Source organism: Molothrus ater, chromosome 7 (assembly GCF_012460135.2).
Source record: "Molothrus ater isolate BHLD 08-10-18 breed brown headed cowbird chromosome 7, BPBGC_Mater_1.1, whole genome shotgun sequence".
Taxonomy (NCBI): Eukaryota; Metazoa; Chordata; class Aves; order Passeriformes; family Icteridae; genus Molothrus; species Molothrus ater.
Genome location: NC_050484.2, coordinates 14,437,697 through 14,581,875, shown reverse-complemented (window position 1 = coordinate 14,581,875; position 144,179 = coordinate 14,437,697). Strand labels below are relative to the sequence as shown.

Below are 144,179 nucleotides of genomic sequence, written 5' to 3'. Positions count from 1 at the left end.
TCCTTTGCTGGAGGTTAAGACTTGTATAGCAGGGATGGGAAAAATGAACATTTTCCTTCAGTTCACAATTCAAAATTCACCTTATTAGCTTGCCTCGTGAATTCTTCACCCAGTGTATCTTATCTGCTGAATCTTTGGATATCAAACCCTCTCCTAGAGTGGCTGGTACACACATTTTGTGCTGCTAACATGGTGTGGGGTCAGTAAACCTCAGTGCTGCAGAAGGACAGACAGATGGGAAAAGTATGGGCTTAAAAAGACTCAGTCTGCCTGCTGCCTTTTTGTATGCCAGGTCTCCAGGTAGGCAACATGAGCCTGGCTCTTCTCATAAATATCATTGTTGTACAGTGAGATTAAATCTACTGAGCCAATAATTTGCTGATAAATGCCTTCAGAAGCAGGAACATGGTGTTTGGTACTAGATAGTAGTCCCAGTGCCAAGGCTTACCTTACATACATTGAATGTTTGGAGTTGCTTTAGCTTTTTACACTGAGAATTTTGTATGTTAAATTGTTAGATTTGGTGATTTTTCTTCTCCCTAAAGCATTTGGTAAAGAGCAATTACTTATACATATAACAGCTAAAATCCCCAAACACCATGGCACACAGCCATTTGAGGCAAGTTGCCAAGTCTGTAGCTTCAATTAACCTTCATATATCCCCCCAAACTTGGAACACTATCAGAAGGCTATTATGTTCAAGCCTTACTCATGTGGTGAGCACTTAGACACTGAAGTTGAAATCAATAGCACTGGTGGATACATGACTGCTCATGTATTCAGGTTTGCACAAGCAGACTTCACTTTGCAGCAATCTCATCCAGTCTGAAGCAGGGAGACCCGGGAAATTGCAAATACACAGCTATTTCAGGATTTTGGCAGAGAGACCAAGTCCGTTGTCCCTCATATGGCATCTGTCCTTTACTGACTTATTTGGTCTCAGATAAGAGCCACCAAAGGAGGGTGAAGGGAAAGGAGCACAGCAAGATTTGGATATCCCATTAAATCTTTGAAGTAACCACTGATTCCTGTAATAGCTCAATGTTCATCAGACGTACTGTGCAAATGGGTTGCTCTCCCTGGAGATTGGAACAGAGACTCTATGCATCCCAGATGTTCCTAAGCAGTTTACTTACCGTCCCCTGTGTGCATTTAATTCTCAAGATGGATGGAGATGGAGCAGAAATGGGAAATGAAATAAAAAGTCATTTTTGGCTCTAAAGTGAAAATGTTACTTATGCTCACATGGAAAACGTAAAGCTTCAATAAAATCAGATAAACACAGTTTTTATGTGGGGGCAGACAAAGGGCTAAATGCCCAGCTGGTACAAACTGGCATAGCTTCACACTGAAGTTGATTAAGCATAGTGCAGCTTGTGCCAGCTGAAGATCTGGCTTACAGATACTGCTCAGTATCCCTATTGTGTGGGTGAAATCCTGTCTGTTTAGGACAGAATATGGCAACCAGTGATGGACATATCCTGTGCAAAGGCTACAAGAACCTCATAAGATTCAGCCTGAAAACTTACACAATTTTTAAGCCTTATGAATGCCATTACAAATTCCTATAAATTGAGAGAAAGTACTACTACATACCCTGAAGTCTGGGAGAGGGGGATGGGTGTGTGAAAAGCTTCCTACCAATAGAAAAAAGGGAAATCAAATTTAATAGATGTACATGTTTTTATATAGAGTGAGAAATATTTAATCTGTGACATCTTTACTCAAATATTTCACTTTTGTAGTCTAGAGGATCTACATTCTGAAGCAAATCAGATCTTTCAGCTGAGACAAGAAGCAATTCACCCAGCCTTTATGTTTGTGCACCTACCCTAATGAGGGGTTAGCACCCCAGGCTGCTCCTGGGGCATGCCAGGACCCAGATGCCAAGCTTGGGAAGACTCTAGCAGCAACATCTGGCTCTGTGGTGAGGTCTAAAGGCAGTTGTGCTAACAGATCTGAAATAGCCTCTGGGTCTGGGCTCTCTCATGCTCTTCTAGGACACATTTTCCTTCTGCTTACCTTTGTTTTGTCAAATGTGTGGGGTTTTCATTTATTACACGTTACAGTAATATGGATCAGCTTTCTATCTGATCAGCAAGGATGTTTTCTCTACAGTACTTTTTATTTTCCCACAAACCCTTGCCTCAATAACTGCTGCCCATGTAAACTCTTGCCACTTGATTTTTGTCTCTTTCGTTTTATCAAAAAATGCTTTGCAAGATCTAATTGCTGACTGAAAACTTGTAACACGAATTTTTCATCTCATTTTTAAACAAAAAATGTCTTTTGACAAATCAGTTTGCTAAAGTAGAAAAACAGCAAGGTTACTAGTATATTTCAATCTCTTATATTTCTGCACACATAGAATTAAGCAATACTGATGGTGCACTAGAATTTGCTCAAGTTGCTTCTGTTAGTAAAAAATTCCAACAAAAGGACATTAAGCTGTGAAAGTTGCTACTACATTAGTAGTTGCTATTACATTACATTAGAGGTAAATCCTTTCATGCTAATCTTATATCTTTAGGACTGCTGTGCATTTTATATGCAATACAAAGCTTATGGAAAGACAGATCCTCACATCATTAATACAGAATAAAAAAGTTAAGGAATTCTGAATTCATGGTAAACATTGTTCCTTTAATTTCTTAACATGTACATATATGACCTACAGAAAAAAAAATATTCAAGGGCACATAGTCTGTTGTATCTATACTTGCGTGCTTCCAAAAATTGTGAGTTTTCTTTGTATCCTTTAATTTAAAACAAAAATTTAACAAAAATGGCAAAATATTTTTGAATAGTATCAATTAGGATTAAATGGATCATGGCTCAGGAACTAACTAGGTAAGCTAAACAATATCTTGCAAAGAGAGCATTAGCTCTTGGCCCTGAGCTGCAAGAAATATGTCATCGCACATCTAAAATTCACCAATATTTAATAAACTAATGTTTACAGGATGCAATTTTTTCCACAGGCATAGTACAAAAAGAAATATCATGGGATGGCATATGTTAGGTATAATGTTCTGTGCACTGCTAAAGGTATTCAACAAATTTTAATGCAAGATGAAATTTGCTTTTATAAGCCTCTACAAAGCAAACAAAGAAATATACCATAGAAAAATAATGCTGCAAGTATTGTAGGTGTCTAATAGCAAAAAATTATTTTTCCCTTTTTCTTGTGGGAATGAAATAACTGTGATAGTTATAATTCTGTGGAACTAAGGAGACCTTATTCTTCACGAATCAAAAAAAAAAAACCAAACAAGAAAGCATAAATCCAGAAAACATAATCAAAGGGAATCAGAAAGGACATGTGGATTAATATGGAGAAAAATTAATTGGAGCATTAAATGTTAAAGAAACCATGAAATGGATAAACAAGAGATCTCTAACTTAACATGTTTTTTAGGGATTTATGTGCAGCTCTACTTAGCTACAGGCCAATTCATGGGCTCAGGCTCATTTTGTCTTGAATTTAGAGTGAAGCTTATGGTACATTTAAGTGCCCATATAAGGTTACATCATGTGAGAAGTGTCAGAGAGCCAGAGCTGGGGATAGAGATGGTGCAGTGATAGCCATGCCATGGTATTGTGCTCTGTTTGAAACTGTCTCATGGAAACTGAGTTGACCGTGACAACCTCATTTATGCAGGTTTGTAATTGAGGTAATTAATAATCAGGGGTTATCACTAAAAATACCTCAGAAAAGAGTGAGAAAGAGTTGCTGTTAGTCTGCAAACCATATTTACACACACAAACTGGAATCTTGGGAAGATGTTTATTAAAAACCTAGTTAGTACAAACCCTCAACTGTTGTTCCCTTGCATCTCAAGGAAGAATGTAGCCTGCTACTCACAATCTCCTAGTACATCATATACTAAGCTTTTCTGATTTTTGCCTGCATCTGTGGGTGGGTAGATGACTGAAAGAAGCCATTCTTTCTAAATGAATTCAAAATTGCTGGAGCTAACTTCATAGCGAGATGAAATGTGGAAAAGTGTTGTAGTGTGAATTTTGGCACCAAAAAAAATGGTAAGTATGTCTGACAGATTTTTCTTTAATGTCCAAACACAGCTGAACTATACTAGGGTGAGTGATTAACTATGATTAAGAGGTGATGTCACTAATTTTTAGCACATAGGAAAAACTGCATTTACTCAATGAGAATGAATTTATAACTGACTGTTACAGTCTTGCCCATTCTTTGCTACACAAAAAGCATCAAAATAACTCCAAAAGAGTAAGAATAATGATCAAAGCTTCACCCTGAAGGAGATTTCACACCAGTTTCCCTTGAAGGCTATCCTACAAGGGATAGCTTATCCTCATAAAAAAACTTGCCTCTCTTCCAGGAAAAACAATGAAAGCCATTAATTTAATTCCCCTTCCGTGACATATTGAAGAAGCATGGCACTAGCCCCAGAGGGTGTGTGGGGCCAGCCCTAGGGAGACAAGAAGAGACAGACACACAACCTTATGGATCAGCTAAGAGTGGTTAAATCTGCTTCTTGTCATAAGTGTCGACATCTAGGTGATATTACACAGAGCTTTATGAAGTAAAATCACCTCACTCACTGTTCTCCATATTGTTTTTCTTAAATAATGTGCTCCAGTGACAGGAATTTGTCCAAATCTCTTCACAGAGTGGTGCCTAGTAGGTGGCTTTCCCACAAGCCCCAGACAAAGCAAGTAGCAATGTTTTCTTTATAGCAAATCCAGATACAAATGCATGTACATTATCTGGTCCACAGCTACTCTTCTCCTTCTCCAGAGATGATGTACCTAGCCCTATGTGATGAGTGGTGAGGGTAGGTAGGGAATCGAGGGAATCCTTAGTAATAATAAGTGTTTCACATTTTTGAGAGATTCACGTTTTTCAGTGGACTCTGAACTTCTTCATAGGGCACACAATAAAGTGCTACTTCAATTTTCAGTACATCTGTATTGTTTAATTTCACTTTAAGAATAGCAAAGGTCATAGTAATGTATACTCTAATCCTTGTCTATTTCTATTTATAGTTGTTCTGCTCAGCTCATTCCTCTGATATTACTCCAAACAGCAGAATGTGCCTGTTCTTTTTAAGTTAAAGAAGCCTCACAAGACTATTGACTTGAGCAAAGCCTGTCCAACTTTGCAAATGTGTGATCCAACATTTCCATCTTAGGCACAACTCCAATTTACATGACTGGATCTAGCAGTGAGGCATTCATGACTACGATATGACTGCTCAGGGCATCAAAATCCAGGTGATTTGGAGAAATTTTCACAGAATTTTTCTTTTTTCCTGGGCACAAATTTTCCTGAAGGCTTATAGAGGTTTCAGATTTTATGACTTCTACTCTTCCAACAAATAAAATAGTTGAGTTTCTTCTATGATATTTAGAGCAGAGCTTTCTATTTTAATTAAGGTATACCACAAATTAACTTAATCCATTGACTGACATAAAACATTTGATAACAAATCCCTTATTTACAGTGGTGCATCTGCTAAGAGTGGTCCCATTGATGCATCCAGCTCTTTAGGACTCTTTTGTTACATAAGTACTCTTCAAACTGAAAATTAATATGAAATGTTGTATCATGTCCATCTTTTCTAAATTAACATTCTTTAGCATGCCTCTTTGGTTAATGCAAAAAAGGCACAGATTACAGTCTTTTCCACTGGGTATAACAAGGGGAATAGTCTGTCATAAGATACTAGTTTGGAATGTATTGGGCAGATTTATGGTGATGACTTTGGAAAATGCTGGGTTTGAGAAGTAATTTCGAGCATTCTTTTCAATTCAAGCAACTTTGCTGCTCTGGGGAATTTCCTCTTTTTAGTATCAATATTGACTGTATAAACTACAGGGAACTTGGAGCAAATACTTGGATGTGCAAAAATGAGCTTTCACAAAGCCCATATAAAATAAGCCCCTGTCACTTTATAAGTAATAGCATCAGATCTGCTATTTATTATATATGCTAGATCCAGGGGAACTTTACTTGAAACATCCTTGTGGAAGGGTAAGAGCTGTAGCATGGCTCTGCTCTGTCATAACCCTGAGGCTGATTTACACAGCCTCTGTCCCTGCCACAATTTATTCTAACTTGATGGCCGAGAAGATCAGTACTGAGACAGCAATAACACAGCTATCATTGCTAAATGCTTTTTCCCTTGGGCATTCCAGCCTGAGTAGTTGAGGAAACCTGAAGTGAAAAGCTGACTTCATAACTTTCCAATTTCTTTGATCCGGGTCAAGAAGGGAATCAGAGTAGGAGCAACAGAAAGAGTATATCAGCCACTGATCCTCTTAAACAGAAACAGCCATTTAAGCCCACCCTGGGGCTGGCCTGCAGAACCAAAAGTAGCTAAACATGCTGGAATATTTAAGAAAAGACTCAATTTTAAAATGTGTGATCGATACCTGAAATTTTTGCTGAATTATACACAGAAAACTATTTCATGGCCCTAACTTTACTGGAAAGTAAAACCTTCCTCTGTTGGGAATTATCTAAAATAACCTTGTTGTTTCTTTAAATACTTTCATATCATTTATAGACTTGACTGTCATAATAGGTTACTCTAAGGTTTGTGGACAGTATACAGATGCTTACCACTGTAGTTCTGCCTGAGGTTAACAGGACTCTGCATGATTAAATATCACTCATTGCCTTGACAGTACATAATACCCTCAATTCTTTACACACAGATCAAATGTTAGTATTGGAGAACATCTGTTGCTGCTCATCTATTATAGAAAAAACCCAAAGAATGAAAATTAGTAGCAGAGTTGAGAAATTTTCTCTCAGAAAATAAGCAATCATAATGTTAAGCAATCCCTTCTTTCCTGGGTTGCCTGGGCTTTATATTTTTTTAGTATTTCTTTACTGATGTATTAGTTAATTCTCACTTTAAATTAAGCAGCAACAGGTACTCTTGTTAATACTGAATAAATATATTCTTCAGTTGAACTGTTTGAAACTTGAACAGGAAAATAAGATATTTGAAAGTCCGTCCATTCAGTTCAATTTAGGAGTGTCAGCCTATTTCATTCTGTCATGGGGCATTAAGAAAACAGCAGCAGGAACAGAACCACATCACTCAGTGGCACAACATCTCCAATCTGTCTATTGAGCAAAATGGCTATAGCAGGTACACAGTGATTTCTGTTCCAAGACTTCTGTTCCACACCACGTCACACTCTTTGCAGTCACACACCTGCCAAGGGCTTGCCCCACAACTCCCAGTTACATCCAAGGGAGTACAATGCTCCAACAACCAACACATCCACATCCACCCAGACTTCAAGGTATAGTACTGCAGCCTCTGGTTCTGCACAGGCTTGGAGTTTGAGCAGGTGTACCCAGGCAAACTGTTGTTCCATGATTTACTGATTTCTAAGCTGGATGGTCAGGAAAAGCCACCGATGGCCTTATTAAACCACTTATTAAACCCCCTAGCATGGTCATTAAAGGGGACAGGCAGGGATCTCTGGAGCCAGAGCCTAAGGATGAGGTGACTCCATTAAGTGGGCCTTTGACTGTCCCTGCAGGTCACCCAGCTCTGTGGGCTTCCAGCCTTCCCACTCTGAAAGGCAGCAGCTTTGCAGTGACCAAAGTCCCCAGGGCAAAGGGGGATGGATGAGCCTCTCTCAGGATCAGAATCCCATGTTCAAGCAGCCCTGACTCCACTGTGGCTTTGCTGCATGACCAGGCAAGGATTCACAAATCCAGGGAACCACATCTTTCTTTTTCATTTCTCCTGTGAAAATTATCATGAATATTAAAAATTTAAGTTCATTTGACCAAACTAAAACTGCTATCCTGATAACTGAGATGCAGCAGTGTATCGCAGCTCTTATTCTCAAGGAGATAGGAGAAAAACATTTCTGTGGGGTTGCAGTTGACACTTTTAGTGTTGAAAGCTGTGCCTCTATGAAGAAAACCAATTCTACATGGATATCAGAGCACACTTAACCTTGGATGGTCACCCAGGAACAGGGTCCACAAAAGGAGCATCTGAGTAACCCTACCAGCCACTATTTCTCTAACACAAGATGATAAAAATGATTAAGCAAAGGTTTGTCATGCAAGCATGCTTAAAGCCAAGGATGGCTGTAGAATATCTGAGCGTGATTCAAAAAGGGAAAGAGCAAACTTGTGTAATATGCAAAAAAGGACAAACAGGACCACTAGCTGTTGGCTGAAGGTTGGATTCGGTACCATAATAATTAAAGAATGTTAACAAATAATTTATGCTACCCTACGTCTCTCAGATCCTATGATTTTCATTCTAAATTTCTGAAATTTCATACTTAAAGGATGTCAGATAATTTGGTGTGCTCTCCAGTGTACCTTGGCTCCTGAGAACAAAAACCTGTAGGAGATGAAAACTGGAACATGAAACTCACAAGAAAAGCACACATGAAAATATTATACATCTGGAATTTTTGGATTAATACCATCACCAAAGAATGTTTTATTGTACAAAAAGCTAGAGTTGCTTATGTTGTAAGGAGCACATTCTTGACTTATTTGCAACACAGCAACGAATGGCTGAAAATGAGAATTGAAACCTTGTCATCTTTTCCCTTCTAGCAGAATTAAATGAACATTCAAAATTAACACCGTTTACTACACATCATTTTTCCTGTTAGAACTGATCCACAAACCAACAATGATTTTACAAAATTTGCTTGCTATTCATCACTGCTCACTGACACTTGTCCAAACAAATTACTGCCTATGGATTATCTGAAATGTAAGGCTATTATTTGCACATAATTATATTTGATAGATCACTCAAGTCACATGTTATTTAGCTGTTAATTAGTTGATCTCTGTTCCATAAAAGTGAGCATACCTGAAAATCATTTACCCTTAGAATCCCCAAGTCATTAGACAAAGATCCAATTCCTGAGTTTGCGGTTGGAGGTTTGCTTTTGTTTGGTTTGGTTTGGTTTGGTTTTTCTCTCTTTGTTTGGGGTTTTTTGTTTGGTGTTGTTTGTTTTTATTTTGTGCTGGAGGTATAATCTGACTAACTAGAGACATATTTCCTGGTAATACATGGAGACGTCAGATTCCAAAGCTCATTCTGGTCTGAGTAAGCTGCCTAACAAGTTTTCATTTCCTTTTTCCTTAACATACAAGTCTCAAGTAATAGGAAGGACGTGCTTGATATCATTCATATACACTGTTCACAGACCCTGCTCTCACTTTGATTACCCATATGTGCACCCTGGTCTCACTCTATCCCTCCTCAATGGCACACCATTTCAGACACTTGTTTCATCCTTGGCTTGAAACTTCTGCCCTTTGCATTACCTTGAAGAGTCATACTTAATATTGCTCTTACTTTGCTCAGTTTAGAACTCATTACACCAGTCCTGAATCAAAAAACCTACATGTAGTGATTACCAGTTCAGTGGGTGTAGCCCAGTGGTGGTTACTTGACTAGTGGTTACCAGTTCCAAAGGCTGTAGCCTAGAGACCTGCTGGAACCCTGGGAATCCCAAACACCCATATTCCTCTCCTCCTGCCAATAAAACTTGGACAGAAGACAGAAAACCTAGACAAATGTTAGCTTTATGATTCTCTCTGCAACAAAGATCCCCAAACACAATTTTACTGATGACTTCTCAGTACCTATTTATGTTTTTTTTCAGAACCTAATTATTTCTTCTTTTCAGCAATTATCTCGAGGATGGGTTTTAGCTTCAGATCTACTGCATGGGTCTGAAAGAATTACGCATTATTTGTACTTGGAGTTCCTTACAGTTGTTGGACACTATGTTAAAGTTACTATAAGCAGTCTGTTTCATCTGGCATTTCATCCTGGTCTCTGACTTTCTATTTAGGCAAAACATTCACTTCAGTCAATGATACTTTTGTGGAAGAACTAGAAGTGTGAGTCCAAGATTTCCTTCCACTATGTTACAATGGTGTATCTATATTTCAGACAGCAACTAAACACAGTTTTCTTTCTTTCTGATATAAAGAAAATAGAAGAAATTTTGTAGGTTCCTTAACGTGAAATTGTGCAGGCCAAATACAAGTAATAGTTTAAGAAAATATGTGATTTATATCTTTTATACGGGGGGTCAATATGGTATTCAAAATATTTCTAATAAGATTTAAGTTAAAACTATCCTGACACAAAGATTTCAATATATTTCCTTAAGTAAGCACTTTAAGTAAGTATTTTCTTTAGTATTCTCTATCTCCAGTAGTTCTTTTTTATTAAAGATTCAGTGGCTATATGCTGTGGGCATTTGCTCTGATTTTTTTGAGCAATTTCCAATGGTTTATGATTATTATATTTGTATGGGACAGTGATTATAGCCCAAGAGATTACTGAAATACAAGTATTTTTAGACATCAGGGAGTTGTGCATAGTTCCTGACTGCATCTGTTAACATCCTGTAAAGACCGAGCCAGATGCTGCCTGGTATGCAAACACTCTGAGTTGCAGAGATCATATGTGCAAAGACTATGAAAATACTCTCCAAAAAGTAACTGTGATTATGATCAACATGACAGGCAGCTAAGACTGAATTCTGTCCATTTAAATTGCATAATCCACACAAGTTTATGGGAAAACTTCAGCTGTCACTGAAACTGCTCCTACTTGTGGCAAAATTGCTCTCAAATATTTAATGTCAGCAAGGACTGCTAACAGAGGCAAGTGGAGGAAAATATTTTAGAGAGATAAAAATAAATACCTACTGCTCAAGGAGCAATTGAAAATAATTCACCATACCAGATTCTCAGCAGGTGTAAATCAGTTTAACTCAGAGACCTCTCATCCCCAGCCCTCTCTCAGTCATACACCATTTAGCTTTGAGACATGGAATAAAAGTCAGCAGTCTGCCTAACAAACTGTATTGCTGCATGTTACAGTTTTGAATATATGGTCGGCATGATTTACTATGGTGTATTTCTCTACAAGTCACAGCTCGCTGTAAGCTCAGCTGGCTGTTATAGCCTTAGATGGCAAACACTCACTCCTACACATGCATCCATTGAAGTCAGACCCTGTGCTCAACTGATTGGATCCAGAGCTGCAGTTCTGATCTAAATACCAGAACTATACATGACACTTCCTTTGTGTTTATGAATCTCCTTTGTGTTTATGAATCTGCTTCAGATATTGCCCCAGACTTAAACAAAACTTTCCCTACTTGTAAGTGGTACAGTGCTTGCTGCATTCTCTCTTTACAGCTACAACAGCCCTTGTTGCAATACACTTTTCCACATTCAAAATGTAATTTTAAAGATGCATAGGTACCAGTTTCAACCCTTTTAAAAGAAAGTTGTTTTCCCTTTCATAGGTGTATGTGTGTGTATACAACTCTATCTATAGCTCCATCTGTATCTACATTCTACATCTTCCTGTACTTAAGTGCAGGCCAACAAGGATGAATATTGACCACATAACTCTTTAATATTTTCATAAATTACCTCGATGATGGGATCAAGTGTACCCTGATGAAATTTTCTGATGATACCAAACTGATGAGGGAAGCAGACATTTCAGAAGGGAGAGCCACACTGCAGGAAGACCAGAACAGGCTGGAAGAGTGGAATAAAAATAACTGTAAAGGCCTTGAACCTGGAAAAACATAATGCAGGTGCACAGCACAGGCTGGGATCTCCCTGGGGAGCAGCTCTGTGAAAGAACCTGGTGGACAAGCAGCTCAGTGGGAGTGAACAGTGCTGCTGCTGCTGCTGTGGCAAAGAAAGCCAGAAGGAAGGATACTGGGCTGCATCAACAAGGACATCACCAGCAGAGAGACAGAAATCATTATCCCACTCAGTATCCTGGCATTATCTTCCACCTGAAGGTGCTACTTCCTGGTCACACTTGGAATACTGTGTTCAGTTTTGGTCCCTGGTACACAAAAAAATCAAAAAACACTGGAAACAGGCTGAAGAGGATCCAGAGCAGGGCCACAGAGATGATCCAAGGACTGGGAAGCCTGCCATATGAGGAAGTGCCACAAGAACTGGGCTTGTTCAGCCTTGGAAAAAGGTTTAGGAGAGATCTTATCACCTTGTTCCCATATTTAAAGGATGGATGGATGGATACAAAGATGAAAATTCCCCTTTCACAAGGACTCATATGGAAAAGACAAGTGGTAATGGTTACAAGTTGATCCTGGAGAGATTCCAGTTGGACACGAGGAAAATTTTTCACAATGAGAACAACCAGCCATTGGAACAGTCTCGCCAGTGAAGTGATGGATTCCCCAACACTGCACAGTTTTAAGATTCAGCTGCACACGGTGCTGAGCCATCTTGTCTAGACTGTGCCTTTGCCAAGAAAGGTTGGACCAGATGATCCTTGAAGTCTCTTCAAATCTGGTATTCTAAGATTCTACGATTCTTTGACTCATTACAGTTATACACTCCAAACAATTCATGATTGTAAGTGGAACATTTTTGTTTCCAGATTACTCTTTTTTTCTCTGAAATTTTAATGCAAATACCTCTTTTTGCTTTATCCTTTGTAGAAATTAATATGCAAAGGAAGGAAAAGCAAAATCCCTTATGAAAAATTACCTATTTCTTATAGTTAGCAGCTAGCAGACATGAACCATGATTAATAGAAGAAAATTACAATACAACAAACTTCAGGGAACGCTAACATTTGCACTGAGATTTCCATCAGTCAACTTGTTGCATTTAAACATAAAGACATTTGAAAAGCTACAATTCTCTTCTCTTGTGGAAAGCAGGCCCCTACTACCATTAACTTTTGAGACTGTTCCACCCTTCTCTGAAGAATAAACCTGAAATCCAGCAGTCACTGGAGCTGCTAATGGTTTAAAAAGCACTTTTTATAGAAACTTTAAAAAATATTTCACATTTTATGGCTACATCAAACTGAGTGACTGTGAACACTGGACCCCAGTAGCTGTTTTGGGGCAGAATTGTATTACTGGACTGACACATGTGACTAAACAGAGCTATTTGATTTCACAGTCTGCACAAACTGTGTCTAATAACATTTTCAAAAGCTAAACCATGAAAGGAGAAGAAGCAGCCAACACAAGATGAATAGATGAATACTCAAAAAGCTTCTGAAAACTGAGATGACACAAATATAAGTCTAATTTAAAAAAAAAAAGTAGACATTTCTTGCCTTGAAAACCAGAGATAAATAAAAGAAAGGCTGTAGATAAGAAGAAAGAAAAGTAATGCACATGACTCAGCTGGGTTCAGAAGGTTATTACTGTAATCATGAAGAGATATACCCAACTCAAGCTTTCCAAAATATAAAAGTTTGGTTGATTATCAGGTTTGCTCATGTATGTCTTATTCATTGTCTCAGACAAGCAATACCTTTGAAAATTACTAAGTGGTAAATAGGTCAAAATTATCTGAAACAGATTTGTTTTTAAACTGATGGCTGCCTTTTTAACTCTGTATTTTCATAAATTGTATGTTTGTAAAGACTTTTTAACTTGAATTTGAAAGACTTACAATCACTGGGACATGAGGAAGGCTGTTTATTGACTCATGCTCATGCTAACTGCAATATCAGAAACAAAATTTGTTCAGAAAGAGATGTACAATATTCCACTTCCTTCTACTTCTGAAGACAAAACTGTAGGATCTTTTCATAAAGCAGAAGGTTTATAACACTGATTCTATGTAAAAAAGACATTATAACACACTGAACCACTTCAAAATACAAAATACAAATATATTGGGAAAATTCATCTAACTAGAGAACCCATTTTTCATACATTGTACCAAGTGTTTACATAATCATATTTTAAATAAATATGCCAGAATTTTTGTGAAGGTTTTAATTAGAAGATCAATTTTCATTAGCCAGAAAACCTAAAACAACAACAAAAAAAATCACACTGCAAAGCACATTAATCTGATTTCATCTAGTGATCATACTTTAGTGTTCATGCAGTCCCAGACGAATACACAGATTGTGGCCTGGTGGAAAACAATGGAAAAACTCCCTTAGCTAATCAAAGAGCTAGAATTTCAAACCCAGTCTAAGCTTGAATAGTGAATAGTAGGGAAAAATCTCTGCTTCATTAATGAAATGCCAAACAGCTGTAACAGCTACTGAAGGTCACAGAGACACAGCCCATTGCTGAAGATGTTCAGCCTGTGGCAGATCTAGATCTGAGTTTCTTTCTCTGTGAAACACACAATTTTGTCTTAGCTACACAAAATACATATTCAACATCTTATTTTTATCTGTCTGTGATGACACTTAAATTCTGGTTTACTTTTCTCCAAACTGCCTTCTGTGATCTCAGTAAGCAGAATTTTTTTTTTTAGATCAGTAACACTCATTTTTCAAAACAGATATTATGTCTTATTACCCCACAAGCATGTCTGTGGTGCAAACTGTATGCTCATTTATGGTCACTTTTGTACATGAAATAATCTTGACTGTGAGAATAAAGAGAGAACTGTGATTCAGATATGTCACAAGAATGAAGAAGGCTAAGTTATTTTTGCTGTCTTCTTATGTGGTAGGTTAATACCAGCATAACTTCTCATATAAAATTAAAAGTGCTATCACATAGGATTTATAATGATGTTTAAATATCATTAGGTGTGGAGTTTTTATAAGTAATCTTTTTCACTTGCTCTAAAATCATGACCATAAAAAGACAACTGTACTCTGACTAAAAGAAGAAAACCTTTTGTTCTTAAAATTATGGTGCATTTTCATATCTCTAAGCATCATGTCATAAATACTGTGCTGTAGATTCTCCACTCACCTTATCTCAAACTGTTAAAATTCACACATAGAGACAAGATCCTCAATTGTTTTTAAACTCTGCAACCCTCTGTACAGTCCCAGGAAGGATTGTCTTGGGGAAGACATAGTAGGAAAGGGCTACCAGAGGTGAGATCACAAGATATAATACTGAAATTGTAACAGCTGTAAACACCAGTGAGATATTTGTATAACCAAGAGCTGAAACTTTTGCTTATACCTCGTATGAGAAACTTAACATCACTTTAAAGTCTGTAAAAATCAAAAATGTGTGATTTCTTACTGTTTAGTTATGAGCTTGATTCTTCTGCAGGTACTAGATCTTGATGAAGTCTTTGTTTATCATGACTCTCATGGAACACTGCACAAAAAAAAAGTTTTTTTAAAAAAGCACTAAGTCATGTTTCTTGTAAGAGAGTTAAATAGAGAATATAGTTGTGATTTGACATAAATTAATTTAAATATACCTTGAAAATTGTCCTGAATATTGGTTATACCTCAAAATTTATAGTTCCAGTCTATTTACACTGAAAGCAATATTTCGGAACAGGAAAAGGCCTGGAACTTTGTGTTGGGTTGACTTTGGATGCCAGAGAGCCACTTAGCTTCTCTCTCACTGTCCTGCTCAAAGAGGACAAGAGCAGAAAGTATGATGAAAAAGCTTTGGGGTCAAGGTAAAGCCAGGAAAATCACTTATGAGTCACTAGCATCAGGAAAAGATTGATCAAGTTCTGGGAAAATAATTTCATGCCAGTTTTAATAGATTTGGAGCCAAATTAAAACACCACCTTCCCCAACACCACCACTTCTGTCACCCACTCAATTTCACTATTTCATTCTGAGGTCCCCTATATCCCCCAGCCATGTCCAAGAGGAGCAGAGGAGATGGGGAGTGTGAGGTTACTATGAGTACATGACAGCCCCTTCCTGCCTCTCCCTCCTTCTCACATTTTCCCCCACCTCCAGTGTAGATCCTGTCCACAGGCTGCAGGCTCCTGTCCACGGGCTGAAGTTCCTCTCCATGGGTCTCAGTTCTTATCAGGAGAAGCTGCTCCAGTGTAGCCTCCTCAGGGCCACAGTGTCTATCATGTGAACCTGCTCCAGCATGGGTGCAATGCCTGTCACTTGCTACTCTGTGTGCACTGCGGGCCATGGCTCCTGTCAGGGGAACCAGCTCCAGCATGGGCAGTCCATGGCCACAGTTCTTGTCAGGAAAGCTCTGCACCAGTGTGAGCTCTCCAGGGCCACAGCTTCTTTCAGGAAAGCTTGCTACAGAATGGGCTCTCCACAGTCAGGAGCTCCTCCAGGCCATATTCACTGGACCAGGATGGTGCACCTGAGGGGCCGCGGCCTGGCTGCCTTTAATGGCGTCTCGTCTTTGCAGGCCGCAGACAAGTCTCTGCTCTGGCACCTGTGGTGCCTTTCCCGCTCCTGCCCTACCCCTGGTGCTTGCAGGGTTGTCCCTCACTCTTTTCCTGTCACACCTCACCACCTGAGCAGCGCTTTGTCCTTTCTCAGGGACTGTCAGAGGTGCCCACAAAATGGCTGCCAGGCGCAGCCCTCAGGAGCTCCTGAGGGAGCCAGCCGGAACTGGCCGGAACTGGCCGGAACTGGCCGGAACTGGCCGGAACCGGCTTCAGGCAGTGCAGGGCGGCTGCCAGCCTCTCCCACAGCGCACCTGCAGCCGCCCTGGTGCCCATGGCCTGCCAGGGACACCCTAAACGACCTGCCAGCAATCCCTCAAGGCTCAAGGCACACCACCTTCTGTGCCAGGCGCCGTGGATTAGGCCGAGCCTCTTTGGCCTCGGGACAAGATGGGGGAGAACACAGGGAACATGTGGCGGATATGGCCAAGCCCTGAGGTGCCCGGAACAGCAGGGGGAAAACAAATACAGCTGGGGACCAGCTCCCAGCCAGAGCTGGAAACTGGTACAGCTTCAGTCACTGAGTCCCTAACCAGGAGCTCTCGTATGAGCTGAACTTTCAGTTCACTAAAATTCAGAGCTGTGCTACAGCTGAGCACACACCTGCATGTTCCTCCAGGACATGAGTGATTGCCTCACTGGAGTTATTAAACTGGCAGTTTCACTGTGCTTTCCTCTCCTTTAACAATCTGTATGCAGGGAGAAACTGCTCTATGTGTCTGTACAGATCTCCCCTCAAAGACACAGACCAGCAAGTGTAGTTGGATGCAAACTACCACTTATGTGTAAGACACACACATGGCCTTTCCTTGACTTTTGGAAGTACTGTTTCATTAAAAGGGAAGAAAATTAGAGATCCTATTCCTTCCTTAGGAAATCACTGGCACCTCTGAATTGTAATATGTTGTTTTTATGGGAAGACTCCTTTGCTGAAGTTTGTTAAGGTATCTTATTTATTGTGTTGCTGTAATACAAAATTGTTTTGGGAGTGGTGCAATTTAGCCACAAAAGCTGAATATCAATGTTCTTTGAAGAAAAAATGGACTCAGGGTATTCTCTTCACAGACCAGATATACTGTGGTGCACCTGCTCAGGTATAATAAGCACTCACTGAAAAGGGGGAATGGCGTTTTTCAGACCTGATCCCAATGTATCTAGAATGTGTAAATTTTAGAGTAAGTGAAAGGAAAAGCATGAGTATGCTATGCATTCTCAGGTCCATTTTGCTACAGAAGACATAGCCCATAGAATATGAGATTAAAATACAAATGCACATAGTTTATAGATGTTTACTGGGCAATAAGTCTATAGATTTTACAAGTGCACAAAAGGCCACATACATTTCAAATACATCCAGCTACAATTAACACATTTCAGAAATAAACTAAGAATTAGGACATGTCAAAATCAAACCTAAAAAGAAAATATTAAAGCTACTACATGCAATACTCTAAAACAGAGCAAGGACAACTCAGAGAAACTTTGTCAAGTAGAACAGCATCTCATTGGTTTATTTCATTACAAGTTTTCTAGCAACAACATGTAACATGGTTTATAGTGCCCATTATATAAACAGAGAAAAAAAAAACAGCCAAACAAAAAGGCAAATAGACACAGCCTACTTTGGCAAAATAACAGGAACAACTAAGGTTACCTGTAAGTGGGTGAACTCTTAGTAGTATATCCTCTACATCCTTTGTTGTCTGCCTAATCTCAATACTACTACATTTTCCTTTAATGCAAGTGTAACTTAAATTTTTTTTTTCAAATTACGTGACAATGATACAGATTTGGTCTTGTTCCTGCAAGCCAACAAAAATCTTAATGTTTAAGTTGTCAGGGTCTAAACTTTTATTGGACCTGATAACTGTGAAATCACAGATACATAGCTGGCAAATGACTACTTATGAATGTAATGCCAGTACTAAGGGCATTTTAAGTTGAGATTTTAACAACTAGAGCTCTAAAAGCTTGCCAGAAAATTTTTGTTTTCCCTAATTTTTAAAGAGGTTAATAAATTCATGAAGACACAGTATGGGGAATGGATGGGTTTTGGACTCACACTAAGAGTATCCATGAAAGGCATAGAAGAAAAATATTAATATACATACATAAGAAACATAACAATCTAGGAAAATCTTTTATTTTCATCTCTTCTGAAGAATTCCAAAAGTGTCATGTTGTTCATATGGCTATACAAAATCACGCAGTTTTCACTGCCTTCTACCATAATTGCTTCTTATCCTATTGTTGTTCTGGAATTAGCTGTGGTTTGTCTTAGACTTTTCTCTGCAACTCTCTTGAACTCTCAAGGCTGGCTCCTCTTTTGAGATGCATACTTCCATTTTTACATAGATTAGGAGTTTGTGCAGCAATCATTTTGTGCATATCTAGGATTTCATGCTAGAATCAAAGAAATGACTAGTGGATGAGAAATATTTTTAATATACTCTCTCAGGAAGCAGAATCAGACATAATGATTACCATCCTTCATAAAGGTGACCTGGAGTCCATATTCAGAGGTATGATCTCATTGTGATGTTGTCTGATGAAGCACAGTATCACATCTTGAAAAATGTATGCTATAGTATACTGAAGACAAGACTGAAATTGGAATGGCATTTCCTCCAGATGTTTCCTTTCAACAGTTCTCTTCCAACAACTGTTTCAGTTTTGGTTTTTGGTGGATTGTTTTCAAGAAATAAGGAGGTCTTGTGAGGTATTTTTCCTATCTGAAATATTAGCTGTTGTCACTGCTGGAAGAACACGGTCCACACACATCCACCCTTTCTAATTTGGGGGCTGTTTTCATAGTGCTTAGTTTTTCTATGGAGCCAAAGGCTTTCAGCCTCAGCATCATTTGACTCCGTTTCTAAACTATTAATTGCCCAACTTGCACCAATCGTTGACCATGCCTATTTTTTGTTAGAAATTATTTTACAAAACCCTTAAAAATAAATGAGAGAGACAACAAAGACCCCTACTCCACTCAAAATATTGTCATTTAAGTTCTTAAATGGAAAGCTTTGGAAAATAAAAACAATTAAGGTAGTCCTGTATAACATAACACTGTTATTGTATTGACATGTGCACATACTAAACACTGAGGCAAATTGAAACTAACATTAATGGTAAGTGCCAAATTAATTCATACCTGAGTACAGAACTGATCCTTCTTTTCAGTAAAACGAATATCTACTTGTTTAAATAACCAAGCTTGTGCTTTTACCTTGTGCTCCAGTTTATTTTGCTTAGCAGATGCAACAGACCAATGTTTAACCTAAAATTGCTTTGCAGCTAAGAAATAAATCTAGGCAGTTTTTTCAGATTCTGTTCCACTCCCATTGCATCTGATCTCATCAGCAGACATGTGGAACCTATGAAAAAATAGAAATATGGAAAAAATAGAAACATGAAAAAAATAGAAACACAGTATCAATAAATGGTCAGATTTTTTTTTTCTGTGTAGAGATGAATGTGTTAAAACATTAATTAATTATGGAAAGTTAATTATGGGAAAGTGTTGATTTAAATAAATTATTAATTTTGAAAAAAAAGAAAATTACATTTTTTAATGTTGAAAATCTCTGAACATACATATTTCCTTTTTATCTCAAAAAGATTAGATCTAACTAAAATATTTGTTTTGAAAACTGATAATAATGAAAAAATGCTACAACTGTGCTGAACCAGACTTCTACAAAGAAAGACACAGGAATGGTGCATGAAAACACTCTTTGTTAAATTTCAGATGGGAAAGTTTCAAAAGTTCAGCAATTCCTTTGGGATGGGAAAAGAAGTTACTGCCCAATTCTGCTCAGAACCGGTTATTTAGTTGTGTCTGATCCTGCGACTCAAGAATCTTTGACAAAAATTTAAGAAATAAAAATCACACATATACATGTAATGATTAATTTCCAGTTCTACCTATCTGTAAATCAACATGCAGTTATTAGTTAGGCCGTTGTTAACTATAATTATCTTTTGTTTGCTTCTTCTAGTCAGGTTGCCATAGTCATTGTCTGTATGACATTATTATATGTTTAAATACTGGAAAGCTCTTTTGGCAGATCAGTCTTTAATTCAGCAGCACAATTTTTTAAGGGAAGAAAAAATTTCTTTAAAGAATTTCCTAAAGGGTATTAGAAGCTGATTAAATTAAAAGATTGTTTCTCTTTAACTGATTCTAAATGAAATTAGATCTCTAAAGAGAATATAAGCAAAATGATAAAATTAAGACCCTTGCTAACATTTGTTTCTTTTTATTGCCTCAGACATCTGTGCTTAATTATACTTGTCAGTGGACAATACAACCTCTTCATGAGAGCTCGCATGTATCTTACAGCAGAGGGAAGATGAAGTTTCTTGAAGACAGCCTTAGAGGTAAGAGTGTATTTGCCTTCTATAATTTCTCAGATGACAGCATATGAATAATTGACTTTGTGGCCCACTGCCATTGTTGGGGGGTGGTGGGGGAGAAACATATATAAAAATAAGACATAGTTATGGTCTGCCCAAAACCCTAGATTTTCCATGTTTCAGTAAATCAGAAAGGTTTAGAAACTTCAAATTTGAAATAGCACTATTTCAGTACTTAGACAATTTAAACATTAAACTTTCATGTTTTTCTAATTAGGAGCAAGAACTCAACCGCTGATTGTTTTTATTTCTAATTCAGAGTAGATTTGGAGGCACTCTTCCATAAGCAGCAGTAGGCTTACACGACACACAGGAGACCAGGGACAGCTGAAAGCAGCCATATCCATGAAGATTTTTAGCAACACGTGCTTTCATGTATTTATAACACAGCAAAAGTAGTCATGTGATCAGTTACCCAACACCAGCCCATACACAGGACTTAATTTAATACAAATGCCTTCCAACTTAGGGAATCAAAAATTATATGTTCCAAAGAAGAAAGCTGACAGACATTCAGAATCAGGATGTTCTTCCTTCAGTAATTTTCTTACCCTTCTTCTCACCAGCACCGGTGAGAAGAAGGGAAAGAAACTGCTTCATTTTAAGTTAGATGTATAGGTTTTAACTTTGTAGACTTGCTACTTCTAGAAAGTTAAGGCTGTTACATGAGAAAGCTCCTAAAGCTGCAGCATCAGTTTAAACCATCCTATAAATGCAACCAATATAACTGTCCAGCCACACAATATAAAAATTACAAATCAGATCTAGGTTTGGGGGACTTTGCTGAGTTATTTTTAACTCAGATCACTTCTCTGATGTGTTTCACTGCTCAGACACTGAACAATATCAGTGTAACAGGGGCAGCAGTATGACTCAAGAACAAGCAGCAAGAGATGAGGACAGTCAGATGAAATGTACACATCTGCTGTAAAAAATGCTGCCAAACTGCAGACTAATATAACAAATCATCCCACTGGCTCCTCTGAAATTGCCTTAGATGGTGAACCAAATTCAAGCACAAAAGCAAGTCACTGTGATATTTTGCTTCTAGTGTTATTAACCCACAGAGGACTATGGGAGATGTGCTGTTGCGAATGAATAGCATCAAGACATTTTGGGGAGGACTTTTTTTATTATTTCAGGATAACTTAGATATAAACTGATACATAACTGATACTTGATTTGTAAATACAGGTACTTGGCTTCCAGTGTTGGTTCCACCTTTTCTGCAAATTCTCTTAATCCCTAACAAAACTCAAGTTCTCTCTCCATTACTCCATTGTCGGTTGCATTTATTCTGCTCTCTGCCTGGTACCCGAATGGTACTGAAACCTGCGAATATTTCTCAAAGTATGGATTTCTGACTCTCCAGTAATTTATATTCCACTGATTTCATTGATGCCTGGTGGATCATGATCACATCCATTCTAGCAGAGTCTAGGAGGCAACACACACATTTCCTCCTGACAGGTGATGTAGAGGTCTCAATTTCATATCATAGCTGGTAAGCAGCTATGTATGCACCAATAATTGAATCCCACAACTTTACAATCTACCTTTTCCTGTCAACTAGGAACCTGGCCACCATCTCAACATGGTTCCTGCATCATGGTGGAACAACCATGTCACAATTTTTCGCCAACTGAACCACAATTTAGCATTTCAGTTTTGAATCATGCTTGTTTTGCTGCTTTGAAAATGAGGGTGGAAACTTCTTGAGTAGTAGAAATGCAGATTCACAGCTGCTGTTGATTGTTTTAACTCATTTGATGTCAGTAATTGGAAGGAAGATGAATAGCAGCTGAGAAGCTGTTTGACTCCTTTGCACGAAACAGCCACTGCTCCACATCAGTGTCATCCAGAGAAGCCCTCTGATGGCTCAAGAGATGAGGACTTAAAAAGATACACTGCTGACTGGCTGTCAGATCTTCCACTGTGCTGATCTCATTCCAGAAACTACACATCTGCATGTGGTCAGGATGACAAGATGTTTCACTCTGCATTGCCTCAGTTCCCTGCTCTGGTAGTTGCTCAGCATTTTGCAGAAGTGTGAAACTTTCCACATTTCCACTAACTTAATGGAAATGAAAGGGGGGGTATTTTCCCAAGAAATTTTAAATGCCGTGTTCTAAATTTCCATTAGGGAAATCTCACTGTTATTTCTAACGAGTATAATATTCGATAGTTGCAATCATACTGGATTTTATTCCAGATGCAGTAAGTAATCTTTGTAACTAAAATTTTCATTTACAAGTTTTTCTGTTCTTGTTTCTCAGATTCAAAATATCATTATACATAGGTTATCCATATACAGGGATTATTATGGCAACAGGGAAGCCCTGGTATTCAAAGGACTTTATTGAGGCAAGGTTTGCAGATACAAGTAAAGGCCTTGATTTCAGGATGAGCACAACTCAGTATGAGCTAAATCAAGAGTCAGCAACTGACTGCTGAAAACACACAGAAAATCTCCTCACTAAGATCAAGGGAGCCCTTGCAAGGTCTGCCAAATACCAGATCTCTTGCACAATCCTCATTTTCCTTTGTTCCTTTGCTGTCTGGAGGCATGGCTGCTAACTTTGTCAGCAACTGAAGAACTGAACAGGAATGTGAAAAAGTTACTCTAAAATGTAAAAAAAAAAAAAAAAAAAAGCGACGGGGTGCTGTTCTGACTACACCACACGTGAAAGGAAGGAGCCATCAGCAGCGAGCAGTCTTGCGCTACATGGGTAGGCCAGGCTCACTGTGCTCTGTTTCTGCGGCACTGGTTTCAGGAATCAAATACCCACACCGGGGGACAGCAGGCCATACCCCTTCAGCACAGGCACGGTGGGGAAGGCTTCAACACAGGAATACTGGGATTCTTCCTAAATCTAAAAGGAAAACTCAATCTTCTCCACACTTCCTTTCTCAGAACATAGTCCTGCGCTTGGGTGGAGCTGCCCACCCGCTGCTCGGCGGGAGATTTCAGGATAAGTTTCCAGTATCTCCTGCCCCTTTTGCCGGCCCGGCCGGCCAAGCGTGTCGAGGCGAAGCGAGGGGGACGCGGCCCTCTCTGCTCCGCCGGTGTCGGGATGGTCGCGTCCCACGGGGCCGTGCACTGCCCGGGGACACGGGGGCCACGTCCCTTCCGCAGCGTCCCCGTGGGCGCGGACGGGGCGGGGAGAAACCCGACCCCCGCCGCCCGGGCAGGGAGAGGGGCTGTGGCCGCGCGGGAGGAGGCGCCGGCGTGCCCGTGTGACTCCCCCATTCGCGGGGACACCCCCAGCCCGGGCCGCGGGGAGGGTGACCCAGGGCAGGGCGGGGCGCGGGGCTGCCCTGCCCTCTCCTCTCCTCTCGCTGAGCGGAGAGGCGGGAAGCCGGCTTCGGTGCATTGCCGGTCGGCCGGGGCCATGCGGAGCTGCGGGAGGGCGCGGAGCGCTGCGGGCTGGGCCGCCCCGCTGCTCCTGCTTTGGCTGTGCCTGCCGACGGCGCGGCCCTACAACCTGGACACGCAGCACGCGCTGCTCTTCCGCGGGGACAACGGGACCCTCTTCGGCTACTCGGTGCTCCTGCACCGCCACGGCCAGGAGCGATGGTGAGTGCCCGGCCCGGCCGCCCCCGCGGGAGCCCGTCGCGCCTTGCCCTGGCCGCGGCTCCTCACGCTGCCGTCTCTGCCCGCAGGCTGGTGGTGGGCGCGCCCCGGGCCAACTGGCCCGCCAACGAGTCGGTGGTCAAGCCCGGGGCCATATTCCGGTGCCGGATCGGGGGCAGCTCCAGCGGAGAGTGCGAGCAGCTCCAGCTGGGTGAGTCGGCGGCGGGCCGTGGGCGGGGAGACCCCGGCGGGGCGGCGGCCGGGGACGGACGGACGGACGGACGGACGGAGGGTGCCCGCTGCCCTGCGCGCACCGCGGCTCCGCTCCGCTGCCCTGCGGGGTGTGCTGGGCCCTTCCGCCGTAAACTGCAGAGTGCTCTGCCTCTCGCCAAAGGGCGAGATCAGCGCTAATGCCCGAGGACGTAACGGCGGCATCAAGAGAGATGACATGCACCAAAACTTGATTTGGGGAAGTTAGGTGTGACAGATGTCGTTCCCACAGCCGTTTCGCACCTTTCAGCCTCCGAGTCAGAAGCCCCGTGAGAGTTTCGGTGTGAGCCTGCTCTGCGGAGAGCTGCTGCAGCTTTCAGGGCAGTGGGTGAATGCAATAAGCTCAGGGATGGGAGGGTGGAAGTGTATGCCTAAATCATGTTTTCTCCTGCAAAGCCTTCTCTTCGTAGAAACCACCCTAAAGTAACTCTGAGCCACAGTTGTCTTGCTGATGGGTTCCCCCTGCTTGTAGATTTATTGGAGTTTCAGGCGAACAAAGTTATTTTTGACTGAATCGGTGTTTATGGGTCCTGCATTTAACTTTGCCTCTCTCTATCTCCACAGTCTCCATACTTAGGAGATGTAACTGGCTGAACTTACTCAACTTTCAAGCGTTTGATACTTGTTAAAAAGGGGAAGGCTTTGCACTGGGTTGCCATGAACACGTGTGAATTGCTTTGGGCTCTCTTCCTGTGCCATTTGCATACAGTTCTGTTGGCGCTATTCATATGCTATGGAGAGAATCTTCCCCAGCTTGTACTGTGCCACCCTCCGACCAAGAGTATCCCATCCGTTATGAGCACACCCCCCAGTAAGGGGAAGCGCGGGAAAAGGGCTATCAAAATATTTGAAAGCAATGGCACACCATGAACTGGTGGCTGTCAGGGCGGAGCTCCGTTTGGTTACAGCATTCTGTAACCAAAAAAACGCTAAAACAACTATTTCTCTACATGTCTGTGTGTAAAACTTAGAACTGACAGGTTCTATCCTTCTATCCTTGTTTTTTTCCTTTTTGTTACAAATCAATTTAAGAGTTTCATTTTGTAACTAGGCTACAAAAACCTAAGGTACTTCAGTAGTGTTTTACGTGCAGTCCTATAAGAAAAAAACAAGCAGTTGCTGCTAGAAAGAATGGAAATTAAATTTATACCAGCCTAAGTAGTATTTTGGGGTTTTGTTGAGTAATTTCATTCCAATACTATATCTGTTAAAAAGTTATACATTACAAAGACCTTTTTTTTTTTCTGACTGCCTGATTCTTATGAGGAGGCTTGCAAAAAGTCTAAGAGGTCAACTAAAGTGGTGAAGTAACATATGCTAAGAGTCAATAAATCCCTGTTCCTGGATTGGTGGTAAAAATAGTCCTTTACTGTGTGAGGGAAGAAAAGGAAGGGTTGAAAGTTTCAGGTTCTTTGAAAACTACAAACATCTGCAGTGCCTCTCAGTTTGCTCATTTAGCCAATGGAGAAACAAAATCTAAGTAAATAATATGATGGGGTTTTCTTCAATAGCTTAAGGGATTCTTAGTGAAATGGGGCAAAAGATATATGAAAAAGTTTATGTGCTTCCAAAGGCTCAGCTTAACATGGCCTCTATTCCCAGAATTGAAGGCTGCAGGTTACACAACATACTTTTTAAAATAATAGTTATACCACATTTTTGCAAACTAGGTTTTCATTACTGCAAAGATGACATCTTTGCACCACTAAGGTTTGTCTGTAGTATTTCTGAAGTTAAATAGAAGCTGAAAAGAAGTGCTGTATTGTAAAACAGGTCATTGAGGTCAATGAAGAAGCCAAAGGCAGCTGTGGAACATGGGATGTGAATGAAGTGGCATAGTATGTGAGGTCTGAGAAATATGCTGGGGAACTTGCAATTACAAAGCTGAACTTAATTATCTTTGTCTAACTCATTCAAGTTTGGGTTCTGATCTCATAGAATAGGGAATTTCCTTAGAAAAATGTGTGGCAATATATTGCACTGCTGAACAGGCATAATGAGAAATAAGTATTTCTGTCTTGCTCTTAAATAGTTGAATTTGCATTTTGTTCTGGTAAAAACATCTTTGAGGTGGTAAGTTTCTAATTATAAGTCATAAAAAAGTAGAGGTGATAACAGACAATAGAAATGGCTTTCCAAATGTTGGGCTTCTGTAATAAATGGATGTGAATTACTTGGAGACATAAATATGTTAAAATACTTTGTCACTCCTTTTCGCCAAAGTAACCTTGAAACTGCCATTACTAATTAATGAAGGATTCATGAACCATTAGGAAGCCTCTGATCATACAAAACTGCTGTTGTATTTTTATATGTCACAAGTCCCTATCTGCTTCCTCAATAGCAAAAGAGCTGCTGGGAGCAGTCTTATGCTACAGTCATCACAATATCTGGGATAACTCATCCAGACATACTTTAAAGAGTTCTAATGTTCTTCAAGATGTTGTGGGCCCTGAGCTGGTTTAAGAGCTGAAAAGAGCAATGAGATACACTAGGAAGGCTTCGTCTTCCTAGCCCTTCATTGACACTTTTAAATCTCTCTCTAAATGATGAATAGAAGAGTTTTCAGTCTCTTTTTGAGTTCTAGTACTTCTGTTTATGGTGTCAAGTGTTCTAAGCTGCAGATTTATTTGTATTTGGAGAATTTTTAAATAATGGCGTATGTTAGATGCGGAGGCTTGTAATCAAACTTCAAGTTTGTTTGGTTACAAAACTTCAAGTACAAAATACAGTACTTCAGGTTGAAGCACACTGTGTCCATCTTCTAGTCTTGAGTTTCAATTCCTTGCCCACATCAGTTTGGGGTAGTCACAGATTATTGCAGAGGAATTTACACGAAGTTTTTTATACATTTTGACCTATTGAATTTTGAACAGATAAAATGTTACAGAAATTCTTCAATAGCACTGCTGTCAAATTTGAAACAGTGATTGACTGGCTAAAGTATATAGGAAATAATTTGTGCAATTTGCCATCTAGTCTAAAGAAAAAATTAGTTTTAGCTACAAATGAATGCAGTAAATTCAGTGCATGCTGTTTAACGTAAGGCCAGAAAGCTCTGCCTGCAGTTTCAGTCTTGCTCCCTTCCTTTAAGTCTCTGCTACAATTAACCTGTGAACAAATTGCCCTCTAGCTCCCCCAGCTGAATCATTACAATGGAAAAGTGAACAGTTAATGGTTTTCCCCAAAGGCAGAGCTGTGTCTGTTCAACTTTGATTTCAGTAAGTTTGAGTTTTGGTAGCATGTTTTTTTTATGTTGCTTGCAGTGCTCGTACCTTGCAAGTGGCCTCTTTCAAATAGCCATACTATTCCAAGGAACAGGGGATCTTCTGGGCCTAGGTCTGTTACAGAAAGATGGAAATGGGTCTCATTTAAATGTTTTGGGTTGGAGTCATTTGGGGGACGTAAGAGGGATAAAACCCATCAGATCTGTGAAAACAGAAAGTACTTCCTGGATGAGTAAAACTAGACTCTGAGGCCCTGACACATAGGAGCATGATATCAGAAGGCTTATTGCCCTTGCAGCAGACTTCATTGTTTTCATCAGTTAGCAAAAGGACCAGAGGAGGTGTGGGAGGATAAAGTGGGTGATGAGGCTGTTGGGCATGGAAAGCACTGGAGCAAGTTATATAAAACTGGTTTCTCAGATGACATTGCAAACATCTGTATTATGATCCTTGAGGCCAAAACCAGAAGTGGCTTTTTAAGTTATGACCATATTTGTGTGCAGTTGCATTGTTTCTGTGGATGTGTTCAGAGGGGATGATAGCAGAAGTGTATCTTCCAGCTGTGTAATGTACACAGGCATGGGCAATTACTTATTTCTCAGTGACTTTATGACAGCACGTGCTCCTTTTCCCTGAGGCAACCAAGCTGCCATGTCCTCTTGAGCTTATGCAGTGCTGCTGTGTTGCTTATGCAGAATACTGCATTTTCTCATTTGATAAAGCTTTCATAATGTCATACCCTGAGCAGGGACTCATCAGGGTGTCTGGGATGTCAAGTTCTTGCTTCTCTCTCCCACGAAAGTCTGTAATTTCAAGATGGTTGAATACTTACCAGTCAGAGAAAGAGAGGAAACATAAGGCAGCATGTCAGCAGAGGGCCAAAATAATCCTGAATCAACATATACTGGAGCAAAGGAAAAGGGGAATGAAATCCAGTGAGTGTCAAAGAATGGTGGTGCTTTTTCTTGTTACAAACCTCTGAAAGAGCCACAGGAAGGAAGCACTGAGACAGGCTGAACTTACTCATCTCTCACATCATCATTGTCTGGTTTTATTTGATTTAGTGATAAAAAGTCTCAGTCTCTTGGGGTCTAAATTTATTGCCTTGGTCTTCTCTACTTCTCCCATTTCCTGTAAGTCTACATAAAAGCAAGTCCCAGGTAAGTCATTGTTAGAAGAGGAGGGAACTCATTGCTAGAAAGGAATTACCAGAAGTGCCTTGTGCAGTTTAAAGGAGGACTAATTTTTACACATGGGAGTGTAATGGAGTTTTCTTTTCTGAGGATATTTCAATCAGATAAATGTGCTTTATAATTCATGTAAACCATGGAAATGTCTCCCTTAGGAAGTGAGAAGTTTTCCATTGCATAATTCAGTTCCAAAACTAAATTCCACACTTGATTCTGAAAAGCAGTATATATTCAGCACATGGAAGTGTCATCTCTGACATTAGCCAAGAGGATAATCTATGTATTCATTTAAACTCTCTAATGCATTGGACAGTAATAAATGCCAGTTCTGCTCTCAGCACAGGTGTTTTCTTTGGTGGGTTAATTTTTGCAGGCTTTTTGGTGGGGTGAGGGGTGGGAAGGTGTGGGGTGTGATTTATGGGGCTTTTTTCTGTGCAAACAATGTCCCATCAGCATTAGTACTCTGTGGTCTGTACTGACATCTTCTTCTGGGTAACTAAACTAACCCTTAAACCTCAAACATTTTGGGTTCACCTGTAGTTGTATTCAATCTGAGAAAGTTTTTAAAATTATGCAAAAGAATTTGTTCAAATGACCTAATGTGTTTCCTTATTTTATAAGAAGTTTTTTTCATAAACTGTCATGCTGATGCATAGAAAATACTGATTCAACAATTTGATTAATGCTTATCAATAAAAACATCTTAACAATTAAATACTTCCTTTATATAACTTAGAATAAATGTGTAGCTTCTCCTTACTGTGGGGATCACTACTGCTTTCCAGAAGAAAGCTAATGTTTGCTAACTTGGCAATACTGTGGCCTTTTGAGCTGTGGGGTAGAGTTAGAAGACATTTCAGTGTGTTTTCTCAAGGTTTTAAAAAATTAACTCTACTTAAGAACTAACACTAAGAGCTGCTAGTGAATAATTGCAACAATAAAGTGAAAGAAGCATGCAGGATGTGCATAGGTAATGATGTGCCATCCCCAACAGAGGTGGCAGTACAACCTTTAATTGATACCCATTTGCAGTAGAGATTGTTTTAAGGTGCTACCAATAGACACACAGTTGGAGGGATGTCTGCTTTAGCCTAGAGTTTAGGTGGCACTCACAGGTACTACTTGTGTTTCTTGCAAGCATTTAGGCTGGAGAGCACTTACAGGGACAGCCCTTCACCAGAATTGAATGTAATGTCACTTTCTATCTGAGTAATGATGGAGAAGGCACCCTCACTGCCAGCCTATCACATTCAGAGCCAGGATGTTCCTTTTGGCTACCCACAATCATAACTTTGCTCGAGAAGAAAGTAAAAAGTCTGTGTGACCTGTGTAAGACAGAGGTCAGAGCCACCATACCCAAATTGCTGCACTGTCCCCCCAGAGTTCTTGGATTCTCCTGTTACCCATTGATTGTTCTTCCCATTACCTGTTACACATTGTTCTTCACCTTGTCCCTCTGTTCAGAGCCCTGGTCTTTGTCTCCTAGGCCATCTCAGTCGTGTTAACTGTAGGAAGACGTGTGTGGAAGAGCAGGATAATCAGTGGCTGGGTGTCAGCTTGTCGAGGCAACCGAAGGAGGGCGGATCTATCGTTGTATGTATTAACCACTGGGCCTGTTTGTCAGACTGCAGCAAACTTTCTTGGGCTTCCATGTCAAATGCTGTGTTTGTTTTATATCCATAGGCTTGTGGACATAGATGGAAAAATGTGTTTTACGTCAAAACTGAGCACAAACTGCCACATGGCATTTGTTTTACCATCCCTCCTGATTTTCAACCTAAGCTGAGCGACAGCATATGCCCATGCTGTATAGGTAAGCAAAAGGCTTGAGTCCTTTCGTAGGGAAGGGTGAAATACACAATTGAATGGTGCAGAGTTTGTGAAAAGCCTGTGTTGTTCTGAGTAGGTGTTCTGTAGCCAAAGGCTTGGAGGCTGAGTGCTGATGATATGAGCCCAGTTTGTGATGTACAGATGTTTATCACTTCAAAGAAAACCTGATTTCAAAAGGCAAAAAAATAATTGGAACAACGCAGAGTAGTTTTTTCCCAGACTGCATTGCTGAAGCATGTGTGCTTCTCAAAACCAGGCCAGTAGAGGACATCCTTCCTTCCTTTACTCTTGTCATTGCTCTGGAGAGTCACACAGCAGAGCAGCGGAAATACCTGCTAGTGATTGTTACCACCTGCTCCTTAGCCTTTGATCCAAGGGTGCTGCAGTGCCTGTCACAGTGCATGTCCTTGTCCCTTACTTGCCTTCTGCCAAGGCTGCTGCTGTGGCATGAGACCTTCAGGGGTTCTTCCTCGGAGAACTTCAGGAGCAGAATAAGAGGCAAGACCAGAATCTACCAAATGATTCCATCCATGCTTTGCCATTCTTATCTACCACCCACCCAGGAGAACAATAATGTGCCCTGTGCCTTGCCAATGCAAGGATCAGCTGACAATCTGATCTTTCTGTGCAGACAGAGTAATGCCATCAAATGTCTCACTGCTGGCTTTGGAGACTCTTACAAGGCGTAGTGAAATCATGTGGTTTTTGTCTTTGGAGACTTTAAGTGTACAAATCTGCGTATGGAATGAAGGGAACCCTGATGGCAGGCAGTCAGCAAAAAATTGCAGGAAAGCAGAGCTGGGACAGTGTTGGATTGCTAGGATGAAAGCAGGATGTCTGAGACTGCCATAACACAAACCCCTCATGGCACCAGTGGAGCGCAGGGCAAGTTCAATCAAGCCTGTCAGAGTATGCCTGAAGTACAGAGTGGAAGAGTGTCCAGATGTGGTGATTTGTCTGTTTCATTCATGGAACAATTTTGAAAGTATAGCCTTTAAAGTCACAATATTTCAAAGGCAGGTGTGATCAAGTGATACACAGTGTTTTAAGTTTGTTACAATAGTATATTGCACCTAAAGGCTATCTAGTAGAAACCAGTGTTTTTAGTTTTATTGCAGAACTGAAAACCAACTTTTTGGGCAGGTGTTTGTTTGTTTGTTTTTTCATAAGTTCTCTGAACTTCTCTTGAAAGCCTGGTGACAAAACTCTGGAAGTATGTGCTTCTCATCCTTTTTAATATTTCTTGCCCATTCCCAGCTCATGCACGAAAGTATGGAGAAAACCATGCGTCATGTCAGGCTGGAATATCTAGTTTTTACATTGAGGTGTGTATTAAAGATACCAGAAGTCTCTCTGTTTATATACTTTTATGTATAATATCTAAAAGGGGATGTGTAAATGCAAACATCAATGCTGTATTTTATTGCGGGAGGGAAAAATCACTTTTGAATTCATTTTTAATTAAATCTTGCTATAACTTGCATGATAATTCCCAAGTAAGGCTTTAATTTTTATTCCCAAGAATACTTTTACACCTTACTAAATCCAACGTTATTGTTCATCGGGAAAAAGGGCATGGATATAGCAGAGGATGAAATTTTATTATTCTCTTTAATATGTTTGATGTAACAGTTATAATGCTTGCCTTCTTGCTTTACAGAGTAATACTCTTTATTATTTAATCTCCATTCCACCCTAAGATTGTAATTTCTGAAAAACTCATTTGAGAAGAGAATATCCTGAATTGCTGTATTTTGTTGTTACAGTTTAAAGCTTTTAAAAATGGTATTTTTACAAAGTCTGGAAAATATTATCTGTAATTTAGTAGTAAACCCCAGTGCTGAGCCAGATGCATCTCCAGTAGCATTTCATAGAATTCACAGGAGATCTAAACAAGATCATTTTACTTGTTTTGCTTATTTTCATGAATATTTCAGTGTGAATAACATGGCTTTGTTTTACTTTTCTTTTAGGACTTAATTATAATGGGAGCCCCTGGATCATTCTATTGGACTGGTTCTGTGTTTGTATACAACAAAACTGCAAAGAAAATCCACTCTTACACAGATTCCCATAACCAAGTGAAATTTGGCAGTTATCTAGGTACTTAAAGGATTTAACACTTTACTAAAATATAAGCTAAATAGCTGCTCTTGGAGGGAGTGCACAGTGTTTTTGAGTGTTTTCACTATTAAAACCAGAAGCAGTTCTAAAGATGATTTCTGATTTTGTTAAATATTATTCAATTATAAGTCCTCCTCTCTGTTCTTTTTATGAGGAAACTTCTCAGACAGTGGATTTCTATTATTATCATCTCACCATTGACTTTTAACCATTTCTTGATTTAGAAGTTAGGGATGCTTCTGATTAGCAGTGGTTGTCATTTCACTCAAGTCTGCAATGCTGCCAAGAGCTTTCACAGAAAAAGACAGTGGTTTCACATATAACAGAAATATGAAAAGATTTTTACAGTGAAAGCTTCAGGGAAGTTTTAATTGTATTGTCAATAAGGGGAAGTATGCTGTGACCTTTAGAAACAAACTTTCCTCCAATGTTGGCTATTTTTTCTTTTTTATTCCAAACATATTTTAGTCTGGATATGTGAGGAGGCAAACCTCATTTATGAATATCTGTAACCAAGGCCATGAAGTTCTACTCATGTACCTATATCCAAGTTACTACCTGAATTTAGTGCTACAGTTTGTAAAGGTTTATGCCAAAAAAACTGCAGCAGCTTCAGAGTTCTCACTACACTGAGAAAAGCTCATCTGTCCTTCCTGAATTCCTAAGCAAGAATATTTTTGCTTGTGACCATTGGGTTTTGCATTTTCCCATTCAAAGTTCCGGTTCACGTGGATGAACATTTCCTGTTTGTGATTCCACTCATCTGACAATAGGAAGTTGGCATATGTTATGAAATAGCTATTGTGAAACACAGTGAACTAAGACTTCAGAATTCAGTTCTGGGCCTGCAAAGGCCACAGTGACTCTGGGAAAGTCAAGCAGAAGAGAGAGAGAGGCTGGTAAAGGGGGATCAGAAATGCAGAAATCCCTAAGATCAACCAGTAGAACTTCTAACCTTTCACAGGACAAAAGAAGAGCTTCAGAGAGTGGAAAGCTCCAGTTTTCCAATAGTAATCAGCAGAAAAAGTACTGCACTTCTCTAGGGAAAAAAGTTCATTCCAGATTTCTGCTTCTACAAGTATAAGAATGAGAATTTCTGTAATGAATGAGTCAGATCATTGACAGCCAGAAGCCAGATCCAGGCAAATGGGTAAAAACCTGCATAAGGACTGTGTTGAGGAGAGGTTAGGGAAGGCCTTTCCACACATATGTGATCTCTCTTAGTTGCCTTGGCCATCCAGGGCCTGAAATCAGCTGGTATTTGCTTCACTCTATTTAACTGATGCGTGTTGGCTTAGCAGAGAATTTGTCTTCTGAACTTGCCTTTCTACAGGAAGGTGAAGAAGGACACTATTAACTTATCTGTATGTCTGTACAGTAGCAGCTGTGATAAACCTGGAATTTTTCCAGTTTCATGCTACTTTAACCTCTGCTCCTTTCCCTCATAATGGGGTTGAAACCCCATAGTGTGGTTGAAGGATTTAAAGGTACCTTCCTTCCCTCCCTCAGCATCTGTGCCATCTTATAATTATTGAAGACAAAAATCTGTTCAGGGTTGATTCTGTTACCAAATTATTTTTTAGAAGTCTGAGGTTTTTGCTCCCTTAAGTAATGAATGAAATTATCCCTACCAAGTGGTGGAAGTATATTGTGACCAGAGTGTAATTCAAGCATGTGAGTAGATACCATTATCTACTTACTCTGTTCTTCCACTGGTAGGGACCAAGACATTGGCATCTTTATGTTTTTCATTAAACTGTTAAAGAATAATAATTAAGAAACTAGAGACTACAGGATGTGCAGTAGTATTGTAGCATTTTCCATAAGTTGGAAGAAACAAGGGTGTTTGTGTACCAGACAACTGAAAGAAGGAAGGAAATTAGATATTTGTAATACATAACACTAGGTAATATTTTCTTGACTACTTGAGAGTCTCTTGGAGAGTAGTAGCTGACTTCTATAAAAGGAATTTTCAAAGTTATTCAGCCTTTCAAATCAGCTGGTCCTGATGAAAAAGTAACCTTAGGCACTTAAACTGCCTTAAAGAAATCATAAAGTAGAAGACAGTTCCTTTTAGAAATCTGAGAAGGGCGAGTAACATTTCAGAAAAGTGAAAAACTGTAGTGATGGTAAAAAGGACAAAACTATGGAGTTGGAAAAAAATTCCGTTTCTCTATGCCTTTAAAGGATCAGTTATGTGATTTCCCCTTCCCCTGCCAAACATTTTAATACCATTAAAAAAAAAAATGAGAACTATGTGATTACTGTAATTCTTGTGAATGTTTGGCTTTTTGCTCTGTTCATCTCTTTTAGCTTAAAATATGAAAAGAAAAATGTGGCTTAATGAAAACTTTAATTCTAGGCAGTTATGTTCACTGACAAAAGATTCAAAGCTTGTTCTCATCTATCTAAGATGATTTTTCCATTTCCTCTGCATGCTGTGAACATCAGCAGTCATTCAGTAAATGCGAGAGTAGTGGAATATGTTATCTGTCTTGTATTCTGAGCTGTAATGTACTCTGGAAAGAGTAAGGATGACTTGTGCAGCTACAGGTTAAGGTGTTAGCCTTTGTTTTGCAGTTCTGTGTCTGGATGTCTGCACCAAAATATGGTCCTGTTTATAATCTCTCTCCACATACAGAAATGCTTTGTAATGTAGATTTATTTACTAAAGCTGATGTAATGGTTTTTTACTGCATAATAAGGCTTTTGCAATTTGTTCCTGACATTTTCATGTGTGTGTTCGTGGTGCTCTGTGTGTGTATGTGCACATAGAAGTAGCACTACATTTAATTTTTCTTAAATCCAGTTATAATAGTCAAATAGTAACAATTGAATCTATTATTTCCACATTCCAGTGCATCTACTTGGATAATTTTTATTTGTATTAATAGTGTGGACTCACTGAACAATTGCAGAATATGCATTTGCAGAAGGTGTTTGCAATTTATTTTATTGTCTTTTGAAGTATGGCAGATAATTGAGTTCTTGGGAAGAAATGAGTGTTTCTGACACTTTTTCCTGCTTGATGGAACTTACTGTCTGTAGTGACCTTTTACTTATACTTCAAAAACTTTGTTTTGTTTTCATTGCTGATTTGCATGAGGTCTGAATGTCAGAGTCACGATAATTTATGGTGTTGACAGCTTTTATAAGATATGCTCCCATTCTTTCTTTGTTACATAGCATTCCCAGTATTGAATAGTGCATTTCTGATTTGCAGGATATTCTGTTGGAGCTGGACATTTTCTGACACCATCCAGTATAGAAATAATTGGAGGGGCTCCCCAACAGGAGCAGATTGGTAAAGTAAGGAATTGTCTATAATATTGGCTTAATGATTATAACCCCAAAAATACCATGATCTTTCAATTTAGATTAATATATTAAAGACAAGTATCAGATGTGACTTTTCATGGGGGAAAAGTTGAATAAGGAATTAGGGTAGGCAGTCTGGATAACATTGATGTGAACTATGGTGTTGAAGAAGGTGCAGGTAGGAAACAGGAGATAGCTGTAATTTGTGATACTAAGCATTGCTTTGCTGATTCTTTAGCACATGCTGTAGAGAAAGCACTGGGAAGTGTTCCAGATTACAGTTTGCTGAATTCTGCTTGTGTTTTCTTTTCCTTTTAGGCATATATTTTTAGCATTGAGAAGCAATTCGATATTCTCTTTGAACTAAAGGGTAAAAAGGTAAATCTATCCTATTACTTTTCTGCACCTCATAACTTCTAGCACATCTTCATCAAAATGCAAAAATAATAATGATTTCTTGTCTGCACACAGCTTGGTTCTTACTTTGGAGCTGCAGTTTGTGCTGTGGACCTGAATTCAGATGGCTTCTCAGACTTACTGGTTGGTGCTCCAATGCAAAGTACCATTAGAGAAGAGGGAAGAGTTTATGTCTATATTAATTCAGGTTCTGTAAGTATTTTCTCTTAAAAACACATGGCAACAGAGCTGTTCTGGTTTAACAGGATAAGAGGAAGAGTTTTCCTCTCTTCTAATCCCATATTTCCTGATATGGAAAAAGCAGCATTAGGGCTGTGATGGCTGCCCCAGCAGGAGTGCACAGCACACCCCCAAAGGCTGCAGTGTCAGCTGTAGCACAGTTACTCCCACCAGTGCTGGAGCTGCACACAGACTGGGTTCGTTTCCTAGGAGCTGTAGGTGGTGGCAGCCTGCCCCTGCAGCCTCTTTCCAAGCTCTCCTCCACTGCTGTGCTTCCCACTGAACTGCCAGCTGAAGAGAAACTCACCAAGCCCTTCAGAAACAAACAAGGACTGAAACATTTGCATGCAGTTACTGGTACCAGTCAGGAAAGAGACTGGTATTCCTCAGTTTTGCAATTTACATGACTGAACAGATCATGACTTACAATAGGCTTCTTTTTATTCTTTCTAAGGCTCAGAAGTGGAAGTGTAGTCACTTTACTGTTCTTACACTAAATACCATAAAATGTATTTGAAAATGCTTGCTTCTACATCAAGAAGTTTGGTGGGGTCATATATTGGTATCCAAGGCAGTTTTAACATTTTGAGTAATATTCCATTAATGTGCCATTGACTGTTTTCCTTCAGGAAGCAAAGATGGTAGAGCTGAACATAGAGCTCAGCGGGAGTGACTTGTATGCAGCAAGGTTTGGAGAGTCCATAGCCAATCTAGGAGACATAGACAATGATGGCTTTGAAGGTAAGAATACAAAAAAAAACCTGCTGGGTTTAATTCTCTCTGATCAGTGGAATGTCATGATAAACAGGAGGATTATGGAAGTCTGAGAATTCTTTTGGTTTGTGACTTGACTTTTCTTTTCTGACTTAAAAAACAGCTGCTTCACAGTCATTGATGTTTAATACCAAGGCACTAGGTTCTGTCTAAGAAAGAGCATGAGCATAAAGTGATAGCATAATCTGTAACTTTTGTAACTCAAATGGAATCTCTAATCCTGTGTTAAATACCTGAGACGAAGGTTGGGGAATAATTTGACAATTCTGTAACAATCATAAACAAAAAAAATGAGTCAAAATCTGCTTATTTTATACTCACCAGTAAATACTAAATACATGGGGATATTGAAATTAACCTTCGCGTTGGGAGATTGCTATGGAAATACTGAAATAAAAAGTGGATGTAATATGGAGAGTGACAGTAAGAAAAAAAATTGTAAGAAAAAGGCTGGAAGCAAAATATAAAGAGAAACTGGTAATATAAACGTTTTTCTGTAGCAATTAAAAAGCACAGCAGAGCCAACTCCTTCAATGATCTAAATCATCAGTATCAGCCCTGTAAAGATAATGGTGTAGGTGGTGGTGTAGAATCTGACCTCAAGAATGTGTGTGTAATTTTAACAGGCACAACTTGACTGTCCCATTTTCATCTCACTAGTAGAAAGATGTATAATGTGCTTTATGTGGTTTAGTCACCACAGTATGGACTCAGTCAATGTGGATTCAATCAGAGAATTGCTCTGTAAAACCAAACAGTCAAAGGCTTGGGCTTCATATGATTTTTGGTTCAGTGCAGCATAAATTATTTCTGATTAGCAGTGAGTTCAGTTTTTTCTTATTTGTAAATGCAAGTTCCCAGTTATTAACAGTGACTCTCAAGATGGTGTACATAATCTCCCCATCCCTCCCTCCACTGCTTGGTTAACAGCCTCTGGCTATTTGAACCATGGGAGTTTTTGGTAAGGGCTGTTGAGGGTGGATTGGTGAGTAGGTACGTTCATTCAGTTTGTTATGAGTTGCCACATCCCTCTGGGATTAGGTCATCTAGGCATAAAACATATCCCTTTGTACCAACATATCCCTTTGTACCTTCATTTCCTTGTTAAATGCCTTTCCAAGCTTATCATTAACTGTTATGGACACTTCATAGAAAAATAAATGGTTTATTTTGGGCACTATAATAAGAGTACTTGTGTTTCAGTGACTTAATCCATGTGGGAAGAGCAGGAAAATCATCACTGTTCCATAAATATAACGCTTGTTTTCTCCTCTTTTTTTAAAGATCATGATAATTTTGCCTTCTTTCATGGTAACCTTTTAAGCTCTTAAGGGTCAAAATTAGTATTGCTAGAAATAGACTTTGACAAAATGGCAGTATTTGATTGTTGCTTTTCACACACAGTAATTAAGGCAGAATCAGACTACTGAGCTGGTCTGTATTGTTTCTGATTGCTTTATATCTGTGTTCAACACTGCCTTTGAATTCAGGCAAGTAAATCTGGTGTGGCATTACATGCATCAAGATTTGCATTTCTTCAACTGTTCAGTAGTCATATTTCCTAGTCCATGATCATTGCTGAATTGTTTTTCCAGATGTGGCAATTGGGGCTCCACATGAAGATAATCTAAAAGGGGCTATTTATATATACAATGGCAGGAAAGATGGAATAACACCATCATTTTCACAGGTATGCTTTTTCAATGCAAAATACCCAATCCAGAAAAACCCCAAGTTTAAATCTGAGAGGGTTTTCCCTTCATTTGACAGTCTGACCATCTGAAGTACATTAAAAGACTTCAGAAAATTTTTACATGATCTGTGATTTCCAGTCGTAATATAATCTGTAAGAGAGAAAAAATTGTTTTGGGAGCTTTAAAAAAGATTTATGGGATTTAAGTTCATCAGGATTTTTCTGCAAACATTTTTTGTTGGAAATTGTAACTCAGAGATTAGCTTTCCAAGAATAATTTTCTCTTGTACATTTTCTCCTCAGAGAATACAAGGAAAAGAAATCAGTAATTCTTTGAGCATGTTTGGACAATCCATATCAAGTGGCATTGATGTAGATAACAATGGTTATCAAGGTAAATTAAGCAATTTTGTTTACTTTTAATTTTTAAAAGAATAGAAATTCATAGGGAACAACCCTACTGTGCTACTTGATACTTTTAACTGAAGCAGAATCTATTATTGAGATGACATGTCACATCTCATATTTTGGGAAGAAAAAACAAGAGGTAAAGCTGAGGCCAGGCAGTCAGGTTTCACGGTCACCTAACTATTATTTAAGGACTGAGAACAATGTAATAGTGAGATCATAGTGCACAAGGGGAAGAGAAATGTGATTTATATTTTTAAAGCAGACATCTCATTTACAAATGTCACAATGAGCTGCTTTGGGCACTGGAAGCATGTTTGTTGTCCAGACTAGTGTGCTAACCTGAATATATTGCTGGCCTTCCCAGAGTCTGGATTCTGACAAGAGTCATGGACTCCTTGACTCTCGGTCTGAGTGAACAATACTTTACCCTCACTTAGGGCTCATGGCATTGAGCTAAGGCCATTGTGGAGTTCTTGTGGCCATGACAAAGTAGTGCTAACTTGGTGCCAAGTATATATTAATTGCTTTATACATATCATCAAAACATTCTGACATTTTGCAGATAAGTGTTAGGTCAGGTCAGGTATGTCTGTCCTGCTCTTGGGGACGGAAAAGCACAAAGTTGCCATGTTTTGTGTTGTGGCTCTGTCCACAGAAATGTTATCCAAGTAAATTTGTAATGCTGGCCTAAAGGTCAGGTTACAAGTAGTCTGCCCACAGGCTGGCTGTTGGTTACTAATCTGGCAATAACACCCTCAGGCACTTATATCATTTAGTCATCTGACAATTCACTTTTGCTGCCTCATTTGGGAGGTATATAAACTGCCTATATTTCTTTCCTTCTTGCATGAATAGAGTTCAGTTAATTTGGAATAAAGGAAATACTTTTATCTCTATGTATAATTTCATACATGTTATAGACATAAACAAATCAGTTACCTATATAAAAAACAGTTTGTATGTGCATGTATAGCAATATTGAATATCTGGATGGAGAAGAAGGCAAGTATCTCCTACCTAGCTGAGTTGTCCTTCAGTATCAACCACTTAAACGTTGAATAGAAATCAAATCATCACATATCAATATCTGGAAGTCCAGCAAATTAGCATGCAGCATTTAGGACAGTGCAGAAGTATTGAGCCGTCCTTGAATACTGGTATATCCCTTCTAGTAAATAAAGGACAAATGGTGTCTTAATATTCACCAGAAAGTGAATATACTATAAAATGCTTGTGCCTAGGAAGTAATTCCTGTTGACAAATTATGGTTATTGATACATTCTTTTTGTGCAGATGTGGCAGTTGGTGCATTTTTCTCTGATTCTGCTGTGGTGTTGAGGTGAGATTGATATGTGTCAGTACTTTTGAAGACTGAATTTAACTGTATTTTTTTAGTGGAATTTATTGAAACTCAGTAGTTAATTTAACGTCATTATATTCTTGATATCTTCAACTTCACTCATTAGGCTCTAGAAGTCTCTACAAATGAAACATTTAAGTAAACACGTTGAAAAAAATGAAAATATCATTCTGTGACTTTTTGAGGTAAAAATAATTTGCATACAACTATTTGAAACTATCTGAAAAACGCAGATAACTTTAAAATTATAATTCTAAAATATAAAAATAGGTTGTCAGGGATGATTAGTTTTTCAGACATTCTGTAAGCTATATCTAAACATTATTTGTGTTCTATATCTGTTCTATTCTTAGAACAAAACCAGTGATAATTGTTGAAGCTTCTTTGAAGCATTCTAATTCAATAAATCGAACTAATTTGGACTGCATGGAAAATGAGCAGCCTGCCACCTGTATGAATTTGAAGATATGCTTTTCCTATAGAGGACGGGAGGTACCTGGTTATATTGGTAAGCTACTGGAAAAATAATCCCCTATCTGTACTGATTTCAAATGCACCTATTTACAGAATAATGCTGCTGGTATTCAATAGACCATTAATCTGATTTCAGTATAAAATGAAAAGCTGAAAGCATGGATACCTTTTTTATATCATGATTACCCTATAACATCAGGCCATTACACTTCTGTTCAATCTGGAATAAGAGCACATCCCTGCTAGAACTGCTGGAGTTACTTGGAGAGACAGCAGCATTAAAAGGGTGATATTTAGATGTCCTCTAACAGCAGTCTTCTCAGGCATGGACCAAACCAGATGGGACTGCTGGAGGATGCTGCCTTCCACTTAGCAACAGAGAGAAAGCATTGCTTCCCAAACCAGCTCAAGCAGCTGATCATATTGTGGGGCATTTTGTGAAAGAAAAGGAGTCCCACCAAAATTACTGAAAAATAAATCTTGTATTGTGTTTTATATAATGCATATTTTGCTTTTGGCAAAAAACTGGTATTGCTAGAAGTGGTGTCTTTCAGAGGGAATATTCATGGTGAATTAATTTAACATAATTTACTGTCTAAATTTGCCTGTATTGCCTGAGTGCTTTTAACCTACTTGTCATGTGCTATTTGTAAACTGCAAACAGCCCTGCAAGTACATGGTATATAAAATTAAATTGCTCAACTCTTCTGGGTGAGAACAGACAATAACCTTAGGGAGCATGTTACAGAGAACACATACAGTGATGAACTGTAAAGTTATGTGTCTTTTGATCTTTATCAGATCTTTTGAAACTGATACTCATTTTGAAAGATGAGCAGTCAGACTGGGTCACCCTTGCTGGACTTGTACATAAGACTTTTTAATTATAAAAAAGTAGTGGTAGAAATTGTAGATAACCTAACCCTTGGCAAAAAATTAGAAGTAATAGATCTGTAATGCTCTGAAACTTGTTTGTAACTTCTTACCATAGCAATCCATGCTAACTTAAATAGAAAAAAATGTGAAGTCAACTAGTGCTGACAAATATTGTTTAACTTAAGTGTTTGTTGTAAGTTACTGTCAGCCCTGTAACTAACTGAAGTGTGTTTTCTATAAATAGATTTGGGTAGAAAATGTAAATACAACCTGATAAACTACCTCTGATCTAAATGCACATATTAGGGAACAGCCATGAAGCAATTTTCAGGGTACTAGAAGTTTTTCTTAGTATGGATTTATGTCAGTGTTTTTAAGCAGAGCGTTTTAAAATGGATGTTACAGAATATACTTATGGAAGTGAGTCAGAAGAAACTCATTAAGATTGCAACACTTAAAGATTTATAACCTTTATTTTCCCTGGATTTTATTTTGTAGTGTTGCTTTATAATCTGAGTGTTGACGTGAACAGAAAAGAGGATACACAAGCAAGATTTTATTTTTCCTCCAATGGAACACATGATACAATCTCAGGAGAAGTAAAGATCTACAGCAATATTACTACCTGCAAAGATCATCCAGCATTTATGAGGGTAATGTAGTTTTCAGTATGTATTGCCTTGTAAATCCTTTGTTCTCCTTTGAAAAGCAGACCTGCTGCAAAAGAACCTATTCTAATTGCATCACATGATTGTGGAAGTAAAATATTTGTATTCAGAACTTCCACAGTTAATATATTTTAATTCTGATGCTTTCTCAGCTTTCTCTGAGGAAGTCAGTAGGTCTGCCATCTCTTACATTGGTGAGATGTATAATAATAACCACAGTGATAAAGTTGGACCTTGAGCACTCTTGAAATTTTTTCATCTTTTTTGTGGATGACAGATCATATATAGATTGAGGCTGGTTTGGAACAATCATGAAGATATAAAATGAATATTCTGCTGAACATTTCTGATGGAACTTTCTTATGTATTCCTTAATGCAGAGTCTTAAAACTTGTATTTTTTATGTTTTGTCATCTGTAAGTATAACAAAGAACATATGTGTGGTTTTGCTTCTGTTTTTATTGTGAGTAGATAAGGTAGACTCAGCTAAAAATGAAAGAACCCATTCCTGATCCACAGGAAGTGAAATGAAGATGGTTGCTAGAAAAGTCTGTAGTTCAAGGTCTATAGTGTGGTGTGCTTTGTGAATTTGCTGCAAGGAGCCAAAGGCTAGCAGGGTGTGAAGAAGAGCTTTGCTTGGCCTTGCTTGATGTTTTTTCCCTTCAAGGAATGCAGCACTCACCCATAACCTGAGGGTGGAAATGGGGTAGGAAGAGCACTTGTGCATGACCTATCCCTCTGAAAGGTGAAGAGGGACTTATCTTGAAAATGGAATAAAACCTGTAATCAGGACAAGGATACAATATTTTTAAGGCCATTCAGTTAACAAGAAAAAAATTATCACTTTATTTTATCAAACATTTTAGAAGCTTTTCTTCCATAACAAAAATTTTGGAAAAACTTGGAAGTCCTAAACCACGACAAACAATAAAAATCAGTGGACACAAAGGAACTGCATTTTATTAAACTCAGAAAAAATAGACTTCTCTCCTGTCAGACCTTATCTAGGAGGGAAGAGAGGGAGTATTTAGATGTAAGGGGAAATAAGGGCAATAAAATAATGGACTACTTTGCCTAATGTTTTCTTTGAAATCCTTGAGGTAGCAATTCTGTGACCTTTTGAAACAAACACCTGTCAAGGTGACTGATGCAGTTGATCCTGCACAAAGGCTGGAAAATAAATTTTATTTTCTACAGCTACAAAAAAATCCTGCAGGGAAATATTCTTCAATGTATTTTTCTTCTTCCTTGACTTCCCTTATTTTTTGTTTGTGACATGATTAGAAGCCAATTCTTCATCATAAAGCTTCAGGGTAGAAAGGAAAGCTTATGTTACCTACTGGAAAATTTCCCAGATGCATCTCAGCTGATAGCTGCACCTTAGTGAATGTTGCTTGCAGGAGCAATGGCAAATTGCCACTTACTTTATAAGAGTTTTGTAAACTAATGGAGATGTGATTGACAGCTGACCTTGTTCAGATTGCTGTACCAGCATTAGCAGGTATTTGTGTAGGAGGAAGGAATTGATTTGCCTCACTTCCTATAGTCCATCATTAGGGTTTTTTTTCCTACGTAGAATTCAATTTTCTTTTCAATTCTTAATTAATAACATTATAAGCATCTCCTTCCACCCACTGAGGTTTCTGTACTTGTGTGAAGCTCCTAAAGTTAAGTAAGTGTGAATGTCTGTCAAGTACAGTCCTTGCAAAAGACAATATAAATTTTATGTATTTTGAGTAAAGGCTAATTAATAGCTAATTAGTGTAATGGAAGTAATATAAAGCAGATGCAGAGAAGACCTTGTGGAAAATTATTACAAATTAGATAATATGTGATTTGGCCAACACAAGCTTGCAGATAAGAATTAAAACAGTGGCCATGTGGAAGGACAATCAGTGTCTGTCTATCCCCTACACTAAGGGAGTAATTTAATCAGGTTTGCTACTGTTGGTGCTTCAAGCTGTTCAGTTTTCACAAGTAGGTAGCTGGGGCTCCGATCTGAACATTCCTACACAGGCAAGACTTCATGTACAAAATAGTCATTTATTGAGGAGTTCAACTTCTTAATACAGAATGGAAAATAAAGGAGCAGAAAAATAAAATGCAGTCACAACTTGATTATTAATGGTACTGTGGGAGAACTAATTTTGATTTCATATGTAAATACCCATTGGGTTTGGCTGGCCTCATTCCACCAGTTACCCTTTTTCATTTTAGCCAACTTTGCCTATTTTTCAGTGCAGCCTTTCATAGGTGTGTGAGGCAGGATTATTGCAGAAGTAGGCTTGCTGTTTAGTAGGCTCTCTCCTCATAGAAGAATCATCCATCCTGAAATGGCTGATGCTGTCATTGAACATATTCTGCCTTTATGCATTTCTAATTGCCTCCTTCAGCAACAAAGGTGTCTGGGAAAGTGTATTAGCCATATGGAATTATTTTACATGTGAAAAATAGGTTTTGCTGTTTTAGTGAGTTCTGGGCAACCTTGTAAGTTTAAAACATAAGCATACATGTTTTGTCTTATATGATTAACTCATTAGGTTTCCAATTTTCGTAGAAAGATGTAAGGGATATCTTGACTCCTGTACATGTTGAAGCGAGTTATCATCTGGGGCATCATATTCTACAGAAAAGAAATGCTCAAGAATTTTCACCACTTCAGGCTGTTCTTCAACGCAGGAAAGAAAAAGATGTTATAAAAAGCAAGGTTAGTGTACGAGTTCTGTTTTTTTCCCAATGCAGTGAGTAAATAGTCATGTTTTAATCTCTAGTTAAAAAAAGCTTCACTGATTCATAGCATGTGAAAGAATGCATTTTCCAGACCTACACCTAGGGATTGTGTCTTGATATTAGTTAATAAACCAGAATGCTAAAAAAATGCCTAATTTTTTGCAAAAAAACTCTTTGCAGAACTTGTGTACCATCTGTATTATGATTTAAAAATAAAGTATGTGCAGAGAACTTGCCAGCATAAATAGTACTATATATCTCAGAACCCATATATGAAATACACTCTTCGAAATATCCATTCAACTACACAATATAAAAATTGTACTTTAAAATTATTTCTGTGTTAAATACACAATATCATGTTGGTATTAATCTTGAAGTGTTGATGTTGCTGAAATATTAGTTCTGTAAAGGTACTACAGGTTTTCAAGTCTGTGAGGGGAAAGAAAGAGTATATTTTTTATCCTTTAGTAACTATGAAATCAACCTTTTCTCCCAAAAAAATCCCAAATTATTAAGAGACTTTGACTTTAGTTAACTTTTCACAATGGTAAGCTCCCCAGAAAAGTGGTCAGAGCACCAAGCCTGAGTTCCAGAGGTGTTTGGACAATGCTCTCAGGCACAGGCTGTGACTCTTGGGGGTGTCCTGGGCAGGGCCAGGAGCTGGACTCAGTGATCCTGATGGGTCCCTTCCAACTCAGCTTTCTCTGTGATTTCTAACTGAGATACAGTTGGCCATCAGAACTCCCCAGATATGTAAGAGCTTCTTTTAAATGTCATACTTTGACTTCTCATTTTCATTCAAAATTTTGTTTTAGAAACCTCAAAGTTATAAAGAAAGAAAGAAGGAGGGAGGTGTTGAATACAGTGACATAAATGTGCTCTATGACATACTGATAACCAAGACATGGACACCTGCAACTCTGGTGTCTCTGCTCTCATCAAACCTTTCTAACAGTAGGATAAGTAAGGGTTGTGTAATTAAACTCTTGCAAAAATTAATGTGCTGTATTACAGGAGAGACTGCACAGACATCAGTTCTGGATCTTCTAAAACATTCTGCCCTCCTTGTGTACTGCTGTAAAGATTGTCTGAACATACACCCACAGGTTTCACTGTGACAGACTGATCTGGAAAGCCTCCTCACTGTTACTCTGGATGCACAGAATGTGTTTGGAAAATGGAAAATCATAGCCTGATTGAATTGTATGTTAGCAGTAAGAGCTATTAGACACTTCCTGGTGTTTAGTTACTAGGTGATGGGTTTCTTTCTCTAGAAATACTGTTACTCACCATTGGAAGCATAAGACTCTGAAGTGCCTTTCTTTATTTTTCTTTTATTTGGCTTTTACAGTTTATTTTCGCAAGATTTTGCTCCCAAGAAAATTGTTCAGCTGACTTGAGAGTTTCTGGAAAAGTTGTTTTTCCAAAGTAAGTATAATGTAGCTTTCATTTTTTTGGACAAGATTTAGTAAGATTTTATTTAAATTATTCTTTGATCTTTTGTATATAAATTACAGTAATCCACGAATTCTCAGGACTCCCTGAAAAAAACCAAGTGTCTTAATTGAAGACTATTTGTAAATCATAAATCTTGCAGAAAATGTAAGGTAAATCTATATGATTGAAAAACTGTTATTGCATAATTAGAAGATTTTACAGCTCAAAAAATACATCTTAAAAAACCATAAATTTGTGTTCTACACTTGATATATAACTGGGCTAAGATAACACTGCACAATGCATACTCAATATGCAGACATCATAAATAAAATTGTAAAATTGACAAGCTATTGGTTATTTCTGCTGCTCTTTCTGGATATAGTGTACTTGCACTGTATGAAGTCTCAGTCAGCAGTATAAAACTAAAGATATAATATTCTTAAATAAAAGAGCCACTTAATTGTTTTAAGTTGTATTTTATCATCACAACCTTTTTCTTTGTTGACTATTATATTTCAAAGTAAGGAATACAGGTGAGCAAAAAGAGGAATTGTAGCTGTTGTGGATCTCAGCTATTTAGATATTTTACCTGTAACTTGGATTTTCTTGTGTCATTCATAACTTTCAAAATCAATTCTACTCAAATCAAAATACAAGGTTGAACAACCTAAAATGGCATCAAAAGATGCTGACAGTCACCTAATGCTCATTAATCCGACCTGTGTCATCCTGAGCACAAACTTTGTCATCTTCATGGATTTCAGAGTAAGATGAGTATCTATCTGTCCACTTTAACTTGTGGCCTGTAGCGTGAGTCTTAAGCCCTTTCATTTTCTTAGGCAGGATGGTTATTTTATTTAAACACTCATGAACTTCTAAGAAAGAATGGTTGTGCAGAATTTGCATTAGAAATGCAGTTTTGTAAGCACTTCCAAGCTCTAAGAAAGAAAAACAGATTACAACATATCTGCTTAACATTAGGCCCAGTAGCAGATTTGCAGTGTAAATAAATAGTCTAAATATCTTGATAAAGTGTGAAGTATCACCTTAAATTACCTTGTGCCCCTAGAATCTCGATTAAAAACTAGTTAACTGTGAAGTGATAATTTATTTTGTCTTGACAGAATGCATTCATTATCCTTGAAGAGCAGGGCAAACACCTTTGGCTTTAAAAGAATGAAATCAAATAGGGATGGCAATGTAATGCTTTATTTACTGAGTAGCAAGTCTTCATGTATACACTATCATGTTTTGTTTAAATTGCTTAGATTTTGGCCTGCTCTGTAAGTTTCTAGTCTGCATCATGCATTTTTTAATGAAGAATGAAATATGATTACCGAGGAAAAGCTCTGGTTCAGCTTTGCTGTAGTCCCAGATGTGCACCTGGTGCTTTTGTGTACTTGTGTGTTAAGCTGGGAGGCATCTTTGTGACAGCATATTGTTAATGAGCTTGGCTTTAACGTGGGTAAGAGGAGTGAGTGCTGGGTATATAAGTGCTAAAACAACGTTCCAATTTAACCTAAACTTGACAAGCTACCAAAATGTTAACATTGTGTTTTTCTTTAATTTGCTTTTGTCTTGGAACCTATCTGCTTATGCAGTGCTTTTGCCTTCTGTTGCTTTTGTAAGTGCCAGCTTCTTTCCCAAAGGTGTTCAGTGACTAATGCTTTGGTTTCAAGCCAGAATATCTGATAAATGTCTATTTCTAGGCACCCTTTCTGCAAGTCTTAATTAAACTTTAATGTCAAGCTGAAGTTTACTTTCAGCCCCCGACAGGGTGTCTGTACTTGTAACATGAATATAGAATATTACACAGATCATAAGAGAGGCATGTTCACTCTGCCCCTCTTCCTATTAACTCAGTCCCACATTTGAGTGCAAAGAGTGAATGTTGAAATAACATCTGAAAGTACTGGAGCAGTGACACGTTGCTTTTCTGGCCTGTAGAGGAAAGGACTGGTCCTGCAAAGGCCAGGAGCACAACTGCACTGATGACAATTCCCTTGCTCTCTCATTAACCACTTCAGCCTTTAAGGGGTGACCATCACAAAACTGTCTCGTACCTTAGTCAGAGAATTGAGTAAAACCTTCCCTTACATCTCCAGCTGAGCTTTGTCAGAACCAACTGAAACTATCTAAAAGAGCAGCTTTGCCTACAGGCTGTTTCTAAAATTACTTTCCATTTACATTATAATTATTTTTATAGGTCTCATGAAAAGAAAACGTACCTTGGTGTTGGAAGTGTGAAGACTTTATTGTTGAACATTTCTCTGCTTAATGTTGGAGATGATGCATATGAAACTCTCCTCCGTGTTCAGATCCCTAAAGGTCTTTATTACATTCGAGTTTTAGAACTGGTAAGGAAAAAAAAGCTCTCAAACGGTAATCCTTTGATATTTTTCTTTTTCTGCCTGTTGTTTTTCAAATTCCATTTATGAATTGTTGAGTTTCTTTAGATACTGAACCTATGACCCTTCATCAAAAACTGCCAAAGCATCAATTTTTCGATTCTTAGACTTCTAGCTACCTAAATCAAGTGCAATTTAATCAATACAGATGATTTACATAATTTCAGTAACAACTAAAATAAATAATTTTAAAAAGTTTTTAAAATATTTTCAGGATGTTACAGCTGTTTTTTTGGCTGATGGTCATGTTTTCAGTGATCACAAAGATCTCATAGAATATTTCCCAAATACACAAGCTTATAAAAAGTCATAAATCTAATTTCTGCCTTTTAAAAATAATTGTTTTCCATGTAGAATCCCCCAGATCCACCTTTGTGAGTTGGCTTTTAACATGGGTGGGTCTGGATCTGGCACATGTGCCTTAGCTTCAGTAAAAGCAAGAAGCAGATGAAGTAACTTATGTAATAATCAATATAATCTATTATGTTAAAGTGATCATGGGTGTCCTGGATATTGCCATCAGTGAAATAACAAACACCTGGTTGAGGAAAATATAAAGCACCCAATTTTAGTGTGTCCATGTAATTTGAAGTGTCTGAAAGAAAAACCCCACCTTTTTTATTTTAATCATTAGTAACTTGTCCTTTATTTTAGGAAGAAAAACAGATACATTGTGCAGTATTAGATAAAGAAATTAATGCAGTGACACTTGAGTGCAGAGTTGGCTATTTATATGTGGATCACAACTCAAAGGTAAGCTGTAAATGGAGTTCCTAGCTTCAGAAACACCTCAAAATATGTTATGAGGATTTTCATGGAGGGGAAAAAAAAAATCTCTGCATCTCTTCTTCATTCCCAGCTACCATCTCTTATCATGTTGGTATCTGTATCTCTCCTGCTACTTTTAAATGAATTGCTTAAACACTCCCTGGAAGAATTCATTAAGGGACAACAGTGTTTGTATTATGCATTGACTTCTAGACAAGTGGGCTGACTAATGCCATGGACATGTGTGTTAGGTCAATAGAAAGGAACTAGAAGACACAAAAATTAAGTATTTCCTTAGTTCTGAATTTTTTAGGGCAGGGGATTCTAAATTAGTTTAATAAAATATTTGCATTGAAACTGTGAAGTTACATTGCCATTTAATATAAGGAAAATTTTATTTGTTCTGCAGCTGGATTATAGTTTCCTCTTGGATGCAAGCTCATTAACCAGAGCAGATGAGGACATCAACATCATCATTAATGCTACCTGGTAAAGTCTAATAAAAATTGCTCAATGAAAAATACTACTAGCTTTGGAAAACAGATAACTGGAAAGGCTTAGCAAAGCAGGATTGCAAGGAAGTGAATTGGCTGCAAATCAAATAGAGAAAGAAACTCCAAAAAAAATAGGTGATAGATATTTAAATAGTAAGTAGGTTTCTACCTGTAAAAAATGTGGAGGTCATTAATGCCTGACATGTTGTTGCCATTTAAATATTTTTATTTTAATTTTAAGCTGAAAGGTCTGCTTAGTATTTTTATAGAAATAATGTATAGCTTATGATGGTGCCTTCAATACAGATTTTTCTCTTTGCATTTTTGTAGTAAAAATGAAGATGGGAACATGTTGCTGGATAACACACTGACTTTACCTATACCTCTAAAATATGAGATCGAGTTAAATACTCATGGGTGAGTCCCCTATTGGTATTACCTGCACATCACAGAACTGTTGTCTTGTTACTGTTCTAAATTCACTGAGCTTTTAAGCAGAAGTGTGACATAGCTAAAAAATCGTGGGTCTGAGTTGGCACAGCTGTACTGGGCACTGACTTAGACATTTTTTTCCACTGCTGTGAGGTGAGACCATTGGTATCCGTGGTGCTCCAAACTTGTCTCTGAACAGACTAACATGTTTTAATTAGTGGCATGTCTTTTCCAGAAAGATGTGTTTAATCAGAGCATAGCAGATCCTCAGATTCCTTGCTTAACATGAACCATGATATGGGTTTGTTGTGGGGCATTCATGGAGTGTAGCTTTGGTGAGGTTTTATGACTTTTTATGATTCATCTGCCTTTTTCAGAGGAAAGAGTACAAATGTAGAGGGTTTCTATTCCAAAGGCAGATGATTTCTGCTCTATGTTCCTAGATTTACTTCAAAGCAAACTTGGGTGTTTTCTTACAACCAGTCATACTGGAGGTAGCATGAAGCAGAAAGTTATGCTAATGATATTTAGGAATTCTGTTTAATAACAATTTCTAAACCATTGTAGGTTTGTGTCACCAACCTCATTTGTTTATGGATCAGAAGAGAAAGATTCTGCAGTGACATGTATGAAGGAAAATATCAACTTCACTTTCCATGTAAGAGTTTTCCTTTGTAAACCCTGTCATATTTCTTTTGAAGGTTAATGTTAAGTGCATCTAATGATAGTCTAGACAGTCAGGAAACTTTTAAGAGTACAAGGGCACCATGAGTAATTTTTGTGCATTAGTAATGGGGAGTTGCTATTAATCCCTCTTAGAAAACTTTTTTTGGCCTGGCAAATCTTCCACTGAGTGATCAGAGAAAAATTTCCTAACACAAGCAGGATTGAAAATGGTAGAGCAGTTCTGACTTGCCACTTCTTCCTTTCAGAAACACTTCAAAAGGAATTATGGTAAGAAAAAGGAATTAGGAGCTTCTTGTAAGAGTACCTATAGCATGAAATTTGTCCTCAGTGGATTAAAAGCAGGAGTTGGGACACAAATCTCTCCTAGTTCCTTTTGCATACTCTCCTGGCAGGCAGTCTGCATGACCTCAGGTACTCATCAGAGATTAGCACTACTTACTCATCAGCTCTGGAGGAGGGAAGGGCTCAGAATCACAGAATTTCTAGGTTGGAAGAGACCTTCAAGATCATCGAGTCCAACCCATGTTCTCACACCTCAACTAGATCATGGCACCAAGTGCCACACAGTAAGCCCACAGAATGAATGAACAAGATGTTAACACTCCTAGCACAATCCACTTTCCTGACAGCACACAGAGCAGCTGCTACCCCATTCTGTGCAGTTTTATGTATTTATATATGTGCAGTTTTGTTCCCTGAATAGCTACCCTTGAAGTTTTAACTGTTGAACTCCTCACCTCTTCCCCACAAGGTTATCAGTGCAGGACCAAGCATGTCTCCAAATACCACCTTGGAAATAATGATACCAAATGCTTTTCCACCCAGGGACATCAAATTATTCAACCCATTGGATATCAAGGTAAGCAAAGGCTACTTCATGTATTAGTAGCTGTATGAATTCCATGAAAAAGAGAAGCAGGACAAAGTCAGGTAGGTCCTCAGTCTGTGTTTGATTTCCTAGCTATGGTGAAGCAGAGTGTACTAGAACAGGGTCATCTTCAGCCCCATGTGTTTCAGAATTCTGGAAATAAAACTTACATTTTTAATAATGATGTTATATTTATTTTCAGACAACAGCTGGACACTGCTCCTATGATAAATATCCCAGAGACTGTACTGCAACAGAAAAAAATGAAAACATATTAAAGGATGTCATCACTTTCTTTTCAAAGCCTACTAAGAGGCACATGGTAAGCTCTGTCTTTTGGCTTCAGTGGGAAATGACTGTATGAATAAGCCTTAAGAAAAGAGTGTATCTTATATAATGAAGTCACAGAACCATCTTCCAAGGATGTGTGGTGGCACCTGTGGTAAGCTCAGGGTAGTCATAGGTGACTTTAGTGAAAGGATGAGAACTGAGCTGAGAAAGTTGATTAATGACACATTGCTGAAGTCAGGGTGGATGACAGACACCTACAAAAACTGCCAGAGGGATATGGAACTGAATGAGTGGGCAAGCAGAATGGCAGAGGAAATTCAGTAACAAACAGAAAATGATGCATAAGGGAAAAACAGGCTTTATTTTAATTATATGAGGTATGCAGATCAAATATTCATTGTCTTTTCCTCATCAAAACAGTGCCAGCAAACATAACTAACAGGAGCCAGGTTAAAAAAAAAACCCAGATGTTAAAAATAACTGAATTCCAAGGAAGACTATACAAGTTAATGAAAGTCAAGAATTACAAAATACGTGGAAATCATATTTGGCTGGGAAGCAATTAAAAATGTTAGGAGGCTGGGAGAGTGCCATACATGTGTGGCCTGTTCCAGCTCATCCCTCTGTTCCTGCTCACAGACCTGCTGGAGGTCAGGCACTCCACTACACAGTCCAAACCACAACTGCTATTTTAGCATTGCATTGCTGAGGCTTTGTCCTCATAGAAATCTGTTTCCTCCACCTTGTCTTTGATAAAGTACAACATTATTTAACCTGTCATCTTAAAAAATAACAAAAACAAACAAAAAACCCTACCTCTTTTTGAAAATTGTTAATTTGGGACTTTTAAGTAAGCACATTACAAGAACTATCAGCCAATGATTGAGATACAGCCTGCACTAGAATATCCAATCAGTATTCAGCGTGGTAGTCTTGGATAAAGAATAATGTTAAAGATATAATAAACATAATCTTGTACAGCCTTGTGTTTTTGTCTCCTCCAAAGCTGTGTGAAGTGGTGCTGGTTGTCAGTGTCCAAATGTAAGGATCAACCAATTTCACTGTTTGCACTGGATAGCAAAGAGTTATTGTCATTCATCATTATTGATAAAAGCTAATTTGAATGACAGTGTAAAAATAAACCCTAAATATATAAACAAATTATGACACTTGTTCTTTTTCAGTCTTAAAATAATTGAATTTTTAATAAAAATGACATGTGTTTTGTATAACAATCAAGTTGGTCTCTTGTTACTGTACCTTTAGCACCTCTGGAATGACAGTGATGGATGACAAGCTCAAGTTATACCCTGAGTTTTCAAGAATAAACATGAATCCTTTTTAGTCAGTTTCTATTGTCTTTAAGATTATATAGTTGATTAAGTTAAGTTTTAATCTTTCCCTCTCTTGTATAGTACTGCATGAAAAATGACAGCCTTTGCTTACAAATACATTGCAAGCTGGGAAACATGGAGAGTGGAAAAGAAGCAACTGTTCACTTGCATCTGGAGGCTACTCCTTTACTTCTACAAATGGTAACACATGAATTTTTCATACTTGAGGGGAATACTTCAAGGCATATTTGCAGTATTCCCTGCATATAAATTCAAGTATTAGTATTTGTTTTCTATCAGTGAAACATGATTCAAACACGATTAAATCTAAATCTTCTAGTTTTTAACCGATTTTATGTTGCCAATGCTAAGGGTCAAGGTGATGTATGAAAACCAAAAATACGTCTTTTAGTTTGTCACTTTATATTTATGGTATGTATTGCTTTGCCTATTCTGGCTGGGTTATGTAGGATGGGGATTTAACTTCAACTCATAATTGTATTTTTCTAAGAAAAGCAGTGTGGATGTGGACTTAAGTAAAATCCAACCTGGCTTCATTCCAGCTTCTGGTACTAATTTGTTTTGTGCTCAGAAAAAGGCACCATTGTGTGTTTGTGTGAGATTCTGGTTATGTCAGCAGCTGTGCTATCATTTTTTGCTGGGCAGGAATCAGTGTGTTAAAATTTTTTTTTAAATACAGATTTTTTTTTGTTTTTTTTTAATCAGGATGATGCATCAGTACTGATGTTTGAAGTAAGAGCAATGGCCTGGCCAGAAAAAAGTGCAAAAGTTATCGAACTACATAAGGACAAGCAAGTTGCATATGTAAGAATTCTCTTATGAATTTGTGATGAACATGTTAAAGTAGAAAAACTAATAGCAATTAATATTGTAGAATTCTATACATACCTATACACCAGCAATGAATATAGTGTTAATTACTTTTAAAATTAATTAATTTTCCTAGTGTTTTTAATATCTATTAGGGAAAAACCCCCAACAGCTAGCACTAAGCTTATTTTCTGTTTTTCAGGTCTATTTGGAAGGAGTGCACCACCAAAAGCCAAAATACCGTGTTACTGTGCTAATTATTTCCCTCAGCTTAATAATTGGTGTTACCTTGTTATTGGTTCTTTCATTTATATTATGGAAGGTAAGTTTTTAGTATTCCTTAGTTGCTTCAAGTCAGGAATTCATATTGTTGAAGGACTTTTGGATCTGGGTTAAAGAATAAATAACATGCTATTAGGATTTGTCCTTTCTAAAGAAAGATAATTCCTTCTGTATCTTGGGGTTCTCCGAAAGTATTTCTCTATTTTTTCATTTCATTTCATCTTCTGCATGTTCTACATTTTCTGTTGCTCAACACTATAAATCCCTTTACAATGTTTTATATGGTATCTCAAACTGCAGCATAAATACTAAAAAAATCCTGTGCCTAAGTAAAAGAGAAAACTAATAAGGACACAGATCCCCTGACAAGTGATTAAGAGATTGTTAACTTCTTTACCTATGTGGAGACTTTCTTTATCCATCATTTTTACGTGGACATGTAGAAATGAAACAAATTTAACGTTTTATTACCATATTTTTAAAAATACTGGATTCCATGAACTGTTAAAATTCACAAGCCCAAGTCTTTACTCCATAAAGGAAAGCATTCGCCTCCCAAAAATTAAAAGAAGGAAAAGCAAACCTACTTTTTTGATTGATGAGTAACACTTGATTACTTGGTATGACAAAGCACTTGCAAATACCATACTTCATAAATGCCATACATAGGCATTTTTATTTTAAATAATCTTTTATGGTTTAGATTTGATGACAAAGATTTGCTGACAACAGATTCCAAATTATTTATTTCAGATGGGCTTCTTCAAAAGGAAGTACAAACAGATCCCTCAAGACGTGAACAGAAGAGACAGCTGGAGTTTTAAAAGTGGGAACAAAAATGACTAAGATGGCAAATAAACATTTGATTTTAAAATGAAGAAATTAAAATTCAGATTAATTCACAGGAGAAACATCAGCAACAAGAAACCTAAGCCTTGAACTTACTTGCTCTTAGAAAACATGCTTTATTTCCTTGAACTGTATGGAGGATACACCTTACAGTACTGTTCTAATATGAAAATGGTAAACCAGCTTGTTCTGAAGTCTCCCAGTAATATTTGAAATGCCATATATATAGGTGTATATATATATATATATCTGGTTTCAAACAGACAGAAGAACACTAAAGATAAAGACAAGAATTACTTACCAAAAGGAAGTATTTGTAGAAAGTAATAATTTTGGCCAATCCTGGAAAGTAAGATCTCAAAAGCATTAGCATAAGTTATTCTATCATTTTTAAAGTTTCAATAATATTTTGATCAGGCATTCAAGAAGAAATCCTCTCTCATCTCTGTCTGGCATTTTACCAAGGGTAAATTAGCTCAAACCATAGGACTGTAAGTAGGACACACGGACATAGAAAACGGCTCTCAGAAGCTCTGGGCTTCTGCAGGTAACCTGGTAAGCTTTGGCTTCACAGGCACAGCCACATCACTGAAGGTACTTACACCCAGGCAATCCAGAACCAGGAAGGCCAAAGGTGAATTCAGAGCAGGGAATTGTGTGGGGTAGCCTGGAGATGCAGCTGTAGAAAGATTAAAGTATGGGAGATTATAATTTGTAGCCATCCATAACATGGTACTTGCAAGCATGATAGAATTCCTTGTTTCATCCTTTCCTCAGACAGTGCTGCCATAACATATTGGACTTCTCCAATGAATTGTTTCTATGTGTTTTTTTTTTAAAGCAAGTATTTATTTTTATTTATTTGAAGATTTTTCTATAGTACTTATTACAGGATTTAGTGCTGGCATTCTTCCAGAACCTGAAAAAAAAGACAGACTTCAGCTGACAAAACAGAGAGACACATATACCCAAAAAACACCAACTGCCAACCATAATGGGCCAAATTTTATCTTTAGATTAAGTACTTTAGAAAGTACTTAATGAGGAAGTCACTTGGAGAGGCAGCCTGGGTTCTTGGAAGGTGTCAGATAAATACCATCCAAACAGGCACCCTCAGCAGCCACTCGGCAGAAAGGCAAAGGACTCACCAGAAACATGGATCAAACCACTGCTCTGTACTCCAGGAAGTTTCTTCAGCTAGCTAAGTTTGCACTGCCACCTAGCTTTGGTGAAACAGCACAAGCCACAAGGGAAACAAACCTTCCTTTGCTCCCCAGAGCAGCTGGAGAACGTTCAGCTTCTTCAGTGACAGAATTGATTGCAGCGGAAGGACAGAGTGAGGCCCGGGCCTTGGATGTCTTTGTGAACTGCACCCAGAATGGAATGTCACCTGTACAAATGCTTCAGAGCTGCACCATCCATCCTGTGGGAACTGGCCTGAAACTCAAACCCACTGCAAGTGCCTTCAGCAAGCACTTCTGCTACTAGAGTGCTTGGAGCCATAAAAGCCATGTTGCCCAGAGATTCCAAAAGTATTTGGGACCATTTTGTATCTTCCTTTCACTTCATTTGATGCCAAAGATGTGGATCACTCCAAAGTATGTTTTCCTCTAATATCTACAGTGCAAGGACAAATGAATGTGCATATATTTTTTTTTAAAGGCAAAATAAAATATGTCAAGAATTAAATACTTTCTTGCAAATATGTGTGAAAACTAGCAAAAAAAAATGCTTACCTTCCAAATGGCTTTAGTGATTTTTTGCACTTTAACCAAAAAACCTTTGAACAGAAATTAGCTTGACATTACAGCATACTGTGAAAAATATACCTCAAATACTGGAAGAAGCATTCATGTTCTTTTGAGTACAAACAATGCAAGGAAGTGAAACAAAAGCATTTTATTTATCTTTGAAATAGTTTACATAAGTCAGTACATGTGATAATGATGCCTTGGAAATTGTACACTTTCTATTCAGGTTTGATTGTTAACATGTATATGTTGGCTGCTTTTTCTTAGGATATGAAGCAAAGTTATGAAGCTTTTATAAACCAGGTTGACAAAAAATGAATGTACAACGTCCTGATGGTGGCAAGATTATAAAGTATTACTCAACTGCATTTTATTAAAAAAACCTCAAACAAGTTAAACAGATGAATGCTGTTGATTCTGCAAATTCAATTCTTTTGTTAAATTTCATTTAATAAATAAGTTAAATCTACTAAGTGTTGCTGGAATGCCTTTTTAAACAACTTAAAGAAGCTTAGTTTGAATTGCCTTAGCATGTTAAAAATATTTGATGGGATAGAGTATGAATTTTAAGTGGAGACTGCTCCCTGTAACTTGGACAACAGGCAACAGCTTGGGTTTAGGAGCCAAATCCTCATCTGCAGTGCTCAGTCCTGTGTATTTATCATAGATAAGAATTTTTACAACTATTTAAAATCATAGTAGCTATATATCTCTTGCAAAGGCTTAAGCCCTTGATTTAGCAACTTCATACAAAGACTAGATTCCACATAATGCTCAACTGCTTCCTGAAGACAGCACCTAAATCAGCTCACTCTTGCCCTGACCCAATGCAGCTTTCGTTTGTGCGCTGCCTTCTGAACAGCTCCCAGAGGAGTGACCAGGAAAACATTCGTTATCCATGGTCCTGCAAGTGCCAAAACACGGGTGCTACTTTTCATCTCAATGGAAGCCAGTTCCCAGAAAAAATATAGTCTTCATTTGCTGTCCTCTGAAATAATTGCCTTCACTGTTAAGTAAATTACCAAAACCACAAACACTCAAAAATTATGTTTATGCCCTACAAGGAAATTATAAAAATTTAAGTCAATTCTTAAGTTATTTATCACAACTTTAGTCTCAGCAACAACAATGCTGAATAATATTTCAATTCTAAACAGAGAAAATACTAATTTTATACAAAGAGCAGTTTTTAAAATACATTTTAACAAAAAAAAACCATATGGACATCAACATATTCTTTTATATTACTTGATTAGAAACATTTTGAGAGAAAATATATTAAGGCAACATTAAAAAATCATAACTAGAAATAGAAGCAGTTGATTAAGAAAATAAATGCATATATTTTTATTTTGCCACTATTCTTCAGTTAGAGCTGGTGAGTAGAGGTATGGTTCTTCCCTGTGCTGAACTGAGTTACCTGACAACATAAATAGCAGCAGCAGACTTAGAAGTATCTCAGTCTAAAACAATCTAGACTAATAAAAAAAATTTTCATCTATTCTGATGGATGCTTCTCAAACCCCAAAATTGTAAGAGACCAATACAATCAATTTTCACTTTTCTTTTAAAGCCTAACATCTTCAGTACAGTTAAATAGAACCTGCTAAAATATATAATTTAATAACAATTTAAACCTAGAATTAGAACAAACCCTAACCCTTAGCAATTAAACTTCTGCTACAACTGACATCAGTACAAGTCCAGACCTTGGAAAGCTGTGCATAGGGGTGAGAACAGAATTCTTTATTACAGAATTTCCAGTGTGTCCCTTCTATATGCAGTTGCACGTCACTTGGGAACTCTCCAGGTCATCAGTATTCACTCCATAGAGATCAATAAGTTGAGGATGCACCCTGGGAAGCAAGGAAGTCAAACTTTATCAATCAAGTGTCATCAATTCTTGCAATGGGTGTGCTGCTTTTGAGGTTGGCAAAGAGAATGAATATGTACAAGCTTTTATATCGAAATAAATCAGGGTGAATTACATTTTGACAATTCCTATAGGTTCATCTTTAGAAGAATATATTATCTACCCTACAACATGATCTGCCTCTTATTTACAGACCAGACTTACTCTGAGCTGTGTGCCTTCAACTAATCCTGTGTGCATTGCAGAAAAATGAGCTGCTGCCCCCTTAATTCCACTGATAATCCTCCCATTTGCTATGTATTTGTAGTCTCATTCTTAGAGCTGAATATGGAGACTATTCTCAAGCAGCATTAAGTTTTCTACAATTGAAGAACTACATGTTTTTCTTAACCTTACACATGCTGCTTTCCAAGTAGGAATCCTTGTCCCAAAAGGAGCTCCTCATGGAGACACATTATGTACATCTGCTCTCCAAGAAATAGAAGGGTAAAGTAGCAGGAAAGAAGAAACAAGAAGTAGTAAAGTAACAAGAAAGAAGAGAACTGGAGTGGAAGCTGATGAAGCACCAGGAAGGAAAGGCCATGTGAGTTACAACAAACCTTTCCAAAGATGAACACAAGGCAGCCAAGGCAGAGGCCCAAACGATGGTGGAAGTGCCAGACCCTGCAGTGCAAGCAGTTCTATGTAGGAGCATTTAGAACACCTGACTGTGGGACCATCTGTGCTCTACAGAGATGTGACACATCTGAGATGGCAGCACTAATCTGTTATGGGTACCTGGTCCCTAAATGGGACACGGAACCTTACCGGACATGAACCTCTGATGCTTCCTTCATTAAGTCTCCATCTATATTCCAAGGGTAGTTTCCTTCTGCATTCAGACACACATTTTCCTTGGCATCAGGGCCACTTTTAAGCCTTGGTTGTACTTTTACTTCTTGAACTGTGTAGGTCTCAACAAAGGGAAAATTGAACTAAACCAAACACAGATAGACAGCAAATGAAAATGAAAGATAGCTTAAAACAAAATGGGTTACTTGAAATCAAAAAGCTGGCACATTTTTTGTTCTAAGTAGGAGAATTTAACTCAAGCTTTGACCACATGAGCCATTATATATTCCAGCTAGTGCTTATATATTAATGTGGTGTTTATATCCTAAATAGTGCCTCAGAAAAAAAAAATCACAGTCCAATTTGTATTCCTATATTGGACTCGATCTACCTGCAGGTAAGGGGTTATATTTTGCACATACCAAATACTTTCAGAATATGTGAAAGTCCAAGCAGATTGTTTCCTGTGCTCTGTTCATCATCACCAGTCATCTTGTCCTAAACCAGGCCAGTTAGAGTTCTAGTAAATGATTGTCTTAAGCTTAAAGGAGTGCCCACATCTCCTTGTCTGATTTGTAACTACAAAGGCAGAGAGAAAAGCAAGGCATTCCTCCAAAAGCATACCTGGAAAGCTTAAGCTATTTCAATTCAGCCATTAGTGCTGTCACCTGGAATTGTCACCCATCTCTCCCCCAAACTCCCTGGCTGTAGATGAATTCAAACCCAAACCTTCCTGTTACAGTGATTTCACATAATCCCAGAACACTTGAATGAGTACCAGCATGCCTGGGCCATGCAGTGGGGCTTTAGACAGCAATAAGATCTATGTTTGAATGCTTCATTTTTCTCTTCCAAGACAGAATTATGAGTACAATTTTGAAATACAGTTTTGCAAATATAACTAGATGGGATGCATACCTGCTAAAAATTAATGCTCACTACCCACTGCTACCAGCACAGCATGAAATTACCAACTTTACCAATTTCTGACAGAGTTGCGGGATGGCCCCACAGTTCTGCATTTTTCACCTCTGTACTACACAAAATTCAGACACAGCATGCATTTCCTTATTGTAGTGGAAGGGCTTTACACCCATAAAACTATGGTACAACACAAACACAATTTAAACCACAACAGATGGACTGAAATAGGCTAATCTGTATTAGTCTAGTGATTTAAAAAAAGAAAAAAAATCAGCTAAAAAGGGGCTAATGTATTCTGACAGGAAGCTAAGTCTCCTTACGAGGATGCTAACATTAACTCTTGCAGCTTGTCTACTTTCACGATTAACTGTTCTTTTTATAATCACCAGAAAAAAATTAACAGTACCTGATTTTTCGCAGTGGTGTATCTTTTCAGATGCTTTATAAACTCTGTTCGAGAAGTATTTTGTACCACAATAAGAGCCATACTTCCATTGTTCAACCTGAAAAGCAGACCAAAAAGATCATTATCTTTCATCATTAATTTGGAAGTATAGCAGGCTCTTCAATAGCCTAGATTAGAAAGAAATTTTTTAAAAGCCTACAAGAGTAAATTAATAGGATAGTCTGAATGGTTTTTCAAGTCTTTTTTCTGACTCCCACCCCACAGATCAATATAAATTATGCACTGAAGTTATTCAGCATCAATGTATTTATAGCATACATTGTAATAACAACTTGTAGTTCTTTATCAATAGCCATCATTTCTTGAATACAATACATATAATCTAAGAAAAGCTTGCTTTTCTACTTAACAGATGTTTTTTAAACATTAGGGATCACAAACTTTTCTTTTTACTTTTCTCTCCAGCACCAAGTAACAGCTACTGTAAGTGCTGTGAGGCAGAGCTGTACCCAGAAAACAGTGCCATGGTGCATGGGAGCCCCCCCAGCACAGACCCAGTGCAGGTGGGTTCCCCCACTCCCTCCACCAACACCCATGCTGCCCTAACAAAGGCTGCCATCTCCAACTCACACTCTCATAGCAGTTCTTGGTACAGTTCTATTTATACATTTCACAAAACAAAATAAAAGTCAAGGACTAAGAGTTTTGTACGAGCTAAAACAGTCATGTACTAGAGATTAAAAAAAAAGAGCCCTCACAGTGCAGATGCTCAGTGGCTCTCAGTATTCAGTCCCCATGGGTATTTTAGCATCTTTGAGAACTGGGGTCAGACTGTGAGCCAGTGTGAGTTCCCCCATTCCTCAATGGAAGGTACCTGGGCACAGAAACTAACAACTGGAATATCCATGCAACCATGCCTAAGTCCCATTTGAGTTATAGAGACAGATCAGTGTTCAACAAGAGTACTTGATGAACATGGCAATCCCTGCTGAGACTGCCTTCTGGAGAGAGCTGGTGTATTTCCTATCTTCTGCACATTTATTTATTTATTTATTTATTCAGCATCTATTAGGAAAATATCTTAAGTGTGTTTAAAAAAATGACTTCCAGCCTACTAGCCCTGAAAGGGATAGTTCAGATAGCCCCTGAACAGCTGCATCAGGAATGTTCCCAGACTATGGTAACAGCACTATCTGGGAGGGTAATTGTTACATAAACATTAAGCAAGTCACCTGGCACAGCAGTACTTTGCTGATTCAGGAAAGAGTGATGATGACATTTAAAAAGTTGCCTCCTTATCATATTTGTTTCAATAAAAGGGCACAGCAGACTACTGGGCATTCAGCACTGAGGCCTTTCATCTTTAGAAATTACTAAGAATTCTCATTAATTCTCTAAAAAGCCCCATCTGCAGTGAAGCACAACACCTATGCTGTGAAAAAGACATCCCACAGGGCTCACATAGCACAGACAGTTAAATGTATCTTCTGGACACATTTCTGCAAATTTAGACCAGTGTAACTGGTGTTACAGGCAGCAGCCAAAGCTTGCACCCCACTTCAAAAGTCTTCACATGGCAGAAACCTCTTGGGAAAAAGGAGAGAGAAGAAACCTACATGAGTTCCTTCCATAGCGGGTCTGGAGTCTCTAACAATCAGTGCCATGTTTTTGTTTCCCATATTGAAGAGATTTACAGTCAATATGTTATTCACTATGATAAAGGAAGCTCTGTTTGAGTCTACCCTTCCTACTCTACTAGCTGACCACACTTCAAGATTATTTTTAAAAAGAGATGAAAGAACAAAGGGTATTCTTACACACACAAAAAAATAGGGAGATCCATGGAGCAGCTACACTGGGAGAGAAACTGGCTCATTCAAACCTGAAATAACTGCATGGAGATGTCACAAAATTCCCTGTCACTGAGAAATGGGGAAGAACGGATAGAAAGAGAAAGCAAAGCTAAAATTCTCATCAGAATTTTCCAAGTGACTGGAAAATAAAAACACTAAATGCAGAACAAAGTTCCTAAGATGGGACAGCATCAGAGCACTGTCTTGAGGACTGTGAGAGTAGCGGGACCCTGGGAGCAAAGAAAACTTCTCATTGAGAGTTTAATCATAAATTATTTGGTTCTACATTGTTTCCAAGAAGTCAAATTCTACCAAATAGGCCAGTAATTTTGAAGAAAAATACCTCATCAATTCTTCTCTAATTTCAGCTAGTGACAATCTAATGAAAGAAAAGAGACTCATTCCATTAATTTCCCTGAGTGTTTGGGTTTTTTGGTACACATTCATGCACTCTCACATGAGTCTCTGCATTCTTTTTTTGAGGGAGCATTTTGTACATACAACTACAAAGTCTGTACTTGCTATTCTGCTCAATTGCCAACTGGATACAACAGGTACAAATATTTACCACCTAAGAACTGCTTTGGTCAGCACAAAGCAGGCTCTCAACAATGACCTAAAGGCAAAATGAGTCAGTGTCAACAACCAGGTTACATACTCCTTGGTCTCCCCAAACTCTGCATGTAGAAGCTTCATTTCTCATGTTCTGAGGAAAATTAAACATAAATAATAATAAGAAAAAGACAACTGTGAACTTTAGTCCTTAAAAACATGAGAAAGACTCATATTTCATTTTTGCTGGCTGTAGAGCAGAAGACAAGGGCCACTTTTATATTTGAAAAAATAAAATTAAATCTAAGGGTGAAGTTTCCCCATAAAGCCAAATCCTATGACAGATGACTGCTCCATGACTACTACTTAAGTCAGACTTGCCAACTAATTTAATCACAGCAATTATCCACTCATAATTCTAGTTAGACTGCTTGACCTTATTTGCCTGATCCAAAAACTGATTACAATTCCTGGGATTATCAAGTCTGCTGCAGTCTATGCTCCCTCCCCCAGTCCAGAGGGACTAGACTACCTAAACATAGGCTCATATTCTCGGAAAAGCCAAGGTCTTAAGGTAAGATGTCAGAATTTATAGACATGACTAATTCTCTAAACCCATACTGACCTCGTATTAGGTGCCAAGCCTCTTGGTGCCATTGAACACAGACAAGGGATTGCCATAATGCTCACATTCAGGAAGTGACCCTGAATTTTCTGCCATTGATCCTTGCTACCTAAATATAACAGAGTAATTCTATATTACTCCAGTTAATCAGCCATGGTTCACCTTTAAAAAATCCTAAAAGCAGAAACTCACCTTTTTTCGTTCTCTCTTTCTTCTTTCTAAAAGGGTGGAAGCATGTAGGTAAAAAAAAATTAAAGTCAGTAGCACATTTAAGCAACATATACTTTATTAAAAAAGTAACATATTAGTGGAACTGAAAAAATCAGTAATACTGAGTAGAAGACTGCCTTGTAACAAGATCCTCTATAACAGGCTACAGGAAACACTTTACAATATGTACAAGTTTGCAGTTGTCAAAATAAATATTTTTTAATATTATATCACCTGTTGATTAAATTTGAACAAAGTAAAGAATCTGTACAATTTTATTCTTCAGAAACACATTTCTGTAGCTTTGGAATTGCTTGAGTCAGTTCTACTTACCTGTCCTTCTCATCAGTGTCTTCCTGTGGAATTTGGAGAGGGAGAAATGATAATTCACATTCCTCTGGCCTAGAAAAGTAATGACATTTACTGTGATGTAAACCAGTATTCTGACTGTTAGACACACTTTTATCAATGTTAAGATGATTTTTTAGGAAATTCTGAGTGTACACAATTTATCTCCTCTTTAATTTGTAAGAGGGATATACATCACATCTGAGTTAAATCTGTCTGCAATTAAGATAAACTACCGCTCTGTCTTTATGAGATTTATTATTTCCCTTTCCTCAAGAAAATAATAACATCTCTTGGCATACCTGAGATCTGCCAGGGCTTTGATGAAAGCAAAATCCTTCCTTTGGCTGGAGGGCATCCAGCGGTGCCTCTCTGCCAAAGCCAGCGTCCTCGCCCCAAACCCAAACATGGCCGAGAACCCAAAGCGCAGCAGCTTCCTTGGAGTGCTGAAGGTACACACATCTACTGCTTGGATGTGTCCTAAAGTTTCACAGATAGACAAGAGAAAAGAAAAATTTATATTTCAAATGACACACAACTTACCATTTCTTTTTCATCTACTTTAGCTGGGCAAAAACCCCTTCAGACTCCTCCCTGTCTCTAGGAAATGAATTTTACTAATCAAAACCAGAATCAATCTAGAAAAAAATTAAGACTCTATCAAAGTAGTAATTTCAGATGCTTGAAAATGTTAAAGCTATGGTAAAACATTCAGCTACTTCATAAGACTGCAAAGAGTCTTAATTCCATGCACATTTTCAAAAATCAATTTCACAATTTCAAGTAGAATCAAGGAAAATGTAATATTGCTAATATTTGCATAAATCTCTGCAACTGTTTCACCAAATATATGTAATGACTGCACATTGTACTGGAGGATATATGGGAACTCTTAAACATAGGTTTTAAAGGTATTCATGTTTACAGTTATAAAATATAAACATATAATTCTGTTCAAGATAGGATATAACTTTTTCTTTAATAGACCCTGCATTCAGTGTCTCTGATTTTTAAAGAAAGACAGCTTTATATTTTGCCTGTAAAGCATTTTGTATTATGACTTGAGAAACAGAGCAAAGACTCTTCCACTGCAGACTGCAAGACCAAGAGAAGAGATACTCAAGAGGGACCTTAATCTTTTTTCTCTTTTTTTAATTTAAAATAAGTTATAAATAAAGACTGCTTTGAGAGTAAAATTAACATTTTTCTGACAAAGTATTTGCTGTTCCTAAGACCCAAAAATAAGGTTTGCACTAGCAACCTACTTTTCCCTTTTAGCATAATTACATTTTCACATTCAAACCCCATTTATTGTGCAGACCCAGTGGCAAATTATACAGCTTTTCTATGAATAAAGCTTCCTTACAGAAACTGTTAGTAATTAAAATAAATGCACCTGGAGCTAAAACCAGGACAGAATAGAATCATTTGGGTTTAAAAGCCTTACAATATAGGTTACAGTGACACAGCAAAATGCTATCTTTACTGAGCAACTGGTTATGACAAACTTCTACACACTGCTTTATTATTTATAAATTCTGGAAGTGAATGTAAAATGTAAAAATATTTACCCATTACAATGTGCAGTGCTGCAGTCACTGCATGTTTAATACCATAGAGTGTATGGGCCAAAATATTTGTAGTACCTGTAAAAGTGAAAAAAAAAAAAAAGCTGTAAAAACCATGAGAGATACAGAATAACCAGAACAAACATACACAGCATTTTTAATTACTGCATATTAAAAAAAAAAAAATAAAGCCTGCCCATAAATTCTCTTGTTAACAGCAGAAATGCTGAATAGTATTAAATTAAAACCTTTAAAACTTCCAGAGGTCTATAAAATCTTCTCAGCAAATTCATTCGCAAGTGCCATAAAAACAAAGCAGTGGGAGAAACAAGCTTTACAAAATATTGCCCGCTTGGATTTTTTTAAATCATCTTCTTAATCATCATCTCTTACATACCCAAGTGCTGTACTAAGGAACTGGAGACAGATTATATAATAAAATGTATTTGGGGAATACTTTTAGGTTGGTAAAATAATACCAGACAGTGTAAAACTGTACATTTTTCAAGCTAAATGATATTTAATCTAGTCAAAGATAGCTGCTGTGCTTCTTGCAGGCTACATTTTAGACTCTTGGAATAGTGAATAAAATTAATTACTGCACATCAGCTTCACAAGTAAGAACTCAATGACTGAAAAACAGGGCAGGCAGAATGTGACATCTGACAAAGAGGGGACTTGCACTCAGTGCACCCAGACTGATCCATCTCACTTTTATCTGTCACTGCCTGGATGCTGGCAGCCAGTCGTTCTACCAGCTACCAGAGAGAAGAGAAGAACAGATTTTGATACAAGGGAGTGAATAAATCAGGTGGTAAATAGAGGAAAAAGTCAAAACCCAGCAACGTCAGCACAGAGTTGAAAAAGAGAGTGGAAAATCAGCTGTCAGTTTGCAAAAGAAAGAAGCAGAGCTCTGAAGGCCCATGACTGGTTGTGATTAATATCTCAAGGCACTTTGCCTGGGTAAGAAACATGGAGATATATATGTAAATTTTGCTCTTCTGCTTTAATGCCTAGGACATAAAATACTGTGCATCATCTGACTTTTGAATATAAATTTATTTTTAAAATCATGAAGAAGGAGCAGTTGTGTCTTTCCTAAATAGGAGTAGTTTTTAAAAAATTTCAAATTTATTTTTCTCATTTCTGGCATTACTTAGCCAAGCAGCAAAAGAATTCACGTCTGGAAAAATAAAGGCCTGCCACCAAATAGGCACAATATTGACTTCTTCATATCACTAATTAAGGGATGAATAATTAAAGTTTAATTAAAAGAACAAAAATTACCTAAGAACAGTTTAGAACCTAACATTTTGATATAAAAATGAGCTCAGATAGATTTTCAAATAATTTTCTCATTTCAATTATTTATAATTGAAACGAGAAAATTATTTGATAATAATCTACAGGAGAAATAGACAATTCTGGATGTTAAATTTGCCCTAAATTTTATGGAAGAATTACTTGTATTTCTTAAGTAGGGGAAAGAAGGGAAGAAAGGAAAAGACTACTACGTGTCAAGGAACAGGTACTCAATATTTAAATAAGCACTTTAAAGCATAATGTACCAGATTGAAAAATTTTGCTTATCCTCAAATTCTGTTTTTATGTCATGTAGAGTGTAGAAAAAAATCCTGAATTTGCCAAGACTGATGTACATCATTACAAAGCTCTAAAGGCATCATGCCATTCTTATTCGGGAATATATCTTTGATTTTTTTCCAATAATTTCTCTAAATAAAAAAATTTAGTATAACTGGGAATCTCACAGATCACCTGTTACATCCTTAGTGCACCTTAGCCTCTGAAAGTAATTCAGAACTTCATGGAAAGTTGTCATAACATCAAAGAGAGGAGCTCTGTGTTCCTGCTATATGAAGGAAGTGAGGTACATCTTTTAAGGTAACAAGTACCCAAAACCTACAAAAACCCCTACATTTGACCTAAAAAGCAATTCTTCTCATAATACTACAAGTATATGCCCAACATATTTCATGTTTGAATGACTTCATGTTTGATTTAACTTCCAGATCCAACTAGTTCTGCTTTGCCAGTGAAGGTAGCTAGAGATGTAATTAAGAATACTCAAATATTTCCTTCAATCAGCATTATACAGCTCTTATCAACTGCTATGAGTATGTCTCCAAAACAAAGTAAATCACACATACAAGCAGCAGATTGTTACAAGTCAGGCACATCGTGCTTACTTCCTGCGTGTCAAGACAGGGCAGTTGTTATTCTAAAAAAATGTTTCACTTCTCACTGAAGATCAAGCTAATTAAAGAGCACAAGGTGGAATATAGTTTGGAAGATCAAGCTTGGTATGAGTTTAAGCTGCAAACGTGATTTAAGAGTAATTTATCAATGCAGATGGCAGCAAGATACCAAACAACCACAGCTGAAGTCGGTACCAATCTTCAAACTGACTTTAATGAGACCTAAATCTCATTCCTACTAAACAGGATAGGCACAAGTAATTGCATCCTTCTCTTAAATCTTTGGAGCTCATTAACATTTGCAGAAGTAAACAAGGCAAAATCCCACCCTTTCAGGACTCTGAGGAAGATAAAACAAGTTCTGTGTTCAAAACCAAAAGCACCACATCCACCCTTCCACAAGTTGAAGAACTAGGCCAAGCACAGTTTTGTGGGAGCAAGCACCATCATATTCTCTAAAAACTCCACTTAGCACATGCCTACCAGCAGTTTTAATCCCAATAATGACTGAATAATGTGCCTTATTAACTAAGTCCTATACAAGCAGGATGTCAGACAAAATAATCCAAACCAAAACAAACAAGCAAACCCAAAACATGCAGCCTATAAACAAGGTAGAAAAATATACAAAAATAAGGAACCAAGCCTTTCTTATTTAAATGGTGATTCAATAATGGTTTTAATGCCATTATTCGTACTCCCAAGTAATCTCTTTTCCCCTATGCAAGCTCAAGATATTATTTACCAATAACAACTGTTCCCCTGAACGCTATCATATTACTTCAGAACTAAAAGCCTTTGATGTCCATGACTTGCACTGCTCACACATTAGTTAGTCACATTTTTAGTTCTCACTTCAGCTACTCAATTTAATGTGAAAAGGTTTTATCCATACAATTCCAGCATCTCTATCATTAGCATTTTTTTACAGAAACAAAGATTTTATTACTCCAAAATGAAATCCTGTTCAAAACATCAACCGATTTTCCTGACATTACAAACAACTTCCTTCCACCTCCTTCCCACCAAAAGTGCAAAAGCATCTCAGTAAGAACAGAGTATCTGCAGGTCACGACTGATGAAGGTACCAAACAGAAATTGTAGAGGAAAAAAATTGTCCTTGGAAGTGCAAGCACTTCTGCAGTACAATTAACTTAATTAACCAGACAACATGAATATTCATAAGGCTGTTAATGTCTCCCCCATCCAAACAGATAAATGTGATGTAATGACTTCCTAGTCAAGCATAGCTAAAATTCTGATGAAAACTGCACCAACATTTTGGTTCTTTGCCTGAAATATCACAGAAATTAAAAATCCCTCAGTAATATTTTATTTTCTGAATTAATTTGGAATCATGAATTTATTTATATGGACCCCTTTGGATCAAAAGGTTCACAGGCATCAGATATAGATTGTCTCTTATTCTGTAACAACTGGATAGCTTTTTTAATGTCCTTCCACAGTTCCCCCTCCCCTTTCTCTGTTTCCCCCTCCATACAGTTTCTTAGCAGTAGTTCCCATAGCAACAAACACTCTTGCTAATGGCCAGCAGTACAACTGCAGGCTTCCCCACATCTCATCCATTTGATTTGGACCACAATAAGGCAGCTCAGTAGAGTATTTCAGTAAAAACATACTCCCCTCTGGACCTCTCTCTTCAGGAGGTAAATTGTTTCAAAAGCATCTTCTTCCCATCAAGAAGGCTGAAAGTTCAAAATGCTGTCTTAGGTACTTATTATAGAGACTAAAACCAGATTTTACACCACCCACATAATACTATCCTGTAATTCAGTTGTTGATCCTACTTGGCTGGAAAATCCTAATAATGTTGTACAATGGATTTCTGATGGGGAAAAAAAATTTAACTGACCAGAGCTGCATCCTCATGAGAACAAGTATCATACTTACCTTTTTCCTAACTGAGCACCTCATGGAATATCAGGCATATGGAAATCAAACAAACAACAGATTGTTTTTAAGAACCTATTAGGAATTTCTCACAATATCATTTTATAAACTGTTCTGATCCTCTTTCACAAAATCTATGCCATTCTGTGTAAGAAACCCTATGGAATTCTTTTGGGTTTAAAAGTCCTTTCTGATCACAACATATTGGTCTTAAACTGAGGATAGAAGGCACCAGTGAGAGGCACAGTGACCCACACACAACATGGAGTCAGGGGCTGCAAAGATTCTGTCTCAACACCATCGAGATATTCACAGGAACTGAGATGGTAAGTGATGGCCCAACTTCTGTACTCAAATTCATTATCTTCAAGTCTTTGACATTGTTGTCTCTTTTATCAAGGGCTTTTTAACCTGAGATAAAGCTAATGTACTCTTGCTCCTTAAGAAGCAACTAATGCTCCTTTTATATGTGCAAACCAAAACAAAGCATTTAAAAATCTGCTGGCTCAGTTCAAAGTGCCATGCTCCTTTTTTTGTAGAAAACTCAAAACAGTGATTTGCTGTTTTACTGGCTGTAGGAATGTTTTTCTTACCAGTTAAAAACATCTGAGGAACTAAGTAGTCTTAGCACACATTCACACCAGAGAGTAGTGTTCATGCAAAAATGCCTCTCTTCTTTTCAAGAGAAGTGACTCATTTGGTAGTCCAGAATCAACCCTGACTGTACTGATTTGTGCTGGTTTTGGCTAGGGTAGTTAATTTTCTTCCCAGTGGCTGCTATGGGCTGTGTTTTGGATTTGTGCTGAACACAAGGTTGATAATACAGAGATGTTTTTGTTATTGCTGAGCAGAGCTTACACAGAGACAAAGCTATTTCTTCTTTTTCTCACTGCCATGCTGGTGAGGAAGTTGGGGGTGCCTGGGAAGGTGAGAGGAGACACAGCCAGGACAGGTGAGCCCAGCTGACCAAAGGGATATTCCAGACATATGACACCATGCTCAGTAATAAAAGGGGGGAAGGGTGGGACATTGGAAGTGATGGCATCTGTCTTCCAAAGCCACTGTTACGTGTGATGGGGGCCCTGCTCTCCTGGAGATGGCTAAACACATGGGAAGCAGGGAATTAATTCCTTCTTTTGCATTGCTGGTCCTTTTCCCATTAAACTTTATCTCAACCCAAGAGTTTTTCAGCTTTTACCCTTCTGATTCTCCCCCAGTCCCACAGGTGGGGCAGTGATCAAACAGCTGTGTGGGGCTGGGCTGCTGGCTGGGCTTAAACCACAGCAGCTCTTGCTAAAGCCTTCCTGCTGGGCACAGCTACACTCCAAGGAGGGCCAATACAAACACTGAGGAGAAGGGACACACAAACCCCCCAACACAAACAAAACCACACCACCAGATACAAGTTAATAAAAGAGCAAGATGACTTTTTAAGAGAGACAGATTTTCATGTCTGTAAAGAAGAAAGTAATTTTTTGCACACAATGTTTTTTTTAATATAATGCACACAATGTATTTCTGGGACACCATTTTAAAATAGACCCTAACCATGAATCCAACTGAGAATTCTGCCAAGAAAACTAGAGATGCAAATCAGGAAAATCTAGAAAATAAAGTTTTCATTTGATATCATTTCTGTCAGGAAATAAGACTGAAACTTGATCTTGGATGGATGAGCTGAAAATTATTTTATTTTTGTTCTTTCTCAGCTTCTTCCTTCAGGCAAAGAGCTCATCTGTGCCATTACTATAAATTATCATTACAATTTAAAATCAAGTCATTTGTAATCAATATAAATCACCAATTTAGGACGTTTATTCAATAGCTCCCTTACATAACTGAAGCTTTAGCATCAAGAACTGCCTTTAGTAGCCAAAACTGTAAAACATGCCAGAGGGACTAAAAACAGATGACTAACAAAATGTAACAGTACCTTTCATTCTCACCTGCTGGTATTACTCCAAGAGGAACTGGGGCTCTGACAGGCTTTGACACATATTCTGTGTCTTTCCCAGCATCTATCTGGGCTCTGAGCAGTAGCCCGTGAGCAACTTCACTGACAGATCCATCTCCACCAACACAAACCACCCTACAACAAAAAATGCCAAAGAGTTCAGAACAAACTCTTTCATAACTGAACAAACAAGTGGAAAGCAGCTACCCACACGATATACATAATGATATTTCAAAAAGCTAAAAACATTCTTTCTTTAACAACAAGCTTGGGCTTCACTGTCAGATCATTACCTGAATGCTCCTTAAGCATTCTTATTTCTGCTTTCTGTCTGAGTAGGAGTAAACATACTTAAAAACTGACAAAGTTTTTCTTACCTTACCACACATCATGCACATAAACTGATCAGATGGAAGAACCAAACACATGTTTCAGTGCCTCAGTGGAAAAGCTCTTTACATCTTTCAATGCTGACCCATACAAACATTCCAATGCCTTTTAATTGCCCTTACAATAACAACTCACCAAATATTGCAATAAAATAAAAAAACACTTGAAAACAGCTATTTTCCTACACTATGCAGGCAGTTGAGGGATTTAGCAAAGTATAAAATCCTAGTGCCAGCAATCCTTTGCACAAAGGTACTTAATCACTGCTTCTGGAGCACGTAATTAAACTCCCACCTGCTGTGGCTATAGAGAGGAATGCATTTGTCTCTAAAAGCTCTGTTACAGCAAACCTTTTTTTTTCCTTGTTTTTGTTTATTTAAGTACATATTACAGTGATTCTCCAAGTTAGTAAACATATTTTAATGATAAGAATAGTAATAATACATTCCAAGCATTTATGACAGAAACATCAGAGTTACTCTGGGAGCAATTCACCTAAATTATATTCTTTTCAAATATCTGTATGAATGCAGTTGTGAAACTATGCCCAATCATTCAACCAGGTAAACTGGTCAGATCTTTATAAGAAAACACTCATTATGTTATTAGTGTTATCAAATATTTAAATTTAATTACCTCATCGCCTTTAACATTTTTCTTTAGTTTATATTAATATTTCCAAGGTGATTTTTAATCTCTAATTTTTAGGAACATTTCCTCTATCTAGCTAAACACTGCCACATTAAACTTAAAAAATTACAATATATAGCTTGAAGAATAGAATATAAAAGTTTGAAGCACATTTTCTTCCTGATCGCAATCAGGATTCTTTGCCTTTCTTTTGACTCATTTTTTGTTTATTCCCAGGCTTAAAATTCTCTGTCACAATAGCAAAACCAGTTAATCTTTGAAGTCTGAAAAATTGAATACCTTCTTGTATACAAGAAGGACTTGTGTGGATTGTCTTCTAGCTATTAAAACTTTTGAAAACAGATATCTTTTCCTCTGATTTTGGAGTGCTGTGTAGAGAGAGTCCAAGGAATAACATGAAAATGCTGCTAATTTTGTTTTTACTCTTTTAGCATTAATCATCAAGAGTTGCCTTTTTGGCTGGAAATAGAGATACCAGCAGGCACCTGGGATTCCAATGCTAATCAGTGAGAGCCTGATATGCATAAGGAGTAGAAAGTCTTCAGCAAACAAATTTTACTCAGACCTTGAAGAAGAAAGAGAGAAAGAAACATCTTTCTAAGAAAAAGAAGCATCTATTTAACCATCAGATGCAACTTTCTTAATCAACTATTCACTAAGGACTGACTAACCCAGGCTACTCTAAATATCCTTTAGGTTCCTGCCTAGGGAAGAAATGTATGTATGGGCATTGTCTGTTTCTGTCTCTGTGCAGATAGGAAAACCCAGCTGAGACAGCAGTATCACAAATGCAGTCCCTCTATTTATCACCAAAGCTCAGCCCCAAGTCAGGGGTAAAAAGCCAAATTAACGAAGTGCCTCAATTTTCAGTGTCCCCAAAAAAAGTGGATAGCAAAAAAAATGTGGAGTGTATAAGACATCTGTCTTTAAGAATAGAATAGTGACTGGGGAAATCAGAGAAATCATAAATACAAACAAACAGCTTTGACAAAGAATTAACACATAGGAGTGTCACTTTCAGAAAGCACTGAGATATAAACTGCCAGTTTTCTACTGCAAATCATAAACTTCAGTTTACTTCATGTGCTGTTAACATGGAAGGAACCATAACTCTCCTAGTGAGAAAATCAAGCTCAGAAACTGCATTGCTATATTGTTTACATACTGCAGTGAATTAAAAAAACATGTTGTCTTGTCATTTCTACATTTTTGTGTCTCTAAAAAAAAATTAATAGTAAAAAAGGTAGAGGTACATATGCCTATGATCTTTCAAAAGGGTTCCTTTCTTCCAGCTTAGATCTGGATACTGGAGAAAGCCTTACAGGGGAAGTTCTCAGTGTCTACCCAAAGATCAAAGATGAAACAATTCAAAAATGACAAAAGGGTTCCTTTCTTCCAGCTTAGATCTGGATACTGGAGAAAGCCTTACAGGGGAAGTTCTCAGTGTCTACCCAAAGATCAAAGATGAAACAATTCAAAAATGACTCAGTGTAGAAGATATTTGTGGAAAATAAAATCTAGGTTTTTTTCTTCTTTATCTTTGTATTCTTACAAATACAGAGACTGAAACCCACATGGAACATATTTCAGAGAGTTTTATGTTTATTTGCCATTATTTATGAATCCATTTCTATTGTCAGTAATTAATAAATACCAAAGTATTTAATAAGAACTGAATTTCCTAGGTTTCATATATATGAGAAACAGTGTAACTCATTAAATACCCACTGACATAATTTTATTGGAATACAAATAAAAAACAACATGATGAGGTTTACTAACCTTCATAGTCACTAACCAACTTACCCATCAAATGCCTGCAGTTCACATTCTTTAAGTACTGAGAGAGCATGTCCTTCATATTCAGTTACTGTGGAAAACATCAATTAGCAGCAGATTAGGTAATTTTAAATTATTTTGTCCATCCAATATAATGAACACAGAGTAATTCAATTCAGATTATTTTTTAAGTCATTAACACATTAAAAGTATAGAAGTTATATTTTACAATTATGCTAGCTAAAAGGCCAAACACTGAATTACAGCTGCTATCAGATACATGGCTATTTCATGCATTTAAATTTGGATAATTCAAGATGTTTGTCACATCAAAATTCAAGTTCTAGCACTGACACAGTTGGTAAACTTAAGGAAAATAAGCATATCCTCAGTTAAGATAGAATTACCTCAGGATCAATCAAAGTTAATTGTCTTTGTGTTAGGATATGCAAATTGCTAAATCAAAAATAAGAGAAGTTAAACACAGAAGTATGAAATCAAGCCAAATACCAGTGACAACAGCATATAACACACAGAGGAAGGTGGCACAAGTATACACCAGAGTTCATAGCCTCTGGAGGAAATGAATCTGTCACTCCACATTGATGTCTCTGTGTTTGCTGATACCCCATATAGTACTGTAAATGCCAGTGAAGACAGGATAAACTGGCATACTACAGATGGCACGAAGCATCATAACTACATTTAGCATTTTCTAGGGCAGCTTTGCCAGAAGAGACAGCCCAGCTGCAGCCACCCATCAAAGACTTTTGCTGACTGACATGACACTTGCAGATGGATTTTTTGTGTAAGAATGTGCATCATTATATGCAAAATTACATTAATCTTTCATGCTTGTCTGTCCCTGGTGCTCACATAGTTCAAGGCTTTTCTCCAGTGTTCCTAAACACTGCTAAAATTATTAGTATTGATGTCTAAAACAATCATTCCATAGCTGTACCTATTCCAACCATATTTCTACAGACTATTCAAAGGCTGCTTACAAGAACTGAAAATACCCCTATCTCTTCCTATTTAAACAAACACACAAGTATGTGTGTGGACATAGTGAGTGTATATATCTTTTCTCCCAAAAATGAGAAGGAAAACAAAATCAATACAAAGGTGATACAATTTTTACACTTCACACTAAAAATTTGTTTATATTGCCTATAAGTTCAAAATCCCCCAATCAGCAAAGTTCTCATGCTTGGTGTTTTGAAAATTCTTAATTAAAAAAACAGAGTTGTTTTGATTATATGGAAGGTAGAGATTTATCATTTTGCTGCAGAAACAGCTATCACTATAATAACTTTTGGGAATTATTTACAGAATTCACTTTCATGCAGGGCCTCTCTGGAATATAAAAGCACATTATATAAGCTACCATATTCAGCCTTGCATTGCCAACGGGAGCAATGCTTTTAACAATATCTGTAGGCTGTGTGAAAAGTGACCAATAAAAGTGTGCATCATGCAAAAATGCAGAAAGGTTCAAATATCTTACCATTGCTTAGCTGTGAAAGAAACTCTTCCCATGAAAATAGAGTTGGTTACCAGGTTACATGCCTTTTTAAATGAACATGATGACATTTAGAAAGTTATGAGTACAGTCTAATTAAAATGGAACAGTAAATAAGATTTATTTTGTAACAGAAAACATGCTCAGTGCTTTCATAATGTAATGTAAGTTAGGCTTACTGTTACAGAATTAATTCACTCAAAGAACAAGGACATGAAACTAAAGAGGGCTCATGTCTACAGAGAAGTCAATAAAGGCAGTAAAAATGACTACTGTTAGCCAGACTGAGAGCAAATCCATCCTCTTTGCATCTAGTAGCTTAAGTTTGGAAATTATGTAGAAGTACTGCTCAAGGCTTAAGATTGGGGAATTACAAGAAATTTAAAATTTCATGAGAGAATGACAGAGGATCTATTTTGACATATCATGACAAAAAGGCAGTGAAAAAATGAGGTTTTCAGGAAAAACTTTGTGAGAACATATATACATATATAGAGAATAATTCAAGTAGAAAAAAAACCTAGAAAAATCCAACACAGACATAAAAAGACCATGTCTAGAAAGTTTTCTGCAGGCTTGACAACCTCCAGAAGGGCATGTATAAATCATTCTGATAGCTGGAAAAAAAGCTAAGTGTTTGAATATTTGGCACTGTTCCAATTCAGGAGGAAAACAAACAAACAAAAAAACCTACTCAATGTATTTTGGTAATAGGAAGAAAGCTTCTTTCATTGTTTGAGAAGGATCCAAATCTCATATTTGTCAAAATCATTATCACAAAAATATTATTTAATTTTTTTTACCATTTCTAATGCATAATCTCAAAAGATTTTCTCTTTCTTTTGTCCTTAAGTGTTGGATAATGGCATTCTGAAGAAAGGACACCAAAGGTGCACCTCATTTGAACAGAGTCACACATACTCCAAAAACACTTTAACACCCTCTTTACATGGCAAACAAGAACCAAGGGCTTGGCCACTACACACAGAAAAAGCAATATAAAATTAGTTCAACACTTCAAAACAGGGGATGCTTTCACATGGCACCTAAACATACTGGCACTCCTGCCACAGTCTAAAATCAATGGGATTAACTGTTACTGATAACAGCTTTTTCTCATCCAGCACCAACACCAGTTATCTGTTGGTATTTACCATATGCCAATGCTATTTACCATAAACCAGTGCTCTTTGTCCAATTCTCAAACATTCCTTTCTTTTGTGGTTCTGCCCTAAAAATAGGAGTTAGGGAAGGCTGTTATTTTTGCTGAAAGGTCCAGGTTGTAAGAGTGCACAGATGGAAGCAAGAGTCAAAACTAGGAAGAGAAGTGAGACAAGCTAGGATTCTGTCAGGGTTTCTTTTATTTATTTTTCTTTACTATGTGTAAGATTTTGCAAGACACTAATGTATTTCTAAAATAATAGTTCCAATTATCACAGTTTGCCAATACTTGCAGGTATCTCAACAGTGGAGTGAGCTTTTGTAGAACTCAATTTTTGGAAGAGTCACTGTTCTTATCCTAGCAGCCACATCCCAGCTGCAGCACAAAAAAATTGCCCAATTCTTAAAAGAGGCCAGATTTTAACCATTGTTTCACCTTAGCCACAATTCAAAGTATTGCTTCAGTTTAAATATGCTAATTCACACGTTCTAGAGCTCTAAGCACTTCAGAGATTTGCTTACTGCATGTGACAAAAAAACCCCAAAAACTCAGAAAAACACAATCCTCTCCAGAATACCTTTGGTTATTTTTAATGAAATTATTTAATTGTTACACACAAAGCCATCTGGGGGGAAAAAAAAGTAAACTCTACAAAATTTTAAAATAATTAGAAAAAGTATGTTACTTCAGCACTCACTTATTTACATACATGTCTTTAGATTGCCATATGTCCTTGGGTAGGAGAAAATATTTCCATTCTAAACTTCTAAACATATAAGAAGTTTATTCCAAGAGAAGCTATAATGAAGAATAAGATCTGGAAAGCCTGATCAGAGAGAAAGCAATAGCTACCAATGTACAAGACTGGCTGAGGAGAGCTCTGTCTTTCAGCACTCCACTGTCAATCTTTGATGTTCTGAAGTGGTTTTAGTAACCTGAAAATTTTTTATTTTTTATGCACTAGAAGCCACTTCAGAGGTTCAAATTTGCTATAAATTTTTAGCGCTCAACAAATTTTAACTTCTCATTCAATGAATTTTAAATATGTGTATCTGGAAAAGTCTCAATGTAAACTGTCTTCAGTGCAAAAATTGTACAAAAGCCTTCGCAATTTCAGTGCCTAATACACCTTTGTACACCACCAGTTATGTAAATATTGGCCGTGCTCCAAAACAGCAGGAACAGCAAGAGGCACACTCCAACCTCACAAAATCCAAAACAATTATGGGAGGAAAAAACCCAGTTCAATTTACTTGAAACAAAGTGTTTGTGTTTATTAGAATAGGGTACCAGTGGACAGGACTTTTACTCAGCACCCACCACCACCCTCTTTTTTTTAAAAAAAAGCATAATTCTTAATTATTTAGTTCTCTACCAGCATTGAAAACTGCAATGTAGTTCTCTCATTTTGCCTGTAGGAGGAGTGTTAGGCAGCTAATAAGCACAGGAGTATTTCAGCATTGCCAAAATAACCTCAATTGAAGGACAGGCTACTAAACATTTTTTTGGCTTGACTCAGAAGCTTTCTATTAAAAATTCAAAGACAAATATATAAAAAATAGAGTTAAAACTGTTTTTATTCCACTAGAAAAAATTTTTTTGAAACCTCCACAAATAATATTCACAACTTGTATTAAAACATTTTTCTAAAATTGTGACCAAACAAGGCTAAGTCAATTTCTAATACGACAGCATTATTAGTCTGTTCACACTATGATCCATGCCTTCCAGGTAGATAAATATGTCTGTGAAAATTAAAATTTATATAAAGCTGCTGGCATTCCTTCTCAGTTCAGGATAGTTAAGAAATTATTGCTACAGAATTCTAATACAGACCATCTTTTCCACATTTCTTCTAATGTGTCTTTAATCTTCAATTGCTTTTATTTTAAATTGTGGGCTAAGTATTTAAAAAATACATGGATACAGGGAATAAAATTAGCATGATCATTTTCATCTACCATTATTGCACTAGTATATTCTCATGGCTAAGTGAGATTTTATCAAAATAACTTTTGGCCTGTAACCTGAACTAATCATCATTTCATAATAAATTTAAGGAACAACTGCAAGATGAGATCTCCTATAATTTTTCAAGTCAGTTAGAACAGACACAGGAAAAAAAGACTAGATTACTAGTATTGATTGCTATAGATGAAAAGTACTGAATCAATAAGAGAATTACTAAAGCACTTTTGGACAAAATAAAAATATATGGTGTTGTATTAACTAGAGCTCCAAATGCAGTACTTGCAGTCAAAGGCAATAAGGATAAGCAGTAAATTCAAATTGTCTCACATGCTTAACTATTAGTTTTACAAAGGATTAAGTTATACTTCTGTAGCAACTTACCTGTGACATCAGTTTTTATGTCAGCAAGTTTAAAAAGAGGTGCAACTTTTTCATAATAAATGTTAGTGGCTTCTCTTTTGTGGCTGCTTGGATTAACAAACACTTTCAAGGATTTTGGTCTATTTTGAAAACCTAAAAAGAAAACAAAACATTCAAGATTACACACAACCCAACTATTTTTACAGCTTAAATGGGATTTTAAAATCAGAACCATTACAATATTTTGACAGGAAAAGTAAATTACAGTCTAAAAAAGTCTCTAAAAAAAGCCAAAATTTTATCTTGCATGTGCACTACTTATCTTTAAATTACAGTATTCATTAATTTTGTGTGTACAGCTAATAAACAGCTGTAGGAACCAGAAAAAAGTGCATATGTCACAGCCTAGTTAAACCCTGGTTCAGGAGCAGGGTGAGTGTGAAGTTTGGGCACCAAAAAAGAAAAGAAGCCCAAACATAAAAATGCATCCTTGTTGGAATTTAATGACTCACTCCCAGCAGGTTTACGAAAGCAACACCCAACAAAACTTACACAACAATCCAACACTTTTCTGACAGTGCAAACCAAACAGTCCAAAGGAAATTTCTTCATTGTAAAGGAGGTCCAAAAATATAAAGAAATAGAAAATTGGCAGTATCATTTGAAAATCTGAGAATTATTGCTCATTTAGGCCTTTGGAGTAACAAACTCCAAGGAAATGCTGTTATGCAAAGCTGAACCTTGTCTTGCACACTGATCACATGAAGTAATTTTATTATTTGAAACATGGCATTTTGTTGAAGAGTAAATAACTCAGACTAAACCAATAATATTCCGTTTTAAATTCCCTATTCTAGAATTCCTACAATTGCCATGGTTCAGTGAGGCTGCTTTGCTACAAGAAGCAAGCAGCAGTGTGCAATACTGCTCTTCTTTTGGTGTTTATTTAAAAGACTTGATTTGAACAATTCTGAACTTGGTTTTGGTATCAGGGTAGACTATCACTTTCTTAGCCAAAAGCTGGAATATTTGGCAAGTGTACTGCTTTCAACATTCAAGAACAAAATTAGTACTAGCCAAAGGAGCTACATAGGGAGCCAAGAATGAAAGCACATTTTCCTGCCCCATGAAGAATATTCCTTCAATTTCTGCAGCCTCGTGTACCTTCAGAGTGTCAGCAGGGACTTCCTGCAGCTCGTCCCACTTACTCTACCTCAACAATTGAACAGAAACAGTTATTAAAGAAATTATAGCTAAACACTATTTAAACATTAAAGAGGAAAGTATTCCTTAAGATCAAAACATAATTATAGACGTCATAGAGATAATTTTTTCATTTATTTAAACACATCAAAAAATCTTGAAAGGAAAACTAGCTGTTTATCCAGTTTGCATCAGAAAATTTAGAAGAGCTCTTACATATACTGAAGGAAATTACTGTATCAGTTTGCTGCTATAACCTCAAAATCATACACAAAAAAATGTATAACCATGTTTATGTGAAAATGTTTTACAGAGTGCCAAGACCTTGCACAGCAAATTAATCCTGGAGAATCCTGAATGCCTGCAGTAACAAGAACTTGTGTTCAAAAGCATCTCTTTCAAAAAAGGAGGAAAAAGAAAATAGGCAACTTGGTGAGGACTGCAGCTGTGTAGTAGGGAAGGGTTGCTGTTCATGAGGACCCTGATCAGCTACAAGAAAGGTCTGAGAAAAGCCTGACGATGTTCAATAAGACAAAGCCAAAGCCCAAGCCCAGCACCTGAGCCAGCCAAACCCTCCGAGCGTGGGATGGGGCCGGGACCAGCAGGGAGCACCTCAGAGAGCACGGGCAGCTCCAGCAGGGAGCACCTCAGAGAGCACGGGCAGCTCCAGCACCTCAGAGAGCACGGGCAGCTCCAGCACCTCAGAGAGCACGGGCAGCTCCAGCACCTCAGAGAGCACGGGCAGCTCCAGCACCTCAGAGAGCACGGGCAGCTCCAGCAGGGAGCACCTCAGAGAGCACGGGCAGCTCCAGCAGGGAGCACCTCAGAGAGCACGGGCAGCTCCAGCACCTCAGAGAGCACGGGCAGCTCCAGGAGGGAGCACCTCAGAGAGCACGGGCAGCTCCAGGAGGGAGCACCTCAGAGAGCACGGGCAGCTCCAGCACCTCAGAGAGCACTGGCAGCTCCCGAGGGACCGGGGCCGACGTGAGGGAACGGTGCCAGGGCAGCCAGGAAGGGCAGGGCTCGCTGGGCTGCAGGAACAAGAGGACAGCCAGCAGTCCAAAGGATGTCACTACAGCCTTGTTCTCAGCACGTCCTGAGCCTGAAGCTGAAGAGCTGCCCCCATTTGCAGGCTCCCAGCACAAGGGAGATGAAGGCAGCAGGTCCGACATGGAGCTGCCCCTACAGCAAGGGGCTGGAGCAGGCCGCGGGCAGGAGGCAGCGGCAGCCGGCCTGGCCAGCCCCAAGGACAAAATCTACCAAAATCTTTCCTTGAGCATCTCCTGTGCGAGCCACAGGCCTCCAAGCCAGGCTTCCGGCAGGTGCAGGGACAAAGAGGCCACAGACACAAGTGGCACAAGGAATATTCCGGTGTGAAATAAAGAAAAACACCCTTCACAATGAGGGCAGTTAGCCATGGATGACACTGTCCATCCTTAGCGATTTTCAAAACCGCCCTGGACATGGCTCTTAGCAACCTGATCTTTATTAGAAGTTCACCTGTCCTGAGCAGGAAGCCAGAAGAGATCATCTCCAGAGGTTCATTCCAACCTAAAATCATGTTGATTCTCTGGAAACAGAAAGAAGCACTGCAGGTATGTACTGCAGTGGAATGTCTTTTTACAGGAATTACAACACAAACAAGGAAGTCTAAACAAAAGCTCCCAAAGACTATTAATACATATAAATAATTATCATAAAGACATTATGTCTTAATTGAAATCTAGTAACTGGTATTGTTGCAGTCCTGTAGAAGTTATAAAAATATTAAGACCAAAAAAAATAATTTCTGTGACTTTATCATTTGCCTAAAGCATCAGGCAAATTATAAGTTTTCCAATTAAAAATTAAATGAAAAACTTCTAAGAATAAGGACTCCTGCTTCAAAAGAGGAAAGATTTAACCAAATTCATAAATGTGCTGTCATGTTTCTTACCTTATTTACAAGAAAATGTGATCACCTGGTCCTCCTAACACTCAACCCCCCCATAACACCCAGAGCTAAAAACTGTAAAAACTGACTTCAGCCATGGATATCTGAGTATACCTTTAAAGTTACAAAAAACAAACCAAAACTACACCCCAAACATACAAATATAAGAGTACAATGGACAAAGCAGAGGGAAAGAATAGAAAAATACAGTTTGTAAAAGTAGAGAAAGCAGATGAAGTGTCAAAACTTCTGTTACCCAGACAGTGCGAGTTACAGTTCTGCAAAACAGACATCAGGAGAAAACTGAAGGGAGAAAAGCAAATACCACTATCTCACTTCAATGTTTTTGCATGTGAGATGTAAAAATTTAACCCTAGGTGGCAATATAAAGTTTCAAAAGAAATCCTATGGAGGCAAAAGAAAATAGACTTTTCTGTTGGAGAAAAAAATCCTAGATTTTTGAGGAAATGGTTGAATTTAATTTTTTAAGAAACATTAAGTCATTAAACCATTCTAAACTAGAAACTTTATTTATGATTATGTATATTGGGCTATTGCTGCAAAGCATATCAGAGTTAATACATAAATCCCAGCAAGACTTTCAATTCACAGGATCAAAGTATTAATATACTCTCTTTATGACTATTTGAATATCAATTTACTTTTTTAGAGAGATAAAATATTTCATTGACAGAAATATTTTTCACAAACATTTGAGCAGAGATGGTGCCCTACTGAAGTGATTTTATTTGTGCCAAATAATTGCCAACTGACATGAAAGGATGATCATGACAAAATTTATTACTTTATTATTCCTGGTGTGCACTGGACACGTTAGAACGCACCAAACAACTGAGTTTAATGAAAGCATATCCTGTAACAGCCAAAGATTAAACTTTCACACAATATAATTGTGAAGCTTCTCTAAAGTGTTTTTGAATAATAATCTTTTAATTGTCTTTAAACAACATCTATATGAATGAATCAATGTCATTGACTACTGTGTGCAACTGATCCCAGTCTGCCAGCCTTTTGGGGCTCCCCTAACTGGTATTCTGTTATTGTTTTCCCTGGCTGCTCCATTTGAAACGAGCCAGCAGCCTAAAGCAGGAAGGCCAACTGTTCCCCTAGTACTAACAAATGTGCTAATATGCACTAGTTTAAACTTGATCTATCAAGTGAATCAGTGAACCATGAAGGGTGGTGGGTCAATCAGGGTGTTCTGAAAACAAAGGCTCCTGGGGCAGCAGAGACGCTGTGCTCAGACATACATCTGTGCTGCTTTCAGGCCCCAGCCTCAGCAAAATGGGTTTATGTTACAAAAGTTAAGAGCCTGGAATCATGTCATTACCACCTACATTTATAAATACTTTATACAACATTAGGAATATTATACATGAGAAAAACTAACAATATGAGACAGAGTCATTGATGTAACTATGGAGACACCACTGTTAATATTAACTAAGCTAAGTTAATGTTTAACATTAATGGTTTAATTAAAACTTCATGCATGAAGTTTCAGGCTTTCATATCAAATCCCCGTGTGATAGATACTACAGAACAGCAGATAAAAATAAAATGCACTTTGTGCTTTTTTTGCTACTTTATCATTTATTCTTAACCACATTTACTGTCTTGTTAGTTTACAGAGTTTTTAAGTAAAGCTTTTTCAAATCAGCTGTTAGTAAGTCTTGTCTTGTTAAAAAACAATTGATGAGCATTGACAACTGTACGTTTTCTCACATTTTTGAGCCTACCTCAACCCTTTCAGAACCACTATGTATTTGCATGTGCAGAGGATTTTAGATGAAACGGTGAATTCTACTGACACAGTGTGTCCCCACATGCCATGCCTGTAAACCCTGTACAAAAATGTGATGTATAAATGGAAATCACTGAGAGTGGGGTGTGCAGCAGGGCTGACAAAAGATAACAGCACACTAGACCCTGTCTAAACTGCCCTTTGGGGCCTTACAGGAGCCAGCCCAGAGCCAAGGATCCAGAGGTGCATCAAGATGGCAGTGGTTATCTTACAGCAGTTTAACACTGTACATGTGATGTACAGATCAGATTTCAGGAACACTCTATCAGTGAGCAAGCTCTTTCTATCTAGCTGGCATGCACTGCAACAGCAGCAACAGCAGGCAGAAAATAAGAACTTCCTCAAATATGGGAAGATGGTGGTACATTTATTTTGCTACCCTGTCACAGACACACAGAGAAAGAACGATAATGGCAGTCACTGTAACTAAATTCTAAACACTTATATCTGTGTGTGCTCACTTACATGACAACAGGCTTCATAAAAAATTACAGCTCAGTTAAACTTTAAATTGAAGTATTCTGAACACAAAGTCAAAGCAACAGAGGGCACTCACTGTGAAGATAATAAGAATGAACAGGGAAAAACCATTTATGACATGACATGTGTCATGCCAGACACAGATCACACTGTAAAAAGGAAACTGTGTACATGAAACTTCAAAAAGAATTAAATCTTCATTAGAAACCTCCAGATAAACTTTGTCTCATACTATCACCAACAAACTTGCTATTGTTGTTCCCAAATTAAGGTATATGCATAAAAACCTAAAAACTTGTCAAAGAGTAAGGTAAACAAGTAGAAATTGAATTTATCTGCAGAGGAAACACACCTGTCAGTAATATGTGCTCCCATTTGTCAGAATGTCTAGATGTTATTGACCAAATCTACATACATACATGTTCTACTTTGATAAATCACCTCCTTTTAATTTGATCTAGCCAGAAACAATAAAAGAATCCTTCATGTAAATAATGCAGCTGTTAATGAAAAACTACTTTGTGATCAGACAGACTGGGGGAGGAGGGAGGGCAGGGAAGTAATATTTACTAATTCAGAAGGATAAAACCAGAAGCAGCCAATTTGAGTTCATGAACAAGAATGACTCTAGCACTATTACAAAAAAAAAAAAAAAGAGAAATAAAAAGGCTGCAGCAAAAACTATGAAAACCCACTATAGTTTCCCACAGAAATATCAGCCACTGAGAAATTAACAGAACTCAGCTGCATTGTATACTTTTAGTTCAGACTTAGGAGAATATACACATCAGCAACTGCTATGATGAGAGTTTCATTTGGTTATTTTTATCTCTCTGAGTCCTGTTTATACCTGAAGTAGAAAACAAGGAGAAAAAAATTTACTGATCAGAGATCCAAAAAACATCTGTACAAGGTCTGAGCTTCTAGAGAAAGACTGAAGCAAGAACTTGAAACAGCATTGCACAGAACACTTTTTTCGGGTTCAGGTGGCTTCCAGTTGCAAAGCTATAAAGCACAGACTGCACCTCGAGGTCAAGGCAACCTGAGCTAGAGATACTGCAGCTTTTTTTCTGTGAACATATGGTATCACTGCTCCTGATAGATGGAGAGTAATCTAGGAACAAAACAGACATTTGCTCCTTATGCAAATGCCCTTGCCTTTATGGGTAGCTGGAGATCTACAGGAATCCTGGCACTTGTGCAGATTGAGATATTTCATGATAAAGTCTTTCAAAAGGGGAAAAGGGAAGGCACTTTTTAATAAGCATCTTCATTGGGAAAATCCAAAGCATATTGTAAACAAACAATGCAAGAATGCACCATTAATAACTCATGTTGTTTCTTTAGTATCTGCTTGTGAAACTTTAGTAGAAGCACACCATAAATTCTTATTCAAAGTGTTGTCACAAACACTACAGATGTACAAGATTTGGATTCTGTAATCTGGCTCTGTCTTAACAATTCAGCTGGAGTTCTAATAGTGTGCCACAAGATAGACTGCTTTTCTTCTGAAATAAGCAAGCTCATTTGCTACAATCTGTAAATAGAGGCACCTTTTGGAGCTAAATCAGAGTTTGGAATTGGGGAAGGGATGTAGTTTTGGTTATTTATATCAAATGTGTGCTACGTTCTGTGCCTTTCAAATATAAACTTCAGTGAAAGGCTTGGATTTCTTGTGAGGCTCTTTTCCCTATATGGTGAATATTTTTTTCATAATTTTGATAGAGCTTCCATAAAATAAAATTAAAAAACCCCAACCCACCAACCCTAAAACTGGTTAAACAAAGCATCCTGAAATTGGCATTAGCCTAGGCAAACACAGAAAGATATTTTTACAGTAAAGGATTGCATCCCATCACTATTGCAAATAAATTTTGTATCAAATTAAGCAACAAGAGTCCTACAGAGCACTGCCACCTGTGAATTTATGAAGATGAGGAAAGTCTCTCCCATTCAGCTCCTAAAGAATATGGAGGTCTCAAGTGGGATTTCCTAAACCATCACCAGAAAGTTCCTGAAGAGTTCCTAGAAGTGCAACTACTGCAGTATCAGGTGTGATGCAATTTCAAGTGAAAATATCAACTAAATATGTTATTTCCTCCAGAAGCAGATTTCCCAGAAGACTCTTCGGTCAGAATAAAGAAAACCACTTATTTTCAGTGGCTTCCAAAACTTCCAAAAATAACATCAACTTGTTTCATTTTTACAGATACATTAGTCAATTATTGTCATTTTCCTAGATTTTACACTTGACTATGTAAAACTTCAGTAGTAAACATTTTCCAGAAATAAGATTCATATCTGTGTTTTAATTTCCACAGGCAAGATGTTTCTGAGCTTTTCAGCCTCATGTATTGCCAATAGAAATAAATATGACAGCAACATCTATTTAATGCTTACCATTTAAAATTTCCTTCAGATGTCTAAACCACGACTGACAATGATCTTCACTTAAGTTATTTAAATGGATAGCACAGTCTGTAAGTTTGTTCTCTTCTTTATTCAAGCATTTAAAAATTGTGATACCCAACAAAGTGCCACCTTTTTGCTGCCCTGCAAAACGACGACGTTTCAGTTTTACTGAAAATACATCCTTCATTTCAATAATCTCTTCTTGAGCCTGTAAAGCCACACTGGAATCACCTGTAAGGGAAAAAAAAAAAGGAAAAGCATTACTACAGTGATTGGGAGTAACAACTAAAGTATTGTTAGGTCTTCATCTCTACATTCACTTCTTGCATCTGTTCATGCTTGCATTGAAACTTATGGCATATCATTTCCCTCAGTCATTGGTCTTTTGTTTTACCAACTTCATTATGTATCCAGCTGTACAAACAAAACTATTTCAAAGAGGTTATTTACTCAGCTTTCTGGTGTTCAAAAAAATTCTTAAAATTTCACACTCTAGGAAAGACTTTTTTTGAATTCGCATTTGAAAAGCAAATTCTTTATTCTATTCACCTAAATCACAGCAATCATAGCAGTCATACTTGTAAATCATAGTGTGCTATGACCCAAGCTGACTATATGCTCACTATATTTTTTTCATTTAATACAACCATTACAACCATTTAATAATACAACCATTTAATACAACCATTACCTTTTGTGTTTACAGCAGAAACATGTCAGAAAACAGTCAAGGAAAAACAGACAAATAAGCCAAAACTCTGTTACCCATCTTTGCTTTCATTTTTGATTTATGAATTCAGTTTAGAAGACAAGAAAAACAGTTTCCAAAAAGTTCTTGTCAGAGTTCGAGATCCTCATCCCAGGGGAGATTTGTGTTAGCCAAGGGAAGGTTTTGTTATCTTGGGGCTGTTATTTGCATGGATGCTGTGGCTGCAGATGCTACCACTTCATTTCCAAGTGCCTTTTGGAGATGTATCAACTGAGGCACTGTGGTACAGGCTTCTCCCTTTTCTGCTCTCTTGAGCTGCATTCAGATTCCTCAAAACCAAAGTCAAATACACAAACTGAAGGAAAAATATCACCCTTCCTGTAGGTATCAGATTATTTGGGAATAAATACACAGAAAGAAAATTTTCCCTGCTTTCTTCGTAATTACAGCAGATCTCATACAGCAGATCAATAAAGGTCCCTTTGCAGCCCAAGGCAAGAAATGCTAGAAAGCAGAAAACTTCCCCAAATCTAGCAACAACTCTGGTTTCTCAATAGCAAAAACTGCAGCAGATTCTGTTTGATTAATAGTTGATACATGCTGCACTGGACTCTTGGGAAAACCTATTTTAATTGTCACCCAGGGAAAGATGGACAGCACCCCCTACTTCATTACACCACTTGAAGCTGGGGGTTTCAGAAAGTCATATACTTTTTCTGGGCAGAAAAAAGATGACTTTTTCAATTCTCATAACAGTTTGACACTGTCATTTCTCAACATCATTTCTGGAAGGAGGCTATGCAGTGATCATTTCTCTGCCCAGAAATCCTGGATGATTTCTCCTCAGCCATGCTAACACAACTAAAGCTCAAGTCAATATGACTTCTCCTCACAATTCTCAACCAATTCATTTTCTCCTGCTCTGTACCAAATAACCTGTGACAAATAGAAGCATGACCTTGTTATACTTCCCACACATTTTTCACCAACTTGTTATACTTTATCATCCTAATATTTCCATAAATCAGCTACTAAGGTGTAAAACTGGACTGAAATTATTCCACTCTTAGCAGGAACACTGGGACAAGTAATTGAGAGTACTGTGCATTGAGACAGTACACAGGAAATTGTAGTGCATATTTTCAGAAGTATACAGCAAATAAAGAGGAGAAAACTCACCTAAATACTTTTTTAAAAGACCCCAACATAAATCCTGAAGTACTGGAACAACTGCTGTAAAAATATTTTCAGTCAATGTATCCTTTAAAAATGAGGGAACTGAAGGGGAAGAAATACTGTATGATTCCATTTGAATTATGATTTTACACAAACTCAAAGTGGACATTGTACAAACAAACTTGGTACTAACATTACCAAACCTAAGATCTTAATTTCTGTCAAAATTTGTACTGCTCTTTTAAAACATTTAACGGTAAATAGTCTTTGTAGGCCTGAAATGAAAAACTGACTGGTGATGTCCCAAATTACCTAGAACTACATAGTTTAATATCTACATTAAAGACTTGTTTTAACTTTTAAAACAGAATTTTTGAGGGGTCTACTTAGGTTTTTTCACAATGTTTCACTGTCAGACATACAGTACATTGAAAATGCCAACACACAACCTCAATGTTTTAGGAAAAAGGAAATATAACCACAACCATTCTGTAGCAATAACTGAGCTGCAACATTCATTTCCCCAGACTAATATAAATATTCTAAGTGGGTTCGATTTTTAAATTCTTTAAAATAAATCATATTTTGGATTTAACTCTTAGTTTTGCTGAGGAGATCATGAACTCTATTATACCAATGTTATGGATGTGCACCACATATAAGTTACAAACATTAGCCTATTTATCCTGCACAAGTCAAGGAAAATGAAGGCCTGACAAAATACTTTTTATTTTCCACTTGCTTTCATAAAATGACATTTAGTCTTAAGTCAGGTAAGGCCTGCATTTTCTTTTCATGGTTATTTTAGCCAGTTACTTACTTGTATTTACCAAATATTCTTAATAGGTAGAACTAGACTTTCAAAACCATTATCTGACTTTGCTGGTTTTACAGGAATACATTTCCAGATGCATCCTGGAAAAGGATATAAACTCCAGGAATGCTGAATTGTAAAAAATCATCATCCTTGAGTTTTAATTTCTAGAGGGAACATTGAATTAGCTAGTAGGATTAGGACAGCCATTTTTTTCCTAAAGTTGTAAAGCAATCTGCATAAAATCCTGGACATATTCTATAATTTTCATTTTCTCTGCTTACTGAAAATAAGACCATCTCAAATGTAGTAAAATTTTATAAACCAACTTATTAAGTTAAAAAAAATTTAGGTCATAAGCTGTGTTTATAAAATATTTCTAGAATGAGGTAACAACCACGCTTACTTGTGCAATGAAGTATATATTGTAGTAAACACTTTTTAAACTTTGAAAACCGTATTGGCTCATTAGTATCATATTGGTTATTGCAAGCAGTTTCAGGACATTAACTGTCCTCTCACATTACTCAGAAAGATATTGGGTACCATCTGTTCTTGCAAGAGATTTAAGTGTACATCTATTAGATATCATGCTATTTATTTAATTCAGTACCCACTTCCCATTGTTGTATCTTCTGAAAAAAAAAAGTCAATTTAATTACAAGGAATAAAGATAATCTCTTCTACCAGGCTGCCCTGTCATCATGAAAGCAGAGAGGGAACCTGCATAAAGTAGGTTACAGGCGTTAGGGAAGAGCAAAACTAACAGCACTTAACATTTAACAAAGATCCAACAAAACCAGAATATATGGCACTTAAAAAAAAGTTACTATAAGCCAAGGGCTTGTCTGAATCAATCTCAGCACATCTGTCTGATGTGGAGCGTAAACAGGATTAGAGTTGGATTTATCTGCTTGACGCTAATTGTACTCACAGTTTCTGCACATGTCCACTTTTTTTTTTTCCAAATACAGCATGAAAAAAAAGAAAAATCTGCCTGGATAGATGAATTTCTAGGAAGTTTTATGCCCCTATTTATCATCTCACTAATTTCAAGCAATGAGACTATCCTACTTTTTCCTATTTATGGTAGTCAAATCTCTTATTTAACAAAAAAATTATGTCTGAATCAACCAGACTGAGCTAAATCAAAAGATCAAGAACTAATACACTCAAATAGAGTTTAACTATAAATAGTAAACCAAATTTTAATTAGTCAAGAGTGTTAGCTACCTCATGTTTACAGCAAAATTGATGAAAATATACACAGAGAAAAAAAGCAGTACAACTGAAAAACAGAACAGTTTTAAAGACAATGTGGTATTTAAATATAAACACCAACACTTCAACAAGGAACCACTTTTTGGATTGTTATCTTACCACAGAAGCCCAACATCTAGATGTGGAACTGAAGGACTTGATTTCCATAACAAATATCTGGAGTACATAGAAAATACCAGAAACCACACATAAAATGTGACAATAATTCAAGTGCAAGAACTGGACACAAAGCAAAGAGTGTTATACTCCCTTGGTCACAAATGCTTCCTATGACCTTTGGCAAGATACCTAGCCCTCCTGACTATAATGAATAAATAAATCTTTTACACATTTTAGGCTCTCTGCCCCACTGTGTTCTCAAAGTTTACTTCCTTAATAGTTGATTGATATAGCTGAGTGAAGTATAACAGAAATAATTAGAAATTTTTAAAAATCATCAAGACCATACTAAAGAAGATACAGTGATCAGTATATATTAAAGAAGTGTTTTATTATAAAACATTTATTATTAAATTGATCACAGACCATTCTATACTGTATGAACACTACTTTCAAAATAAGCATTCAGGACACAATAAACATACAATAAACACAAATATATTAATATAAACCCCAAAATAAAATAAATATAATTTAAAATTATTAAAAAATATTTTTGACAGTATGTCTATAAATCTATTTTTAGGAATATTTAATATAATGTCTAATGCCTATAATTCAGCACCTATTAGCTCATCAGTTACTAAGCCTATTTTTCCCTCACTGTAAATCAGCACAGAAAGCAGCATGCAGCTGATTCATAAAACCTCTACAGTTTTCAGCTACTTATTGATCAAGAAGGGCTGGCAGTGAGAAAAGCAGATATGATCATTCTTGCCAGAAAAGCCAAGAAAAAGTGTAAAGCTTTTCTGGCTATTTAGCACTTACTTAACTACTCTAAACATGAGACAGAAAAGCTATTTCAAAACACATGAATTTTGAATGATTTCTTATTTCAAAAAGATAAGTCGTGCAACACTTCTGGCAAAATTTGATGCTATGCCTCTTACTGTCTTCTGTAAGCAGAGAAAGCAAAATTCCAGTTTCTGCTTGCCAAACGTATCCAACAGTAAGCTGAGGAGAAGGTGGTACAGCCAGGGCCAGGCTGGGAAAGGGTTGGTTTTTGTTTGAAGATTAGTTTTATATTACTCTAGTCCTTTGAAAAGGAGTTACAGGAGAAGTTTAACACAAGCAAGGCCCTAATCTAGAAATACATTTCTCACACTGTGTGCAATGACCTGCTTGGGAGCAGCAAGGAGCTCAGAAAGTATTACAAGGGACTGAAGAGTTTGAGCAGAGCTGGAGAGAAAAAGCAGGGTGCAACTACTCACTTCACCTTTTAATGGCAGCTATTCTCTTGCAGCAGCAGCTGTATTCCTTCAGGGCAGAAAACTGAGCTTAAAGACATCTGACAGGGATACAACCCACTTTCATTCTCCTCCTCTAGAGAATCTTAGGGAGAAGTGATGTATTTTGCCAAGCAAATGCAATACCTTCCTGCTAATCCCTCTCTCAATAGACACCCACCCTCCACTCCCCTGCCATGACTGAGCAGTCCAGCCCTTTTCCTGAAGTCTGGCCCTGGGCAGAGCCCAGATGAGTCAAATCAACTCCTAAAGTAACAGAGCTTGCCCACTTTTCTTTTCCCCTGGCTTAGTCTTCTGACACATTGTTTAGTACAATCAGTTCAACACAACTTCTATAAAATTAGAGATGCTACAAAGTGCTAAGAAAATTCACATTCACAGCAGGGAAGAAGGAAGAACTGGGACTGTCTGCTTTCATCAGCAGGAAGTCAGCATGGCCTGAGCCAATCTGCTGTGCATTTTCACTTCCAATTGCTAACTCCCCAAAGATCACACAGATCAACAAGAGTCAGAAAGAACTGGAAAAGATGCACAATGGCTTCTCTTAATTCTTTAGAGCTCTAGTGACATCTCATACATTAAAAAATAAATTATAAGTCTCAGAATAAAATTCCACTTTACAAAACAATAATGACACATTCAGTTATGTTTCACTGGACATAGTTATTCACTGTTCTAGCTTAAAGAAGTCATCTTATTTTAAACTACCATCACAGATAGCTACCTGTAAAAAGAATATTTTTATGAAGAATACAGACATATTTAAAAAATAAAATTCCAAAACAAATTTGTACTTCAGGTTTCAATTTTTCAACACAATACTAACCAAAAACCTAAGTAATTTTCCAATGCAAGTCTCAGTCATGGGATAAAGGCTTACATTATATAACAGAATAATTTCACTTGTTTCTAAACAATTTTGCTATATTAAAAGCATGGGTAAATGTAACCTCCTACCTTTCATCTTCCCCTCTTTTCTCTCACCACTTTTCAAATGGCTCTTCCCCAAGATACCACAACCAGCTGATTCCAGCCCCTGTTCTCCACCATATCTGTTAGAAACTAATCCTCAAGCTTCTGAACACCCCCACCAAGCCATAGGGCTGTTGCACATACAGCCCCTGTGCACAGCATCCTACCACAGCAACTGAAAGAGCAGCAGCTTTAGGGAACGTTTGGTGTAGTCCTTGAAGTCTTGAGCTGGATCAGACTCAAGCTGGATCAAGACTTAAAATTTGGTTAAGTTTCACTACAGCTTTAAAAGATGGCAATCGGCAAACTTCTGAAAAGAACAACCATCACCAAACTACTTAGTTCTGGCTGAACCAAAAGAAAAGAGGATCCCATACTGTAAGAGCATAGTTTAGTACCGCTCAGAGGCTGGCTTTTCTGAGCTGAGGCCTTGTGGAGAAAGGCCAGGCTTGGGGACTTCCCCTGTGAGCATGACCACATCTCAGAGTGACGCTCATCACTGTGTCACTCGTCAGAGTGACACAGCCTGCTGAGTCTGCTTGATGCCCAGCAGGCCATGGAAAAGCCCTTTCCTCTTCTAATGAGGCTCATCAGACATCTATCCATCAAGCTTTCATTAGGGTCTTCACTCAGCTCTCACATAGAGCACTGAAGTACCTTGCTTATTAACTACAGGCTAATGGCAGAATTTCATTAGAAAAATATACTGACACTGGCAGTTTGAAAAAAAGTCAGATAGCTTATTGAATAAAGACCTCTGCAAAAAAAAAAAAAGTGTGATTGAAGCTTTAGCAGAAGGCCTGATGCTGTTCCAGAGAAAAAGCTTCACCTTACGGAAGAGTTTCCCCTTCATTCTACAAATAAATTTGAGGGAGATGATCAATTTAAAAATAGCATAAAGATCTATTGGGAATAATGCTAGACCAACAAGGTAAGCTGAAAGGAAGCAAGGCAGACAAGGACTGATTCCCATCCTGAAGCATTTGAGAGGCTGCATGAAGCAAAAGCTTTGCTTTTAATAATTACACTTTCTTATTAACACCAGAGCAAGAAAGAGGTCACTGGAAATGTACTATAGAAAGCTCTACATTTTATATTAAGAATATGGCCCACATACTGCTTAATTTCATAATATGATTTGACAAGTAGCTGCAAACCTTTCATTTAGTGGCTTAAACTTTGAGGTTTTTCATTTAATAAGTAAGAGGACTTATGGTAGAAACTTCAGAGTAACAACATTGTAAAAAGTGTCACTGATTTCCATCATTTCCCAAAACCTCTGCAAACATACGTATCAGATAAAATGACTGGTCTTACACAGACCAACCATATATCCATCACAAAATGGAATTTATTTTGAGAGAGATTTCTGAAATAAAGAGAAGACCGGTATCTAGTAGCCTACATGATTTAATAGAGTGGGCTAGCAGAGCTGAAATATACTAAAGAATCCCCAAAGAGGAAACATGAGCCTAATTTTACATTTCCTCAAAAGCATCTCACACATACACAGTGTTTGGTAGCTACTAATTTATGTTACAATCACAGCAATTACTTCTGTCATTCCAGAAAATAAGGGGAAGTGGAGAAACAAATTACCTCTTCTGGCCACATAACATTACTGAGTTTGATTAATACAAGTTAACAATTACTTTTACTCGGAGCCTTACTTGCACCAGATCTGTTTCAGCCTCAAATACAGATTTAGAAACCATCCATATTGCTGAATATCAGTGTTCAGGGAATTCATTATGTCTCAAATATCAGAATTTTAGTCTCTTCTAGAAAAGGTTTTCAAGAAACATTTTCTTCAGGAAAAAAGAACAAGCAGACAATTATAAATACAATTTCCTTCTGTAAACTGTGGATAATTCATGTACCCTAGCAAGTCATGCTTTTAGTTATCAAAGCATAGCTATCAGCTGCTAGATGACCTCATCCACAAACTTCTACATGTTTGGCTTTATCCTCATTGATGTCTGGTCTATTTCTTTTTTTTCAGAGATTTATGAAGGAAACTCTGTGATCCTTTGTATCATTGTATCTGCGTCTCCTGCACTAGCCCAAGGGCAAGAGATAGCAATAGCACCACCAGAATCCTCTGACAAGCATAAAACCCTTCCCTCACCCCAATGCTCAGTTGCCACTTAGGAACAGGAAGAATGCAGGCTACACCACTTTGCCTGCAGGGGTGAGTGAATCCTTTTTTGTTCATGTATATCACACTTGTAACAAACTTAAAAGAAAAGCACCAAAAAAAAAAAAAAAAAACCAAACCAAAAAAATCCAGAATTGTATTAGATGATCTTTATAATACAGATTTTCCCTCCTTTCTCCTTATGAACACTGTTCATATTTCTCTAACTTCATAAAATATTTTGCCATAACAAAAATATAATTTCTACTACATGATAGATGAACAATAGAAAAATTACTTAGGAAGCAACACCAAATTTAAGATATTCTTAGTCAATCATGCACTATACAAATTAGCACTTCATATAAAGAGAAGGCTTACAAAATGCAACACTCCAGAAGCTTTCCAGTATTACAATTATTTTTATTATCTAGAATTGACTCCATTTGCAATGATGCATAATTCTGTGACTGAGGAAATTACAATCTCAGACTGTCATAAATTTTAATTTTTTTTGTAGCTTAACACTATGACATAGTTCTCACAAAAGATTTGATACCAATATGATGTGACACAACTGAACCAAACCTTAATTTCACTCACAGTGAGAAATCACAGGATTAAGTAACACTGTGCAGTCTTTTAGAAAAGTTTATTGCTTCCAGATGGATGCAAGTTTCCTTTCAGCACTGATTTTATCTTCTGTACACAGGGTGCCAATGTTACTATAAATGTAGTCAAAAGCAGTTATAAAGATAAATTATTAAAATATTGACATAAACAAGCTCATACAATGGCTCCTCTCTGCACAAAGTAAGGACAGCTACATTAGAGTGCAGTCTGTCTCACAAATGTTCAATACAACAACACGCACTCCCTTTTCAGAAATTACAACCCATACATGAACAAGCACAAATTTCCAAGGTATCCACAGAATGATTTTGAATTCCAACTGCGTGCTCTTTGCCCCATGTTGTGTAGTGCCATGTGTTTCCCTGCGTGGTGCCACCAGGACACCCACCTGTGCCCGTGGATCTGCACTGAGCTCAGGGCAGGCTCACTGCATCAAGCAGCAGAACTGCTGCATACACACTGCAACACACCCATGTCAAAGGAAAATTGGAGATAAGAAATATCTTTGAGCTAATTTAAATTTTGGTCCATTGCATCACACACATATAAAGTCTATCAACAGGTCTACAGGATGTTTCGCAGAAAAAATAATTCTAGGGAATATCTGGTTAGTCTATAAAAAATTACATATAATGCTATTTAGAAAATTAAAATACACTCAAAATTATTGGGTGAACCCCTTAGATATAAAATATAAAAAATATATAAATAAATATAAAATATAAAACCCCTTGTTTTAATATTTTATGTTGCTATACCATTCAGAAATTGCATTACTAAATGGTAGTGAGTCATTTAAAATATTGTTTCAAATTTGCATGAGATTCTCAAAAATCTTGAGATCTCCATTTTGAATTGTGACATAACCAGTGCATAAAGGAGGATAAGTTAATACATTCCAGAGAACATGCAGAATTCATAAAATGCTTTATGAATAAAATGTCAACATTGAGTATCGTGAAATTCAAAATTAGGTATAGAGATAACTTGCACTTTTATATCAATCTAAATTAGTATACTAAATATATATTCAGAAACTTACCTATTTTCTGACTGCTTTAAAGCAGAGCCGTGTGTCAAAAAACCCACCCCAAAATGCTCCACAATGTCTGCTTTCCATCCTGGCATGCACCAATAACTTCCAACAAACCTCTCCAATGTACTTTAAGCAAGTTCTTTGGCATCTACCACCAACTCCTCCTATCTCCAGAATGGTAACTGCACATACATGTCACATTTACATATCCATTCCTAATCCTGGTACTAAGTACTAAATTCAAACAGAAAGATTACTGATTGACATATAACAAACAAACAAGCCAGTTCCTGATCAGTCTTCACTGTCAAATAAACATGCCAGATGACAAAGAGGCACTTCAAATCTCCCATAAAACACACAAATTTTTACTCCCCCAAACTTTTAAATGCTAGCATTACACCAATATGCACAGGGATTACCACATGAGGCTGAAGTAAGTATCTTACTTGCAGATCCTACAAATTTCACTCACAGCATCACAATCTTGCATATGGTTGCAGAGTCAGGAAGCAATTCCCATTCAGAGCACCCACACAGCAACAGAGAGATGCATCTTCAAACTCATCAGCATGCACTTGCACAGTGTGTTACTGTTATATTCCATGCAAGTTTTCCTCTATCTCAATATTAAACCTATTTTTCTCGTTTAAAAGTAAATTTAACAAATATTAGTTCTTACACATACCCAGCCACACATTACACGTCATGCAATAATCTTTGACTTAGCCATAAAGTGAATTAGTGCAAGAAAATTATCACCACCTGTGTTCAAGAAATGATCAGTATTGATATCTTGGCACACATCTTTAAGTGGCTGACATAACTAATGGAAATGGATGTTTTATATTAAGGGTTTTCTTCTGTGAACATCAGAAATTTTCTCAAATATATTTATGGATAAAAAAATATAGTTTTTTCCACAAGTATATTTATGGAAAAATACCATCAAAGCATATTGAAGTTACACTTTTTCCCTATTCTGAAGTTGATCAAACTAAAACATTTGTAATTGTTGCAGACTCTTATCCTATACAAGTCTAACTATGTCTTTGGAATTTACCTTCCTTTTTACCTTCCTTTTACCTTCCTTTCTCCACAACAAAAATTAATATATAAAAAAACCCAATACTATAAATAATTAGAAGCAGTCATATGAACAATATTTTCAAGGGAATTATGGCTAAGAAATTCAGGTTTCCTATACAGTCTGCTACTGCACTGCAATTATTAACCAACATTTAATAAAATGAAACCCTTGGTGTTTTGTTAGGCAAAGAACATACTTTCTTTAAACTGTATTGTTCCATCAATAAAAAGAAGCACCTTGCAAATGGAAGGATAGGCAAAGTGGAGTTCAAAGTTTATCATTAAATCCTGCTTGGCACTGCCGACACTGGTGGAATTGCAGACTAGTGATGTGTGTGCTTTTACTCAAAATATCATTTAAATATAATTTAACTGGTTTCTGGTATGTAAGAGCAGCAATACCAGGACAGAGCAAATATCCATCTGTCCCAGTATCTTATATCAAGCCATAGCCATAAGCAGATGCTAGGAGAAGAGAAGGAAGAAAGGAAGCATTTATTCTGTTTCCCACTAGTACTTTTCCATTCCCCACCTGTTTTCATTTGGGACACCCTGAACTGACTGTGGTTTCTACACATTTAAGAGCAGTAAAATGAAGCCTTCCATCTCCATCTGAATCCACAAAATCTTTTAGCATTAACAATCCTTTGGCAGTAAGTTTTAAAGTTCTCTTAGCTAGTCATTTGGTTTTCAGCCTGGTTCTGCTCAGCCTTATTAGAAGCACCATATTTCTCTGTTGCAAAACTGCCACCAACTTGGTCCAGACCCCACATCAAGACCAAAAAGTGCCAGCCTAGTCTGCCACTCTCATCCAGAAGCCATTATGTACCTTTACCCATCGTCATCCCCTGAACCTTCTCCAGTCCACATCGCCTTTGCAGAGGACACCAGCACTGCACACAGTATCCAAGATGTGGTTAAATAACTGCTGGTTTATAGAGCATACAAACATCTGCTTTAGCCTCTACTTACGTTCTAATTATCCTTAGCATAATAATCCTAACAACTGTTTAAGTGACAGATGACATTTTCCACATGATAAACCTATAATCATACACATCAGGAATGGTATAGCTACAGCTCCTGATCTTTATTCCAAGCTGATGGCATTCAAGTAAGAGATCGATACACTAATAATTACACTATGTGTAATTCTTCCCACTCTTGGACTCACTGTCCTGTTGCCTGGTCAAATCTGTAAAACTGCCATGGCTTTGAAGTTGGGCCGTAGGAGAGAACTTACTTTATTGCTCTGCTCCCACATAAAATCAATATTGCTAAACGCTGATGAAGAAGCCAGTATCTGCTTTAAGCAAGACAAACATTCGTATACATATAAATCATTGAAAGTTCAGTACTGAATTTCTGTGTGTGCCTTCCCCAAACCATTTCCATAAAACAAGTGAGACCTAGGGACAAAATTTCAAAACCACTACCTGCTCGTTTCCATCCTATTTTAAATAATTAAATACTCAGCAAATGCAAATTAAAAAAAAAAAAAAGCTCTTATTTAATTTTAACTTGTACTACAGTTAAAAAAAGAAGCAAACATTGATCAGGTACTCATTTTCCTGCTAAGCATTGCTTTCCAAACCAACTCCAGTTACTACTAGCCCTGTTTAATGAGTGTGTTGCAGTCAAGTGTCCAAGAAACATTACATTTGACATTAAATACTCAGAGTATTCTTTTTCCTTAAATAAAAACAATACAAAATTAAAAACAGACATCTATATACAATCTTTTCCCAATCATGGTAACATACAATACACTTAGGTTTACCAGAGAATGTCAGCTGCAGAATCCACAGAATGAAATCACAAATCTGTTCAAAGTTTGATGTTGACATGAGTTACCACCATCTATAGCCATCTAACTGTTAGTGTATTATTCACTGGCACCACAATAATTTTGATCCCTAGCTAATCACCTCACTCCAAGTTAAATTACATAGATGTGACAGAGCAGGCCTTTGGGAAACCCAAAACCATCCAAGTGTGAAATCTTCCAGTACCTTTCTTGACAGAGCATTTTGACAAGTCTCCAAAAGGCCATGCAACAAACAGGAGAGCAGGGAGAGGACTTGGACAGGAGCAATCTCATTTTGAACCATCTTCAGAACAGGCAACAGATCAGCCAGGCAAAGATGTGCTATTTTCACACAGAAACCCAGCAAGTCACCTTGAATTTTTTTCCTATTTACTGTTAGCAATTTATTTACAAGAATTTTCACTCCTTAGAATTATAGATTTTTTTTGAAAGCCATTTTCATATGTTATTTATAAGTGAGAATATTTATTCTATTTCCACTAAGCTGTACTAAAACAACACAGAAAAATATAACTACAAGATAATTTTTAAACTTTTGTCAAATGACAGGAGGGTGACATAACAATAAGCACTTAATTACCCAAATTCAGATCAGTATGTACAAAACAGCATTATATTTAGTCATAAGGATTTATTGCTGTTACCCTTAACTTGATCATTCACGTGTCAAATTTTGTTTTTCCAAGACTGCCTGCACTGTGTAAAGATCTGTTTCCAGGATACCTATAATTGTGCAGTACATAACATCTGTTGCTTTGCATTTTGAGAGCCTCACAAAGAATACTTTCCTATATTCACTTGAGTGTATGGACTGGCAGAACAGATATATTGTCACAGTTCAAATAAACTGACAACTACAGCAACTATTCAGTACTGAAAAGCATCCAACTAACTGCCATCTGACGTTGCTCAAACAGGCAAAAGCCAGGAAATTCAGAGTTCAGCACTGAATTCTGTTAATGAACTGACCATTTGTTTAAACTTGCAGCACACAGGTGAGAAATAGCCACATGCTGGACTAGAGACCTGTGAGTTACACCAAGTCATTGAAAAAATTGTTGTCAGTGATTTAATATATTGCTTTCACAACTAAGTGAGAAACTGGGGAAGGAGGAAGTTCCACCAGATCTTAAACATAAGTGAATTGTGTTTCATCAAATCCCTTACAGGTTGGCTACCAGACATCAAATCTCACACAAAAATTCAGGCTTACAATTTCAATTTCTTTTATAACTCCTGGTTTTACTGTTTAAATCTGCTCTTCAACTAAAGGGGGAAGGGTCCCTAAATTGCAAGACAAGAGTTCCAAAACTACTTCCCTAGAGAAATAGTTTGAGATGTAGCATCCACACCTTTAGTCCACAGACACCAGTATTTTTGAAACAACATGAACAATTGAAAGAAAGATGTTCTAGTCACTTACTTCAAGTCAGCAGTTTAAAAAGTTTAAAAAAAAATCACAACCCCAAAATTGACAGCTAATGTCTATGAAAGAGGAATCAGTTTAGAAAAGGATCCTGGTAAAACACAATTCTATAGCAGTCACAGCACTAAATGACAAAAAGGTCAAATTTTGAAAGGAAACAGCAGATACCACCACAAAACTAGCAGATGTTCCTAAAGGATCATCTGTACAAAAACATAAGCATATGTGAGAGAAATCCAACACTATCACGAAATCAGTTTGTGTCTAACATAATAGCAGTTCCTTATGGCAATATGGTAATACATGTATCAGATACTCAACACATTATGGTTTTTTGTCTGCACATACTGCTACAACATAAGTCATAAAAACCAGGACCACTGATTTCCTCAAAAGGAAAACATTAGTTCCACAGCCCACAAATGTTAAGGTACACAGACTACTCTGTTCTTCAGGTTATGTTCTCAGATTTTCAACCACTTTAGCTTTTTCATAAATTGTCTTAGTAGGATAAAAATACCTTTAGAGAACTGCATGTCCTGAATAAATACTTCCTTCTAAAGGCAGTGCATAATGTAGCCAGATATACGTAAATGAAACAGCAAACAAAAAGGGATTTCTTCTATCCAATATCTATTTGTTTGGGTTTTACATAATTGCAACAGTATCTATTATTTACCTGCTGTTTCTGTGACAGACATAGTTAACAAGACATTTACAAGGAGAGGAAAATTGTTTCTCTAAGTTTAGTTTTATTGATTCCAACAAGAGCAGATGACAGACTTCCCTACTTTTATTTCTATTTTGCAACTGCAGAAAAAAATTCATTTTCATGCATCTTCCAATTAATTACGCTTAAAAGTTAAGATAAACAGGCAACATTTGATGCAAATAGAAAAAGACAAAGGTGCATAATAGAGGGTACAGATTCAGGTAAAATGACAAGCAAAGAAAGAATACAACAGCATCTAGGATCTGAAAGAGGGAGGAGCTAAAAAAATTAGTGTTTCTGAAGGGCCAAAAACCAGGATAATTAAGAAACTGAGATAAGAGATTTGACTGCATATCCCTACTACTACAAAGGATTTGACTGCATATTCTTTAATAATTTTAAAAGAACAATAATTTACACTGAGAAAGGGACCCAGTGTTACAGCACCATTGTGGATATGAAAATATCACTATCATGGGCATCAAAGATTGGTTAGCACATCAACTTCTTTTTTAATATACACCTTTGGATCCTCTCCATCATGCTCGATAAGCAGGACAATCAATTGACTCTTGCACACCTTTGCCCAAAAGGCATAGTCAAGAGTTGTCAACTACTCTGTGAACATGAAAATTACGGAACCTTGATACCTTTTTTTAAAATAATTCACATTCTACTCCTCATTACCTCATTATGTCTCCTCTAACTGTCCAGTGATTCCCCAGGCTGTGTCACACACCCCCCTCACACCACAGCACCACCCTGCATGTCTCCCTGTCTGCCCAGAAACAGCTCCAGCGTCCCCTCCATTCACTCACAGCCCTCCCACACGCACAGGGCACTGCCCCAAACCCCCCACACTCCCAGAGTACATCAGCTCACCCCCACCACAGCACTCCTGACTGGCCCTGATCCCCACCTTTCAGTCCTTCAATGCCCCTGCTCAGCAGCCAAAGCCCAGCACCAGCCACGCCTGGCTTGTTCCTGGTGTGCCAACTGGCCCACGATGCACAATGTGCTGTGCCAAGCACCCAGCCAGGCACCAGCCCCGCTCCCCAGGCAGGCAGAGGAGAGGAATAAAGCAAAGCACAGCCTTATCTCTAATAATAGGACATGGCAAAGACCTAATTATTATACAGTGCTACAGGAGAAACAAAGGCAAAAAACCCAACCACAAAAGCAAAACCCAGCACCTTTATCCAAACCTAAAATTTGCTGAGTTTATGGCCTACAAGAGCTTTAAGATTACACAAACCACAAATTCATCAACAGAAAGTTTTGCATTAAACAGGCCATAAAGAAGGCTTACTTTCCATGAAAGCTAAATAAATCCTGTTATTTCAAATTTCCATAGCAACAGAATCCAACTCACTAAGACAAGCAGAACTTAATGTGTATGCAAAGCTGAGCACACAAATACAATTTTCAAGAACTAGCAGAGAAACTTTTTTTCCTGCAACAAAATTTTAAATATCTGATCTCTCTCTTTGGAGGTAGAGAATTAAAGTGCATATAAAAGGCCCTATTAGGTATCCAGAGGATGTTAGCCCTTTTCAATGCAAGCAAAGAGGTGCATAAAAGTGTGAAATACAAGAAAGAACAGAAAGAATGAAAGAACCTAAGTTGTGCCACAAACATGTGAAATGATCTTCTGATAAAGGAAAAAAAAAACACATGGACAGTCAAGATATTATGTTCAAAAGTCCCCTGAAATAAAGAACAAAATTTAAGACTCCTTTATTTAGTGTATCCTATTTCCATAAATATTTTTCAATTTCCACAGTAAATTGTAGATTAGTAAATTATTTTGCAGCTTCATGCAGCTTTTTTCTAAAATACATTAATTTTACAGACTTCCTGGAAAAACATTTGAGTGCCTTATAAGTTCTGATACCATGGGATTGTTTAAAACTGCATGCTTTCTTCCTTCAACTTACATTCTAAAATGTATATATGCATATAAAATGTCATATATTCATGGGGCACATGAACACCTCACTTTCAGTTACACTTCATATTTCTTATGTCTCTTCCTTAAAAATAGTTTTTCTGTTTGGGTAACAGATAAGCCACTTAGAGAAAATATGTTCTCTACATGTCAGAAGTGGAATCAAAAAGCTTTGAATTTGGTCCTCTTGGAACGTCAGTAACTCACATTTTGTAACAGCCAGTTTCCATTTCCATTATTCCTGACTGACCGATAGACTGACAGATGTCTTACTTTAGAGATCCCAAACAGACTATTGGTATCTATTTCAGCCACATCTGTTCCTAAATAGCCTTGGCAACAGGCCACTATGCACTCGGAATTAATTTTAAGTCCTTTATTGCTGACTCTTTCACTGTTGAAATACATCAGTGATTCTTTTTCCTTATTGCTGCACTTACATAGAATATCTGTAAATCTATATCTTAGATTAATAGCAACAAGAAATATAGCATACTATAGATAAGAATAGTATACTTATTACTGATTTCTTTAAATTCATTATAAAAATATATGTTTTTTATTTTATTCATTGTGAAATATATATTCAACAGTACAGTAACCTCTGGATTGCTCCAAGATCTTATTTTCTTGTTCATTAATTAATTTAGAAGTTATTTTCAATTACTTATACTTAAAAAGCAAGTTTTATCCAAATTATTACTATTATTATCCAAATAGTCAGCCCAGCCCACAAGCTGTTAGTCAGAGAATAACTTCATATTCAGTTTAGTACACTACACACACACAAGAAATTACAATTATAAAGTTTATCAGGATGATCTAAATCCTCCAGGCTTCACATACTGGTAAAGCACTGGACAATTGCCAGTTTTGTAACATTTCCTACCTGTCAGAAATCTGCTGAAAAACTGCAATTATTGTTAATCAGGAAACTCTGCAGCAAACTTTAAAAACATGCTGGAGGCTTTAAAAATTATCAGAATTACAGTCTTTATTTAGCAACAAAAAACCCATATGCATAAAGAGGATACAAATGATCTTCTGGGAACTTAGAAAAATCACATCTATTTTCAAATCTGTACTTAAGATAGTTTTCTATGCTATAGTTTTGAAGCAGCACTCAATATGAGAACCTCCACAGTTCAGGGCTGGAATATCAATACAGAAGTCTTGCCTTTTTCTTAATTTCCATGATTATAGCATAGGAATGCCACATAGAAAGAGGCTAGAGAAAAAAGCTACCAACTACTGCCTGTGAGCTCTGTGTCTCATTGGGGCACCCAGTGCACTGTTAAAGCTAGCAAGCAGCTATGGGTCAAGGGGTCCTGCCTCCAGGGAGGAGAACAGGCTTAGCTGAGCTGCACACCCAGGCTGGAGCTGCAGCCTTTCCAAGGGGGCAGCTGAGCCGTGCCTCACACTTGTCCACATTCCCACCTGACACATTCTCTCCCTCAGGCTCCCCACCCAGTCACCTGCCCAAGACTCACTTCTGCCATAAGCTCTGTGATAACAAATAACACACAAAATTCATAATGGGTCATGCTTATTTCAGAGTTAGGAACTTTGCTGTAGAGTGAACAGCAAAGGAAGCCATCAAAAGTCATCAGCAAGCATGGGTAGCCAAAAACCTCTTGGAGACAGAGGCTGCAGAACTCGAGGACAGAGTAAAGAAGGAAGTTCTCCTGATAATCAGGCTGCCTAGAGCCCCCTGGGAACAGCACAGTGGAGCAGAACTACACATCCATATATCCCTGTGACATGACTGGGCCCAGGCGCAGCTGATGCCCCCTGCCTGGAGACTTTGAGCTGCAGCTTTGAGCTCTGGTGGAACCTGGAGGAGCCAAGGCTGCACAAACTACCGCATGTAAGAACAAATAATCAGAACTGCAGAGCTGTGGATGACGAATGACAACTTCAGCAAGACAGGAATTCATCTGGAGAACTATGGGGGATGGGAGGTTAGGAAAAAGGGAACAAAGCAACTACCCTATAGTAGCAATGATTTTGACAGACTGTAGCAATTACCATAGAAGAAAGGTCTTTCCCTAAAAGAGGAAGAATTGCTACGTATGAGTCCAAGCAAGAGACATTCAGCAGTGCTTGCAAAGCGTGAAGACCTGGCTTGACCTCTTAGAGCCTCAGGCAAACTACATTAGGAAGCTTTTGGGTTGGAGAGAACATGCATAAGCCAAATCCCATTGGAGAGACTTGTCCAGAGATCCTTTAGTCATCTCTGAACACTCCACTGCTGTACTTATCTACAAATGAGACCCTACCACAGATGGCTCCTCCCAGCACCAGTACAGAACACCCCAGGGTAAGTGCTGCTGGGAGCCAAGAATGAGGGAAAAAAAAACATTCAAGCTCCAGAATCCGTGTTTGACTGCTGCAACTGCAGCCTCTCAAAAATGAAACTATTCAGCAGCTCAATGCCACATAGTATAAAACCAAACTTTCAAAGAAAGAAGTTTCAGCATATATTTAATACATGTGCAGTAAAAGCCCAAATCCTGATAAAATTGGCAGCAGTCTGTCAGTGCTGCTTTCCATAGGATTCCTGAAGTACTGCCATCTGCTACCAGTCTGACTATAGGCACTGCTAACATCATTACCTTTCAGGAGCTGTGAAAAGTTCTGATGTCTATATGAACATAGCAACTGAGAGGGGTGAATTTTTCCTAGGAAAACAAACAAATCAAACCAACCAACCAAAAAAAAAAAAGCCAAAAACACACAAATCCCAAAACACAGAATATACTCCCCATCTCTGGAAGCATAGAGCAATATACACGAAAATTTATTCTTCCTGTCTGAACCTTAATATCCTTCCCTGATGACAATTACAAGACAATTACAGACCCTAGTTGCTGATATATGGCAATTTAACCTACATTAAAGGAGGCAGAACATAAAGTGACAGTCATATTAGAGCTCTACACACAGAACTAAATAATTAATAAATCACACTACAGATCACATACACAGAGACCTGTAGATAGTCCCAAATGAGAAGGAAGAGAGCCTCCAGCACTAGCAGCATTACTTAAGGCACCCAGACTGGCTCCCCAAGAGGAAGGGCTGTGTCCCACACCGGGTGCAGGGGTGATCAGAACTCAGTGTCCAACTGCAAAGCGGGTATTTCAGTGTGAGTGCAGCACTGCATTAACACGGTTACACTGTGCACAGGAGAGGAGTCAGCAGCAGGGCATGACTTGTTCAGTTTCGGTAGCTCTGGGATCCCAACATGGTTACATTAAATGAACCATAATGACTTCACCTGCGAGCATCTGGCTACTTCTTTGCTTCTCTAAATGCTGACTCTGTGGCTATGAGATCTTACCTACAGGAACTTTTAAGTTCTGTCCCATACACTTCTGAAATAAACGCGGTATTTTAAGCCTGGACAAGGTAACCATGCCATCCCGGAAGGCAAACACGCTGCCTGGAAACTGCATTCCTGAATACAACTTTGATTTCTCTTTCATGTAAACACTGGGAGGTTACTGAAATAAACAAGAACGTTTAGGAGTGTGGATGCAGTTTTACAACTCTACGTATGTTTCTACAGTTTCTAGGAAAAAGGTATCTATTTGGATACGTTCAAGCAGCATTCCTTTGCTTCTTAAACCTTTGTATACAATTTGTTTCACTTGATCAAATCCTGTAACCACACTTTCTCAGTGTGTTGCCGTGTGAACACCATAGAGCAATGACGACCTGCAACAGAAGCCTCATCACAAAACTCAGGCACATCCTGCAAAACCATCCTCTCCTCTCTGTGCTCTAGTTTATGTACCTGCCAAAGAGTATAAGCCGGGAAAAGTTGATGCCGCAGAAACAAAAGCAAATCCTCTTACTGCTCTGCCTGGGGCTAAAGAGGCCATAAAAACATGCTCTCTACCTTCTGTCCCTTTCGTATGAACCACCAAGAAGACAAGACACTTGCCAGAGAGAGATGGTTCAGGTACAAGACACTCAAAGCGTTATAAACAATTTCTTTTTCTCTTCAGTCAGCAAAGTAACCTCGAAGGGAATAGAGGTGCGCGACAGCACCGCCGTTAAGCACTTTACTGCAATCCCGGTTTAGGGTGACTGCCCCGCGCTGCCCGGAGAGCCCAGGCCGCCTCTCCCCGCGGGGACCCAGCTCGCCCCGGGCGCGCCGCACGCCCCGGCCCCGCCCTGCCCCGTCCCACCTGTGGGGCTCTCGGGCAGGATGGGGCTCCAGCGGAGCCGCCGGGCGCTCAGAACCACGTCGCAGCTCCTCTTGCCGATCTCGAAGATGCCCCTGAGGAGCGGCTCGTCCCCCGCCCGGGCCGCCGGGGCCGCGGCCAGCGGGGCCACCCTGCGCCGCCGCTCCTGGGGTGCGGCCCGGGCGCGGCCCGCCGGGCGGGGGAGCGGGGCGGCGGCGCCCGGCATGGCGGCAGCGGCACCCCCGCTCCGCTCCGGCCCCGCCGCACGGCCCGCGGCCCGCCGGGCCCAGCAGCGCCCGCCCCGCCCCGCAGGCGGGGCCGGACCGCCCGGGGGCCGGCGGGAGGGCGCCCGGGCCGGAGCCGGGGCCGCGTCCTCGCCGGCACCGGGGCAGCAGCGCCCGTGCCCCGCCGGAGCGGCGAGACAGCGGGGTTCGGCTGCCGGGACAGCGCGGCCCCCCCAGCGCCGGGCAGAGCGCAGGGCGGCACCGGCAGGACCCGCGTCAGGTGCGCTGCCCGCGAGGAACCGCGGCCCGAAGGCGCTCGGGCGTCTCAGCGCTGTGCTCTCCTCAGTTACTTCTCCAAGGAAGGAACGCTCCCACTACAGAAATTAATTTTCCTTGTCAGAGTGCCAAGTCTTCCACTTTTCTGTTATCATTAACAATATTACTATTACCAAGCTTCAGAAAACTACAACATAAAGTTCTAATAAGCCCTTTCATACTAAAAAGGCTGAGTCTTTCACAAGTTGTGACTCTGACCTAACCTTAATGTAAATACCACGTTGGCATTCCTGCTGCAAAACAGATTATTGCCATAAACCCGGGTGGAGGCATCATCCAGCTATAGCCTTCATTCATAGTGACCAAGCAAAACCTTGACTTGGAGTCTGCTAGTGACTTGTACTAGAACAGATCTGCTATCAAGTGGGCCAGTGCAGAAGGAATACCCAGAAGGGTTGCGTAGTCATCCCTCATCCTCAAAGCTTGAATGCTAGGGAGGAAGACCACTTTACTCTTGTTCCATAAATTATAGGCTTCGCTGCTTGGAAATATGACAGTTTTACTCACAGCTGCTGTAAGATTCACTGGTGACAATCATGTTAGAGTGCACGGCCAACTCCCATTTATAAGGTGCTTCTGAGCCTGTACATTTATAAAATTTTATAATGCCATGATGGCTTGCTAGGGTGTGAAAAGGATATTATTAAACAAAAAGTTCAGTAATTTTATCTTTAATGTTTGTCACAGTACAAATGTAACTGTCCTCCTGAGAAATAAGCAATAGATTGAAAACATTGCCCTTTGCTGATGGATACAAGATACAGTTTAAGCCACATGTTAGAGTATCCTGTGATGTTTAGCCTTGTAGAAGAGAGTCAAACCAGCCAAGAGCTCACAAGATGATGCATGTTCTCAAGGCATGTTGCTTTCTTTCATAATTCCATAAAAACCAGTAACAAGCTACTTATTATGTAGCTGAGAAGACAGGTTTAAGACACATTTTAAAAAGTCATCATGGTACAACTTTTTGACACTTATTTCCATCTATTACTTTGCCATGTTTAAAGTATATTCCAAATATTTGTTAAATATGCAGCCTATTTTCAATTTGCATTGAGCCATTAATACAGCTTTTACTGAAATGCAGCCATCACCAATTTGCCTTTCTGAATCACGTGACCACATAAGGTTTATGTTTGCTTAAAACTTTCAGTAATTATTTTTATTTTTATTTTGTCCCTTAGTTCTTCTTTGTTGGGATATAAATACTGCAAAGTAGTCAGATAAAATAAGGTATAAATAATTGAAATTATGTGTAGAGTGTAGAAGTTTTGTGCAAAATATCTTTAAGCAAAAAAAAAAAAAGAGTGATGAGGCGGGAAAACGTGTGAGGCCAAACAAGCTTGCCTTAACATTTATCATTCTGATACAGCAGTAGATGAACTAATTCAATTTGTGCCTATTATTTGGTGTCAGTGATCTTTAATGTGTTTGCACTGATGTCATTCAAAAGGAAAGCTAAATCATTAACTGGAAGATAAAGCATAATATGAAGCTAGATATAGTCAAATCTCTTTTGAGGCCATATGCCCTCTATAATTCCCTGCAGTCATTTGTATTTGTTTCTGGTACAGTTTATTAGCCTATACCACCTAGTGTATATTATATTACCACCAGATAATTTCTCCTAAGGTAAAGGAAAGGGTAAATTGATAACTGGCTTAGAACCCTAAAATAATAGTATTTTCAGTACTACCAGTGGGAAACTACTGCAATCCCTAAGAGACTTGTAATATCCTTTGACTGATGTAATTAAAACTTCTAAAACCTTCTTATAGGCATTACTTGAAAAGTCTATTAAATCAGTAACAGTTAAGGTACTAAATGTATTAGATAAAAACATAAAATAGTAAGAGAACTCTACATAGTAACAAAACCCATAAAAGTCTGTTCATTGTGTTTTGCTGCTGTTTACAAATCCTCAGTGCCCACAATTCTTTGTAAATCTGAGACAGACATTCTTTCCCTGGGGGGAAAGATTCCAAACAAATCTATTTTAACAGATCTTTTTTTTTTTAGTGACCACAAATTTCAGATTTGCACATTGAATTTGGAAATGCATGGAATAGTCCAGCAATATAATTTTATCAAGTTTTCTAGGCTATGTCTGGAACTCTCACACATAAAACTCCCTTTAACTTTCTTGTAAGAAATGGTTGTGTGTTTGGATGATCTAATGTGGTATCTTCTGTTCTTGTATCAGAGAAAGAAGATGCAAGACAGCCAGTAGGAATTGTATAGCAGGCATTCATGCAGCAACTGTACCTGAGCAAGGAAGTCAGGGAGGATGTTAGACTCCATCAAAGACCCAAACCATCAGCCAGGTTTACAATGATCAGGCAGGTCTGGATCAGCAGGGTTCAGAGCCAGGTCAGCATTGTGGCTGAGCTGCAGACCAGCATCACACAGCATCTGGAACTGAAAAAGTTCTAGTCCTAGAAGGAACTTGAATAGAGCTCCAGGCTCATGTGTAGGGTCAGTGAGGGGGTTGCAGGTGGGGATGCTCAAGGTTTTTAAGGCTCTTTGGTGGCTTCATGGGCCTTGCAGCCAGAAGAACAAGAGGAGGAATTCTGAGGAACAGTAGGAGCAGGCTGCTTCAAAAAGGAAATGGGGTTTAGAGTGATTACAAGTCAGGTAGCTTAATTCAACAAGAGCCCAGACAGCCAGACAAGCCCCTTGTATGCAGGTAGGTCCAGCATCAAGCTGAAAAGCACAGTCACTAGGTCAGGTCAAGTGACAGTAGCCAGTGTCAGTGCTAGCCCAGCACCCACCAGGGAAGCTTGTGTTATCAAGGCAGGTCCAAAGTCAGACAAGATTATTGAGTTTGTGGGTAAGGACCTGGATATGGCACAGACAGGGCTGCAATAAGATGAAGGCAGACACCATGCTTAAGAGCCTCTTCCAAACCACAGATCTTGCATGAAGGAGGGGACATCTCCCTTGTGGTGTCTTCAAGTTTGTTCTCAGCAGTCTGGACCCAGGGGAGGTTTTGTCCCAGGTCAGGGTGCTGGCCTTGAACACAACCAGATGGCCTAGAAGAGGGAAGCATCCTCTGGATCAAGAGGTAGAAGGAAACAAGGAGAGGAGCTAAGCTCTCCTTAACTAACTTTCTGGAAATCATCCCTTGCTCTCTAGATGCTAAGAAGTAGTGAGAGCCTCAGAACTCTTTTCCAGAAGAACCTTGTGAAGTGAAGAAAGAGGTATGACAACCTGTGACAGAAGTAGTGAGGGAAGTACAGCTAGTGTTAACTGAAGGACAGCAAGCGGGTAAAGCTTGCTATTGCTATCCCACCTCAAAAAAGGGTCTGTAAAAATGCAATGAGGTAACTAGGCCAGTTTTGGATTCATAAGAAATGTGATGTTCAAGTTAAGGAACAGGAATTTAGACCAGAAGCAATAAGGGGACACTCTGGGGAAAATATCCTCATTCTAGAGCTTTTGACTGAACATTTCTGGTAGCTGACTTGTTTTCTGTAGCTAATGGAGACTTCCTTCTGGAGAAACCTGAATTTTGAAGTTGGCAGCATACCCTTGGCTTGTATGTTTTTCTGGCTACAGTGTGTGTTTATACAATGAAAGTTTAGTGTATAGTCAGTTATACTTCAGCTGCTCATTCACAGATATTAGCTCTCCTAAGTATGCTCCCTTCTTACATTTCTACTTTAGAAAATAATCGTTTGTAACTCTTAATATTAATTCAGCTCTCTTTAATTGGTTTACCATGAAGAAGTGACATTAAGCAGAATACCAAATTTTTGGCATGGTAAGCAAAGCCATAATTATACTGAAGGAAAATTATATAAATGGTCTATAGAAGAGAGCACTACTATTGCTATACATCTTCAAATTTTCAAAAGAAGGAAGGCCTTAATGAACAGAGAAAAAAAAAGTAGGTAAGGAAACAGACAAACCTTTGAAAAGAGAGCAGTGAAATTATAAGAAGCTGCAGAAATGCAGTCTGAAGTTGCAGCCATTCCTGATACTCCCATGAATTGAAATTAATCAGAACAACAGAAAAAAAGTGGTAATAAGAAGAATATGAAATGAGAATGTGTTGATCAGAGTATATTGTCTTTTCTTTGCATTAAGGTTGGTATGCTATCTTTTAAGGTAATTTTTTCCCTCTGAATCTTATTGTCTACTGCTCTGTCACAGTGTTGGTAAACATGTAAATATTAGTTGTTTCTATTTCATTTCATGCAAAATGCAGTGAACTCTATGCTGCAAACTACTACAAGCTAGAGAACTGAAAACTAGGGCTGATATTCTATGTTTTACATACCCTTTAGGCAACCTAAATACTTAGGAGAATGCTTTGAGAGCATTGTCAGTTTTAATCTTGTATTGCATAGCTTCTGACAGTTTGTTAAATACATATATGAATTATTTAAAAACACTTATGTAGATATTAGTGTTTTTGTAGATCTTTGGCTCACTGTTTCAGTATGCATTTATGTACTATGTTTTTCAAGGATTTTTTATAATATGGGATTTTCAGCTAAGGGAAGAGTGTAGACCATTTATAATTTCTGAAATAATTACCATACAACCCATCTTGGTCAATAAAAACAAAGACCAATTTCTGCATATTTTCCCTGATACAGCACCAGGCAGAACTCCGAGTTTCATTTCTGTTCTTCCTCAATAGAAATGAGTGAGAAATGAGTGGGTTTTGTTTGATTTTTTTAATCTTAAGGTACCTTTTATATATATAAAAGAGAATGAAATGTAACTCTGTAATTTTTAAAACTATTTGAAAGGATGGTTCTCTGAGCAGAAGTATTGTACTTTATAAAAAAGAGACTCATGTTTTTAATATGTCAAAAGCAATTGGTAAGGTCATGGTGGATCTAGTTTTAATCAGTTACAATATTGAAATAATTGCATGATTTCTTTACTGTTATAGCAGATGGAAAAGAATTGTTTTATTTGCTCTCAGTACATAATTTAGAATTATTTCTATTCATCCTTATTACCTCTGGAACTGCATGTTACTTTTCCATTTTAGTTTATTAATATTCAGTAACAATATCTTTTGGAGAAAGTGGCTCTCTGTTTTCTTCTGGTGAATCCAGGAATCTTGGTTCTCCTTGAATCGACTTCCCTTCACCTGGAGACTCCTTCTGAGTGCACTGGGCCAAGGTCTGATGTTGTTCAGGTGCATTGTTCATTTGGGCTGGGTAAAACCAGAGGGTTCAATCTCCCAGGCATCTTGTGGATGTAACCTGGAATTCCACCATTTCAGACTCCTCAGCTGTGTCTGTCACAGCCAACAATGGGTCCACAACCTCCACAGATCCTCTTCTGTTGTTCCAGAACACCAAGAAGGGAACAGTCATCACAAGTCGTGACTGTTTCTTGTGTACTCTACCTGCAGATTTAACCTCAAGCATGCACTGCTGGCAGAGCAACTTCTGCTGTCAGAAGTATGTCATAAAGAAGAAGGGAAAGGCCATTGGTCACAACCAGCCCTAAAAATAGAGTTTTAGGCCTGTGCTGGCTGACCCAGTGTGTGTGTGGGTAAAATCAACCCCAGAGTTGTCTCTGCATGCGGAAGTTGAATAATCCCACTACAGCCTTAGTTAATTAGTGATATGTTCATAGGACAGCAACAGTGTGAGTAATTCTTTCCATTAAAAGAGACCTTGATAGACCTTCCTGTGGGAGTCATGAGCAGAAATTTCAACATTTGGCTTGATGTTAATAATATGAGAGAAATATCATGGAGACATCAGAAGCATCAGCAAAGCGGGGGAGGGGGGAAGGTCTCCAGTATTTTATAAGGGTGGTGATAGGGAAAGAAACACCCAAAACTAATTGAAATAAGAAAACTCGCAAGTGATTTGTAAATTAGAGCCTCTAGTTACCAAAATGCCTAATTAATTTTCCTTATTAAATTGCTCATAACATTAAAACACTACTTTCTCTGAAGTATCACAGTAGCAAATACTGATAGGGTAGATAGATCTTTTAAGTAGGTTGCATTGGCTGGAAGAGTTGAATTTTGTTATTAACAGTGGAAAAAGAAAAGGTAATTGAAAAGGTTTCTTGTGCTTTGGAAATGCCTTCCAAATATTCATTAAACATTTAAGCAACTAAATTTGCAGAATATGTTCCTGACATTGGCACTGGTTCTGTGGTATTTCTCTCATCAGATGGAAGTACTGTGTGTTATGCAGAGTGCATTCATGCATAAACAATATCATTTTCATAAATTAAAACCTCCCCTGCAGAAGGAACATCTGTGCCTGCCTTTGAATAAAAGATGGTGGCATGTGAGTTGCCCCTTGACTGACTAGAAGAATCCTTGTATTTAGGAAGAAGGTGCACAACCAAAAGGCAAGCAAGCCTGGGTCAGCTTTTTCAATTTTATCTGAAAAATCGTCATTTATTTATACCCCTCAGGTTGCCTAGGGCACCCTTACCTGTATTGCCACTGACTGGGAAAGGTTAATGGGTGCTTGAAAAGTTGCCTTTTGCTTCCTTTCATTTCAGATTCAGCAACAGTTTTCGAGTGTGGAGCTGCAGGCTCTGGTGAAATGCAGAGAGATGCTGCAAAATGCATCACTCGGCATCACAATTAAATTTTAGCATGTTTTTAATGGGGAAGCCTGGCAGCAGGGGCTGCTGAACTGCTAGGACAGGTTTGCCGTGCTTATACGTTGGATTTCCGTAGCTACAAACACCTTTAAAATAGACGCCAGAAGCTTGATTTCTCTTGGGGAAAAAAATGCCCTCATCCATAGGAAAGCTTGTTTACTTTCTGCTTGGTTTAGCTGAAATATTTATGAAATACCCCTGCTTTGCGACAGGCTTCATGTAGAGTATTTCAGGTAACGTCTTAAATCTGTTTCTGATGGTCGGAGGCAAAGACCTGTTGATAATTATTCCTGGTCATTACGGGAATTGCTCTCCCGCAGGTTGTGTCTCCGGGTTTCTTAAGCCTCAGAATAATCAGTGAAGATTAAAGGAATACGTTTCCCGTCTGGGAAGACGAAGGGACGATAAATCGATAGCACGGGTCCAGGTCTGCCTTGCGGGGGAAGGCGCACCTGCTGCCCAAGCGCCGGGGCCGAAGCGCCCGCTCCCGGTGTGCGGGTCCCGGCCGGGGCTGGCTGCGGACACCCCGGGGGCTGGGGCCGGCTGCGGACACCCCGGGCTGGCTGCGGACACCCCGGGGGCTGGGGCCGGCTGCGGACACCCCGGGGGCTGGGGCCGGCTGCGGACACCCCGGGCTGGGGCCGGCTGCGGACACCCCGGGCTGGCTGCGGTCACCGCGGGGCCGGCGGGGAGAGCCGCGGGCGGCAGGGCCGGGCTGAGCCGCCCGGGCGGGTGCGGGAGCCCAGCGCAGCCCGCACCGGCAGCCGCAGCTCCCAGCGAACTGCGCTCCGGCCCCGCTGCCCTGATTCAACAAATCAGCATTGCAAATAGCCGGGTTCGCGGTAAGCAAACGAGCGCCGCCGCCCCCGCGACCCGAGTGCTTCTCAAGGTAAGTAAAGAATCCGTGTCCGTTTTTTTAGACCAATTTTATTCTACAAATAATAAGTGTTGCACCTTTCATGAGCTATCCGAATAAAACAATAATCCCATAGGAATTACTTACACTAAGAAAAAAAATCACATTTAAGGAAAAATGCAACATTCGACCAAATGTTCAATACTATGCTGTTGCCAAAGGATGGATTTTTTTTTTCTAAAATCCCAGTGTGCATTACACCATAATATACAGGATTACAAACAAAATTACAGTACAGATTTGATTCCAGTTGAACCAGCGTTACATTTCAAACAGCACTTATTCTGGACTGCATTGTACATGCAATAGCTATTGTTCTAATTACGGATTAAATGGTTTGAATTTGTTTCAAGCTACCGTACTAATCGACTACAATAGGTATATAGCCCGACTTTAACAACCTGATTAGATTTCGGTTCAGATTTATAAGATGAGCATATGACAACCACGGATTGTGTGAACATGTATAAAATCATGCATTTATAGCGCCTGGAAACATTAACATCTTCAAGTTATCTTAAAAAAAAAAAAAAAAACCAAAACAAACAAAAAATCCAAAAAAAACCAAAAAAACACGGAATGCCAAGGGGTTCAAAGACTAAAAAGAAACAGTGCAAATTGTATGTGATAGTCAAGCAGCTTTCGATTTAAAAAGGGTGTTGGCATTTGCTTATAATCTTTATATACAAGTTTGTGCAAGTAATGTGTTGAAATGATATGTTTTAATAGAAAATAAGTCTATCGTTCTTATATCTTCTCAAGACCTAGGGGATCTGGTTCTTATTGTACGGGGTAAAGGAAAAAGAAATAAAGGAAAAAGAAAAAGAATGAAAAAAGAGACTTGGATAGGAAAGAAATTGCCCGGATTGTGCATTTTTTTTTCTTCTTCATCTATTTGAAAAGGAAATAAGTGCTAAGGCAACATAACTTCTCTAAGCACTTTTCTGCTGGTTTAAATTAGTTAAATCATTTTGTATAAATTAGATATAATTCTACCTTTCCAATATGTATAAAAATTGATGAAGCTGCATGGTTTAAAATAGGAAATTCACGTTATAAAAAGTCATTAAAAATTCTGTACAAAATCACAACAAAATAATTCAGCATGGGAAAGGTAACAAGTAGTAAAACGTTGGTTGAAAAATATAGATTTCATATATATTTTGTAATTGGCCCATCGCTAGTTTAAAAATTGCATAGATCCTAATTATTGCTTGTGATTTTGTTATCCCGATCAGGTAATTGACGCGATCCCGATGCCCCTATCCCAATTTACAGCGTCGCTCCGCGGAGCGGCAGCAAGGACAGCGGGTGAGCGGGGGCCCGGGGCGGCGGCGGGACCCGCCGGGCCGCCTGCTGTAAACAAGGCGGTGGCGGGCGGCGGGCGCGGCTCCCGGCCCTCCCTGCGGCGCGGGGAGGCTCAGTCGTGGAAGATGGCGTTGAGCTGGGCGCTGAGGACGCGCTCGTGGTGCGGGTGGCCCTCGTAGGGCGCCAGCCCGTCCACCGGGATCTCGCAGCGGGAGGCGGCGGGCGGGAAGATGGCGGCGTGGGCGGGCGCGGCGGCCAGCGCGGCGGCGGCGGCGGCGGCGGCGGGGTAGTGCATGGAGAAGGCGTAGCTCTTGTCGAAGTCGGCGGCCGGCTCGTGCTTGAAGGAGAAGTTGCCGTTCACGCTGAGGGGCGGGCTGAGCGGCCCGTCGAAGGCGGGGCTGGCGCCCTCCGCCAGCCCGCTCTCGAAGAAGGGCTCCAGCGCGGCGCCGTAGGCGTGCGGCGGCTTGAGGTGGAAGAGGTGGGAGCTGTCCATGGTGCCGTAGGGCGGGCTGGGCAGGCCCGGCGACTGGTAGGGGTAGGGATGCGCCGGGAAGGGCGCTCCCGCCGCCGCCGCCGCCACGTGCGGCGGCACCTCCTGGCTCTGCTCGGGGAGGAAAGTCCGCGGGTTGAGCTGCAGGCAGCCGGCCACCAAGTTGGTGGTGGGCTGCGACAGGCCCTTGCAGAGGGTCTGCACAAAGGACACCAGGTCCGGGCTCTTGCCCGAGCGGAGGATCTCGGAGAGCGCCCAGATGTAGTTCTTGGCCAGGCGCAGGGTCTCGATCTTGGAGAGCTTCTGCGTCTTGGAGTAGCAGGGCACCACCTTGCGCAGGTTGTCCAGGGCCGCGTTCAGCCCGTGCATGCGGTTGCGCTCCCGGGCGTTGGCCTTCATGCGCCGCAGCTTGAAGCGCTCCATGCGCGCCTTGGTCATCTTCTTCTTCTTGGGGCCCCGCCTCTTGGGCTTCTGGTCGTCGTCTTCCTCCTCCTCCTCTTCCTCCTCCTCTTCGTCCAAGTCGTCCTCCTCGTCCTCCTCCTCTCCGTTCCGCAGGGAGTCCTCCTCGGCCTCGGCGTGCAGACCCTCCAGGTCCTCCTCCTTCTTGTCCACCTCGTGCTCCTCGTCCTGGGAGCTGAGGCACTCGTCCGTCCAGCTCGGGGGGCCCTGCGGCTGGGGCTCGCCCATCAGCCCGCTCTCGCTGTACGACTTGGTCATGGTGAGCCTCTGCATGGCGGAGGAGACAGAAAAGAGACGTGTCAGCACCAGGAGCAGCGACCGTGGCCACCCGCGGGGAGAAGTTGCCCGCACTTCGCTCCCCGGTCCCGCCGCCCCCTTCCGAGGGAAGCCCTGGATTCCCCACCGTGCCAGGGCAAACTTTTAATTGTCTCCGCGTTTCTGCCTTGTAATTAAGTTGACATATGTTCAAATACCATTATGTAACTCGCCGATATTAGCGGGGAATATAAGCAGATTATGTGTGCGGGAGCCAGCCCGGGCGGCACGAAGCAAGCGGACCAAGCGTGGGTTGTTTTGTTTTGTTTTGCTTCGGAAAAAAAAATCCTCAAACATTTTTACCGAATAAGGGAAGGGAGAAGGAGGACACATGCACACACAGGGCACCTGCAGGGACGGATGGCGCCTGTGACGCCTGTCCCCGCCGCTCTCCGCGGTTCCCCCTTGCCGCCTCCTTGCGTGGGGCTTGTGCCGCCCCAGCGGGCACCGAGAACCTGCTCCCCGGTGCCGCCTTCGTCCACAGGACTGTCACTGGGCTGCGCGGCCCCTGCCCTGCCCCTGCCCCCTGCGGTAACAGGTGCGGGACTGGCCCCGGCTTCCCGTCTCCGTCGTCCCCTCTGTTGCAAACGAGCATCGGTTCCCCGCTTCCCGTGCGGGGTTGCGATCGCTCCCCGGTAGCGTCGGGCACACCGGGAAGGAACAATGCCGCACGGCCGCCGAGGCACAGCCTGCGCGGGGACCGCGGCGATCGCGCTCCGCGGAGGAAGGGGAGCCGAAAGTTCGGAGGTGCATCAGTGGAAGCACATTAACATATGTAATATGCGTCTGTACAGACGGATTTAAATGTGTGCATGGACGCACATACACATTTACATATATACATATATAAATGTATACACACACGTACGCGTGTATGGATGGATACAGGTGTGCCCGCACACACCAGCAGGAACGACCGCAAGCGACAATAAAATCTGAAGCCGTTCCGGCAGAGGCATATCCCGTCCACCCCGACGTCGCAGGGTCTTCTCCCACCCCGGCAGCCGCCGCGAACCCTTTTCCCGCGGGGGTAAAACACGGTTTCCCGTTACCTCCGTCGCTCAGCCTCTCCTGCGCGGTGACGGTCTCATAACCCCGGCACAGCTCTCCGTGCGAGGGCGCCGCGCGTGTGTGTGCGAGTGGCGTTTATTTCCCGAGGTTGCCCGGCGCCGGGCTCCCCCCGTTATATAGCGGGACGGAGGATGCGCGCCGGGGGGCCGGCACCGGGACCCGGGCCGCGCGCGCCCGCCGCGCCCCGCGCGCCTGCGCCCCGCCCCGCGCCCCGCCCCGCCCGGTGGCACGCGCCATATGGCCGCCCACGTCAGGCGCGCGGCGCCCCCCCCACGTGACGCCCCTTATTTGTATGCGGCCGCGCGCCCGCCCGCGGAGCCGCCACGCCCGCGCTGACCCGCGGGCCGCGCCATCTGTCACCAATGCCACCGCCGCCACCGCCGCCACCACCGCCACCGCGCCGCTCCGCACCGCTCCGCGCCCGCCGCCGCCCTGCCGCCGGCCCGCGGAGCCCCATTGTTCCCATTGTTCTGGGGTGCGGCCACCGAGGGTTCCCGCCGCCCCCCCCGTTACATCTCCTCACGCGCGCCTCTGGCCACCCGAGACTCCCGGTCCCCGTCCTTGTCGCTCTCTGGCCGCCACAGGCCCCCTCCTCTTTCCCCGGTTTGTGCCGGTGTTGTGGAAAACGGACATCCCGGGGCTGTAACACACGCACACACACACACACGCACACACACACACCTGCCGCTGTGTCCTAACGCCTGGAGTAAGCGCCGGCTCGCTTTTCCCGGGTTTTCGGGGGAATACTGCCGGTTAACGGAAAGTTTGGAAGAAAGACGCCGAGTGGGGCGGCTTTAGAGTCTCTAAACGTCTCGGCGGAGTTTGCAAACGCCGCCAAACCTTAGGGATGCGTTTTGAGGAGGGATGTAAACCCCTCGCATGATAGCTGTGCTACCGGCACGCGTTATCCCGATATTTATTCAATAAAAATAAAATTATTTTCACCTCTTGAGGCTTTAAATGCAAAAAAAATCGTTCCGCCCTGAGGACATGCATTTGGAAGATAATTTTCCAGGTCGGGTTATTTCTAAAACGTTTCTCTCCTGTTGGTGACCTACATAGCCCGGGGCAGCAGGAGGGGACTCCGGGGATGTTCGCCTTCTCGGTAATCAAACACAGAGGCCAACCGGCTACTTTTTGTTGTGTGGAATTTGGCCGGTTCCCGGTGGGAAGCGAGGGCCAGCAGCGCGGTGTGTGCCACCAGGTCCGGCGGCTGCGGCTGGAGCGGGGCGCCCTCGGGTCCCCGCGGCTGCGGCCCTTCCCTGGGGCACAGAGGGGAGGGAAGCGCCGGCGCCGACCCTCCGATGGATGGCCCCTGCCATGGCGAGCCTTCTCCGGCCACAGAGGCGCCCCCGGGCCAGGATCCGGACCATGCCCGTACCCTGGGCGGCCGGGCCGGGCCTCCCGCCGGGCCGGCAGCCCCCGAGAGAGCGCGACCCCATAAACGGGAGCTGCTGGGGCGGCCGCGCTGCTGGAACGGACAAGTTTTGGAGGTTCGAACAGGTTTGGAGAGCGCAGGAGAGAGATGGGTCTGGTCCAGCCCTGTCTAGATTACTGGAAAATGTCCCTTTGAATGGGTCTGTGTGGGAATACACCCGGGAATTTGGGGCGCTGGGGAAACACTAGGCAAGAATATTGGGAGGAGGGCACTGGCAGAAAACTGCATCTCGGGGATCGATGAGAACTTTGGGGTGCTCATGTGCTTCTGAGTGTGATGAACACAGTCATCCTCCCTGGGAGCACGATAAAATCAACACGTTGTCGATTGGCAGGTAACTAAAGAGACAAATAAAGAAGCGGGCAGTCGGACAGAGGGGCTTAAACCCGCCCAGCCCGGCTCGTCCCGTCCCGGTCGGTGACTGACGAGGGTGCCGGTGGCCGTGGAGGAGCCGGGCCCGCAGGTACGAGGCGCTGCTCCGGTGCCGCCCGTCGGGGCCGGGGACGAGCGCTGCGGGGGCGCCGGGGCTCTCTGCCGTCGTTCCGCCTTCCTTCATCCTTCCCGCTCTTCCCGCGGCTTCGGCACTGCTTCTCCTCCCGCTCGCAGGCGGCCGGCTCTGCCTCCCCTACTCGGGCCGTCCCTTGGCTCAACGGCTCCAGTTTCCCACCTTCCCTGTTCCTCCTCTTCCCCCAGCAGCTTGATTTTATCGCTTCAAGCGTGCCTATTTTTTTCTCCCTGACCTACAGACTCCTCCTTCTCCATCTGGCTTCTAATTCGGCTTCTGTTTATTTTTCCTCCCGAATCCTTTGATTTTCTTTTCTCTCCCTATTGTTTTTTAATGATTTAAAAAATTTTTCCTTTTGTCTTTTCTTTTCCTTTCCCCTTTATTTTTCTTTTTTGTTTTTTTTTTTTCTTTTCCTTCCCTTTTCCTTTTCTTTTTCCTTTCTGCCCTCCATCCCTCCCTCCCTCCCTCCCTAGCTGGCTTCCCACCTCCCTCCCCTCCTCCCGCGGCGCGGCACGCGAACCGCACGCGTCCCAACAAAGCTCCGTCCATCCGTCCGTCCGGCCGGCCGCCCCCGCTCCCGCCTCAGCTGCCGCCTCCGGGCCCTGGCAGGAGGCGCTCCCGGGGCCGCCGCTGGGGCTGAGCCCTGTCCCAGCCGGGCGGGAGGGGGGCTCGCTGCGGGGGGAGGCAGCGCTCTGGAAACGCCTTACAGTTGTCCGGAGCGCGAAATCCGCTCCCGATGAAATCTCTTGGGTTTGCGGCATTATCTTAATTAAGATAATTGATTCATATTGCACCTGCGAGAGTGCGGGGAAAAGATGCCTTCCCAAATAGCTTGGAGCTATTGGAGAGAGGAAGCCGCGCTTATAATTGAGCGAATGATTTACTGCCCGGGTAGCCCGGGCTGCTCGGGCTCTCCTTTCGCTGCCAGGTTTCCCGTTCTCCCTCTCCAGAGAGGCACACACGCAAAACAAGAAGGTTATCCTGATTCCAAAAACAGAGAAGGGAAAACGTCTCTCCCCGCTGTCCCTGTCCGTCTGTCCCTCCCCACCGCATGGCACCGAGGGCCGGAGCCGCCCCGGCGCGGGGATCGGGCTCGGGAAGGGCCGGCTCGGGTCTGCCCGCGGTGCTGCCCCGCTCGCCCGCTTCCAAAGGCTGCGGCGAGAGGAGGGGACGGGAGGGGAGGGCAGCCCCACCGCCCGGATCACCCCGAGCCGTGGCCAGCCTGCCCCGGCTGCCGTGGCTCGGGAATCACCGAGGGAAAACAACGCCCTGAATGAGCCGCTCCGGTACCGCATCGGGGCCACCGGGGTGAGACCGCTCCGCACTTCGGAGCGTCTCTCTAGGATACAGTGTACATCTGGGCTCCAAAATTGGTACGGCTGATTAAGGTGCCTTTTCTGCTCTTTCCCCCCTTAAAACTCAGTGTATTAATGTTATTGAGCCTCTCCCTGCTAGATAAATGCTGTTGTTATTTTAATTCTATAAATGTAAACTTCTATTTAGTTAATGGAAAATACATCACCACCAAGGTTTAATTATCATCTTTTTAAATTACTCTTTTAGTCAAGTGCACACAATTATGAAATAACAATAGATTTAAAATATAATTCAAATTGATTAAAAAAAAACAAATCAGAGAAGTACGTACCATTAAAGCAAATGTCTAAATTGTATTGGTAGGCCTGCTACCTCCTGAGCTACAGTTTAAATAGTGTCAGCTCTCTGCTATCGGTGTCAAACCACCTCTGTTATTAGGAAAAAGCATTCTTATCAGAAGGGATTTAGATGCTGTTGTAACTGCAAAACCTAATTATTTTTGATCCAGGCATTTACCCCCAGAGTCCCACCTTGTTTAAATAAAGTGTTTTCTTTCCTCCTGAACAAATGCATTTCCATTTGAATTAAATATTGATAATTTGACCTTTTAGTTCCTTTAACTAATCAAAAGGAAAAAAAAATCCAAATGTAGATCCTAGTGCCTTGCCCTAGTGGGTCTTTCCGCTTGAATAGACACTGAGATTAAATGAGTCAAACTTCCTCTTTCATTGCACTCTCTTTGCACTAATTGCTTATGCAAAAATGCAGATTTGTATTAATTAGTAACTCCACTGATTAGTTCGGTGGTATTTTCACGTAATAAATCATGCTGCAGACACGATTTTTGGCACATCCCCAGTAGTGGCTCAGGATGCAATAAGTTTTCCATATTAAATAAAATCTTAGCCTAAATCTACCTTTTTGTTGCAGGTACACTGTGTACCACCTGCTGTACGCACCTGCTACGGGAAATTACCTTCTGTCCCTGGCAAGGCTCTTTCCTTGATAATGCACTCCTCTTCACAGGGTGTAGACTTTAAAATGGGACACATGAATCACAGAATCAAAGAAGGAGAGAAATCTGATGTTATTTTTAACCCTTTCAAGTGAATAATGCTCATTTTAAAGGGGATGAAAGATACATGTATCTATATAAGATACATCAATGTAGATTTTTTTTTCCTTTTCTTTCCTATGCCCGTTATTATCCCCTTTTACAGCATTATCCCTTTTTACAGCATCATTCACTGTGTGCCCAAATTATCAAACCCAAGCCCATTTTTATTTTGTACATTTCTTTCTCTTTCCTTGAGCTGCAGAGGCTGAATTTGTACAAACATCACACTTGTTAACTGGAGCTCATATCTCAGTTGGATACAGAGGCCTCAGCAGCAAGAAGACTCCACAGCATCTCAAATGGTATCTACACAGTACCAAGCCCATCCCCACTTGCTTGTATCCTGACATCTCTTAAAAATCTCTCTAGATCACACACAGGCTGATGCACAGCCTCCAGCAGCTGAGATCTACATGTGAAAAATCTTTCCCAATTCTTTCTAAAATCATCCTAGATATTACCTTTCTCCTGGTTGCCTCAGACTGAGTGGTCTATACTTCACACTGTGTCCTCAAGCAAGGCAGCACAAGGCATTGGAATGATATTTGCCACAACAAACAATGTCAGTTGGTGCAGTGCTTGTTAAAAAGGATATGAAGCTCCAGAGGAGTATAAAAGATGATGACACTGGTGTCATTTCCTTACAGGTGATAATTTCCAGGGCAGATCCTGACCAGTCTTTGTTTCCTTTCTGACAAAACTCCCTCACTTAAGCACAGATTGCCACAAACACACTTGCAGGATCTGGCCTTTGGCCTCAGTCTAAGCAGTGCAATGGGGTGGAAGAGCATCAGACACAGGTGCCAGCAGATTATCCAAAGCTTTGCTGAGATTAAAATCTTGTCTCAATATGAGTTATTGCATATTCTCTAAATAGAAATCTCCTTAGTGGTGGCTTTAAAAGGTCTGCTTTTGTTTTCCTCAGAGAGAAAATAGCAGTTGAACCCCAGGCTGTGCACATAAAAGCTTATGTGTTTGTTCCCTATAGCCATCCAATCTGAACATTTTGCCAGCATTTTGCACTTCCTAGCAAAGCTACTGCTTCTGTTAGTGTTCCTTTATTGAGGAAAGTTAAAGCCAAAACGCTCTTAAAGTGTTATACACAAAAATGGTCCTGATTAATCTCAGAACATGGTTACTTGTTTAAGCAATATCCTGAGAACAAAACAGGAAAGGTTAAATCAATGATCCACAGGGATGGAAAAAGAGATTCAAATAATCATTAAATCTTATTACGTAATGCGGCTTTGTTTTTACCTCTTGGAGTGAGTTCACACCTGGATCTGTGCTTTAAGTGCTCCACAGTGAGCTGGGCACGAAGGAGAATCATTTCCCATCACAGAACAGTGTAACTTCCATAGCTGAAGCTCTTGCTAAGCACTCTAAGTGTATATGAGGATATTCTGAGTTATACACATCACCACATTTTAAGGGATTGCCTTCCTCTGCTGTTCCTGTTACCGCTCCCTTTTCACCCCCATGACTGTCACTGTTAGCTCACAACATTGTGTAAATGCCTAAGAGTGTGTGTCACCACATGTGACTGCTTCCCAGAGATGCTCCTGGGACATTAACTATCCCAGCTGTGGGTGTGATTATCCCAAAACTACACTGACATGATGGTCTTTGTTTCTTGAGAAGGTGTCTCAACTTCTAATCCATAAAGGACAGGATAAGCATTAGATAGCACACTTCGTTTGCCCTCTTTCACTGCAAAGATCCACAGAAAAGATGGTATCTCATCATCCAAAAAAGCACTTTTGCTCTTATATCACTTCCTGCAGAGTGTGGTTTTATTGCCCTTCATTGTCTGGGGGAAATCTTAAAATTCACCTACAGAAGGTAGGGATATATCAAGGCCCTAGGGCTGAAACCAAGCACAACCTAGACATAAATAAACTGCAATCATATTCCAAGGACTTTCAAAGGCAAATGTCCATGAGGATCAAAAATATGTCCAAACCCCAAAATATTTTATCGTAAATTCTTATGCAAAATAACCTTTCTGTGATATTTCAGGAGGGAAAATGCAAGCCTTGTTGAGTTTCTCAGTGTCAGACAACTGATGGTCGTGACTCTAAGTGACTGTGGGAGAAGTGTGGACAAGGGATGGTCTCCACACTGTAGCCTGTCAGGCACCCTTTGGAGAAAGGCTGGCTGTAGTGGAGTTCTGGCACAGGCAGGCAGTGATGCAACAGTTAAGGATGTTCTGGCTGGAGTAATCTTGCAGAGAGACACCCTTAATGCTGAGCTTTAGCCCAAAGTTCTGGGTGGGACTATTTCTGGAGTGCTGGGACTGAGGCTGTGAGCCACAATGCACACTCACTTCTCTCATGTACCAGGTAGATCTTTCCTGTTAATTTGTGATGACTCGTGCCCAGGAAAACATTTCTCTTTGCAAATCATCATCTGAGCCCAGAGATGTATGCCCAGTGTGTCCTAAAAACCTGTAGCTCTCTCATCTGGCTTAGTCCTTCTGTCAGTTTTTTTCTCAGTGCTGAACCTTTGCTTGGTTTATGTGCATTCCCAAGAGAGGAGGAACACGCTTGTAAATCACTGTTTTCTCTACAACTGAGCTCCAGTTACATGCCACTACGATAATATAAATATTTGCTCATTTTGTCCCTCTTCACCCTTGCAAATGGATAAGAGCATCTGGCCCTTTCTTAGTAGCCTATTGTCAGTTTGCTAGAGCATCCAGTTGTTGATGTTCACTTGAACAAGAGAAATAACCCTGCTCTCCACTGCTTTGCAGAGTGGGGTCACTGCTGATTGGGGGTGTTAACTTCTCCTTCCAGCAGGAGTGGGGAATTCTCACCTGGTCACTCTTCAGGTGTCCTGCAGATCTGTAGTTGACAATTTCCCATGTGAAGTAGGGGAGAAGTCTATCATTTTTGTATTTCTGTATGTTTATCTTCAGACTTCATGCTGTGTTATTTACAGAATCTTTTTGACAACACAAAAAAGCTCAAAACCAATGACAAGACAATGAAGAATAAGATCTAGTATTTTTAAAACTGACTTTTAAAAAGCATTGGTGGAAGCAGAAATACAGAGTAGAACATTAAGATGTATTTTTAAAATATTTATTTCAAACTATCATCTGTAGTTCTTCTGTATCCATGTCATCTCTAGGTAGACTGATGCTCTGTAAAACTATCAGTAAAGAGAATGACTACATATTCTTTCCAAAATTAATTTAAAAGTTGCAGTTGTCCAGAATTGAGAAGCAACTGTCAGCAGGTTGCTTGGTTTTGTTTGGGTTTTCTTTTAAACGGGGTGGGTCAAGGTTCACAACAGCAAGAATTTCTACTTCTGATAGATTTGTACTTGTAAAATGATTTATTTTTGAAAAGGGTTGGCAATTTCAGCTGGTCTCAGGTTTACTCTATCTCAAGTAATTTATAGTCCACTTCTTCTACTATAGATCCACAAGTAGTTATAAGTTTCTTGGATGACCTTGATTTCCAATTTTCTGGTGCAGGTTTGGGGCAGCTCATTCAGTAGGTGCTGGGAGCAGCCACTTGGGAGCTGTGAACAGGAGGGAGCAGTAGTGAGGAGTCAGCCTGGCCAGGGCTTGGCAGCACTGCTGTATTCCCACCCTCGGGTTAAGGACTGAGGAAAGGAGCCCGAGGGTGACAGTGTCCGTGCGTGTAGCACTTGAGGGCTCAGTAAAGGCCACTGCAGGGCAGCGTGTCACCTGTGCAGCTGGGGAAACAGAACAGCTTGATGCTGCTCAGGGGGAGAAGGTTCACTCCCTCTGTCTACGGTTCTATTTCTCTCTTTCCTTTGCTCTTGTTGGTGTAATCTGCTCCACCCTCTGATACAGATCTGGTGTCTGTGGGACTCAGTTTAGAAAACTCTTTTGTCACTGAACTGGCTACATTGGCTCTTTGAAGACCTGACAAACACCTTCACACATGCAGGATAGAAGCACACAGCCAGGAGAGAATAAGGACAGGGAGAGAGGGGGAAAGGAATAGATGGAGACCCTCACTTTTTCTGCTGCAATGTGGTTGGTTCTGCATTGAGCCATCATGACTGGTGGCACTGCACTGTTTTCTGCTCCTTTTAAACAATCTGGATGGACCTGCTGAAAACACCATTACCAGGCTACATGGACCTTTGATCTTGCCCAGTATGGGATCACATTACATTTACAGTATTTTGTCCTTTTCCTGATTTTTAGCTTTGTAGGAATGGCAGAAGGGAAGTCCTGCCTATCCTTGTTTGGAAAAATGATGGAAAATGGAAAAAATGATCCCTGAGAGGTTTTCAGTGAAGCTGAAGTCTCCCTGGATGGCTTAAGCCCGTGTCATCCTACCCATTGCATTGTCCATCTGCAATGTGTTTCAGTCTCACTCCAAGTTAACCCCAATGTGTCACCTGTGCTCCTCACCCCGAAGAACAGACACACAATCCTGCTTAGATCTACATTTTCAGTTTGAAGAGATGGCAGCTTTTGTTTATCTGTCCAATAGAATTGTTTTAGTCAGCAACCAAACTAGTAAGAAAATATCCAGCCAAATACTGATGTTCTATAAGACCAGGTTGGGGGGAATTCTGTAAAAGGATTCACAGCAATATTTGGAAAGAAACAGAAAAGAGACCATATCAAACTCAGAGAAGGAGGCATTCAGTGTCCATCTCTAGTGGCACAGGACTTCATGCATCAACCATCAGAAGCTGCTTCTAACAACCTTAGGGCTAACATTTATTTGAGAAAAAGCTTTAGTATTTTCTATGAGTTCTTTTTACAAAGGATTGAAATTTTAAATAGACTTTATGCTAAATGCAACTTAAGCAAGGCTTTGCTGTGTTTTGTTTCCAGTTAGAGAAGAGAGAACATATCTTAATTTCTTTGCATTGAGATGCAAACTAGAGATAATACTCTTGACCATTATGGTGAGGTAGTTTACAAGAGACTGAAAACAAGCCTTTAGTGACATATAGACATTAGAATATTAAAAGAAGCAAAAAATAATTGATCAGATATTTTGCTTCCTACAAGCGACAGAGAAGAAATGGAGCACCTGCTGGAAGTTAATTTGTGTGTATTACTGCTATGGTGGAGAGATGGATGGCCATGGGGGCAGAGCTGTGCAGATGAGTGGGAGGAGTGAGGGAGGATGTGGAACAAGGTAACTTAGAGCCATTTCTGTGCTCATTTGCCTCCTGCATTCCCAATCAACTTCCAAAATAAATTAGAGAAGATGAAGAATATCTCCAACTTACACCAGCTGCCAGTTGCCTTGCACAATTAAAATGTGCAGAGGGTGCTGCTGTGCTCCATGATCTGCAGGGGCCGTGGGAGCTGACAGCAGTTCCTGCTGTATCCTCAGCAAGCCCCTCTGCCTGTCATCCAGGACAATGCTGTGCTCACACAGTTGCAGGGTTCTGTCCGTGGGTGCTCTGTCCTGCTCTGGAATTGCAGTTGGGTCTGAGTACTAGTTTGTTTTTCTCCACCTCTGTCCAGCTCAGTCCAGCTCAGCACATATATAATTGAAAATGGCACGGAGGGGTTGCTGTAAAGTCAGCAATAAAGTGATGATGACAGTGACTCTCTTCTCCTTTGCAAAAATTGCCTGGTTTTTGTCGCAGAGAAGATGGGGATGTCCTTTTATTGGGTACCCAATAGAGCAAATTGTCCTTAGATGATCAAAATAAGAAAGCTAACTCCCCTCAAAAAAAACCCAAACCAACAAACAAACAAACAAACAAAACCACAAAAAAACCCCAACCAAACAAAAAAACCCCAAAACCCCCAAACAAACAAAAATCAAACAAAACCCCTATCTTCACATTTGCATTTATTTGAAAAAAAAATCTTTCTCCCATATTCTAGACATGAAGAAGTAATGCTCTGTGTGCTCCATTTATTTCCATATAAGTAATTTCATATATATATATATATATAAAAAAAATATATAAAATATATTTAATATATATGTATATATGTGTGTACCAGGAGGATTACAAAGCATGGTGCAAATTATACTATTCATACACACACACAAAAAAAAAATATCTGCCGCTAGATTGTGTCATTCTGTTAAATAAATCGACAAAAATAAATACCTATTTTGACATTTCGTCTTCTCAGCCCCCCATGTGGCTCGGCTCCACAGTCGGTTCCCGCCGGTCGTGCCCACCAGGAGATGGCACTGAAGAACCTGTCCTGCAGGGAGAAGGCAAAAAAAGCAGATTCACAAACCGGCTCTGTGCTTGTGAGCACGAAATAATCCGAAAGGTATCTCTCCTCCGTAGTATTTGCTTTTAGGAAGGACTTAAGGCTTTGGGGTTTTTTTAATTTTGTTTTCAAACATGATGAAGAAGAGGCTAAAAGGAAACCAACCACAGCACCCAGTGAATGCCATCTGGGTTTGCCTAGCAAAGCACATTGTAATTTTTTCAAGTCCTACAACACTGATAAGCTTTCAAATACAAGATCTTATGAGCAAAAAGGGTCCTTCTCATATAATGATTGTTTAATGTTTTCTGTTTTCTGAATGAACAATCAGATCATTAAAAGTTATTTTGAATAGAACTACAATCGTGACTGAAAAAAAGGCACTTCAGCAACTTCATGTGGAAACTTTTTTCAGACTTTAATAAAAAATGCAAAGGATTTTCTAGTGCCATGAACATTTCCACCTTTTAAACACTTATCTGGTATATACTAAATCTTTCTTTGGATTCTTGAAGAATTTCAGTAAATTCATACTCCTGTCTTAAAATGCAGAATGGTGCTTTCAGATATGTTCCCACTATTAAATGACAGCTGAAGAGATGTAAATCTTTCAGATTTAGCAGCACAGACATGAGAAGAAATTAGCCATATATAATATTTTTTGGGGAAAGTCTAGTTACTTAAGAAAATGTAGAGATTACAAGATGGAAACTTGCTCACAATCTCTTTCTCTCCAATAGCTGTTACTTCTCGTGAAGATTGATGAAAATGTCTTCAACACGATCTAAATGGCACTTATGCCTCAGGGTTCACTTCGTGTCTTTTGATGCGTCCCTGATCAGGCTTTGTTTTGGGAGGTGCGATGGTATAGGACCATTAACCGTTACCAGTAAGTGCTAATGTTAATTACATTAAGCACAATCCTCCAGTCGGTCCATCTGTTACTCATTTTTTATGTGCTACCTCTTATTGTTTGGGGTTTTCTCTGTGCTCCGGGAAGATATCTTCTAGCTTTCTTCTTGGCTTCATTTAAAATATGTTAATTTATGTATGCCTCGACGAAATACTTAAACACGCTTTCAAATTTATCTTCATTTTCTAGAGATTTTTAAAATATTATTTTTGCCTGTGGTTTTAGTATTTAGTTGTGGCGTTGCACCTGAATGTAGAGTTTAGTAAACCACTTCGGCATCTTGTACTTCATATACTGTACATCTTGAAAATGATCAGTGTCATATTTTTAGATTAATTTGCGCTGTTTTCCTCACATTTCAATATCACAGTTTGTTTCTTTGCTATCATTGTGTGCAAATTGCATAGGTTTCCGTTTCCCTCGCTGTATTTCCCTTTATTTTTCGGGTAATTCTAAACTGAAATTTGTATTTTCAGTGTTATTCACCTGCTGCTTTACTTCTGGTCGCACTCAGCCGTGCCACTGGCTGAAGGCGCAGGGACAGGGACAGGCTGCCGATCTCTGTAGCTCTTCGTGCACCACAGCTAATTACTGCAGAGTCACGGACCGACACACAGCGGTCAGATTAGGATCTAGATAATTGCGGTGTGTTTAAACTGGGGCTCCTGGCCGCTGCAGCCGCCTCCCGGGAGCGGTGCGGGGCCGGAGGGCAAGGAGCCGGGGCAGGACAGGGAGAGGAGCCGGGGCAGGAGAGGGAGAGGAGCCGGGGCAGGAGAGAGAGAGGAGCGGGGGAAAGGACGGGAGAGGAGCCGGGGCAGGACAGGGAGAGGAGCCGGGGCAGGAGAGAGAGAGGAGCGGGGGAAAGGACGGGAGAGGAGCCGGGGCAGGACAGGGAGAGGAGCCGGGGCAGGAGAGGGAGAGGAGCCGGGGCAGGAGAGGGAGCGGAGCCAGGGAAAGGACGGGAGAGGAGCCGGGGCAGGACAGGGAGAGGAGCCGGGGCAGGAGAGGGAGAGGAGCCGGGGCAGGAGAGGGAGAGGAGCCGGGAGAGGAGAGGGAGAGGGAGCGGAGCCGGGAGAGGAGAGGGAGCGGAGCCGGGGCAGGAACGGGAGCGGAGCCGGGGCGGAACGGGAGGGGAGCCGGGGAAAGGATGGGAGCGGAGCCGGGGAAAGGACGGGAGCGGAGCCGAGGCAGGAGGGAGAGGAGCCGGGGCAGGAGAGGGAGAGGAGTCGGGGCAGGAGAGGGAGAGGAGTCGGGGCAGGAACGGGAGCGGAGCCGGGGCAGGAACAGGAGCGGAGCCGGGGCAGGAACGGGAGCGGAGCCGGGGCAGGAACGGGAGCGGAGCCGGGGTAGGAACAGGAGCGGAGCTGGGGAAAGGATGGGAGCGGAGCCGGGGCAGGAACGGGAGCGGAGCAGGGGCAGGAACGGGAGCGGAGCCGGGGCAGGAACGGGAGCGGAGCCGGGGCAGGAACGGGAGCGGAGCCGGGCAGCAGCGGGCGCGCAGCTCCCCCTCCCGGGCAGGGGGCACTCGCCGCCCCGGGGGAGGCTCCACCGGCCGGGCCCCTCCGCCCTCGGGTCTCTGAGCCCTTCCCGGACTGCCAGCTCACTGCCTGGCGGCTGGACAAAGTCACAGAAAATCCGAATAACTGGGTTTGGGACGGGTTTAACCAGTTCAGGACAAGTTCTGGAAAATCAGATCTCAGCAGGTTTCCTGTGATGACTTGAGATGTTCTCCCAAACAGTCACATAGGAAAATAATTGAATACCTTTATTATTAATTTCCACCTAAGTCTTGTGTTCCCCCTTATGGGCTTACACTTACAGGTAGAATTAAGGGGGCATGAAATACTGACCAGCACATTTCTCTCTCCTATCTGTAGGATGCTCTGAGGTAAATTCAAGGCTGGATGTCAATGTTGTACTTCTATTTTGCAGGAATTGTAGGTGATCTTGAGCTTTCTAGAAGTCCAAGAGTAAGCATAGCACAAGGAGTTAGCACAGTAGGGCTCACGGATGGATCTCCCCTGCAGTGTTTGGCAAAGTTGCATGAGATCATTGGGAACTGGCCTCATGAATCTGGTGCCTTATTCTTAATTTTCACGCAGGAGTGGTGTTACTCTGCTTTTGTGAAGGCTTTAGGGGCAATATGAGACAACTAGGACTGCAGGATCAGGTTTACGTGTTCTTGCAAGGTCTCTTCAGAGAGGAGAAAGTGTGGTACAAAATGAAGGTTTCACCTGGAATTTTTGATAGCTCTCCTGGGAGTTAGGGTCCAGATTTGGTTTTGGGTAGCCATACAAATAAATACCAAGTTAGGAAGTTAGGAGAAGCTAATGTAATATTTTAAATTTTGGAGTCATTTTAGCAACAGTTTATCTTATCTATTTAAAGGCTCTAGTTCCAGAGTAGAGAGCAGTACCATGCATTTCAAAGTGCACACAGGGCTAGTACTGATAGATGTGATATACTTCAAAGTACCCATGAGTTTCTGGGCTTTGATAAGGGCTAGTGTTAAGGTTGGAAATTCTGCAGAAGCAAGTTAAGATTTGTAGGTTACCTCAGACTATCAGGTGACGCCTGCTGCAGTTAGCTGGGGATCTGCAATGCTGCATTGAAAGAGTTTAAGTTTTCGGGCAGCAGGTGGTGTCTGGTCACCAGGATGCCGCAGAGGCCGTGAGCCGCAGGGCTCGCTGTGGCTCCGCGGCGGGGCTGCCCGCTGCTCACCGGGGGCTCTCCGCAGCTACAGGGCCTCGTCCTTGTGTAAATCACCAAGAAAACTGGCATCTGTTGGAGGAGAGAACGTGAACGTGGCTGCGCTTGAAGCAAGTCACGATCAGGGTGGTTATGATAAGGAGTATCAGAAGATAAAGGAGAGAGAGAACTCTCCCCCTGCCTCTCAGCCAGGCCAAGCTGCTGACACATCCAGCCAGAACTGTCTCTGAAAAGCAGGACGGGGAATGCACGTCCAGAAAGCACACACACACAAAGATCAGAGGGTGCTGGGGATTTCCAGGCTCTGGTGGACATCCACGGGCTGGACACCCCAAGAAAAGTGCTGAGTACAGTGGTTTCCAGCTCATCTTGCTTGGCCACAGCATCTTGAGAAGGGAGTTTGCCCTCAATGCTCTCCTTTCCATTGCCATGAGCTACGATAATGTTTTCAGACTTGCACAAGAGACTTGGGAGGCTATGTCCTGTTTCAGAAGGTGACACAACTAATCAGAAGGACAGGGATGTCCTCCTGTGGCAGGCAGAGCAGTCCCCAGCCCAGCACTGGCTGGGAAGCCGTGGTAACAGGATGCTCTGCCTTCTCCCACTCTGCCAAGGGAGAGATGCTCAGCAGGGGAGTGTGCAGTACTGGCACTGGCAGGAACAGCGTGAAGCTGCAGCCAGGCAAGACAAATTAGGAAATGAAAATCATGAAACAATAGACAGTGCTTTGCTTCCAAAATGTGCCATGGAAATAGACGGGCTGTGAAAGTTTCTTTGTTTCTTCATTCCTGCTGAAGATTTTAATTTTGGATCAGAAAAACAATTTCAAAGGAGTGGAAGGATATTTCTTTGGTTTGTTGGGAAGTCTGTAAAGGCACCTTAGATAAATGCTAGCAATAAGGGACTGAGAATCTAACAATGCTTGGAAACAAAAAAAGTCTTCGGTTCTATTTTTTGCCTACTATACCCTGAAAAATAAAAGCAGTGGTGTCACTGACATGCAGTCCCTGACAGCTGCTGACAGGGCAGAGGCAGGTACCTCTCCTTTGGAGCCGCTGGCCATGCTCCACCTCCTGTGGAGAGGGAAAACCCCGGCAATGTCAGCGTGTGGCCAGAGGAGATGAGCTCGACTAGCAGGTGCATTTGGGCTCTCTCATGCACAGAGGGGAGTTACATCTACAAGCTGTATCTCTGACACATGTGTAATAACATAACACTCCCAGAAAAGAGAAGGATTTTCTCTGAAGCAGCCTCCACTGGCAGCATCCATGTGCTGTGTCTGTCCCTGTAACACAGAGCAGATCCCTGCCCGTGCTGGAGGCAGTGACTCCTGCACACCTTGCAGCTTATGGCAGCAGCTGAGAACTTGGGGGTGTGCTTGTGCCTGCATAGTTAACAAACACAAACCCATTTAAATTGTTGAGAAGTTTTAAATCTAAATTTCTATTCAAATGATTCCCTTGTTAATTGGAAATATATTTTATTTCCTGAAATACTGATATTACCTTGGCAGAACATAATGGATCTGGGCACTTGGAAGAAGCCTTAGAGATTTCTTTGACACTGAAAAATTTTAAAATTAATTTTCAAAAGTTTTCAAAATTAAACTGTCTTCATTTAGATGCCAAGGAGCTGGTTAAAAATATTTGCCCTGCAATCCTGTAGAAATTGGGTATTTTCCCGATACGCGGTGTTTTCACTGCTGACACTTGGTGGTGCTGCAGCTAACAGGTTCGTATTTTTCTGCTGCTGTTTCTCTGCGGCGACTCGTTTACTCCTCTCCTCCATTTGCCGATATGCTTGGGCCGTCGCCGAGGTCCCAGAGAAAAAACTTTATTCACATTCCTGAGAATCTACAACCCATTTTCAGCAGTTCTTAAGTGAATAATAAGAACTGGAATAGCAACAACAACAACACAGCTGCATTCATGGTGCAGTTTCCTTTCAGAATGCATAAGCATCATTGAAGTGAAGAAATGCAAACACAGGCAAGGTCCTGTAATTATAAGCATCAGCACAGAGGGGAAGCTCCAAAAAGGACCTCGAGAGATCATGGAGTCCATCCTCTTGAAGGAGCAAGGATAGCTGGAGGTCTGCCCAGCTTTCAATGGAACAGCAGGGTAGGCTTTATGGGAATGCCTGAAATGCTTTGATGTGTTTCACATGCACTCACCCACGTGGGATCCTCGACCGAGTGGAGGCAGAGGAGAGGCACGATGTGGTGTTTGGGTGTTTCAGCCTGAGAGAACAGAAATCGTCGTACCTGTCAGGGGACAGTGCAACTGGGACTTTGGCTCGTTCCAGCTTTTCTGTGGGGTTCATCTGTTCACCATCCATGGGTGCCAGAGGAACTGCAGGACTCCATTGCTTTGCTCTGAGACTCTCCAGGTTTTCCTCCTGACACTCCAGAAGCTTGGCATGCCCACTGCCCTTCCCTCTCAGACTCCTCACAGGTGTTCATGGCATTAAGGAAGGCACTGCAGGTGATCCTGGCATGATCCCAGCAAAGGTTTTTCTGTTGGGAAGGAGGTGCATTCCTGCATGGCTGTGAGGAAAAGCTGTCTCTGCTCCCCCTGCCACATGCTCAGCCCACCACCTTTGCACAGCTCCAGACTCTGGTTCAGACAGAAAACAACCCATAGGGACAAATGACCTTAATTATTAGGACAAAGATTACTTGTTTAAGTGCAGAATCTTAGTATTAATACAAGAAATAATCAAGATACGTTGTTGTAATTAAATTGAATCTGTTCTTTCCTCCCCGAAGATTTCCCTCTCAACCTAATTTATTATTTGGTTGGTTAATCAGTATTAAAGACCCAAAGCAATGGTGGTCCACACATGATAAGCATGACCTAGAGCCTGACTACTATTACAGGCACTGGAAAGTGCTCAGGTTTCAGACTCCAAAAAACCAATTCTGTACTGACAAATTGCAGTGAACACACATGCATGGAAGAAACAAGAGCACAATGAATGTGCTCCTGCTGAAGCAACAGGGACACTAAGATGATGTGGAAAAATTGTCAGCTTAGGCAGGAAAATATGTTCTTACTTGGTGGTTCTGTGTGGTGGAAGCCTCAAAACATATGGGATCAGTTTTGGACACATTTTAATGCTTTTTAACATGCGAGATTCCTTCATCATTGGTCTTGATAGGTAAAAGTGAGCTGCTTGTCACAACCTGCTGCTTCACAAAGGCTCATTTTATGTGCTGACTTTGGATTTGGGGCAGAAAGAGGGAATTATGTACCAAAAGGAAAAAAAAAGAGATGCCACTGTCAAGTCATGAATGGGAGAAATTGGAACATATACCATATACCACCATATACTATATACTCAAGCTCTCAAAAGAAAAAAAAAGGGGGGGAAGAAAAAGGCTGGAAATTCCCTTCATAATTTGAACAGAATTTTACTTTTTTTTTTTCCCAGAAGAAAAATATGTTTGTACCTTTATTTGTTTTCTTGGTTTATTTTTATTGTAGCTGTTATTCCCTATTTTTCTTAATATTTGAAGACTAGATATGTTTCCTAAGAGAAAAAATTTTGTTTACTCTTCACCTGGGGAATAAAGTTTGTTTTCCTTTACACTATGAGGTCTGTCCTTTTTACCAAGGGATTATATTACATGTGATTTTCCCCTGGAAATTTCAGAGAAGTCCTCAGTCTTCTGGGAGGGGACAGAGTAAAATGTAGTCTGTCTGACATATTGAAATGGTTCTGCTGAACCCTTCTTCAGTACTGTGCCCCATTTTTTATTTTAAATCTGCTTTAAAACCAACACCAAACATTGTCTGAGCTCTTATTTTGGTTCATACTGTACCCAGTAACCTGTAGGTCATTAATTTACAGATGCACTTGGATATCCTGTTACTCCTGCTGAAACTCCCTTACCATGGCATGGGAAAACTCTAGGAGGATTTGAGCACTATTCTCTAAGAATATATTTTCAGAATTAATTCCAATACTTTTCTCAGGACGAAGTGTTTGGTTGGTTTTTTTTTTGTTTTGTTTTGTTTTGTTGTTGTTGTTGTTGTTTTAATTTGCTCACTAGTTTTATTCACAGAGAGGTATATACCTGTTAGGCACAGGTACATATTTATTTCATATTTTCAAGATTGTCTTATTTAGTCTTCCCAGTGGAATTGAGATGGACACTCCCTGTTCTCAGGGCAGTTTTTCTCTCACAGAGTTGGATACAAGCTGGACCTTGCAAAGGAAAGCAAAGCTACAAATATCATGAAGAAAAGCAACAATAGTTACTTGTACACCATGTACCCTGTGCATACCTATCTCATCCCAAATCAAGCAACTCAGCAGACAATAAAAGTGGATGTTGCCAGGATCTTGCTCAGCAAGAGCCCTGAGATGGCCAAGGTTCTTCTGCATTTTCCTGGTGCTGTTACTCTCTGTCTTGGTTGGGGATGCTCTGGAGACAGCCAGCACCTCCACCTGGGTTTGGGTGCAGGCAGATTGTGTGTTTACCTTGTTTTGTACACACTGCTACTCATACCACTGAATTAATTATTAAAAATATTGGGGAAGGAAGTAATCTTTGGAAATGATTGCAGGCTTTTAGATTTGAGAAGGTGAAAAGCATATTAAAAATATATCTTTATTAGAGAAAAAATATTTGAGATAGCAAAACCAAAATGATTCAGCCCATTTTGAATGAGACCTGTATATTGAAAGGTATGATTCATTGTGAATGAAGAAAAACTTGCCTTAAGCCACTACTTAGTAGTTACTGAATAGAAAATGTATGCACTCAGATTTAAATAAAGATGACCAGGAAAGAGTTTGAGAAGGACCTCAGCATGAACCTCATGGTAATATTCTATATACAAATAATTTTAGTATTATTAAGGTGCAAACCTTTCTGCACAATTAAAAGAATACCTGGCATTAGCACCCAGCTAACTCACAAAGCAGAAACTGACAGGGAAGAACTAAATCTCCTCCCATGACAGATGTTCTAATATATAGCCTGTATTAAGGAGACAGTGGGAATTGGATAATCCCACTCTGAGCCAAAATGAACACTCCCTGAGGAAGCTTTGCTGGCTGGCAGATGATGGATACAGTGGCATGATCCTCTCAGGAAGCACAGCTATATCCAAATCCTCCTTTCCAGACCTTCTGCATACCTGGGTACTGTGGCCCAAAAACATCTCTCTAGGTTGTGATCCCCCTGCCAAAGTATGACATTCAAGATTCCACTTCATTCCAAGTTTTCCATGGAAGATGTAAGAAAATGCTGTAGGAGGTCCTGTGCCTGTATGGGTGTGTGAGAGGTACCCTCAGCTGTTGGAGCAGCTCTGGCAGCTGCTGGCTGACAGACCCTCACTGTGATTGAAGGTCCAGCCTCTTACTCCTACAAAATGAATACCTGTGGGATATAAGGTCTTTTTTTCATGTTGCTGGTTGTTATTGGGGTTTTTTCCCCTAAAGGTAATTTCTAGCCTAGCCCCATGGTTCATACCATGGTCAACAACCTCAGCACATATCAATGACTGAACTGATTTTAATAAACTGTTCCACATAAGTAGGAGAAACGTGGTGTTAAAATGTCCTGCTCCTCAAGACTGCACTCTTACTTGAATGCAGTGCTCCTAACCAGAGCTGGAGGCAAAGCAGTTTACTAAAGTATGTATGGCTCAGATTTCAGTGTTTGCCTCCTCCAGACCGTGCCAAGGCAGATGGGAATCTCTACAGAGCATGACTCTATTAACTGCAGCACCATTCTTTTCCCATTTCATTTTTTTTAAACCTTCTTTTGTCTTATCTGTGTACCTATAACCTAAAACCTGACTTCCTGATGTGGGTGATATTGCAGCTTCAGTGAGTGGACCCTGTGAGACACAGAGCACACTCTGAGTGCTGCTGATGAGCTGCCAGAAGTTTTTGAGAGAAAACTTTCTTTTGAAAGCTGTTTTGATTATTTTTGCTTTATATATACATATAAATGCTAGATCTCATTTGCAGGCTACTAAAGTGCACAAAGGGATTGTGGCCAGATGTTTTCTTTGTGCTTTGTGCTCTGGCTGAACCTTGTAAAAAAGCTACAACCCATAAAGCAAATTTTGGGTAATGCGTCCTGTAAGAGGTGTATGCCTGCTCTGCTTTAAAACCATACACTGTGAGAGTACTACCTTTGGTTTTCCTCCTCTAAACATTTAGTTTATTATAGCTTAAAAAGAAAAGTTTCAGTCTTTTATCTGTGCTGTGCTTGAAGCATGTAATATTTCTCCCAGCAAAACGAGATAACAGTGAGCCATGACTGAGGGAAGAGCACAGCATAAAAGAAGAAAACACAATTTGATCTGTCCTTATGGACTTATGGCAGTGAATTGCAGCTGCCAGTGGGATGTGCTCAAGAACAGCTGAGGCTGCCTTACACCCTGTGAACAGCAAAGGGCAAAGGGGCACCCAGGCTCCTTCATGTAGAGCATAACTGGGTCTCAGAAGCATTTTGTGCATCACCTTGCTGGTCACCTTCCAGGTGACATCTCAGTTACCAGATGTCATGTGGCCAACACCTGGGCCACGATGGGGAATTGTGTACATCTCTCCTGCCCACAGCTGTCCCACTCTCTCCCAGAAAACACATCTGAGCCTGGTTTAGCTTCATACTCAGGAGCTGGGCTGGCAAAGCTGCCAAGTCCCTTGAGCCAGCAGCAGCTGCCAGGCACCAAGCATGGCAATGCCTTCCCCAGGCTGAATGGAAGGAAGAGGTGGTGTGTGGGGAACACCCAGTGCTGCTGGAGCAGGGGGCTGGGGCAGTGTGTACACCCTGTCTCAGGCAGCCTGGCCAGCAGAGGCTGCTCTCAGGAACTCTCACTGGACTCAATCAGCAGCCCTTGCTTCTGCTGCTGCCCTTTGTGTGCAGGGTCTGTGGTGTTGGATGAATCCCAGCTCTGGGGCTGCTTTGGGCACTTACATGATGTGTGCCTGACCTCAGCTCCTCTGGCTGTTCACCTGTAATTTTCCAGCATGCCTTTCCTCAAGCTGCTGTGCAAAACAAAAGCTTTTACCCCTGAGGACTCTGGGTTTGTGTCCTCCAGAAACACACATCTCACCACACACCACCTGGGCTGCTGCTGCTGCTGCCCATCGTGGCCCTTCTAGGGAGGTTCTGCTTGTCCATCCTCTGCTTCTGCTTGGTATTCTTAGCCAGAAAGACTTTCTGGAAAAGGACAGTTCCATGAGCAGTTTCCTATGGATTTACTTGTGTGTATTTATGTCTGCTGAGCTGCAAGTTCTGTTTAGAACAATTTTTTGTGAACAGGGCATTCAGAACATCCCTCTCCAGAGTGGCCTCCTGAGTTTCTAGCAAGGGGTGGACTCTTACATCACATCTCTTGTTGAGGTCATTAATAGGCCTCTCCCCTTTCCTGTGAAAGGCAGGAACTTAATTCTATGTCTTCTCTTCTAAATGGGGCAGAAATAAGTCAGAGGCTCAAGAGCAGCTTGGGAAGGAGGGGGAAAAGGTGATGGTGAGCACAGACCCTGGTTTCCTTAGGAAAACAGCCCAGAAACAGGATGAAGGTATATATAGAAAGAGGCTTGCAGTTTTATCTCCTTTATGATAAAGCAGTGCCATGGAAAGTAGCTGGGTACAGGGAAAGTGGCTTTTCAGGACATTAAGTTTCCTGCAGCGTCCAAGCAGGGACAATGTGTTTTTTAGCTGGGTAAAAGAGCTGTTTCAAAAGGCCTTTCCTCCCCTCCAAAGCCTCACAGCCCCTCCTGTGTTTCTGAGATTGCAT

The 144,179-nt window shown here is 39.8% G+C and overlaps 4 protein-coding genes across 6 annotated transcripts; 1 reads left to right on the top strand and 3 right to left on the bottom strand.

Annotated features, from left to right (window-relative positions):
• Window positions 1-23,985: 23,985 nt before the first annotated feature.
• Window positions 23,986-58,659, top strand: ITGA4 (integrin subunit alpha 4). Its single transcript, XM_036386927.1, has 28 exons — window positions 23,986-24,170; window positions 24,257-24,378; window positions 30,341-30,447; window positions 30,538-30,667; window positions 31,942-32,009; window positions 32,658-32,787; window positions 36,032-36,117; window positions 36,445-36,504; window positions 36,598-36,735; window positions 37,392-37,503; window positions 39,132-39,226; window positions 39,533-39,623; window positions 40,934-40,979; window positions 41,354-41,508; window positions 42,849-43,003; window positions 45,576-45,725; window positions 47,103-47,179; window positions 49,398-49,548; window positions 50,254-50,352; window positions 50,777-50,856; window positions 51,192-51,278; window positions 51,861-51,951; window positions 52,732-52,839; window positions 53,051-53,170; window positions 54,555-54,674; window positions 55,200-55,298; window positions 55,507-55,626; window positions 56,340-58,659. Exons 1-28 carry the CDS (start codon window positions 23,986-23,988, stop codon window positions 56,430-56,432), a joined length of 3,075 nt encoding a protein of 1,024 aa, XP_036242820.1. The 3' UTR covers window positions 56,433-58,659.
• On the bottom strand, window positions 58,320-110,731 carry CERKL (ceramide kinase like). 2 transcript variants are annotated; one of them, XM_036386928.1, is made up of 13 exons: window positions 110,509-110,731; window positions 89,134-89,376; window positions 81,314-81,445; window positions 76,305-76,368; window positions 73,450-73,592; window positions 67,380-67,454; window positions 66,111-66,288; window positions 65,794-65,862; window positions 65,443-65,468; window positions 65,251-65,359; window positions 62,221-62,317; window positions 60,867-61,033; window positions 58,320-60,042 (listed from the first exon to the last, which is right to left on the bottom strand). In XM_036386928.1, the coding sequence occupies exons 1-13, from the start codon at window positions 110,729-110,731 to the stop codon at window positions 59,961-59,963; spliced, it is 1,608 nt and encodes a 535-aa protein (XP_036242821.1). In that variant the 3' UTR covers window positions 58,320-59,960. The 2 variants fall into 2 exon arrangements, with proteins under 2 accessions (XP_036242821.1, XP_054371430.1); XM_054515455.1 differs by lacking the exon at window positions 110,509-110,731 and adding an exon at window positions 99,316-99,401.
• Window positions 110,732-119,903: 9,172 nt separating this feature from the next.
• Window positions 119,904-122,335, bottom strand: NEUROD1 (neuronal differentiation 1). Of its 2 annotated transcripts, XM_036387235.2 has the most exons (2): window positions 122,206-122,335; window positions 119,904-121,105 (listed from the first exon to the last, which is right to left on the bottom strand). In XM_036387235.2, the coding sequence occupies exon 2, from the start codon at window positions 121,094-121,096 to the stop codon at window positions 120,002-120,004; it is 1,095 nt and encodes a 364-aa protein (XP_036243128.1). In that variant the 5' UTR covers window positions 121,097-121,105; window positions 122,206-122,335; the 3' UTR covers window positions 119,904-120,001. The 2 variants fall into 2 exon arrangements, with proteins under 2 accessions (XP_036243128.1, XP_036243127.1); XM_036387234.2 differs by lacking the exon at window positions 122,206-122,335 and having other exon boundaries at window positions 119,904-121,111.
• A 1,707-nt stretch (window positions 122,336-124,042) lies between these two features.
• On the bottom strand, window positions 124,043-124,928 carry LOC118689096 (putative uncharacterized protein ASB16-AS1). The gene is made up of 2 exons (XM_036387183.1): window positions 124,653-124,928; window positions 124,043-124,345 (listed from the first exon to the last, which is right to left on the bottom strand). Exons 1-2 carry the CDS (start codon window positions 124,926-124,928, stop codon window positions 124,043-124,045), a joined length of 579 nt encoding a protein of 192 aa, XP_036243076.1.
• Between the last annotated feature and the right edge of the window lie 19,251 nt (window positions 124,929-144,179).

Excerpts from the sequence above, each read along its gene's own strand:
- ITGA4 (XM_036386927.1), top strand. The coding sequence starts at position 23,986 with ATGCGGAGCTGCGGGAGGGCGCGGAGCGCTGCGGGCTGGGCCGCCCCG. Across the intron at positions 39,624-40,933 it reads AGATAACAATGGTTATCAAG|ATGTGGCAGTTGGTGCATTT; the intron begins GTAAATTAAGCA and ends CTTTTTGTGCAG. Across the intron at positions 40,980-41,353 it reads GATTCTGCTGTGGTGTTGAG|AACAAAACCAGTGATAATTG; the intron begins GTGAGATTGATA and ends TTCTATTCTTAG.
- CERKL (XM_036386928.1), bottom strand. The coding sequence starts at position 110,731 with ATGCCGGGCGCCGCCGCCCCGCTCCCCCGCCCGGCGGGCCGCGCCCGG. Across the intron at positions 67,455-73,449 it reads TCTTGGAGTAATACCAGCAG|GTACTACAAATATTTTGGCC; the intron begins GTGAGAATGAAA and ends TCACTTTTACAG. Across the intron at positions 61,034-62,220 it reads ACACCACTGCGAAAAATCAG|TTCAATTTTCCCTTTGTTGA; the intron begins GTACTGTTAATT and ends TGTTTGGTTTAG.
- LOC118689096 (XM_036387183.1), bottom strand. The coding sequence starts at position 124,928 with ATGCCGCAAACCCAAGAGATTTCATCGGGAGCGGATTTCGCGCTCCGG. Across the intron at positions 124,346-124,652 it reads CGCGGGAGGAGGGGAGGGAG|AGGAGGAACAGGGAAGGTGG; the intron begins GTGGGAAGCCAG and ends TGCTGGGGGAAG.
- NEUROD1 (XM_036387234.2), bottom strand. The coding sequence starts at position 121,111 with ATGCAGAGGCTCACCATGACCAAGTCGTACAGCGAGAGCGGGCTGATG.